Source organism: Rhinichthys klamathensis, unplaced genomic scaffold (genome assembly GCF_029890125.1).
Source record: "Rhinichthys klamathensis goyatoka isolate OS25496 unplaced genomic scaffold, OSU_Roscu_1.1 h1tg000338l_1, whole genome shotgun sequence".
Taxonomy (NCBI): Eukaryota; Metazoa; Chordata; class Actinopteri; order Cypriniformes; family Leuciscidae; genus Rhinichthys; species Rhinichthys klamathensis.
The window spans coordinates 390,243-497,142 of NW_026606852.1; the positions used below are offsets into that span (position 1 = coordinate 390,243).

Consider the following 106,900-nt stretch of genomic DNA (forward strand, 5'->3'; position numbering starts at 1 on the left):
ACTATACAACCATCTACTACAGTATCGCATCAGGCAGTGCATTGTAGTGTCCCTGAGGAAAAATTCCATTCATTCGTTGCAATAGGAGAGGAAGAATTGTTTAAACTCGTTAAATCATCTAATCAACAACATGTATGTTAGACCCTATACGACTAAGCTACTGAAAGAAATGCTTCCAGAGGTCATAGATCCTCTTCTTAATATCATTAATTCATCTTTGTCACTAGGATATATACCGAAAACTTTTAAGCTGGCTATTATTAAACCTCTTATTAAAAAAACGCAACTTGATCCTAGAGAATTAGTCAATTACAGGCCAAACTCAAATCTACCCTTTTTGTCAAAGATACTAGAAAAAGCAGTATCCTCACAACTATGTTCCTTTTTAGAAAGAAATGGTATCTGCGAGGATTTCCAGTCAAGATTTAGACCGTACCATAGTACCGAGACTGCTCTCATTAGAGTCACAAATGATTTGCTCTTATCATCCGATCGTGGTTGTATCTCTCTATTAGTATTGCTTGATCGTAGTGCTACATTTGATACCATTGACCACAACATTCTTTTAAATAGACTCGAAAATTATCTTGGCATTAGTGGAATTGCATTAGCATGTTTTAAATCATACTTATCTGACCGTTATCAGTTTGTAGCAGTAAATGAAGAAATGTCTTATCGATCACAAGTTCAGTATGGAGTACCACAAGGATTCCATAGTAGTACTAGGACCGTTTCTGTTCACTCTGTACATGCTACCCTTGAGAGATAGCATTAGGAAGCATGGGATTAGTTTTCACTGTTATGCCGATGATACTCAGCTCTATATCTCTTCGTGCCCCGACGAAACTTGTCAATTCAAGAAATTAACCTGAAATTCAATGAAAAATTTGGAACAGTTAGTTAATGCGTTCATGACCTCAAGGCTAGATTATTGTAATGCTCTTATGGGTGGTTGCCCTACACGCATAATAAACAAACTACAGCTGGTAATAATATTGATCTGCCTGTCTTGACACTATTATACAAGAAATGAACTGAGCTGGATGATGATATCACGGTTTACTCCACAGCAGCTATATATATATATATATATATAAATGAACTAAATTAATAACTTTTTTAGAACAAAAATGAAACATCACTGAACTTACTTACGTGTGACGCTATTTTCTTCTGGAAACAAACTTTTTTGCATTATTTTCCTGTTATCTATGTAAAGCTGCTTTGAATCAATCTGTATAGTAAAAAGCGCTATATAAATAAATGTGACTTGACTTGACTTGACAGCGATAGATGTCAGCACTGTCTAACACCTTGTAGTATTGGTACTTGAAGACGGAAGTTGCGATAGTCCTTTCTTCCCTATTGTGACGTATACCTGAGTGAAACGGCTTCTCAAACAAGAAAAAATTTAGGGTGGGACTTGATTTTGTCTATCGGGAATTTATTGGATTGTTGGATCGTTGTTGTTGGCTATTGGTCGATCTCATGTGAGTAACAGGTTGCCCCGCCCTCAAACTAGTAAACACACTGTTGCAAGAGGGAGGGTAAGTAATTTTGATTAAAGATTACAAGGGCACATGGATTTTAAAAAAGAGAAATTATTTGCACAGATAAATCATTTTATTAAATAATGCAAAATTCCTTTAAAAATAAGAACTTTCCATTTTGATTTCATGACTTTAAAATAAACAACGAATGGCGATGATAACGCTAGCTAAAGAACTACTGAATTTACCTTAAACAACAAATTATATTGTTCGCACAGCAATTTGAAAAAAAAATTATCAAATGAACATGCTGTAATTTTAAAGATTGTGTCCTGTTTAGTTTCATTTTCCATTAGGTGCGTTTACATGGAGCATTCCATTTACAATTGGTTTAAAAGTCCAATCCGAATGAAAATGCTCTCTATAAACACCTCAATCAGAATAAAAATGCCCAACCTAATTGCTTGGGCATTTTCTATAAACACCTCAATCAGAATAAAAATGGCCAAACTAATTGAAATTGAAATTAAAATCGGGTTGAGAGAGGTGGGATAAACCTTTTCTAATCCATTTGATAGGACATGTAAACACTTGATCGGATTGAAAACCGAAACCGGAAAGTTTTGCAAAAAAAATTTATAAATATATATATATGAATATAAAATGACTGTAGTTTCAATCTAAAATTCTTTTTCCACTCATTGCCTGTGAAGTGGTGCAGGACAACTGCTTGATTAATATAAGCTTCTTTTGTGCTCATCATCTCATAATAGACCTGAAATAGATAAATATCAAGTCTGTTTTTAAAAAAAGAAAGAAAATGGGGATGGTTATTATGCGACAATAGTGGGAATCTCTGTATATTTGTGCAGTGTGCGCTTGTCAAACGATTAAATCTGATTTAAAGCTTGTGACATATAAACTTTTGCATTAACCCGATCACTTTATTTAGCGTTCATGTAAACACAGTTGTGGTAAGCACAGTAAACACATGTTCAGATTTATCAATCGAAATGATTTCATTCCGATTGAAACAAAAAGTGTCCATGTAAGCGTGGCTAATGTTTTGCCTGAGTTCTCATTTCATTGTTTGTTACTATAGTTTCTGATTAGTTTCACACCTGTTCCTTATTCTGTTGATTGTTATCTCTGTGTATATAAGCCCTCAGTTTTCTAAGTTCTCTGTTCGGTGCTGTTCTCTGTGTTCCTCGGTCATTCTGCGTCACACTCTTTATTGGATTCATTTAACTATTGGTGACAAAACAACAACTGCACAAAGTCAGTACAAAATTAGTGTGTACATACCCACGATAAGTGAGTAATGAAAAAATGGTGACCATTTCAATTTTTCCCAAAATAGATTATGAACGAGTGAGACTAGTGTGCAGTCAGGTGACGCTATAGGGCTTCATGCAATCACACAAGTCTTTTCTAACAGGTTCATGTTCAGAGTCAATATCACGCTAGACAAAAGTGGCTGGAGGCCTATCATTTTACATTGCAATGGACAGGTGCTGGTACTGCATCACATGTCTATTATATGACTCATATTACTTTAAAGAGGATGGTTTGGGTTCGGGATCAGGACAGTGGTTGATGTAGGCTACTATTGTTTGTGAAATATGAACAGTACAACAAACTTTTCCTTGCAGAGAACATCAAATGATTGAGCACACCTGATGTGAGGGTGAATGCAAGACGACCTTGACCTTGTGGTTGCTGAAGCTAATTCAGTGATAATAATACATTTAAAGTGGTCATATCATTTTTTTTTTTAAAGTTAGTTAATAATTTTCAAGATTTTTCCCCGAACCAAACCAGTGTTTTTAATGGCCCTTTTTCATCCTCTCCCCTCTCCTATAATATGATCCGTGGCTATGTTGTTGGGATTAAAATGGTTTTTAACTGCCCCATTTTGTGTCATTTTGCATCATCATACATTCGCACTTTCTTCATCAAAAAAGAAACCCATCAATCTATGGGCAGCCAGCTGTCAGGGCTGTAACTCAGTCTGGACACCTGACCTTCCACGACTCCAGAGGTGGGCTCAGTCTGAGCAGGAGTAGCAGGGCTGGCCTGCCACCTGTGAGTAACCAGAGACCCAGGGACAGTGTCTCTCTCTCTCTCTCTCTCTCTCTCTCTCTCTCTCTCTCTCTCTCTCTCTCTCTCTCTCTCTCTCTCTCTCACACACACACACACAGTGAAGAGTGAAACCCGAGAGAGGCTTTCTCAGGACGGTGATCACTTTTTTTCATTAGCACATAATCAATCCACGTGAATAAACAAATGAGCAGGAACATTACAAACATGCTCATTAGCGATGACCTGCATGTTCTGACTTCTCATTACCCAGTAATTTTACACAATGGATCAGAGTCAGACTGATATGATTTTAGACATTGCTAAACACAACTTTCCAGAAGATATGCAGAGCGGCAAACATTCGTTATTCATTATGAGTCTGATTTTGATCTTGATTTTAATTTTGTTAATCATGAAATTAATTTGATTTAGATACTAACAACTTTATCAGTCATAATTCTGCCTCACCCACCATAAACAGAAAGAAAAAAATAGATCTAGTTTAAAAAAAAAAAATTTAAGAAATTATTCAATAAATAATAATAAAAAAAACTGCTCTTTATAAGTAGTTTAAGAGTGTATGGAGACTTATTTATTTATTTGTCTTATTAGGGAGACTTATTAGAAATTTATTTTTAATTTTCAATGCTTCATGGGAAGGGCTGGTTGCTGCTGAGCTATGTAAAATTTATTTGGTAAAAGCATTTTCTTTTATTGGTGGATCTCTATTAAGGATTAAGGGTAGTTTAGTTTTTAATAAATTTGACAGAGACTTTTTTGTTACTAAATTGACCCAAACATTTAAAATTCTGCCAGGACCACTATCGTCAAAGATGATTGGCAATTAGCATACAGCTTGGATTGGCGGTATGGTTCTGTTCTGGGCAAGAAGCAGGGAGCCTGGAGAGCAGCAGGGTAAACAGAACAAAACCAACATGTATTACAAATATATTTAATGCTCAAGAATTTAATGTACAACACAATTCGAGGAAAAATGAGTCTGATTTGAAGAGGAATATCAGAAGGCCAAGTCCTGACTGGACAAGAGGAGTTGCTGGGGATGGAGGAGGGTAACTAGCTCCTGAGCAACAAGATAAAGCTGCTGATAATACTGAAGGAGCTTATATAGGGATGTTGTAATAGACGTTGTGTTCCTATAGGTAGACGTGGATCAGCTAAGAGTCAGCTTCTGCGAGCTTGACTGACGTGACCTGCCAGAACTAACTCTATGCTTGATTTCTGTCATGATTTAATCACCAATTCAAAATATCTTCTTTTAGGTTCCAGAGTCACAGGTTTGGAATGACATGAGGCTGAGTAAATGATGACAGAATTTTTTTATTTTTGGGTGAACTTGTCACAATCACGCCAAGCTTACATAACAACAATGTACTAAAAATGGAAAAGTTTTCCCTTTGCATTTTTCACGTACAGATGACAACATTGTCAAAACGACACCCATTCACACGGATCCGCGAAACGCTGTATTATGCTGCCAGGCCAGTAGTTGGTGATGTCATCATGTTGTAAAGAAAAACTACGCGCCTATAGACTAAACACGTAATACCGGTTTCACAAATTCACGTTTTTGTAGTTTACACGGAGACATTTATGGTATCGTTTTCAAAAATCGCTTTTTCAGGCCCCAAAACCGCCATTTTCGTGTAAATGAACGGACAAAAAGCATAAAAAGTGTTCCGTTTTTAGTTGAAAACGGTGTCGTTTAAATGGCCCATCAGCATTCACAGTCTGAGTACTGATCACGCACAGATGTCACTCATCAGCCCTCATTACCTGCACTTTAAAAAGCACACATCACCAGTAGCCTTGTCTGAAGAACACAGACTCATTGCCTGCAAACTTACCTTGGTTTTTCCTGTTCCATGTTGAAACCTATAGTCATTGTTATTATTTGTGAGTGTATGTCTAGCAGTGGCGTAGGTTTGATTTTGAAATTGGTGGGGACGGGGACATCAATTTATAAATATATTTTAAGTTTGATCGAAATTATTGCTAGGGATATATCATTGTCACTGGATATTGGTAGGGACACGTCCCTAGCGTCCCTACTAAATTCTACGCCCCTGAATTGTCTAGAAACCTGTAAGACAAAACCAGTAATCATCTTTCATACTCTATTGGTGTTTCTATTCATGCTCGACATTACGTATACCTGCATTGAATTGTGTTCTTGCTGCTTCTATAAATAAACGTACCTGTTCATTGTTCATCTGACTCTACCATCGTCATTGTGTCCAAGCCCTGTTATTATGACAGAACTATTCCTTTAACAATATCAAAGCTCATGGTAGTTCCGTCTTAAAAGGTTTGTGCATAATACATATATTTCTCTATGGAGAGTTTTACTTCCAGAACCCTGTTGTTGTGCTTCATTAAGTGATTAACTAAAAAAATCCCAAAGGACAAGCTTCCACTTCAAAGGCCTCCATCTAATCATTCCCTTTTCTTTCAAAATTTGTAAAACATTTTGAGCTCAGTTCTCCTGTGTGTGCCATACGGGAACTTTATGTTGGGACACTGGGGTCGGCTGGCCTGGGGTGCGTTTCCCAAAAGTAACTTTTGTTGCATGTTCTGTCGTTGCGACCATAGTTGGCTAACACTGCTTTTGGGAAATGCATGCATGGTCAGGATAATCATTCAGGTTGATGCTAGGTGATGAATAGCATTCTTTATCAGTCACTACCTCTCCAAATAATCATATATCACCACTACTGCTCCTATACCGCTAGTGACAACCGCTAACAGAGAGACAGAAAATAAACCAATACTTGATTAAATATTTAAAAAAATAAAAGTGATCATGTTATTTGAGTAAATCTCAGAACATATTTGTGACAATTAGGCACATATATATATATATATATATATATATATATATATATATATATATATATATTAGGGCTGTCAAATGATTAATCACGATTAATCACATCCAAAATAAAAGTTTTGTTTACATAATATATGTGGGTGTACTGTGTATAATTATTTTGTGTATATATATATATATATATACACACACATGTATGTATATTTAAGAAAAAAATATTATTTATATATAAAATATTTATATTTATATATAATATAAATTATATATAAATCTATATACAGTATATACATAAAAATATTTTCTTAAATATATACAAGCATGTGTGTGTATTTATATATATAAAATAATTATACACAGTACACCCACATATATTATGTAAACAAAACTTTTATTTTGGATGTGATTAATCACGATTAATCATTTGACAGCCCTAATATATATATATATATATATATATAAAAGCATTGTAACTTTGTGTTTTTGACTAATTTTGTCTAAATCCCAATATCGCATTTTGTTATTCCCATCATCCTCAATGGTGATTCTCATTAAACTCTCATTACTGTAATAATAATTTGTACTCTACACTACTAAATAATTTACATTTACAGATAAATAACTACTGCATTATCATCATTATAATATATACACTACCAGTCAAATGTTTTAGATCGGTAAGATTTTGAATGTTTTTTAAAAGAAGTCTCTTCTGCTCACCAAGGCTGCATTTATTTGATAAAAACCCCCCTAAAAAAACCCCCGTAATATTGTTAAATATTGTGAAAATTTCAAATAACTGTTTTCTATTTTAATATATGTTAAAATGTAATTTATTCCTGTGATCAAAGCTGAATTTTCAGCATCAATAATCCAGTCTTCAATGTCACATGATCCTTCAGAAATCATTCTAATATAATTTGATGCTCAAAAAACATTCATTATTATTATCCATCTTGAAAACAGTTGTGTACAATTTTTTTCAGAATTCTTTGATGAACAGAAAGTTCAAAACAACAGCATTTTTTAAAAATATAATCTTTTGTAACGTAAATGTCTTTACTGTAACATTTGATCAATTTACTTAATCCTTGATGAATAAAAGTGTTGATTTATTTTATTTCTTTCCCCCAAAAAAGTATTGGGGGGAAAGATAAATAGCTTTAATAGAATAAAAAGCTTTCTATTTAGATAAATGCTGTTCTTTTGAACTTTCAATTAATCAAAGAATCCTGAAATGAAAATGTAAGTAACTCTTTTCAACATTGATAATAATGAGAAATGTTTCTTGAGCATTAAATCAGCATTTAAGAATGATTCATTTTTAGTCCATCTCTGCAAAACAGACTTCAGTGAGGAGATGGACTAAAAATGAACTCCCAAAACTTACTGCCAGATTCTGGAAGATGAATTATTTAAACAGTGGTACAAGAGGATGTGCTGCTGGTCCTTCAAGAGTCACTCTCAATCTGTCTATAAAAAAGACATGTAGTTTACTACACTTCAGCTTGTGATTCTTATTAAGTGTGGGTCATTTTTTAGGATTCTTTACCTAACCGAAGTCTCTGAGATCCTGACAACTTGCACTTCTGAAGACTCCAGGTAGGTTGCAGTTCTGGAAAATGGTGGTGCTGGAGACTAAAGGGTTCCTGATGGTTTCACACTTAATTCTTCACCTTAGTTCAGTTAACATGTGTCTTTTCTTCTCCACCTGTTTTTGTCTGACCCTGCTGACCCAATGAGCATTCCACTGTCCAATGGTCATGCCCTAACAGCAATTTCAAGTATTGCATCCTTCTCATGGGCATTTAATAATTTTGACTTTTCAGCTTAATTTTGACTTTTTTTTCGGCTTATTTTATCTGTAAAAGAAAACGTGCCTATGCACACCTGAATATAAGGCGTTTTTCATTTCCAACCTTCATGAACAATTATATATCACTTATAAATGATTAAATACAAAATGAATAGTAGTTATTAAGATTAATGTGGTTTGGAATTGGTAAAATGTGCCTGGAAAAAAAATGTGATCAGAAAATCAACCTGCCTAATAATTCTGCACGCAGTGTATATATCGTTATTTGTTTTGCATTATGGGTGAAATATGACCATAGAATACCATTAAACAATATAATCTTGTGAGCATTATTCTCGTAATGTTTCGACTTTATTCTCGTAATTTTCAACAAAAAAAATTTACGTTGCGGTTTAGGGCTTCCGTATGAAAATGCTTATTTTATATATATATATATAAAAAAAACAGCTGCTATAACTGTCAAATATTAAATTGAATATTACCATGCAGCATGAACACATTTATGATTTTCAAAATCAATAATATTAAGTAATATTACGTTTGTATTTGACAACCTGCAATAACCCAGCCATGAAAAACGTTTATAAACTTTTGCAAACAGATTCAACGTGAATGTGTATTTATACCGGTTTAAATGACATATTAATGTATTTTAGAACAGAAAAAGTATGTCATTGCCCCATTTAGTAAGACCTTCTTATTCCTGTAGTCAAGCATTTGAATTATGCATCAGCAATAGTTAAAACAGAGAAAGCTCTATAAAATATTATGTGGAAGTGATTCAAAACAATACTATGCCAAAACATGCAGAGAGGCCAGAAAGACCGGTTTCAAACAATAGAAATGGGAGGATAATAGAGATACAATTTCAAGAGCACTTGTTAAACTGTGCCAGGAGAAACAGTGGGCATGTATACTGTAGATGTGTGCAAGTAAACAAGAATCCCACTTATAACACTTACATAACCCAACTCAATGGTCTATGCATTTGTTCAATGCTCTCCCTAATTAACATCTTGATCCCGTCATCAAACAGAACTGGCTAAAATAGCACAGCGCTGTTTTCCACGAGGCTTTAGACCCACGTGCTGAAGATCCAACAGCCTCCCCAGAAACTCAAACAAGGCTCGGCTGCTAGGCAACCGCAGCCGCCCCAGAGAAAGAAGACCAAGAGTTTCTCCACCAACAGCACTGGAAACGTTACATAAGATATTTAAGTGCTGTGGAGCTACAGGACCGAAACTGATAAGGAATGAAACCACCAGAAAACAATGACACTGGGATTGCAAAAATCACTCTTTATAAGAACAATCTTTAACCAACATACAGTACAGATGATTACCGGGTATATAAATACTAAAAGAATTTAAAATGAACTAAAGAATTCAACAATTTTGTCCCTGAAAAACAAGACTCAGTATCTGAACATGTTGCAGCACATGTGCACAAAAATATTGCAGATAGAAAGAAAATGTTTTATGTGTTCAGTCATTCTGTCGCATACGTTGTATTTGAGAATATGGAAGTCCACAACACAACTGTCAAGATAAATAAGAACAACATTGTTGGAATCACTGACAGTCTATCAGAATCCACCTGACTATAAAGAGTCCAAGCATTTAAAGTAGCAGTCGACAAAAATTGTAGAGTGCTCTTATAATAAACAAATATTCTGTTGGTGTAGAAGCTAATATTATAGTTATAGTTATCCTTATAGTTATCGTTGTTGGTTTGAACAGGCTTTTAAAGGCATAGTTCACCCAAAAATGAAAATTAGTCCATGATTTACTCACCCTCAAGCCACCCTAGGTGTATATGACATTCTTCTTTCAGACAAATACAATCGGAGTTATATTAAAAAAATGTCCTGGCTCTTCCAAAGCTTGATAATGGCAGTGAATTGCTGTTTCTGTTTTGAAGTCCATAAAAGTGCATCTATCCATCATAAAAGTGCTCCACATGGCTCCGGGGGTTAATAAAGGCCTTCAAAAGCGATGCGTTTGTGTCAGAAAAATATCCATATTTAAAACTTTATAAAGTAAAATAACTAGCTTCCAGCCAAACGAGCATACGGATAAAGTCTAAGCACAACTTATGGGAGTAATGCAACGTATTGCTGATATTTACGCTACGCCATGACCCACTACGCTACTTCTGATGTCATAAGTTGCGCATTAGGAGTAGAATCCGTATGTTCGTTTGGCTGGAAGCTAGAATTTTACTTTGTAACGTGTTAAATATGAATATTTTTCTTACACAAACGCATCAATTCGCTTCAGAAGGCCTTTATTAAACCTCCGGAGCCGTGTGGAGAACAGAAACAGCAATTCACTGCCATTATAAAGCTTGGAAGAGCCAGGACATTTTTTAATATAACTATAGATTGTATTCGTCTGAAAGAAGAATGTCATATACACCGAGGATGACTTGAGGGTGAGTAAATCATGGGCTAATTTTCATTCTTCAACTATCCCTTTAAGGTCACATTTTCTGTTGCTCTGTGAAATAGCGCAGACGTTTCAATGGGAATTCGCGCAGTTTGGAATTTTGTGTGACGTCAAAAAAGTCCCACATTGAATTTTCTCATATTTTTTCATTTGCCACTTGATCAACAGAAAACTGGGTGAGCAGTGCTTCATGCATCGCCACTCTATTCACGACGGACCTTGTTTGCTTGTGAAATTTCACTAATGCGATCACGCTCCCTTTCAATCAAGAGCCAAAAGTGCAAAGTTTTTGTTATACAGTATGTGTCATTAAAGTGATTGAAAGCCAGCATTCCCTCCATATGTACGAGTGTCATAGATGTGTCAGAGTTCTCGTGGGATGATGGTGAAGGGCCGGATAGGGCAGCTGGACTCCAGCTCCAGTGCGGTGAGGAAGCAGTCGGGAGCCTGTGAGCAGCTTCTGCTCTGTAGCGCCTCCCCTAGGGCACTCCAGGCCTCGTGTGCCGTGTTATGCACTTGTATCGCGTCCCTCAGCATCTTCTCCCCGAGACCCACGCGGCCTGTGCGCACCAACAACTTCCCCTGTGGACAGGAAGCGAGGGAGAGTTATACTGCTTTTGTACTGATGTGTAATGTATTTTTGCTGAACTGTTCATTTTTTATATATATTCTAGATTAAAAATTAAAATGCTTGCGGGCAAGAAAAAATATGAGTGTAGGGAGTTTGTGATGGTGTGCTGATGTTATACATTGCTCTATAAATAAAAGTGTTTATTTATAAGGGTATGGGTAAAGTGGAAAGGGGTCAACTTGGAATCAGTATTCTATGGTCTATGGGATTGACACTCTTATGCAGCCTGTCTCTAGTGGCCAGTCGATAAGTCACTTCCATGTTGGTTTCAAAAGAGAGACAGGAAGGTTGCCGCTTGGTCAAGATCAGTCAAGAGTTTTTTATTTTTATTTTATTTTGTTCTTTAATTAACATTAATGACACAAGACAGCAGCAGGTAGCCTATATTAGGCCTAAGCTACTGTCACTTTAAGATCAAATGCACAGATCCGACACGGATCAGATTTTCTCCCAACTGTTTACGTTCATTAAGACTTTTTATTTTAACGCAGTTAAAACGGGGCTTACCAGGATACTTGCCAAAACAGGCATTTTGATGTAGCCCAACTAGGGTCCGAGCACCGATGGTGTGAGGACCCTATTGGAATTGCTCTGTTTATTATTATTATTGTGTGTGTATTCATCTGTTTAAGAGTGAAGACGCAAAAGAGAACTCAGTTCGGTAATGAGGCGCTGTCTTGAGTCTTGCGCTTGAACGGTTTAAAATCATTCGAATTTATGAAGACCACTGTCACGTTCTAATACTGCTTTATAGTTTCTAAAAAACAAGCAGATTTTTGATACCAAAATTGAACTGAATTGGCCTGAATTGAACATCGCACCAATTTTGCAATATGTCGTTTTTTTGGTGTGGGGGCAGGATGGGAAAATCCCCCCTGTGGAGCTGGGCCTGCATTTTAATTTTGAGTAATTCCCAATATCCCATTTTGTTATTCCCATTATTCTCATTGGTGATATTCATTAAACTCTCATTACTGAAAAAAACAATAATCTGTGCTCTACAGTACTCAATATTTAATATCAAGACCTACAGTATAAACTGAATATATATACAGTATAAAATTACTGGATAATTTAAAAATATACACCCTTTGCATTACACTGATGAGAATCTTTTTTGGGGGGGATTGGGGAGCATTATGGGTGAAAAAATAATGACCATATTTATGTTATCACTGAAAAACGGATTTCCCGGATTTTTAAAAAATGTCTTAAGTAAATATTAGATTAAAAAAAACTTAAGTATATATAGGTAAACATCACTGTGTAACACCATATGTTATTTTGATGCATAAAAATTATGAACATTTTTGATTGTGTTTGTTTGGTGAAATACAGTGTAGAAAAATGCTTTATAATAATTTTTTAACTAAATTAACATTCAACTAAAATTGACTTCGCAATAATTGACTTTTTAATGAAATTATGATTTCTCTGATTTAAAGGCAATTTGGAGGGCAAGTACATAAATATCAAGGTATATCAAATATGGTCAAAGGTTAAAATATATTTTTCAGAATTTTCAGGACAATACTACAGTTCAAACAGTAAAGCAAGGTCATGGGTCCAATTCCCAGTGAATGCATGAACTAAAAAATTGTGAAACTTTTTATTTTTGAGTTAAAAACGTCTGCCAAATACATAAATGTTATTGTAAATTACTGCCCAGTACTACACACAATGACCTAATTTGCAGCATAATATTACACATTTAAAATGTACAGTCTTCATTTCCTGGAAAATGAGCCAGAAATATTGATGATAAATAAGACTTGTTTTGTAAATGTGTACAGTATGTATGTATATTTACAAATGCTTTGGCAACGTGAAGCTATTTCCCCATGCCAACAAAGCTTCTTGAATCTGAAATCTCAATAAAATTTACATTGTAAATCAATGGTATGAGATGAAAAGTGGGTTTAGAACAAAAGTGTATGTGCACAGCGAGTTGGTGGATATGCCTAGAGTTAAATTGTGTTACTTTCCCCAATCCCGCCAACACCACCATGATTTACCCATTGCAATTACATTTCATCGTCCCCTCTTTCAGCACACATGCAGTTGTATTTCTGGGTTGCGGCACATGACTGCTGATTATGCAGGCACTTCAAAAGCACATCAGAGAGAATGACTCCGCTGGGGAGAGAGAAAAGCGAGGCAGGAAATGAGGCTCTCACAGACACGAGTGAAAGAAGCAGCCACAGGCAGGGCATGTTTTGAAAGAATGATCATAACACAGCTGCAGGAATACACAGACTGAAAAGCCTGTGGACCAATCACAGCTCAGTAAGAGGCTGTTCTGGTGATTCAGGTGTTTATGGGTCTTATAGCTGGAGGACTGAACAGCAGAGCACAAGAAGGGGGGTTTAAAATATAAACAGATTTGAGGCTAGCACATTTGGGCGTAAATTGCCTCATTTTCATATGGATGTAGCAGAGGTGGCACTTGAAGAACTGCTGTAGGGTCACGGCCCTGCATCTGAACTCTGCTAATCCAACAGGATGCTGATCCGATTCAGCTGGGACCAGATACGATTACAAGTGTCAGCTACTAGGCAGACAATACACACACAGTGTGTTTGCAAGCAGAGAACCCTAACATAGACAAACCATTGATTCATGTACAAACACTACTAGAATTACAGAAAAACACAAAGCCAGAACATTTACACATGCAGTGACTCATTCTTCCTGTTCCTCTTGTAAGGCTGATCAATTAATCAAAATAAAATTTAAATCGTGATATGGCTTAGCATAATTATCAAAACTTTAATGCTAAAAAAAATTTAATGAAATAAATGAGTTGCGCATTTCAGAGCAAAGCGAGGCACTGTTTCCACAGCTCTTGATCCGGTGTTTGCTCCACACAAACTCATCTCTGCATCTGCTCTGAGGATGACCTGATTATTGCTTTGTTGCAGGTCAGCAGACTTGATTTTGCAGGACAATGTGGGACATGAGGTAGAGCGATAACTTATTATTATGTTATATTCATTTGATTTAATCTCTCTCATTAACCATTTCAGTCGTATCTGACTCTTGGTGATGGATTTTCTTGGCAATGGGGTAGGTTGCCAGGTCTTTCCCCAACCCTCTCCATTCCATGGATTGGGACTCACACACACACATTCACTCCTATGGTCACTCGAGTATAGCCAATTCACCTATACTGTATGTTTTTGGATTGTGGGGGGAAAGTGAAACCGGAGCACCAGGAGGAAACCCACGCAGACAAAGGGAGGACATGCGAACTCCACACAGAAAAGACTCTTGGCTCGAACCCGGGACCTTCTTGCTGTGAGGCAACAGTGCTACCCACTGAGTATATTGGTTTATGTTCAATGTAAAGCCTATTTGCACTGATGTTGGATGATAATGTTCTTTATAAAAACTCGAGTGATTCAACACACTACCAATTCTGTGTACTAAATATAATGAATTAAATATATAAATTTATTTAAGCAGTGAATAGGTTGTGCTACTTTATTACCGTAGACCATAAGATTGCATGCATTTTTTACCGGAGTACCATCTTGTAGATGTGGCGGTTGTGGCCTAATGCTTAGAGATTCTGACTTGTAACCCCGAAGGTCGCAGGTACGATTCTCAATACCGGCAGAGTATTGAACGACTGAGGATGCCCTTGAGCAAGGCACTTAACCCCCAATTGCTCCCTGGGTGCCGCAGTGAATGGCGCCGAGTTTGGGTCGCTTATATGCGCCGGCCATTACATCATAAAACATCATAAAAACATCATTACATTTGTAATGAAAACATATATAAACCTGTTGTCAACAAAGGAGGAGCCCTATACAGTTTTTCGCCAAAATAAACGCTAGATGATTTAATGTTTTAAAATGAAGAAATTAAAACATACATTTTATTACTGTAATTTTACAGTAAAATAAAACCAAATATAGATATAAGCTATTTTTGCAAAGCTATTTTTGCAAACTTTAGCCAGGCTTGGATGAAGGGATGCCCTGTACTTTCTACAGTTGTTGATGACTGTCTTCACTGTGTTCCATGGTATATCTAATGCCTTGGATTTTTTTTTTTGTAGCCCTGGGTTGAGTTTGGGAGTTAACAGCCTTACCAAGTGGTTCTCAAAATATAAAATACAATAAAAAGCATCCAGGCAGCCCTAATTCAACATGTTACATTGGTGACTTGAATTTACTTAATGAGCAAAGCAACATCAGCTCGTGAAACCGTAAAGCTCACTCTGCCTCGACTGATTATAATGCATGCCACATCTCGTGTGAAACAGCCTTAACACTGGTTCTATGTCTCATTATCAGATATCTTGCACCGTATGATACAATTGCCTGGTTGCTAGGCATCCCATAAAGGCCTGAGAAGGAGTGAAGTGTTATAAATAATGTATTTGCATTATCTAATCAACTGACAGGGCAATGGTAGAGAACCAGAAAGAAGACAGAGATAGAAAGAGGGAGGGAGAAAGCAATAGAAACACAGAGAAAGGACCCAGAGATTCAAAGAAGGCAGATGTATTGGCAGAAAGAGAAAATTATGAGGTGCTGAGTCACAGCGCTCAGTGTGCTTAAACTCATATGACACGAGAACAGAGACTTCAGAGAAACCGTGTTTGACTCACATCAGCTGATAACCCTAAATGAAAAAAATACCCATCCAGATGCCCTGAGTAATGACTCATTCACACGTTCATATGTCCCCCACAGAAACAGATGAATATATGCTGTATTGTATTGTAAAAAGCGCTATACACATAAATGTGACTTGACTTGACTGTAAGTGTAAGCTTTCATTATGGCTACGCTGATTTTTCAGTAGCCATTACTCCAGTCCTCAGCGTCACATGATCATTCAGATATCATTGTATTGTGCTGATTTGGTGCTCAAACAGTTCTTATTATTATTAATGTTGAAAACTGCTGTGTTGATTCATATTTCTGTAAAAAAAAGTGATTCACACTTTCAAGTGACACGAAAAGTGTATTTTTCATGATTCTTTGATGAATAGAAAGTTAAACAGCATTTATTTAAAAAAGAAATATATTTTGTAACATTTTGACCAATTCAATGAACAAACAAATACATGTAAATACTTCTAATGAATAACTTCCATTAACTTAATAGAAATTGTATTATAATAATGAGAATTTTGAATTTTGAAATACACTCTATTTTCTAAATATGTGTTTGTGGCGAGGGGGCGTGGTTCAGCAAGGTCTGCAGCGGGAGAGAGAGACAGGAGACGAGCAGTGCATGAGTAGGTCAAGTGCAAAATGAACACCTCTGTCTTGTTGTATTAATTGGCGTGGAGAGACCAGATAAAGCCACGAGGAAACGGGAAGCTGGCACGGGGGCTTGTGAGAATGTCTGGAGACTAACTGCCGTTGCAAACGGAGATGCTGATTGCTTTTATCTAAAGTAAATACTGTTGATGCGTTTCTTTTTGTTTTATCGAAAGAGTCAAATAAACGCAAAAGTCTCAGTAAGCTGACCATGTCTTCTTCCTTCCTTACTCTGAACATTATCACACTGGTGCAGAAACCCGGGAAGGAAGAAGAAAAGCTGCTGCAGTCATGACCATACCCCGCCCACTCACATGCCCTTAACGAAGATGGGGCACGTGAGGACGACCCGGAGGCTTTCATTGATCTCTTTGAGAGAACCGCGGAGGCATGTAAATGGCCACAAGCCCACTGGCCGGTGCACCTCATCCAGTCGCTTTAGGGAGAGGCGCAAGTGGCAGCCCAGCAGCTGCCAGTCCAGAACCTCCTGCTCGATGAAGACCTGATGCGAGCCAACCTACAGTGGGTGGGCCTCAGCCCAGAGCAACAGCGCTTCTGATCACTGGACCAGGGCAAGAGTGGCCGGCCCTTCGTAATAGCTCAACAGCTCTGGGACGCATGCCATAGATGGCTGTTTTCTGGGGGAAGCGACGATGAGCAGTTCATCGACAGAGTGGTTATGGAGTAATTCCTTTGCGCGACTGCCGAAGAAGACCGTGCAGTGGGTCCAGTGCCACTGCCTGACATCGCTGGACCTGGCCATTCAACTGGCGGAGGACCAGATGGTGGCGTGCCCCGGGATCGGCGAATCTCTGCCATCTGTCGCTCTCTCTCTCCCCTCCCAAATGTTTTCTACCACTCTCTTTTCCTCTAAACCGGTCCCTCTCCCTAGTTCCTGTGTAAATCTCCCTCCTCGAGCCCAACCCTGATGGAGGGGTGGTTCGGCTCCTGAACCTCCAGCTGGCAAGAGAGGACTGCCCAGAGTGCAGGTGCAGCATTAGCTCCCATTCCTCCACTCTCTCCACGTCAATTCCTTGACCCACTTCTGGTAGGGAGGTCTTGGCTGGCCTGTTGGCATTGCATGGACCCGGGACACTTTGTTGACAGGTATCTGGTGATGAAGCTGGGGACACTGATCTGGGTTTCGGATGCCCCGCAGGCTGTCCCCAATCAAGCTGGCTTGTATCAAATACCTGTGAGTTTTAAGGGGGGATGCTTATCAGGCTTTGGTGGATTCAGGATGTAACCAAACCTTGATTCATCAAAGCCTGATTCAGCCCGAGGCATTGGATAAGAGCTGCATGGTTCAGGTACAGTGTGTACATGGGGATGTGGTGAAATATCCAGTAATGCCTGCTGTTATTAAATTTAACATAGTGTGTTGGTCACAGTAAACCCACGCTTTTGACATCCGCTAATATCAGGAACAAATTGGCCAGCTTTTAGCCAATTATTGGGGTATTTGTGTGCGGATGTCTCTTGTGGTAAGAGAGAGCATGAAAGGGGTGAGGTCGTGCAGCCAGGGGAACAGAGCGCTATTGAGAGGCTAATCCTCACAGAGCGTGATGACTTTCCTCTCGAACAGTCTCAGGATGAGACATTAAAACATGCTTTTGCTTTCAGCTTCAACCAGCTCGACCACTCTCCTATCCATATTTAGCTATTTTAAAAGATAGGTTGTATTGAGTGACCCAAGACACGCAGACAAATTAAGATACAACCCAATTATTAGTACCAAAAAAGCCACAGGGATATGCTTTTCCAGGCGGCTCACTGTAATCCTATGGCAGGACATTTAGGACAAGCAACGACACTAAATCGTCTCAGGACCCGATTCTTTTGGCCGGGCATTCGTGAGAATGTGCACAGATGGTGCGCGGCTTGTCGTGAATGTTAATTGATGAATCCACCGGCCTCCCCAAATGCGCCTTTGCGCCCTCTTACTCAAATGCAGGTACTCTTCGAGAGAATTGGTATGGACCTCATAGGGCAATTAGAACGATCCGCACGTGGGCATCGCTTTGCATTAGTGCTGGTGGACTATGCAACACAATACCAGTTGCGCTCCGCAGCATTTCCGCAAAAAGTGTAGCAGACGCACTTTCATTTAATCTCCCAAGTGGGAATCCCGAAAGAGATTCTCACTGCTCAGGGCACAGCGTTTATGTCATGAACATTACACAAACTTTACAAATTATTGGGCATTAAATTGATTCGCACCAGCGTCTATCACCCAAAAACAACCGGCCTGGTGGAATGATTAAATCGCACGTTAAAAACCATGATTCGGAAGTTCTTTCATGAAGACGCCAAAAATTGCGACGTCAAACTAATCTCATTCACCACCATATTAAGACCGAGCAGGGCGTGGTGGTGCACAGCCGGCAGTATCGTTTACCTAAACACAAAAAAAGGAGGTTCAGACTGAATTAAATGCGATGCTAGACACGGGAGTAATAGAACCTATAGAAACCTATGCCTAAAACCAACGGCTCTGTACGATTCTGTGTGGATTATTGCAAGGTGAATGTTGTGTCGAAATGTTACGCATATCCAATGCTGCGGGTTGAAGAATTACTTTATCGGCTTGGTACAGCTCGTTTTTATTCAACACTGGAGTTAACTGAAAGGTATTGGCAGATCTCCTTATCGCCTATATCCAAAGGAAAAACAGCCTTCACAACGCCATTTTGATTGCACCAATTTGTTATGCTTCCTTTCAGGTGCCGCCCAATTTTCTAAGATTCTCCGGGATATTACAGAAGGTTTGTGCCAAATTATTCGGACCTCACCAGCCCGCTGACTGACCTAACTAAAAACAAAGCACCAGATCCGGTCCAGTGGACGGAGCGGTGTCAGCAAGCTTTCACCCAGGAAAAGGCTGCTCTGTGTGGTGGGCCGCAATTACACTCTCCTGACCTTTCTCTTCCTTTTTTTTTTGTTGCAGACTGACACGTCGGACAGGAGGCTTGGAGTGGTCCTGTCCCAGGAGATCGAGGGAGAACAGATGGCAGTGGCTAACTTTCTCTTAAGGAATGTGTGTGTGTGTGTTTTTGGAGGGGTGGGTGGGGGGGGGGGGGGGGGGGGGGGGGGTAGGGGGGGGTAATAACTCTATCTTCCAATGAAATGACAGACTTCTCTCTTGTGATGTATTCCAGACTTCTTCAATCATTTAGTCTAGTTAAACGTCACCCCTTTCTTACAACAGATTGCAAGCTCACATTTGTCATGCATATCGTGGTCTCAAGGAGATGCATGACGCGGAATTAACAAACAAAGGTACTTTAATAAACACTTGGAGAATACACAGATAATTATTACCACATAACACAAGGATGAGAGCCGACAAGGAACTAAACAGAACAGGGAGTATATTGTGGCGAGCAGGACGAGGTCGAGGGCCGTGGTCGAGGGCTCGCGCCGTCCTCACACGGCCCTCGACCTCGTCCTGCTCGCCACATATACACTCACCTAAAGGATTATTAGGAACACCTGTTCAATTTCTCATTAATGCAATTATCTAATCAACCAATCACATGGCAGTTACTTCAATGCATTTAGGGGTGTGGTCCTGGTCAAGACAATCTCCTGAACTCCAAACTGAATGTCAGAATGGGAAAGAAAGGTGATTTAAGCAATTTTGAGCGTGGCATGGTTGTTTTTGGTGCCAGACGGGCCGGTCTGAGTATTTCACAATCTGCTCAGTTACTGGGATTTTCATGCTCAACCATTTCTAGGGTTTACAAAGAATGGTGTGAAAAGGGAAAAACATCCAGTATGCGGCAGTCCTGTGGGCGAAAATGCCTTGTTGATGCTAGAGGTCAAAGGAAAATGGGCCGACTGATTCAAGCTGATAGAAGAGCAACTTTGACTGAAATAACCACTCGTTACAACCGAGGTATGCAGCAAAGCATTTGTGAAGCCACAACATGCACAACCTTGAGGAGGATGGGCTACAACAGCAGAAGACCCAACCGGGTACCACTCATCTCCACTACAAATAGGAAAAAGAGGCTACAATTTGCAAGAGCTCACTAAAATTGGACAGTTGAAGACTGGAAAAATGTTGCCTTGTCTGATGAGTCTCGATTTCTGTTGAGACATTCAGATGGTAGAGTCAGAAGTTGGCGTAAACAGAATGAGAACATGGATCCATCATGCCTTGTTACCACTGTGCAGGCTGGTGGTAGTGGTGTAATGGTGTGGGGGATGTTTTCTTGGCACACTTTAGGCCCCTTAGTGCCAATTGGGCATCGTTTAAATGCCACGGCCTACCTGAGCATTGTTTCTGACCATGTCCATCCCTTTATGGCCACCATGTACTATCCTCTGATGGCTACTTCCAGCAGGATAATACACCATGTCACAAAGCTCGAATCATTTCAAATTGGTTTCTTGAACATGACAATGAGTTCACTGTACTAAAATGGCCCCCACAGTCACCAGATCTCAACCCAATAGAGCATCTTTGGGATGTGGTGGAACGGGAGCTTCGTGCCCTGGATGTGCATCCCACAAATCTCCATCAACTGCAAGATGCTATCCTATCAATATGGGCCAACTAAAGAATACTTTCAGCACCTTATTGAATCAATGCCACGTAGAATTAAGGCAGTTCTGAAGGCGAAAGGGGGTCAAACACAGTATTAGTACGGTGTTCCTAATAATCCTTTAGGTGAGTGTATATATGCACAGAGTTAACAAGTGAACTAAATGGGAGAGATGTGAACATAATAATTAACTAATGAGTAACCAAGGAAACTATCAAGGGTATGGAGAATGCTACACTGAAAAGATATTCCAGAAACCTAAACACATGATCAAAACCCCAATGAAACTAAACATAATTCTGACAACATTCAGATCTACCTCGATCCAATCAACAACCGATGGACAGCTAAGTCCCACCCAACAATTGTATCTTTTTCACTCAGATGTACGTCACAATACAGAAGAAAAATATCTGTTGCTATTTCCGTTACATTGACTTGTGTGAATTGGAAATATTTCCATGAGATTTACCTGGTTCTGGAACAACATGTGAGTAAATTGTGTCATAATATTCTACTTTTAGAAGTACTGTAGGTGAAAAAATAGGCTCTGAAATATATTGTCTCTCAGAGGATTGACGGGCGCAACGAGAGCGCTGGTCTCTCTAGTCATAATGAACAGAAATGTTTAACCTCTCCCTATTGGATCCAGTTAGAGAATTCCCTCAAAACTCCACTTCAGTTCAATCATAGCAGCTCAAGTCAGAGAAATCAGTGGTGTGACGTTCTGATGAAGACAGGCTGTCTGTGTGCATGCGTGTGTGTGTGTGTGTGTGTGTGTGAACTATGCAGGGCATCACCAGCAAGCACAGAATTAGTTCTCATCAGCTCAGGGAATTGATATTTTATGTCTTTTGTCCAAAAATAGTGGGGACGCGTACTCTGATTGGCCAGAAATAGGAAGAAAATGGCCTAGCTTCACTTCGGTTACTCCACAGAAGATGAGTAATGAAGGGCCTGACATTATGCAGTCACAATGAGAGCAGAGAGTGGAGGCAGAGCTAATGTTAGCACACATCACTGTGGGTTGTAAAGATGTACATACTGTACTGTATGTACAGTAAATTGCATATGCAACGACTTAATCAAAATATCCCAAATCACCTTCAAAGCTTTATACGTTATGAAAAATGCATTAATATGAAATTATATTCTCTTAATATTTGTATTTTTCTCTTTTGCTTTAATAACAGCAGCACTGAAGCTGCATGAACTCCACAAGTTTCTCAAGATCCTGTTCTCTAACATGATTTGAAAATGATCAGAAGAGCATCATGAGCTTCTATGGAAGCAAGAACGTCTGACCGTCTGTACAAAGTCACATGATTATTATTAAATGACTAAAATGGCAGACTTTCAATGTAGTCTCATACCAGTGGATTATTTTAGTATGTGTTATTTTAGTGTTTATTTATATACAACTATAGTATTTATTAATATTCTAAATTAATTTTTAAACTAATTTAATTGATGAGAACTTTTATTTTTATATTTTATGCTATTTTAATTTTAGTTGAAGTTTTAGTATTTTTGTTATGTGCTTTTGTTCTATATTTTTATTTAGCTTTTTGTTTATTTATTTATTTTCATTATTAAGTACTTCAATTAAAAATTATTTTTAAGGCAAGACACTATAGGATAACTAATAATGTTAAATAATTTGTTTTCTTTTTCTTTTTTGTTAAAGCAGAACATAGAACAAAATACAGTTAGACAATACCATCAATACAAAACACATAAAACAGAAAGTAGCATGTACATGTAATTATGTGAAGTGAAAAGATATATAAAAAGAATATACACTCACCTAAAGGATTATTAGGAACACCATACTAATACTGTGTTTGACCCCCTTTCGCCTTTAGAACTGCCTTAATTCTACGTGGCATTGATTCAACAAGGTGCTGAAAGCATTCTTTAGAAATGTTGGCCCATATTGATAGGATAGCATCTTGCAGATGATGGAGATTTGTGGGATGCACATCCAGGGCACGAAGCTCCCGTTCCACCACATCCCAAAGATGCTCTATTGGGTTGAGATCTGGTGACTGTGGGGGCCATTTTAGTACAGTGAACTCATTGTCATGTTCAAGAAACCAATTTGAAATGATTCGAGCTTTGTGACATGGTGCATTATCCTGCTGGAAGTAGCCATCAGAGGATGGTACATGGTCAAGCAAGTCATCTTCATTTATATAGCGCTTTTTAACAATGGATTGTTTCAAAGCAGCTTTACAGAGATAAAAATATAATTTAAGGTAACAGAGATTGTTTTGGCTTTATAGCGGTTCTTGAATAATGTTATTTCCAGCTAAAGTTAATTTTTTTTGATTGATTCACCTCCGTCGAAATGATCAGACTTTAAACGCGAACCTGTGATTAACGCTGACGGCGTTCACATGCACATTCAGAATTGATTCTATAGTTATGTGCTTTTGAAAATATGTGCGCAGGTTTGTAATTCCATACAACCCATGCCTAAACAAACAACTTGTCTTGCCTATAAATTTTGATACAGAATTTTGTTTTATTTTATCACTTTGGGGTACGCGAACCGAAATTCACAACGCTTTAACTGTAGGGTGGGAAAAGGGATCCTCCATAGGGAGAGGATAGTTGACACTTCAGCACTGCATTGTCATCGGGTCCAGGCGAATCTCCTTCGTCAGATCTGGATACGGCCTGGATCCGGCAGGCTGCGGGAAAACCTCGGGATAAACAAAGACACTAATATTAGCGTAGATGCGATTCTTCTTATGATGTAACAAGTACATCAAGATTTAAGGGAAGTGTTCCCATGGTGGCCATAAAGGGATGGACATGGTCAGAAACAATGCTCAGGTAGGCGGTGGCATTTAAACGATGCCCAATTGGCACTAAGGGGCCTAAAGTGTGCCAAGAAAACATCCCCCACACCATTACACCACCACCACCAGCCTGCACAGTGGTAACAAGGCATGATGGATCCATGTTCTCATTCTGTTTACGCCAAATTCTGACTCTAACATCTGAATATCTCAACAGAAATTGAGACTCATCAGACCAGGCAACATTTTTCCAGTCTTCAACTGTCCAATTTTGGTGAGCTCTTGCAAATTGTAGCCTCTTTTTCCTATTTGTAGTGGAGATGAGTGGTACCCGGTGGGGTCTTCTGCTGTTGTAGCCCATCCTCCTCAAGGTTGTGCGTGTTGTGGCTTCACAAATGCTTTGCTGCATACCTCGGTTGTAACGACTGGTTATTTCAGTCAAAGTTGCTCTTCTATCAGCTTGAATCAGTCGGCCCATTCTCCTCTGACCTCTAGCATCAACAAGGCATTTTCGCCCACAGGACTGCCGCATACTGGATGTTTTTCCCTTTTCACACCATTCTTTGTAAACCCTAGAAATGGTTGTGCGTGAAAATCCCAGTAACTGAGCAGATTGTGAAATACTCAGACCGGCCCGTCTGGCACCAACAACCATGCCATGCTCAAAATTGCTTAAATCACCTTTCTTTCCCATTCTGACATTCAGTTTGGAGTTCAGGAGATTGTCTTGACCAGGACCACACCCCTAAATGCATTGAAGCAACTGCCATGTGATTGGTTGATTAGATAATTGCATTAATGAGAAATTGAACAGGTGTTCCTAATAATCCTTTAGGTGAGTGTATAAAAAATATATACTGTATAAAAAATAGGGGGGGACGAGGTGGTATTGGGTCAGATCGCTATTCGGGGCATCAAAGTGGAAGTAAATATATATTAGTTTTAGGGTTCAAGATGTTAAAGTGAGAGAGTGTGATGCACAGCATGTGTCTGTGGATGTGTGTCACTCACCAGGTGCAGCAGTATATGGTGTCCTCTGGGGTTGATGGCGAGAGCTTCATCGTACAGGCTCTTGGCCTCGGTGTCGTTGCCCCTAAGCTCAGCCACACGGCCCTTGAGCAGCAGCACTGAGTGTGAGGTGGGGAAGAGAGTTCCTGCCTCCTGCACACAGAACTGACCTTCCTTCATCCGCCCGTCAGCGATGAACAGCTCCCCTGGTCGGCACGGCATCACAAAACATACAAGAGATCAATGAGAACAATAATAAACCATTCTGATGGCATAATTGTTTTTGTGACATTACACTAAAATGATATTATTACAGTTACAACTCTCTTTTTTTCAGTGACAGCTTTGTCATATCGTGAGATTCTCTTATTGTGAGATTATCTCTAATCGAGTGCATGATGATTCATCTTTATGAAACGTCTCTGACTTCACGGCCGTGACACAGCCATCTGGAACATCAACACCCTCAAAGACGGATCTGCTGCCACAGCATTACAACTCTGACAGAGTAAAGGAGTGAATACCAACATGCTTCATTTCAGACAAGCTGTGGTTCAACCAGGAGAATCGCACGAATGCCGCATTTTGTTCTGTCTAGATGATTTAAAATGCAGCTTAGGCAACATATTTGCGATCGCAAATGCACGATGACCTTCTCCCCTTTCTCCCCTTAAATCTCACACTCAGGCTCATAGAGGGATATCCATGCTCATGTCTAAATAAGGCCATGTGTAGGGTGCTGTACAAGCATCTGCAGCTCTACTCTAGCATTTAGGACTCACCACAGCAAATAAACAGTTCTTATCAACGGCTGCCTGTTGTGTATTTCTGTTTGTTCAAACAGAATCACGGGTTGGAGAATTTAGGCAGCTATTACACACAAAAAAGGGTAGTTTTGAAAATTGCATACGTGTATAGTGCTTCCAAGATAGCTGCAGTGTATTTACATTTTTCCTCACACCTATCTGCAATTAATTCAGACTGAACTGCTTAACATACAGACTTATTCCAACTATGTTTCGTAGATAATTGCAGCCTTAAGGTGCGGTCACATTTATTGCTGCTCCTGAATTGTTACAGGCCAGTAATTTTAATAGGAATTCAAGCAATCGGAAGTTTGAGTGAGGGCAAAAGATTTCCCTACGCAGATTCAGAAAAACATTTTTTGAAACAACACTGAAATGAAATAAAATAAGCAATAAAATTACTAAGACTGAAATACAAATAAATTAACGCTAAATAGAAATATATATTTTTTTAAAACAGAAACTAATAAAAATGTCAAAACACAACAAAATTACTAAAACTTAAAGGTGCAATAGTTGATCTGGGAAATGCTAACTTTAGCCTGCTACCATTAAAAGCATACGATCCCAGCCTCACTGCAAATCGGCGTCCAAACACGCTGATGACGTATGAGGTCTATGTGAACAGGCTGCGCAGTGGTATGCAAAACGCACGTCGACTGACAGGGAACACATAGTAGCAATTCATTCAGACCGAATGCAATAATTGAACAAACATTTTATAGTCCTACACTTTCCACAGACGATATATATTTATAAAAATACATTTAGACCGTTTAACATAGTGATTGCTATCAGGATGAGACTTTCAACCAGCATAACAAAACATTTTTCTGTAGAGAATCACCTATTGCACCTTTAATATAAAGGGCCCTATTTTAACGATCTGAAACGCAAGTGTCAAAGCGCAAAGCGCAAGTAACTTTGTGGGCGGATCCCGGCGCTGTTGCTATTTTCCCGGCGGGATAAATGCCTCTTGCGCCTGGCGCAAATCTAAAAGGGGTTGGTCTGAAGTAGCTTCATTATTCATAGGTGTGGTTTGGGCGTAACGTGAAATAAACCAATCAGAGCGTCATCTCACATTCCCTTTAAGAGCAGGCGCGCTTGTTCTAAAGCGGATTCCTATTATAACGGCGGATTTGCCAGGCGCGCGCCAGGAGCGGTTCACAGCCGAGGAGAGCAACGTTCTCGTCAGGGCCGTAAAACACAGAGAAGTGACATTGGGGATGTAGAAACCCACCCAAATTAACTTCTGTTAAACAGGCGTATGATAATTTGGGTAAATGTGTAAGCTACATGTATGCTTTTATAATAAATTGCCTGCCTATCTATCTATCTATCTATCTATCTATCTATCTATCTATCTATCTATCTATCTATCTATCTATCTATCTATCTATCTATCTATCTATCTATCTATCTATCTATCTATCTATCTATCTATCTATCTATCTATCTATCTATCTATCTATCTATCTATCCATCCATCCATCCATCCATCCATCCATCCATCCATCCATCCATCCATCCATCCATCCATCCATCCATCCATCCATCCATCCATCCATCCATCCATCCATCCATCCATCCATCCATCTATCTATCTATCTATCTATCTATCTATCTATCTATCTATCTATCTATCTATCTATCTATCTATCTATCTATCTATCGTTCTATCGTAATAATGTATGATTTGCAAAAATGAAAACTGCTGCTTAGATGAGAGAATCAAAGTGTATGCGCGTTGTGCACACGCTACATTGATTATGGCCAAGCATGCGCCCTTAAAATAGCATAATGAACAATGCGCAACGCGCCACTGACTTTAGACTATTTTTTTCTGGTCAGTGGCGCATTTGTTACATAGAACAGCAAAATAGCATGAGGGAAAGTTTGCGCCGGAACACGCCTCCTTTTTGCGCTGAACCGCCCCGGGGAGCGCAAGTGTATTTCTTAGTTAACCGACGTGTGTCTGTGGAGGGAAAAGCCCGCTTTGCGTGGGTGCAAAATAGGAATGATACATGCGTCAGTGTACAAAGTCATTTGCGCCGAGTGCAAGATAGGGCCCATAAACTGTAAATGTAAAAATAAAAGCTAATTCAAAATATTATTAAATACTTTAATAATGAAATAACACTAGTTTGAAAGTCACCTTTGCTTGAGCTGCATTTCATACATCGCTACACTATTGATAATAGACAATGGACCTTTATCCCATAGCAAAATTTTGCGAATGTTTTGGTTTTAAAATATAAGATCTCCCACTGATTTTGTTGAAATGTTCAACATTCAAAATGTAACAGTGCTGGCGTTGTTGTAATATCTCCATACTGAAGTGTTACTGGTCTTCTTTCTGGTAATTATTTGCATAATACTTAGTTGTGATAGGCCTTTCTTGCATCTATTTCCATCAATAGCTGCCTTTGCACTGCAAACACAGTTTTGTGCTATGTTGTTTCTTCACAGACAACACATGCTGAGTGGGATAACAATGAAATTAAACATTTATAAATAAAAATACATTTATTTGAAACATTTTAATGATTTATTATAATATGTTATTCTGATATACCCTAGAAACCTAGACGCACCCTAGCGGCAGCAAAAAATATTTTGCAGCCAGTGTGGTCTAGCAACTCTCCGTTGGCTTGCGAGCTGGAAAAAACAAACTCTGGTCAGGCCAATCACATCGTGTATAGAGTTGGTGGGCGGGCTTAACATAATGACAGCAGAGTTGTGACGGTTCCGCGTGATTTCCATAAGTGATTTCCCTGCTACTTGAAAACAAAGAAGATGCAGCTGGCGAACAGCGGTCTTTCGAATCGTCTTTGGCCGCGACTCTGGAGGACTTGGAGTTAAGAGAACGTCACTTAAGTCATTCTTAAAAAAGGAAGATGTGTTCGGAGTTTTGACGACCGGATACGGCAAAAGTTTATTAATATATCAACTAGCTCCGCTGGTGGGAAAACGCACGGGACTCACTCATCCACAGCCGTTCATTGCTCTGTTGTAGCGCTATCCTATTGCGTGCAGAGGGATTTTGAAAGACAACTGTTTATCCCGCCCCTCGGATTGAGGCATGCCAATTGTGAGTTCCCAGACCTAACATCTTGATGTAGGTCTGGCTTGGCAGGCTAATTCTGATACAAAGCACATAAAAACACTGACAGATTACAAATGACAGCTGATGTAAAAAAAATATGTGCTACATGGTGGACTGTGTTCAGTGGGCCCTTGCGCTCAGTACTATTTTGAACTATCAGTGTGACATCACGCCCATTCTTTCAATGGGCCACTCTTGTGCTCTCACATTTACTAATTTTGATAGAACCAGGATATGTCCCATTTTAGACAGGAAATGAACCCATGCCAGAGGAATGCTGGGAATGGGAACAAGAGGGCACAAACACTCAGTATAAGATCCCTGGGAAACGCATTTCATGCAGAGCAGCATATAAATAACGCAAAAATAACATCCAAATAATGTCATAGTACGTCAATGACTTCCCAAATGTATTAAAGTCAACATGAGTACAGAAAAAAATCTCAAAAAACAATTACAAACTTGATATTTCATTCAAATGTAAGAAGATCTGCATATGAAACACTTTACTTTTAGCTGACGTCATCTAGGAAAATAAGGCAAATTATGTCCTTCTAAAGTACTGCAAACATCAAAGCGGTAATTTATATTCAAAAAAGAAGTGTAATTTCTACACTTACGACGTACCTGCTTGCAGCCAGATGCGCTCCAGGGTGGTCCAAATGTAGGCAGGGCCGTGTCTGTGGGTGGAGCTGATGGCCGACACCTCCGACATGGCCTGTTCCAGACGGGACACAGCGAGAGACGGAGCGCTCTGAGACCCTGACACAACATGACACACATCTCAGTTACATAAACACACATGCAATCACACATGCTCATGATACACACCGGTCTCTATCTCCTGGAAGTCTGGGAGGGTAAGATGGAGGCCGCTGGATTTCCTGCTCAGTGGGCCTGGATCAGGGGGTATGCTACTAGTGTCATCCTCCTCACTGGAACACATGAAATCACAACATCTCGATCACATGGAAATACTGGGCTATAAATACACAGACTAAATGAGGAAATAAACAAATCTACTAGCTACAGAAACAAATCAGGACATATAGGCCGTGTGTCCATCAAACAGTTTTTTTCTGAGGCTAGCTTAATTTTCCAATTGTTTTTAATGGGAGCTGAGCGATCGTCGTTTTTTTTCCGGTCGCCGAGAGCTGAAGAATGTTCAACTTTGGTAAAACGCAGAACTCATCACTGTCACTTTTTACCCAGCCGTCCAATCACAGTGGAGGAGGGGCGGGACAAATACCACAGCAACCACGTCCTGCTGGGACAATGGCAACAGACGAGAACAACGGAACAAAACCATTGAAAACAAAAGCCAAAGCAAATACTTTACATTGTATTGACATTTTTTATATTCATAAACATACTATCTGGGAAATCAGATATATTAGTAACAATTCTGCAGATATTCCATATCATATTGCACATATACGGTCTCAACTGAAAAACAATGCTGCGTCGCTGAAGCGCCCGCAGGAACATGTTTTCAGAAGAGCCCTGGCGTTATTAGCTTGCTAAAACACTTTGGTGGACACACGGCCATAGGTTGCTTCACAAATGGAAGCCTGCATCCTAGTGAGACTGTGTCCTTCCTAGTCTAGTTCTTTGGAGGCTTGTAGGCTGGAGTCCTCCTCAGCGTATATTTTTTCATACGATATTGATATTCATCCCGATATACGTTTACCTACCATTAAAGGGGAAGGAAATGCTTTCCACATATTTGTTAGACCTTGAGAATGAATGTAAACATATAAACTTGTTTGTTCCAAATTAAACTCCGCAGAGTAGCTACCCTTTAATTTGGGGCCCCATTAAATCCTTTATGTTTTTCTCTAAATTCAGTGTTTTCCCTTTTTCTTTTTTCTTTTTGGTGGGATTTTGATTTAATACAAATTTATATAAACTTTAACAATTTAATCAATTTAATCAAATGATCAAACAAAACTAATCAGAGTTTTTTGGAACAGAGACGTGACATACACACACATTACCTGAGTCGGGTAAAATCATAGCGACTTTGCCACAACTGCAGCATTTCTGCACAGGTCTGTAAAGCTGCAGCAGGTCCGAACAAAACCTCCTCCAGCTTCACTTTGGTAAAGAGAAGACTAAAACACGCAAAGACAAGAAAAAATAATAAACTACAGTGCAACATGCACCAAAAAAGAGACAGAATAAGAACGTTCTGAATAAGAAGTGCTTCTGCTTACTACTTAATTCAAAACCTAACAATACGTTATAAATATTTACACTTCAAAAGTTTGGTGTAAGTTCCTTTTTTAAGATATGAATACTTCTATTTAGCCAGGATGCATTCAATTGATCAAAAGTGATAGTAGCGATATGTATAATGTTACAAAAGATTGCCATTTCAAAGTCTTCTGAACTTTCTATTCATCAAAGAATCCTGAAAAAAAAGTATCACGCTATCCACAAAAATATTAAGCGGCACAATTGTTTTCAACATTGATAATATTAATAAATGTTTCTTGAGCACCAAATCAGCATATTAAAAGGATTTATGAACGCTCATGTGACACTAAAGAGTAGAGTAATGCTTGCTGAAAATTCAGTTCCCTTCCAATACGGTTCACTTCGCATAGCGTCAGTCTCTGATGCGTATGGGGAAACTCTTGGGGTTTTCTCGGAATACTGAAGCCTGATTGGTTCATGTCTGTGCACTGTAAACTTGGAGATCAAGGAAGCTGACAAGACAGCCCTTCTTGACTCCCCTGTCTCTTCCTCTGGCCTATTCGGTTCTGCAAGGCTTGCTGAGCGTTTCACGTTGGCCTGAAGGGCGTTGCAGCCTATGCGCCACTTCCTACTTCTGTAGGCGAGTTCTTCTTCTGCTTATTGTCGCCCTCGTCGACTCAGCGGCACACCATGCCAGCTCCCGCACCCGCTCATCCCCAGCCTAAAGCGGACAAGAGGTGAAGCAGCACTTGCACCCAGCTAAGCGCTTTCCATTTTGAGCAGCCCAAGCAGTCACTAATGCTTTGGGCACGAGGAGGAGGGGGCCAAGTCCCACCAAGGCCGGACCACCCTCAAGAGACCATGTGTTCACCTCCCAACCCCCTATCCAGTCCGGGCGTTGGAGGCGCTGTGTTTGTTGGTACTGTGTCCACCCCACCAGTGGTATGCCTAACCAGTCCTCCTTCCGCTGTTAAAGAGAGCCAAATAAAAAATCATGCCGCAAGGGTCAGCCCCCAGCAGCGGCTCTCCAACCCCTTGCTGCCCGAAGCCAGGCTTGAGAAGCCATTCCGGGCGTGTCGAACTGGATTTTAGAGACGATAAACCCAGATGCGGCTATGTGCCTAAGGTGCTCTCCACACCCTTTAAGGCTCAGGTTATCTCACTTTCTGATCTCCTCACTGCTGAGGGTGAAGGTTTTCTCACTTTCTGCTCTCCTCTCTGTTGAGGGTGAACGGACACCACACCCAATCCGTCCCCGGGTACACTTAGGGTGTACATTGAGCGCTCTTGCCAATTCAGGCAATCGGAGCAGCTGTTTGTGTGCTTCGGAGGACGCTCTAAAGGGCTGCCAGTCACGAAGCAGAGACTGCCCCACTGGATAGTGGACACAATAGCGCTAGCCTACAAGTCCTTGGGCCCACTCCACCAGAGGGATGGCTTCCTCTTGGGCATGGTCTAGCACAGGGATAGGCAACGTCGATCCTGGAGTGTCGCTGTCCTGCAGAGTTTAGCTCCAACCCTGATATAAACTCGCCTGCCTTTAGCATTAGTAATCCTGAAGACATTGATTAGCTTGCTCAGGTGTGTTTGATTAGGGTTGGAGCTAAACTCTGCAGGACAGTGGCACTCCAGGATCGATGTTGCCTATCCCTGGTCTAGCGGAATATCCATGGCTGACATCTGTGGGTGGCCGGCTGGACTTCGCCGTCCACCTTTATCAGGTTCTACAACTTGGATGTCCCGAGCCTTCAGGCGCGGGTTCTGTCTGCCTAAATCGGTCTCCGCCCTAAGAGTTTTTTCCTAAGGAGTTAACCATGTCCACAGGCTCTGGTTTTGTACCCCAGCCTACCATTTTTGTTTTTTTTTACCAAGTCCTTGACTCTAGTAGCCTGCCTCCTCACTGAACTTCTGTTCTGCACTAGTAGCACGGCGTTTTGCAGTGCGTTCTCCTTATGCGTCAGAGACTGAAGCAGTCCGAAGTGAACTGTACTGAAAAGGGAATGCTGCGGTTACTAACGTAAACTTGGTTCCCTGAAATACGGAAACTAGCATTGTGTATCCTGCCGTGCTACCGCGCATATGCACGAGTTGACGTTACTGCTGTTCAGTCGAGAAAAAGTGCAAGACGTGAACCAATCAGGCTTCAGACGCAAGAGACTGACGCAATGCTCGTTCCCGTATCTCAGGTAACTGAGGTTACGTTAGTAACAGGAGCATTTGCATCACAGAAATAAGTTACATCTTAAAATATATTAAAATAGAAAACAGTGATTTTAAATTATACTTCACAATGTTTTTGCTAGATTTTGGACCAAATAAATGCAACCTTGGTAAGCATAAGATATATTTTTTCAAAAACAAAAATCATATGAACCCCAAAATTATGAACTGTAATGTAACATAAAAAAGATTAAACATAGGACTGGGTGATATATCAAATATTCACAAGATTTTTGCAGATGACAAAATTAAAGTCAACACATACAGTATGTACTCTAGAACTAGAAAAACAAGGGAATAATCTAGGAATTGATTGGTTCATGAAAAATAGTTGTTTTAGAGGAGGAACAAAATATTATAATTTTATTCAAGATTAAATAATATATAGTATACAGTGGATATAAAAAGTCTGCACACCCCTGCAGAAACAGCTGTTTTTTGTGATGTAAAAAAAGAAAAGAAAGATAATTCATATCAGAACGTTTGCACGTTTAAAGTAAAAATTACAACTTATGAAATGCCACTGAAACCAAAGTTACACATTTCAGAAGAAAACCTCAGAAAAACTAACTGCATATGTGTGAACACACTTTTATCATTGGTTATGTGGCTGTGTTCAGAGTTAACTAATCATCTTTAGTTTACTGCCTTTGACGTAATAGTCTGGAACAAGTAAATATGCTTCCATCAGCCAATCAGCCTAGGATCTAATTTTCCTGTTCCAGAGTCGTCTCAGACTTTTACAGTGTCAATAAATGTTTCTGGAATTGGATGTCCCTTCCAGAGCTTCTTCAGTTGCTTCTGACAGAAACTAGCAATTCTGCAGCTGTCTGGGGACATTCTTCTTCCCCTGAACTGTCTCTCTTTTAAGCAAGGTACAGCGAGTGGGTGGACGTCTGTGTGAGCTGGAGGGTGGAGGGGTGAAGCGAGATGAATGTGAAGGTGTGTGTGCGGATGTGTGCTATTAAGAATGTGTGTGTAAACAGGGGCAGCAGAGCATTCACACCAGTGAGAAAGAGATGCAGCGAGACGCTCTGACTGGCAGACGCTCATGCTGCGGTGTGCTGTTGTGCTGGAGCAGCAGTGGTGTAGCGATGAAGTACACATAGGCTACGTTCACACTGTCAGTTTTTGGGATTGACAACCGCATTTACTTACAGGTGTGAGACTTGAAATGCCCCGTTCACACAGTAACTTACAGTAGCATCTGTATGAATGTGCAACGGGAGTCAAGCCTGTATTCTGTTACCAGACCTGCTGAAAGAGATCCATCATAAACCAGCATGATTTCCAAGCTGGTTTATGCTGGTTAGTGCTGGTATAGTGCTGGTCTAACTGGTGGACAAAAAAAATAGTCATGCTGTTCTCAAGCAAAACAGAAGTGGTGAAGCTGGTTCACCAGCATGGTCTTGTGGGGTCTTTAGTTTCCTCTTTGACAGTGAAACTTAATATTAATTGTTTTAGTTATGGTTAAATTATTAATCAATGTCATCTGAAGTTTTGAACAAAGTTAAAATTCTAACTGGTGAAACGTTTCAAAGTATCAAAGGATTTGTCTTATGTTTCAAAGGATCTATACAGAAATCAGCTAAAAAAGCTTGTGTACATCGCAAAACAAAAATCTTTAGAGATATGAAAAAAAGCCAAATAACACCATAATCATAAGCAGTTTGTTCAATAACAGGGTTTATGAGAAAAGTTCTTGCTAAGAAAGAGCTATTGATAATGAAAATTGTAATTTGCTGTTTTAAAAGTGTTGAATGGTCATTTGGGAACCCCCATGTCAAAATCTAGCTGTCAGTCATTGGTCACCATACCTTTTACAATAAACATTTTTGGGAAATGTGAAACACTGATCATCATAATGGTGACTTCAAACAGACTTCAACAACTTTTAACACATACGCAAGTTTTGTTGTGGTCTTGCTGGAATCAAAAGACAACATAAGGGGACCAGCAACCAGCATGGGAAATATACCTTATGCTGGTAACCAGCAATGCTGGATTTTTCAGCAGGGAGTCACCAGGAACCAAAGTAATATTAAAGATGGCGACGTCCATCACTGAAAAGTCTTATCACTTTTGACATGACAAGAGTCCAATTGAGTTGCGAGGTTCAATTGATTAACCGACAGCAGCATAATATGTCAGATTACGGAAGTTAAAAAAGGTGATTAAAAGAGATTTTAGTTTACATACACCCTGGTTCAACTGTTCCTTCTCCCATATGTTAACAGAGTTTCTAGAAAGCGGAGCTAACTTTTTCTAGTTATAAAGTGATGATTTGTTTTCTCCAGAGGCAGAGGTTCTTGGAATAAGAAATGTGTGACAATTTGACAATTGTGTTCAGTCACACACAATAGATTCAGTGTGTAAGAAATGCTGGGGGGTCTTTAAACTGTGTGTTGCTCTCACACATGAGCATTATCCAAATTATTTTCTTGACATTCTCATCTCTGCCTGTCACTGGGAGCAATACTGACCCCACATGGTGATGTAAAAACTGAAAAAAAACTATACCTATAGCTACTAACTTCTGAATTCATATGTCCAGTAAAAATCACTGCAACTAATATGTTACTAATATGACTCAGAAAAGTGAAGTCATTTCTGAACTAAGATCCAGCAGTTGCTTTCAGACGCCACTGGTTTTGATTTTTTTTTTTTTTTTTAAACGGATATTTATTGGGGTTACAGTCAAATAAATTAAGGCAAATTTTTTTAACTGAACTGCTAAATAAAGTCCTTATATAATTTAAGACACTATTATAACAATATTTCTCTGTAAAATTGCTTTGAAACACTGTGAAAAGCACTAAATAAATAACAGTTACTTGACAATCAGACTATGTGACTTAAAGGGATACTCCACCAGTTTTTCTTATTAAACTATGTTATTCCCTTAACTAAGACGAGTTGATACATACCTCTCTCGTCTCAGTGCGTGCACTATATCGCTCTGTATTGCCGCAAAACTATGTTAGCACTTAGCTTAGCCCATGCATTAAATATGGGCCAAGCAGAGAAGCGACCAAACACTTCCACGTTTTCCCTATGTAAACACAGTTACTCGAGTAGTGTAACTTGACCTGGGCTGGTGACACAAAATAAACCGTTGCGCTTTTCTAAGCGTTTAAAATTGATGACTATATTGTATGGCGGAATACCATAACAAGTGCTTTTGAGCAGTTCGACTTGGCGCAATAATATCTTCACTAGTGAAAAGTCCTCTTACCGGCTCCCGCTTCCTCTCCCCCTCCCTCTGACATTTCCGTCAATACAACCAACGTGACATGCGCCGGTAGTAGTAGTTCGAGCGGAGTTGACGAAGTAACAGGTTGTTGGAAGCTAGTTAGCATTCTAAACAGAACAGGCTCTCAATTTCGGTCGGCATCTGTTCGCAACAGTCACACTTGCACCACCAATTGCTGTTTGCCCGTGGTCTTTCGCCAGCTCCGGTCTGTTCTGGATCATATCTTTCTTTCCTCTCACGGTCCATAAGAGCTAATTCCTCCTCCGTGTACTCGGGTTCAAACAGATATGGCTCTGGGTCTTCTACAAAGAAGTCATAATCATCTACAAAGTCCGCCATTGCAAATGATCTGCAGTTTGCTAATAGCACAGGTAGTAAAAGCCACGTTGGTTGTATTGACGGAAATGTCAGAGGGAGGGGGAGAGGAAGCGGGAGCCGGTAAGAGGACTTTTCACTAGTGAAGATATTATTGCGCCAAGTCGAACTGCTCAAAAGCACTTGTTATGGTATTCCGCCATTCAATATAGTCATCAATTTTAAACGCTTAGAAAAGCGCAACGGTTTATTTTGTGTCACCAGCCCAGGTCAAGTTACACTACTCGAGTAACTGTGTTTACATAGGGAAAACGTGGAAGTGTTTGGTCGCTTCTCTGCTTGGCCCATATTTAATGCATGGGCTAAGCTAAGTGCTAACATAGTTTTGCGGCAATACAGAGCGATATAGTGCACGCACTGAGACGAGAGAGGTATGTATCAACTCGTCTTAGTTAAGGGAATAACATAGTTTAATAAGAAAAACTGGTGGAGTATCCCTTTAAATGGATAGTTCACCTAAAAGAACATAAAAGAGGATATAATATGTCTTAGTGTGTATGTCCATACAATGGAAGTCAATGATAACCCAAACTGTTTGCTTCTTCAAAATATAATTTTTCTGTGTTACAAAGAAGAAAGTCATACAGGTTTGAAATGAGGGTTAATGACGACAGAATTTTCATTTTTGGGTGAACTATATCCCTTTAAAGTAGAAAACAAACATATATAAACATACTTAAAGTTGTCCGGGTGCTGGTTAAGGGCGAGTTTGAGCGTATCAAGAGCGTGTTGGTAGTGTTTCTGGGCACTGAGTAGTAGAGCCAGCAGGTGTAGAGAGTGCAGATCATCCCCACGAACATTCAGAGCCAACTCCAACGGCTTCATCGCTTCTGACACCTACCACAAACACAAGAGGTCACATTAGGGACCAGAACTGACTGAAATAACAGGTTATATGTTCAAAATATGATAAGATAATGACTTTGACAGTCATATTGTGTGTAAACAAAAGCTACAAAAATAAGGAGAGAGATTTATGTACATTTCTTTTCTTGGAAGATATGAAAAACAGAAATCTGAAAACATCATGCGATTCTGCATCTAGTCAGCAAGATTGATGTGTTAACATGCTAACCTGTCGAACCAGAGCGAGCTGCAGAGAGAGGCAGAAGGAGATCTGAGGGTCCTGAGGATCCAGCGATTGTGCTCTGCATTCAAAAAACAAGTCTATGTGAAGTCTTCATCAGTCTGACATCAGCCAGTCATCTCACAACTGACCCTTCGCTAAGCTTACACGCTGAAATTAACTGTGATGTTAAATTACATAGTGAACGGGATTAAAAACAATTTGAAACCGATTGCAACAGATTACATTAGTGTAAATGAACAGAAACGATTCAGTGTCAGAAGTTTGTATGACACCTTCAATTTGGGCAAGGGTTTAAAAGATTCCATGATTTTAATATATAAAAAAAAATGCTTACTGTGAATAGTGATTTTGTTACGTTTACATTCACCAAATTTGTCATCAATTTCAGTGTTTTTTATATGGACTGATCAATGAGGTGATTATTTTCTTCTATTGACAGCACAAGTTTTTAATAGAAAATATATATATACAACTACTGTTCAAAAGGTCAGAAAGATTTTTTTAAAGAATTCATTTTATTTACCAATGACTCATTAAATTTATCAAGAATGGCAGTAAAGTATTTTATATTTGTTACAAATGTCTATTTAAAATAAATTCTGTTGAACAGCTGTTGCCATTTGAACTTTCTATTCATCAAAGAATCCTAAAAAATGTATCACGGTTTGTACAAAAATATTAAGCAGCACAACTGTTTTCAACATCGATAATAATAAGAAATGTTTCTAGAGCAGCAAATCAGCATATTAGAATTATTCCTGAAGAATCATGTGACACTGAAGACTGCTGAAAATTCAGGAACAAATAATAGTTTTGAAACTATATTAAAATAGAAAACTGATATTTTTAAATTGTAATAATAATTCACAACATTACTGTTTTTATTGTTTTATCTGATTATTGATCTTTCAAAAACATACAAAATAAAATCGTACGGACCCCAAACTATTTAAACAGTGGTGTAGTTTTGAGATTAAAATTAATATCAGTATGTTTTACAGTAATATTAATGACAGTTCTGCAATCAACTTAGGCGAGGTTTAGAAAAGGCTTTAAGAGTCCAAACAATTCCAAAACAAAGTGGGTGGCTGAAGCCTCCTAAACACAATCTGAAGTGAAAAAGGTAAACATCAAGCGTACTTCCGTAGTGACTGCAGCGCTCTTCTGTTGAACTCATCGCGGTCTGCTTTCAGAGTGGCTGCAAACACACAGTTAAACAGTGAGTCACCGCAGACATGAGAGAGGGAGCAGAGAGCAGCTGAGGACAGCTGGGGGCCTGGCTCATTTTGTAGGTTCAGAGAAGGATAAACGGGCTTACCGTCAGTTGCCTGCATACTACGGCACAGTCCTATGGCCAGATGAGCTTGGGGAAGAGACTCCCCAGCACACTCTCCTAAAGCAACCACACCTGCTGCGAGGGACACTGCATCCTCCAGCTGACACACACATTTAAACATGCTTTAGACATTTGGATGATTTATATCAGTGGTTATCAACTTGTGATGATGTGATATATTGGAGCTGTAGCGTAGTGGTTAACGACCGAAGCAGGAAACTGAAAGGTTATGAGTTTGAACCCAACATCATCATTGACCATAAACTATACATAACAGTCACTTTGAAAAAAAGCATAAGCTAGATAAAAAATACCAATATTTTACATTAAAATGTGTAATTAATATACACAATTTAGCAGGCATGCATTACTCCAGTGTCACATCATGATCCTTCAGAAATCATCCTAATATGCTGATTTGGTGCTGAAGAAACATTTATGATTATGTTGAATGTTGATAACAGGTGTGCTGCTTATTTTTTTTTTTTTTTTTGGGTTGCCGTGACATGCTACGGACGTATTAAATTGATCAAAAGTGACATTAGAGACATTTTTTAAGGTTACAAAAGATTTCTATTTCAAATAAATGCTGTTCATTGAAATAATCCTAAAAAAAGTCTTTATGGTTTCCACAATATTCACAATATTTAGCACCAAAAGCAGGTTTTTTTTTAATAATAATAAGAACCATTTTTAAAAATTGAGTACCAATAATAACTGAGCACTAAATTAACATATTATGATTTCTGAAGGATCATGTGTCAATTCAGAAAATTCAGCTTTGCCATAATAGGAATAAATTAAATTTTAAAATATAATAAAACAGTACTTTAAATTGTCATAATATTCCACAATATTACTTTAATTTACTCTTTTGTGATTTTTACTGAGCCTTGGTGAGCAAAAGAAACGTCTTATATGTTGCGGGTCAATTTGACCCGTTTCGATTTTCAAGTTGTTGGAAATACTGGTTAACCTTTGTTTTTTTTCTTGATATTTTGTGACTTTTTCTCATTTATCATGATGAACATGCATGCAAAGTTTCAACATGCTGATGTGTTTTGACATATACAAACAAAATTACTGTTACGTTCGTGATGTTCGCGGGTCAATTTGACCCTCATAGACAGCCATTCAAAAGCAACTGTACAGACACAAAATAAAAACATTTATTTTCTGTATGTAAGGGCACTTCAACTCCAGTTCTAACGTGCAAGTGCATCTAAAAGTCCTCTAACCCTAACCAAACACACTTGAAAAAGCTAAAATTACAGTGTTCAGAATTATTTGCAAATTACAGATGAAAATCTTTGTCAGACACAGATAGTAAAATAAGCTCTCATTTCAATATTCAAAATATCTAAAATACCTAGCTTTTAACCAAAACTTTTATGTAGGATTTTCAAAGGCAGCTGTACAGAGCCAAAAAAATAAATAAAAAACATTTATTTGATGTATGATTTTGTTATGTTTGGTTTCTCACTTCCCAGTGAGTGAATAATGAAACTAGGAAAATAGGTCTTAGGAAACTAGGGAAAGTTAACTTAGGAAAATAAAAATGTTCATTATACAGCAAATTTTTTTGTTCAGTTACGATGTTCAAAGCATAAAATGTAAAAAAAAAAAAGGAAAAAAAAAAGGAAAAAAATATATATGCAAAAAAAATCAGTAAATTGTTTATTTTCCAATTTTGTCAAAACAAAACTGTTTTTAAAAAAATTTTAAATTTTTTTTCATAAATCATATTTTCAGATATAATGTTTTTGTAATGTTTGACAAATGTTGATATTAAAAGTTTACAGTTTGTATCTAAATCTTTGTTGTTTTTCATAGTGTGATTTTTGAGGAATTGTATTGAATCCAATTAGGGTCAATTTGACCCGGTCCATAAGGGGAGTACACAGAATTCGAACAGAACACAAGGGTTAAAACCATTAAAAATATCGTATTTATTCCACATTTTTGATCTGTATAGCGTAGTGTAGAAAAGAAAAAGAAAAACTTTTTAGGTCATGTCAACTGCACAAATTTGATGCCAAATTGTGACAAATCCCTACATGTAATCATGCATTCACATTATATATAATTCATATGAGCATAATAAGCTGACTTAATGTCGTTTGATATTCATTAATTTAAATGCTAGACATGCTGACATGAATCAGCATCAAGGACAACTGCCTGAGGAGAAGTTGCATCAAAACATTCCGTGTTTTGATGCAGGGATGATAAAGGGCTGCTCTGAAGTGTGACTGGGATGGCGTGCAATCTGACATTAAAGCCTATGCATTATGTTTCTGTGGCTATACGGCCCTATTGTGCTATAAGCCTCTTATGGCATGCAGTCTGTATTCAGCACTACGTTTCTACCAGATGTGCCCTAATCTCAACAGGGCTGTAGTGTGTATTTGATTGATAGTGTCGTGACTGTACATTGCATTGTCTTATTGGTGTGGCAATGTTACTAATGTTGTAACACAGAGGTCACTTACAGTATTAGTGATTGAATCTGGACCCCCATCTAAGACTGAGGGATACTGTACACTGAATATTATAAAAAAAACTGAAAATACAGATTTAATGTTTGTCATACCATAAATAATAAAGTTATAAGAATAGCTAATATTTATATAAATATGTTAGGATTATATAGGATTTAGGTATTAGGATTTATGGATTTAAGGGCTTATACACTCACCGGCCACTTTATTAGGTACACCTGTCCAACTGCTCGTTAACACTTAATTTCTAAGCAGCCAATCACATGGCGGCAACTCAGTGCATTTAGGCATGTAGACATGGTCAAGACAATCTCCTGCAGTTCAAACCGAGCATCAGTATGGGGAAGAAAGGTGATTTGAGTGACTTTGAACGTGGCATGATTGTTGGTGCCAGAAGGGCTGGTCTGAGTATTTCAGAAACTGCTAATCTACTGGGATTTTCACGCACAACCATCTCTAGGGTTTACAGAGAATGGTCCGAAAAAGAAAAAACATCCAGTGAGCGGCAGTTCTGTGGGCGGAAATGCCTTGTTGATGCCAGAGGTCAGAGGAGAATGGCCAGACTGGTTCGAGCTGATAGAAGGGCAACAGTGACTGAAATAACCACTCGTTACAACCGAGGTATGCAGCAAAGCATTTGTGAAGCCACAACACGCACAACCTTGAGGCGGATGGGCTACAACAGCAGAAGACTCCACCGGGTACCACTCATCTCCACTACAAATAGGAAAAAGAGGCTACAATTTGCAAGAGCTCACCAAAATTGAACAGTTGAAGACTGGAAAAATGTTGCCTGGTCTGATGAGTCTCGATTTCTGTTGAGACATTCAGATGTTAGAGTCAGAATTTGGCGTAAACAGAATGAGAACATGGAACCATCATGCCTTGTTACCACTGTGCAGGCTGGTGGTGGTGGTGTAATGGTGTGGGGGATGTTTTCCTGGCACACTTTAGGCCCCTTAGTGCCAATTGGGCATCGTTTAAATGCCACGGCCTACCTGAGCATTGTTTCTGACCATGTCCATCCCTTTATGGCCACCATGTACCCATCCTCTGATGGCTACTTCCACCATGTCACAAAGCTCTAATCATTTCAAATTGGTTTCTTGAACATGACAATGAGTTCACTGTACTAAAATGGCCTCCACAGTCACCAGATCTCAACCCAATAGAGCATCTTTGGGATGTGGTGGAACGGGAGATTCGCATCATGGATGTGCAGCCGACAAATCTGCGGCAACTGTGTGATGCCATCATGTCAATATGGACCAAACTCCCTGAGGAATGCTTCCAGCACCTTGTTGAATCTATGCCACGAAGAATTGAGGCAGTTCTGAAGGCAAAAGGGGGTCCAACCCGTTACTAGCATGGGGTACCTAATAAAGTGGCCGGTGAGTGTAGATGCCAAAATGAATGAATTTACCTGAAATGCACATTGCTTATTTCATTTCATAGTCTTCATCATATTCAATCATTTTGCTGGAAAGTACACTATGATTCAAAAAGTTTGGCATTTGTAAGATTTTTTTTTTTGTTCTTGGGATAAGTCTCTTATGCTCACTCAGGCTGCATTTATTTGATTAAAACTACCGGAAAAACAACATTTTTGAAATATTGTTACAATTTTAAAAAGCTGATTTGATTTCTATGTGAATTACTTTATAATTTAATTTCTTCGTGTGATACAAAACTGAATTTTCAGCATAATTCCTCCAGTCTTCGGTGTCGCATGAAATTATTCAGAAATTATTCTTATATACTGATTTGGTGCTCAAGGAACATTTCTTATTACTATCAATGCTGAAAACAGTTGAGCTGCTTACTATTTTTGTGTAAACCATGATACATATTTTGATTCATTGATTAATAGTGCAGTATTCACTTTTGATCAATTTAATGTGTCCTTGCTGAATAATATATATATATATATATATATATATATATATATATTTTTTTTTTTATATATTGGTAGTGTATGTTTAGAGACTGAAACTCTTGGAACTTTAACTGAATTGAATTGCTCTATAAAACGGTGACATTTTTGTATAAGATAAAAAAAATTTGCAGGATGAATATGCATATTGTTCACATGTACTTGGTGTGTTTCGCTCGCATTAAATTCAAGGCACTAATGTTTGCCACTGGCTATGCACCCCTATATCTTAACTCATTACTTCAGACCTACATGCCCTCCAGAAACTTGCGTTCTGCAAGTGAACGGCGCCTTGTGGCACCATCCTAAAACAAAATCCCTTTCACGGACCTTTACCTTGACTGTTCCAAGCTGCTGGAATGACCTGCCTATCTCAAACCGAGCTGCTGAGTCTTTAGCCATCTTCAAGAATCTACTAAAGACGCATCTCTTTCGCCAACATTTGACTCAGTAGTACGAACACTTACTATTCTATATCTATTATATAAAAAAAAATCTGTGCTACGTGTGCTGCATTGGTCTAGCTGAGTTTGGTCACGACATTTGCATATTGTTGATTTGACTGCGTCTATTGCTCTCTTCATTTGTAAGTCGCTTTGGATAAAAGCGTCGGCTAAATGATTAAATGTAAATGTTTTTCTCACCCAGTGTAGCTGGTTGATGCACACTTTTGCTGCAAGCAGAGGTGGGATGGGGTCCTGTGGTTTCATTGTCACACACTCTTTGAGGACTGACACTGCACCCTCATTCTGTACAATATCATTAATAATACAGGTTTCATTCATTTATATATGAAGACATGTAAGATAAACCCAGGGTGATTTTAGTTTATCGCACTGTGCATCTGTAACATTCTTGTTTGCATAAGGTTAATAACATTGACAAGTGGAGCGCAAGTGAGACTTCTGAAACTATATAAATCTACGACAAAACACTAAAAGGAAAATGCAGAGTGGGAATTACCATCACTGAACACTGCAGTTGAAAGTTGAGGCAGTTGACGATTTGTGGTCAGTTACTAAACAAGTATCTGTAACTTTCTAGCACTGCGTTGTTTCACATTGTACACGTATGGCAATTCAGACTCAGAGAGCCAGGTTTAAAGGGGTTATAGTTAAAGGCATAGTTCAACCAAAAATACAAATTCTCTCATTATTTACCCACCTTCCTTCCAACCCGGATGTACAGTATCTGACTTACTTTCTGCAGTTGAACACAAAGATTTCTAGAAAAATGAATCTTCTGAAGGTCTTCTGAAGCAAACGACAGGTGGGCATAAGAAACATACTAATCATGTTTTAATACAAAGCATCACTTCTGGCCAACTGTTGAATGCATATTAATGAGAGGGTCAAGTTTACACTTAAGTTAACATACTGTAAGCATGTCTTGAAGCTCGGCTTATGAGTGTTGTAAAGCTCACATGAGAAGTAATTGTCCTCTGTGGTTCTGTGTCACTTCACAGCCTACTTACATCACGCTTCAAAACATGCTTATTTTTATGTTAAGTGTAAACTCGACCCTCTCTGAAACATGCATATGACAGTTGGCCAGAAGCGATTGGATTTGTGTCACGCTGGGGTTGTGCAACACACACGATGACGAGGATGAAGACACATACGAGACCCAACAGGACTTAAGTAGTGGTGATAATGAGATGATTGATTAGTGCACAGCTGAAAACAAGTCCATGTGGTGTGAGAGTGTGACAATTTGGATATGTGGATAAGCAAATGTAGATAAACTACAACAGGTAAACTTCACTGTGACCAACAATGATGCTAGAGTAGCAATATATAAAATTTGTTGTACAACACCCTGAATCAAGACCCAATTAACCCAATTTAATTATCACAACCTTATTTCCGATTTAGTTTTTTGCCTAAAAAAAACACAAAAAAAACTTGAATGTGTTTCAGTAAAAAAATATTTTCGGTGCATCACAAGAATAAAAAGAGTTAAAATATTAGTTTTTTTCCTTACACACATACCTATCGTTTTACTTTAAAATATGTTTATTCATTCACTGGGGTCGTATGGATTCCTGGTAATAATAGCTGTATGTGGAGCATTTGCACATCTATTTACTTGCATTAGATGGATTATTTTTCTAAAGCTTTTTGTTTGTGTTCATCTTAAGAAAGAAAATCATATAGATCTGGGATGGCATGAGGGTGAGTAAATGATAAGAGAATTTTCATTTTTTGGTGAACTATCCCTTTAACCTTCTTTTACAAACACAAGTCTGAAATATTGTTGTTACATTGACATTAACCAAGGGGTTAAGCTTGGTGTGAAAATTGACTAATCTGGGGCCGATTCATGAAACATTCTTAAAAAAAAAAAAAATTAACTGCTTTTTTCTTATTATTTTCTAACTTAAGAAAAAGATAAGAATATTTTGTATTCCCACAAGCTTTTCCTAAGATTTTTCTCAAGACAAAGTTTAAGAAGTATTCATATTCCTGAAAAGAATATTCTTATAAATCAATGTAAATAACTTCTTAAAGTAGGATAACCTCCAACCTGTCTTAAATCTCCAAAGATAAGATGTTTAATGAATTCATTGGGTTGTTTCAAATATTAAGCATTACAACATAACACTAGCTACATATCATAAATATTACTAGTACCAGAAGTGACACCGATCGATCAGGAAAACATCACTAGAGTGAATGCATATATGATGTGAATCTGCGTGTGATGATGTGATATGAATCTGCAGGCATCTCAAAAAGACTGGCTTTGAGGTGTTTTTTCATTCAGAGAGTCTTCAGCAATACTCGACCTTCAGTCAAATAACACCAAAGCATGTCATTTTCTTCTTAAGAAAAAAAGTACAAATTTCTTACGAATTTTTCAAGAATTGCACTAAGGAACATTTATACGAACTCATTTAAACACATTTAATTTGTATACAACCTTATGTATTTTGTTTCTTTCAGTTACTAAAACTCGTTTATTGAGTTGATTTAGCAACAAATTAATAATAAATGAATGGAACATTAATGATGACAACAGGACATGAATCTCACCTTCCCACTTGCCATCAAAGACAAGCCAAGTTGGTACCAAAGATGAAACTCATTATAGGAGAACTTCATGGCCCGCTCCAAACACTGATGGCAAACAATCACACAACACAGTCAGAAAAAAAAACTTTGAATCAGGGAATCAGCCTTCCAAGAAACACTAGAGAAGAAATCGAGCTAAATGATAATGGATCATTCCGTGTCATCTCAACCAGAGGTCTTGGCTAAAATCTTTGATTTAGATTTTTTTTTTCTGGTGAAAGAAATACATAAATGAAGAAGAAAGCCCAAATATTAAATGTCATGAATGTATATTAACTGAGTAATCCACTATTTTGTAGAGGGGGTCAAAATGACTATTTTCATCTGAGACTTTGAGCCAAAATACAGGGTGGGTAAAATTACATCATTATTTTATTTTTTTACACAGAGATGGGTAGGTCTATTATTTAAATCTGTTGACTTTGAGAAATCTTTGTTGCATTATATGCCAACAGTGACAGTTAAAAATGGGAAAAAGCACTTTTGCCCCAAGTTTGCATTCCTGTAAGTCCAGAAGTATTAAAGCCATATTAATATCCCTTTAGATTCTGGTTCTTAACAAACTTTTCTTTTGGTATCTTCATTTTAAAGGCCCTCTATGGTTCAGTCCCAGAGATATGGCGATCTTAATGCGTTTCCATAAAGTAAATGATCAATTGTACGCATATTTAGTGGTCGAAAATCAAATGTGGGTCACTTTGAATGCAGCTGATACTTTTTCCTTTTAAGGAGGAATATCTTAACAACAAATAATGTTGAAACTAGAAATGTATCTAGTTTTTTTTCTATCAACACAATGGCATAGTCTGAGTGCCATAAATATAATTTTTCCAAAGTTTGCGTACATGTAACTCTAAAAGTATTCAAGACATCTTAATATCCTTCTAGATTCTAACTCTTAATAAACTTTTCTTTTAGAATCTTCATTTTTAAAGCCCTTTATGGTTCAATCACATAGATATAGAGATGTCAATGAGGTAACGTGTAGTTACGAATGACACTGCATATTTGAACTCTTGGTAGCTTCAGAAGCTGTTAAAATGAACAAAATCCTTTCATCTAAATATCCCTAAACCTGGTTAAAATATAGAATCTTATAAATACACTTTTGAGAGCAAGTTAATGTGCCTCAACTTGACCATTTCAGTGTATTTTTGGCAGGTGTGTTGTATGCAATTTTTTTGATGGAGGGAAACAAGATACATTTCTAGCTTAAACATTATAAAGTAAAGACATTCATCTTTCAATGCAATAAGTATCAGCTTTTAAAAGAAAAGTGGTTTTCGACCACTAAAAATGTGTGTAATTGACCAATTAACTTTATGGAAACGCATTAAGATCGCCATATCTCTGGGACTGAACCACAGAGGGCCTTTACAATTAAGATACCAAAAGAAAAGTTTGTTAAGAACCAGAATTTAAAAGGATATTAAGATATCTTTAATACTTCTTGAGTTACAGGCAAAAACTTGGGGCAAAAAACACAAGTAGTGCTTTTCCCATTTTTGAAATGTCACTGGTGGCATAAAATGCAACAAAGATTGCAAAAGTTAACAGATTTTACTAATAGACCTACCAATCTCCATGTACAAATCTAAAATCATTTTTACCCCTCTGTAATTTGGCTATAAATCTCAGGTGAAAATTGTCATTTTGACCCCCTCTAAAAAATAGTGGATTACTCGGTCAATATACAATAATTACATTTAATGTAAATTTATGTAAATTAGGAAACAGACTTTGTTGCATTATTTTCCTGTTATCTATGTAAAGCTGCTTTGAAACAATATGTATTGTAAAAAGCGCTATATAAATAAAGGTGACTTGACTTGACATTTAATATTTTGGCTTTCATCAGAAAAATATTAACAAAATCAAAAATTTCAGCCAGGGAAGTTTCTGAAATTTGGTTGATTTGACATGGAATGACCCTTATGCGGTTGACATTGCTCAGCATTTCTAAGAAGGATCTTGTTGTTTTCAGCACCGATAGGGATTGTGTGTATCCTGTACACACCACATCATGGCACATGCATGAGAGAGTGGGGATTAACATTTCTATGGAGGCATTTGTTGATAATGCCGAGTAATGGCAGTGTAATGTGGGTTATCAGTGAAATGACATGGATTCAGTTGAAATGAACCTACTGAAAACACTGAGCTTAGATTCAGATTCACCTGAGAACGTCTCTGAGTAAACGCTCACCATCACGCAACGGCTCAACTACTGAAAGGACAGGACGGAGGAAGAAGGGAAAAAAATCACCCATACAGCTAGGAGAGATTGAGAGAGAGATTGAAAGATTGGAAGAGGCGACTTGCGACAAAGAAGGTGAAAGAAGCCACTACATAAAATACAGGTCACTTCCTTGCTCCTGTTTACAAAGCATGGGGTCGATACTGATCTGTGCTGACACATCTTACCTCGGACAGCATGGAGTACTGCCCCCTCCTGGCCATGCCAATGCTCAGCAGGTCATAGACGGAGGAGGCGTCCTGCATGCTGCTCTCCCTCGCCTCCCGGTGCTCCGGGGTGCGGCTGATCACTGCCTCGCCACTGGCCTAAACGGGACAACAGAGAGAGCCTCAGGAGTTTTGTTGAAGCTGTGTCTCTAGATCCTAGTCTAGGAGAACCTCCAGCACTGATGATTCTCTTATCTGACACATCTGATTCAACTCATCAGCTCATGGGTGAAGTGTTCAAGAACCGAATTGGGTGTCAAATATGGACAAACACAAAATGCCTTTAGGGTTTTGAAGCCCATGTCAAAGGGATAGTTCACCAATTTTTTTTTTTTTTTTAAATCCTGACAATATTTACTCACCCTCAAGGCTTGTGTGGTGTTATTTTGCCAGTGGAATATAAAAGGATATAAATATAAAATGTAGTATTTCGAATATAACACTTTAATTTGATGCTCCTTCAAAATATATTCTACTACGTCAACTTATTCTACAAACACCTAACCCTAACCTAACAGTCTACTACAGTAAACTAATATTCTAAGGAGAGTTAGTTGGCATGTAGTTGCAAAGTTACCTTATTAATTATTAATAAGCAGTAAATTAGGAGTTTATTGAAGCAAAAGTCATAGTTAGTAGTTAATACTGTGTGTACACTCACCGGCCACTTTATTAGGTACACCTGTCCAACTGCTCGTTAACACTTAATTTCTAAGCAGCCAATCACATGGCGGCAACTCAGTGCATTTAGGCATGTAGACATGGTCAAGACAATCTCCTGCAGTTCAAACCGAGCATCAGTATGGGGAAGAAAGTTGATTTGAGTGACTTTGAACGTGGCATGATTGTTGGTGCCAGAAGGGCTGGTCTGAGTATTTCAGAAACTGCTAATCTACTGGGATTTTCACGCACAACCATCTCTAGGGTTTACAGAGAATGGTCCGAAAAAGAAAAAACATCCAGTGAGCGGCAGTTCTGTGGGCGGAAATGCCTTGTTGATGCCAGAGGTCAGAGGAGAATGGCCAGACTGGTTCGAGCTGATAGAAGGGCAACAGTGACTGAAATAACCACTCGTTACAACCGAGGTATGCAGCAAAGCATTTGTGAAGCCACAACACGCACAACCTTGAGGCGGATGGGCTACAACAGCAGAAGACTCCACCGGGTACCACTCATCTCCACTACAAATAGGAAAAAGAGGCTACAATTTGCAAGAGCTCACCAAAATTGAACAGTTGAAGACTGGAAAAATGTTGCCTGGTCTGATGAGTCTCGATTTCTGTTGAGACATTCAGATGTTAGAGTCAGAATTTGGCGTAAACAGAATGAGAACATGGAACCATCATGCCTTGTTACCACTGTGCAGGCTGGTGGTGGTGGTGTAATGGTGTGGGGGATGTTTTCCTGGCACACTTTAGGCCCCTTAGTGCCAATTGGGCATCGTTTAAATACCACGGCCTACCTGAGCATTGTTTCTGACCATGACCATCCCTTTATGGCCACCATGTACCCATCCTCTGATGGCTACTTCCACCATGTCACAAAGCTCTAATCATTTCAAATTGGTTTCTTGAACATGACAATGAGTTCACTGTACTAAAATGGCCTCCACAGTCACCAGATCTTAACCCAATAGAGCATCTTTGGGATGTGGTGGAACGGGAGATTCGCATCATGGATGTGCAGCCGACAAATCTGTGGCAACTGTGTGATGCCATCATGTCAATATGGACCAAACTCCCTGAGGAATGCTTCCAGCACCTTGTTGAATCTATGCCACGAAGAATTGAGGCAGTTCTGAAGGCAAAAGGGGGTCCAACCCGTTACTAGCATGGGGTACCTAATAAAGTGGCCGGTGAGTGTATGTTCCCCATACTTAAGTGTTACAGACCAAATAAACTAATGTGGAATGACATAAATGAATCCTACATATCTCAAGATTTCCTTGATATCTGCTAGAAAACATACACTACCATTTAAAAGTTGGGAGGGGTCAGTAAGACTTTTTTAAATTAATGTCTAATGCTTACCAAGGTTGCATTTATTTGATCAAAAACACAGTAAAAACTCTAAAATTGGAAATATTATTACCATTTAAATTAACTATTTTTTACTCTAAAAGGTCATTTATTCCTGTGATGGCAAAGCTCAATTATCCACATCATCACTCAGTCTTGAGTGTCACATGATCCTTCAGAAATCATTCTAATATGCTGATTTAATGCCCAATAAATATTTCTTATTAATATCAATGTTGAAAACAGCTTCCTTTTTTTAGAAACCGTCAAAAAAAACAATTCAGGATTCTTTATATACTGTATATTATAAATGTCTTTACTATCATTTATGACCAGTTGGTGAATAATGCATGTAACTGTTTCGCACTTGGCTCCTACATTATAAAATAGCCTTCTTTTCTGATAATATTCGGGGCTCAGACACTCTCTCTGTTTAAATCAGATAAAACACGCATCTCTTTAGCCAAGCATTCACATTATGCTTCTCATAAATTTGTACTAGATTTATAACTGATGAAATAGTACCAAATACACATCATCTTTTGCCTAAAATGCTATGGATCGCAACTTTGGATCGACATTCAAAACTTTAAAATACTATCCTCATATTATAAAATGATCCTTATATTGTAATAATTACGAGAACAAGTTGTAAATGCTGTTTAGCATGTTTGTTGTGTTAGCTTAACTGAAAACATGAAGATAACTAACCACACAATGTACTATATTACACTCACCGGCCACTTTATTAGGTACCCCATGCTAGTAACGGGTTGGACCCCCTTTTGCCTTCAGAACTGCCTCAATTCTTCGTGGCATAGATTCAACAAGGTGCTGGAAGCATTCCTCAGGGAGTTTGGTCCATATTGACATGATGGCATCACACAGTTGCCGCAGATTTGTCGGCTGCAAATCCATGATGCGAATCTCCCGTTCCACCACATCCCAAAGATGCTCTATTGGGTTGAGATCTGGTGACTGTGGAGGCCATTTTAGTACAGTGAACTCATTGTCATGTTCAAGAAACCAATTTGAAATGATTAGAGCTTTGTGACATGGTGGAAGTAGCCATCAGAGGATGGGTACATGGTGGCCATAAAGGGATGGACATGGTCAGAAACAATGCTCAGGTAGGCCGTGGCATTTAAACGATGCCCAATTGGCACTAAGGGGCCTAAAGTGTGCCAGGAAAACATCCCCCACACCATTACACCACCACCACCAGCCTGCACAGTGGTAACAAGGCATGATGGTTCCATGTTCTCATTCTGTTTACGCCAAATTCTGACTCTAACATCTGAATGTCTCAACAGAAATCGAGACTCATCAGACCAGGCAACATTTTTCCAGTCTTCAACTGTTCAATTTTGGTGAGCTCTTGCAAATTGTAGCCTCTTTTTCCTATTTGTAGTGGAGATGAGTGGTACCCGGTGGAGTCTTCTGCTGTTGTAGCCCATCCGCCTCAAGGTTGTGCGTGTTGTGGCTTCACAAATGCTTTGCTGCATACCTCGGTTGTAACGAGTGGTTATTTCAGTCACTGTTGCCCTTCTATCAGCTCGAACCAGTCTGGCCATTCTCCTCTGACCTCTGGCATCAACAAGGCATTTCCGCCCACAGAACTGCCGCTCACTGGATGTTTTTTCTTTTTCGGACCATTCTCTGTAAACCCTAGAGATGGTTGTGCGTGAAAATCCCAGTAGATTAGCAGTTTCTGAAATACTCAGACCAGCCCTTCTGGCACCAACAATCATGCCACGTTCAAAGTCACTCAAATCACCTTTCTTCCCCATACTGATGCTCGGTTTGAACTGCAGGAGATTGTCTTGACCATGTCTACATGCCTAAATGCACTGAGTTGCCGCCATGTGATTGGCTGCTTAGAAATTAAGTGTTAATGAGCAGTTGGACAGGTGTACCTAATAAAGTGGCCGGTGAGTGTATAACTGTTTATTACTGCCATATGGATATTACTTTTATACACTCATCTCTGGCTGATAACAGAATACTTACCATATTGTAACATATATTGAACTGAACTGTTTGCCTGCCAAATAAAGAATATTCAGGGGCATCCAACTTCATCCGCCCATTGAGGACAATTTAGAGGTCACACTAAACTATGTATGGAAAAGAGGAGCATTCTTAAAAAAATCTTCCTTTTGTGATCTACCTAAAAAATAACAGCTTATGGTTTTGAAACAAAATGGGGGTGATTTGATAAGTAAATTATTAAGATTAAAATATATTATTAATATATTCAGATTTTTCAGTGAACTATTCCTTTATACTATACAGTATTCATGCACTAGTTCTTAAGATGCAGCTAAGGAGAAGAGACGTCACAGCACAGCATGTTAAGGAAGAAAGGATGAATGTGAGAAAGACTGTCTCACCATTGACTCTGTGATGAGGAGCACCAGCACCGCCTCTTCAACCACGTCCTGCGGACAGAAAGCTCTACAGGGTGGCAACAGGAAAAAGAAAAAGAAAAAAACACGTCACAAATGTGTGTGTGTCAGTCTCTAGTTACATATGTCAGTCGGTAACTGAGCTCTGGACTTACTGCCATCCTCGCAGCTGTCCCTTTTTAAAAATGTTTAATTGGTATTCTGAACAATTTCCTCTTTCTTTACAGCCAGTTTTCTCTCATCCCTTTCTTTCCATCTCATCCCTTCTTCATCCTACTTCCCTCCACCATCTGGAATCCCATCATAGCATGTTACTGAGCTGTACCAGGAATAATAAATTGGAATATTCCTTTTATCTGTTTTAATTTCTGTTCTTCAGACATATTCTCAAAAGTCTCTCCATCTCTTTTCATCTCTCATGTATTTTTCCTTTCTCTGCCTGGAGTCTGCAGACTCACAGGTACAGTTACAGTATGTTTTATTCACAACACAGCATTCCGCCGTGTCCTGAATATTAAAGCAGGCAAACAAACCCAGCACTGTCCTCAGCACGTCTCCTTGCTCTCTGACTCTAGTGATCGATCAATATTGCCAAATGGCTGATGTACACAGTACAATTTAATGATAGCAGGGAGATTTACTGTACATAAAACTGCTAAAAATTAACACATTATTCTGGCTTGACAAAGATATGACCCACAAACTCGGCATAAACCTCCAAGATGACTCGGTCTGCTATATCTTTTCTAACTGATCTGACTAACGGTTTTCCTAAACCGAACAATCCTATAGACTTTCATTGAGGGGATCAAAACTTTCATACAAAAAACTATCATCACATACCTTCATCTGTCTGTCTGTCTGTCTGTCTGTCTGTCTGTCTGTCTGTCTGTCTGTCTGTCTGTCTGTCTGTCTGTCTGTCTGTCTGTCTATCTATCTATCTATCTATCTATCTATCTATCTATCTATCTATCTATCTATCTATCTATCTATCTATCTATCACCAGTAAAGCCTAGCAACCTGCTTATTTGACAGGGTAGCAATGTGCTGAAATGCTAAAACATGCTAGAAATGTACTAGCAACATGTTAAAACATGCTAGCAGTGTGCTAAAACATAGAGACATGATAAATCATGCTAGAAACATGCTAGCTTCATACTTAATCATGTTAGCAATATGTTAAACAGGCTAGAAACAGGCTCTCAAATCTTAAATCATGTTTGCAATAAGCTAAATCATTGCTAAAAACGTCTTAGCAACATGAAAACGTTCAAAATGCTCGAAAATGCACTAAACCATCCAAGCAACATGCCAAAACATGTAAGAAACGTGCTAGCAATGTGCTTAAACATTCTGGAAACATGCTAACAATGTGTTAAAACATAGGCTACATCAACAGGCAATTTTTGCAATACTACATATTAAAGTAAGATGTTAACAAGCATGTTAACAAAACCCAAGAAGAGGCCAGAAACTCCCAGCAGAGGCCACAATATACAACCTTCCTGGAAAAGTGGTAAACTTGGTGGTAAATGCCTCCAAACCACCATTGGTCCATGTCAATTACATAATAGTTAGTGCTCTGCGGCTACACCTTCTTTGACGTGGAAGTCTTCCCCTGTTCATTTCTTCTGTTCAGTACAAATATCTTCTGTTCTGTGAAATCCAAAAGCTTTATAGTGAAATAAATATCACCCGCGCCCACTTTAATAACGGCATAAACATTATCGTTTTTGTAGAGCCAAGCTCATATAGGTCGCTATATTATTTTGGTAAAAAATAGCAGATACCAAACATGCAAGACGTCAGAACGTTGCTATGGTCACCACGGTGTCAATCATCTCAATTTCGAGTGAGTTGTGTTCCGTACATTCACGGAATGAATTCACTCCAATATTCAAATGCTTTGACAGGGCTTTGTCAAGCCACCAACTGTCATCAAACTTTACTCATCTAGTTTTATTTTGTTCTGCTTTTATTTTCTGATTATGCTTGGATTATGATTATGCTTAAAATAATGTTTCCTACATGAAAAAGTGAGTAGAATATCAGTGAAAGGAAAGAGAGTCTGACCCCTCAGTGCTGTAGCGCTGTGGTGGTCTGGACGAGGGGTAGATGGCATCTTTGGGGTGTGTGACTCCTTCTTTCTTCAGCCAGCCGGGTGGTGGAGGAGACAGTGGATCCCAGTACGCGTCCTCACACACTGAACCTAGCAACACTTCTGCAAGCCTGCACGCTACTGTCTAAACAACACAAAACAACCACTGAAACCTGCTGTGTAAGTGAGCATCAAACATCTCATTTACTCAGATCTCACCTTACGAAAATTCTGCGACCCCCGACTCTCCACGACCCTCATGACCCGCCGCAGCTGGTGTGTACCCTGAGCCAAGTGACTAACACACACAGGCAGAAGTGATTGTGGGAGGACAACATGATTGATAAGATGATGAAAGAAAGCTGATGTAACAAGGAGAAGATAAGACTGATGGACATTATTTCATAACTACATTTGACTGTGTTAATTATACATTAGAAAGACAGATGTGTATGTATATATATACAGTATATATATATATTAGTGCTGTCAAATCGATTAATTGCATCTAACATAAAAGTGTACAAACACACACATATTTGCATATTAGAATGATTTCTGAAGGATCCTGTGACACTGAAGACTAGAATAATGATGCTGGCAATACAGCTTTGCCATCACAGGACTAAAAAAGAAGAAGTTTAAAAAAATTCACAGGTGATGTTACAACAGTTTCATTTGTCAATTATTAAATGGATGTTCAAGTCATGCACATTTACATTATAGGAAACAGCTGTGTTTCTTAACCTCCACATGCTCAATTACTTAAAGTCCCCCTGTAATCAATCTTTTTATCCCTTAAAACTCATCTTTGATCACCAAAATGGCATTTTCCTTGAAAAAAAATGTCTTCATGCCTTAAAATAAGCTTGAATGTAACTTTACACCCTTGTCTCATTTACTATACATGGTTCTATGAATATACAACTTAGCCCCGCCTCCACTCACTCACAGCAGCTCAGAGATCCACTCATTGACGATCACACGTTGGCCTGATTGGACATCACCAGTGATTTCAAAACGCGATTTTGAGACAGTCTTTGGTTCACTGAAGTTTTAAGGAGAAAATACTCAGCAATGGTGTTGACTTATGAATTTGCCACATGGTTTGTCTTAAAGCATATTAAAAACACCACATAGACATATAAACAACATTAAAAACATGATTTTCACAACAACCACAGGGGGACTTTAAGCAACAGGACCAAAACTGAAATGTGTTCCTTTACATTCATAATATAATTTATTTAGCATCATCATTCATATTATTAAAATTGCCATTATTACAATGATTCACCACAAAAACACTGTAACATAAAATACCAAAAATGTGGGTAATGTTTTATATTATATTTCATTAGTGTGGATTTGTATTGATTTAACTATCTCCCATGTGTTTTGATGCAGTTTGAGAAATATAGACTGTATTTATAACTGCATTTACAGTAATTGATTTCTGTGTTAGAGCACTGAATTGTTGTGAAGAGAGAAGTGCAACTGAGATGAGTAAAGAGCACTATGTATAAATCTACCTCTGTCCACTGTCTTTATAGGTTATTCTGCACATATATTATTTATTATAGGCTATAGTCAAGTCAAGTCACATTTATATAGCGCTTTTTACCATACAGATTGTTTCAAAGCAACAGGAAAATAATACAAAAAAGTTTCTTTCCAGAAGAAAATAGCATCACAGTCCAGCTTAAGTAAGTTCAGTGATGTTTCATTTTTGTTTTGAAAAAGTTAATTTATATATATATAGCTGCTCTGGAGTAAATCGTGATGTCATCGTCCAGCTCAGTTCAGTTCTTGTATAATAGTGTCAATCCAGATCAATATTATTGTTGAATATTAAATTAAATGTTAAATTTAGGTGCACACATGTTCCATATCGTACACACAAACTAACACAACTTGTTATTTTTTCTTTCCTGAACTGAAAAAATAATGACATTTCATATTTGTTAATGTCAATTTTATGATCTGTTAATTTAACTTGACAGCCCTGATATTTTTAAGTTGTAGTATGCTAGGATGCTATTTCAATCAAAGCCAATATCAGAGTGACTGACAAATCACCAGTGTTAAAACACTGACACCTGCTGGACATTACTGGCACGTCCACACCACACACAGGTCATGCTGACAACAAGAATACCAGTGGTGTGTTTACACAGTCCCGGTCATATATTCAAGTGGAGTTCATTAATGGATTAAGTGAAGCTGTGCTGTGAATACTGTGTGTACATAGCAACATGAGTGCTTGATATAAAATCCAGAGAATTGTGGGTAAAGAGTCTGAGATCAGTAATATGCGAGCTCACCCTTTCCTCAGCAGCGACAGGTATGCGCTCTGAAGAGCCGCCTGCAGGAAGAAGCCTGGGTCCAAATCAAAATGAAGGACTGATGAACCGCTTTTAGCCGTTTTGGAACTCGGCGTGCAAACAGTCTGGTGAAGAGGACACATACGCTGTGAGATGTAATGTTAGCTTACAAATAAACACAAAATGCAAAAACATTATTTTCTACATATAAAAGGTCTAAAAGGTCTACACACAAAAGGCACACACAGAACATGTTCTTGCATTTAGAAATGCGAGACACCCCGACCCCGGTAAGGAAAAAGTCAGTGTTTGTAAAAGTTGAATGTCTTTTTTTATTTGAATCACTCAAAACTTGAGATACTTAAAATGCAGTGAGACACTCGGTGAGAGAAAAACACATTCTGTGTGAACCGACAGACTTCGCACACACAGACCTTGTCAAGCTCTTGCAGATATAACAGGCCAGCATCACAGGCCATGAGGTAACAGGTCAGGCATTCTTCCTCTCTCTCAGACAGTCTAACACGGGAAGCACCTGACATAGACTGATGGTCCAAAGACAAACCTGGACATTTATGGAGAACAAATAGGTTAAGATTCACTTTATAGTAATTATGGACAATCACTGTAAGAGAGAATGAAATATAGTTTGACGCATGCACTACATCTCCAATTATAGTACAGCTAATTAGACTTAGACATGCAGAACAATAAATAATCTCTGTTTGCTACAGTGTCAATTCTTAATCAATATGTGCCAGTTAATCCTTATAATTGAGAAAAACAAGTGCAAAAATAGTTTTTCAAACAAACAGGTCTTTTTAAACGACATTAGTGGGACTTTATCCTTTATTCAGTCAGTCTAGAACATGGAGTCCTGGTCTCATCCAGTGCTTCGGCAGGGCAAGATGCAGAAAATAGTCATAAACAAACAAATCTATGAATCTCCTAAACAACATGGAGGAAGTCCTATTAAACAGCCCATTTTCTGAATATAGCAAACAACCAACGACTGTGGCTGACATGCTTTGCCATCTTAGATTTACAGAGACTGCTGCCCACATTGAATTTCCCAGAAGTCACTAGTTCCATCTATAAATGAGGAAGTACACAGAGGAAAACAGAAAATGAGGAACTACACAATCAGGAAAAATGTATCACACCACTACTCTTAAGAACAGTTCCCCATTTGTACAAATCAGAAGAGAAGACTTGTAGACAGGGACCAAAATTAAGACTCATCAAGTGCCTAATGCAAGTGAACTGGCTTTGATAAGTATAAAACAAAACTGAATAAGGAACTGCAACGAACGAACGAACGAACGAACGAACGAACGAACGAACGAACGATAGATAGATAGATAGATAGATAGATAGATAGATAGATAGATAGATAGATAGATAGATAGTGTTAAATGTCTATAGAGATGGTGAAGAATGTCCTTCATTAGTTAATCTATTTCTTAAACAGACAGCAGTAAATTAATGTAATCCAGGCTCATTATTGTTATTATTATTATATATCACTATTGGTCTGTCAGAGCGGAACTGCTGTCACAAGCTCTGCCTGCTGAGTCTCTCAAGGGACCGATTCTGGGTGGGTTTTGCTTCCTACGCAAGATAAGCTAATATTACACTTTCCCAGCCTACTGTCTGAAAATATGTGTTTGTGAAAATACCATCTCACATGTAGTGTGGGTAAAAGATGGTGGGGTCCATGTAAAAAGCAGCAGTGATTCGAACTAGCACTTTTTAGTTAACTTTACTCAAATGTCTTAATTGTTAAAATCTAGTAATCTGTAATATTCACATACTATGCCTTTTTTTACTCAGAAAACCCAAGTTAAGATTAATTGATTTGTTTGAGTACTATTTTATCAAGCAAAAAAAGGTTTCTGAGGCGGGGGAATTCTTAGACTTTTCACTCATTTCCTCCACTTCTGCAGTTATTTTTCTGTTTGCATTCACTGATTTCCTAAAGTCATCTTAAATGTCCAATTGTCAATACAACTGAAAATTTTGAGAGAAAATCACATAAGCTGACTTCATAAATTGATTATGATTTTCCTAAAATTAACCATTATGGTGATCAGTGTTCCATTTTATTGGGCACTTGGAACTTCATTTATATTATTGTAATTCTCTTCCCATTGATGCAACAAGAAATCACAGTAATTTGAGTGATACATAACATAACTATATTTCATGTCACATAATGATCTTTTAAAATGTTGTTGCCAACACTTAGGTCATAAACACCTTGTCAAATTTTAATTGGGTTGATATAATCGCTCTATATTTGTGACAATATCTTGAGTCACACACAGCCTTCAACATTCAGCATGCAAAACACAACAATGGTGACAAATACATTTTATTTGAAGTAAATGATCAAGTATTCTCAGTTATTTTTTAGTTACTTAGAACTCTAATTTAAGTGAACTATAATAACTAAGCATTTGTCAGTACATCATACTATTCCTATTTCACTTGTTTTTTTTAAGGCAATCGGTTTGCATGTTTTTTAAAGCAAGTCTAACTAGAGTTTAGAAATAACTGGTTGTTGTACTTACCACTTTTGTTTCTAAAAAGTTATTTAGTAAAATGTAATACCAACATTACATAATTGGACATAGTTAAGCATAACCCTGTTGGTTTGAGGATTTTTTTAAACTAAATAATATTGTATCATGTCACATTTATGACATGAACAAATATAGTTAATATATTAAGCATTCTTAATATATCTATCATCAGATCTATCATAATCTACCATAAAACATTCTAAAATACTTGAGTTCCTTACTGTGGGAGTATCATGGTACTGATGTTGTCAAGTGTTAAATATACTTTTTTTGCACTTGTAAGTAGTGTGAGAGAATGTACTGTATGAGCAAATAATGGAAAATGAGAAAATAATGGACATTACACAAACACAGGGTGAGTGGCATGTTGGAAAACCCCTTATTTAAATGATAACTAAATATAAATATGTAAGCTTCCCTGTAGACATTGACGTAAAACTTTCCTCCTTGGTTACATTCTATCTAAGGATATGATATGTAAGAAAAAACATACGCCTGCCCACACACAAACTGCACACTGTGAATGCAGTGCAGACTTTTCTTTCGCTGTACACTTTAGCTTGGGTATGAATCCAATAAAATCATGCCTGAGGCAAATACTCAATGGAATGGAGCAATGGAAATTACTTAATAACTCTATAAATACACAAATCTTGTATTTAAATTGCTCTAGCAGTTATAAGACCTTATAAGGAACATCTGCTTTTAAATTTAGTGTATATTGGACTGAAAGTCACTCATGGAATTAGTGTAATTTATTTCTTCCACTTAACTTCCACTACACCTCATGAAATCTGAGAGAACACATTTTTCACAAGATTAGTATTGCCGATTTTAAAGAGGTTGCGTCAGTGTTACAGGAAGCTACATACAGCATATATAATTAGTTGAATATTTAGACTATGTTAATTGCCCTGTCATGACTTAATCATACAATAATGAGGAAGGATTAATGAGCTATTGGTGATTTCTCAATTACTCGTACCTTTGATGACAAATGCCTCTGCCAGCATGCGAAGTTGGTAGACGGGCTGCTCGTGGCGGGTGAAATCATCGACACCCGCTCTGGCACACATGCCCTGGGCGTCCCTGTAACGTCCCTGCACGTAGTGCACTTTAGCCAGCAGTAGAAGAGCTTCATTCAGGTAGTGCGGCTACAGGGGAAGAGTCCAGAAATCACACTGAAGAATAGGGCTGCACAATTTAGGGGTTAGATGCAATTTTTTCTGATATATATATATATATATATATATATATATATATATATATATATATATTGATTCCAATTTAAAAAATGTAATTAGGCTTGCTTTGCTTGTTTGTATGGCTGCACAATTTGGCCAACATATTGTGATATATCAATATGGTTACAAAATAATAATAATAATTATAATTAATATTATTATTGCATTACTACTACTGCTAAATAAATAAAAACAAAATATAAATTATTACTGTAATATTTCATTGTAAAATATATATTTAAAATAATTTAATAATAATAATAATAAGAATAATTTTATTTTACATTACAACTGTAAAATTATAATACTAATATTTAAGGCTGTCTTAATTTTCGAATGTTAAACCACGAAACAGTAACACTTTACAATACGGTTAATTAGTTAACTAACATGAACTAACAATGACCAATACATTTGTTACAGTTTTTATTTATCTTTGTTAATGTTAGTTAATAAAAATAGAGCTGTTCATTGTTTGTTCAAGTTAGTTCACAGTGCATTAACTAATGTTAACAAATACAACATTTGATTTTAATAACGTATTAGTAAATGTTGAAATTAACTAAGATTAATAAATGCGGAAGTTTAACATTTAATTTAATATTCAACAATAATATTGATCTGCATTGACACTATTATACAAGAACTGAACTGAGCTGGGCGATGACATCACGGTTTACTCCAGAGCGGCTATATATATATATATATATATATATATATATATATATATATATATATATATATATATATATAAAAATGAACTAAATGAATAACTTTAAAAAAAATAATAATAATGAAATATCACTGAACTTACTTAAGATGGACTGTGATGCTATTTTCTTCTGGAAACAAACTTTTTTGCATTATTTTCCTGTTATCTCTGTAAAGCTGCTTTGAAACAATCTGTATTGTAAAAAGCGCTATATACTATAAATAAATGTGACTTAACTTGAAGAAGTATTGTTCATTCTTAGTTCATAGTTCATAACTAAGGTGTTTAACTAATGTTAACTAATAAACCTTCTGGTAATGTGATACCCACAAAACTTTTATTTCGACGGAAAACCACAGGGAGCCCTTATACCTTCTCTTTTGTTGATATGCATCTCATTAAAAGAATGCGAAGATAGTTGGCGCATATTGAATTCCCAAATGCATGTTAAAGCATCCCAAATTGAAAGCAGATGCAGAGATGTGTCCATGTGGAGCAGCATTTCCTGTGAACCAAACCATACTGCTCACGTGTAAATGAACAGAGGGCCGCATTTCACTCTGAAACGCGCAGCGTGAATATTTATTTAATCAAATCGCAGCCTTTAATCTCACCAAATATGAATATCATTGCATTACATGATAAAATATCAAACAATGCAGCATTAATTACTCTGCTAAGACACCTGTGTGAACTTGAGGAGAACTGACTTCATACATGACACCACTGTTTTCTGCAGAGCTGCTTTATAACTGATTCGATTTCATTTCATAATTTCATAAATTTTGCAACCCAGACACATTGCAGCGTTAAACTGAAATGAATAAACATCAACTGAATTGAGATTTAAAATTACACTATTGTCTTCTGTAGAGCTGCTTAAGAGCTGAATTGAACTTACTTCATTATTGATGAACTTTGTTATTAAACTGAATTGAAACAACAACACTAAACTGACTTCAACTGACTAATGCCACCGTTGTCTCCTGTACAGCTGCTTTGTCTCATATTTGACGAAGTTAGCATCATTGATTGTTATTTTCCTGTTTATCACTGTGAAGCTGCTTTAAAACAATCAGTATTGTATAAAGCATTATATAAATAAAGGTGACTAGCCTTGACATCCACTAAAAATCAGCAAAGCACCAGCTGATAATAATAATTGCAAAAAAGGAAAAGTGAAGTTTTAACCAAAAGCCTTGTTTGCAGATCCCTATCGTTTTGATAGTTGCTCAATTAATAACTGATGTCATTTTAGTGGTTCACAATACTGAACTGAATTCCCAAAAGTTCTTCTGATATCCAGAAACCCTTTCTTCTCTTTCTCAGAGATGCTTAACGGATGATAGACTTGAGAAACAGAGAGACTTATGTAAGGTGCCGTGCCAGACCTCCAGGAGTCCTCTGCAAAGGATGCCGTCGAGGTGAGCTTTGGCTCGGGCTAGTTTCGGCAGTGAATGTTCAGTCAGAGGCGTAGAATTCTTCAGCAGGGTAATGTTCTCCAGCAGACATTCTTCCAACAGAGCTTCAGCCAGCAGCAGCGTCCTGTAATCATCTACAGACAGAGAGAGAATCTGGGCAAAGGTTGAAGAAGAAAGACTAGAACATGGTGTGGCGAGATATTGTGCCACAAGAATCCATGAACCGCAGTATTAGATAGTTTTCTAAGGGTCTACGATATATTAAAAGCATTTAAAAATCATAATAAAGCATTACATAGTTCTATCATTTATAAATCTACACTAACACATGAGAACACATCAGTTTGTTTCTAAATATGCAAACTGTTGTTCATTGTGATTTCAAAATAAAAGTTTAAACCCTCAGTCTGAGTATGCATGTTTTGATGTCCACATGTTCTTGTTGAAGAAATTACAGTGGCTGTAGCATTTCTATCATAAACAAGTGGCCAAATATTACAGATTAAAATATTACAGATTAAGTGCACACTTGAATTAAATGTTGTTTTGGCCAATATTAAGCAAAGGATTTGATCATGCTGTAAAGTGTAACAACAACAATCACCATTTGTTGTCAACAATCACACCAAGTTAGCGTCGTCTGCAGGCATTTGTTATAATATATATTGTACATAGGTTGATTGTTTATAATATTATGTATATTACATTATGTGTTGTTCAATAAAACCATAAATGACTTGTTTTTGATACTTTATGTATGTATGTAAACCAATTATTATTGCCTCGTTGTTATAATTTATGTATTTTATGTCATTTTAAAGGGTATTCAAGTCAAGTCACCTTCATTTATATAGCTTTTTTACAATACAGATTGTTTCAATGCAGCTTTACAGAGATAATAGAAAATAAATGCAACAAATATTGTTTTGCTTATACAGCAGCTCTAGAAGAAAGTCATTGTCCAGCTTAAGTAAGTTTTTGATTGATTCATTTCCGTTGTAAAAATCATCTCGGTTACGGATGTAACCCTCGTTCCCTGAGTAGAAAATGGAGATGTTACGTCAAAATGATGGCGAAATGGGGTTCGGTTAGAAGCCTATCATCTTCGAAAGAAATAAAACGAGCCAATGGCAAGGAAATGCCATGGGTCTGCGGAATTTGCATGGTGTAACTCCGCCCCACCTCGTGGGTATAAAAGGAAGGACGCCACAACATGCAGATATGTTTCTTCGCTGAGGAGCCAAGACTGAACTCGGCTGTTCCAGCGGTACAGCGGAAGTGGCAGGGAGACGTAACATCCGTAATCGAGACGTTCCCTTTCGTAGTCACTTCGAGTTACGTCGAAATGACGACGAAATGGGGTTCCCAGTCCAATCACGCCACCTCGGCTGTCTTCCAGTGCCCTGCGTAAGTCTGAGCTCCCTGTCGTGAGACTAGCACGGACGAAGGACTCCTACTTAACACAGGAATGCCAAGGTACACTGGGAAGCATATCTCAGAGGAAATATGCAATCAGTGCCTGCCCGAAGGGGGGAGACTTACAGAATACACATATGACCCGGAGGGGGGGTGCATACGGAGAACACTGGGGTGTCCAGCCCGCAGGGTGGGATATTTCAACCCCAGGAGTGGCAGAGTGGCTTGCCAAGGGAAAGACACATGCTCAGAGAGGCTTAAAGTGGAAATACACATGTGGGGGTCACCCAGAGGGGGAACCATGCACATGGCGGCACCTAGCCAATCGCGAAAGCTTCCGGAGGCATAACTCTGGCGTTGACGTCAACAGCGCTGGAGGAACTCAGGGCTTATGAGGCTCACCTGAGGAGAATATCGCACGTATCCAGTCCATGGAGTGGAATGGCGAGCAAGCGAAGACACCTGAGCGGGTCCTAGTACCGGCTGGTTGAAGCGAGTACACGGGAGGACACTGGCTCCACTCGGAGATTGTAGAATCTGGTGAATGTGTTGGGTGTCGCCCAGCCTGCAGCTCTGCAGATGTCTGTTAGCGAGGCACCATGCGCTAGAGCCCAAGAGGAGGCCACACTCCGGGTGGAGTGGGCCTTCACACCAAGGGAGCACGGACGACCTTGCTGCTGGTAAGCCAAAGCAATGTCGTCCACTATCCAGTGAGACAACCTTTGCTTGGAGAGAGCCTTTCCCTTCAGCTTCCCACCATAACAGACAAAGAGCTGGTCAGAGGTCCTAAAACATTGTGTTCTGTCTACATAAGCATGGAGGGCGTGTACTGGACAGAGCAATGCCAAGGCTGGGTCTGCCTCCTCCAGGGGCGGCGCTTGCAGGTTCACCACCGGATACTCGCGGCGGCCCGGGAAAGCATAGCTGTCAACTCTGGATCAGACTCGTTATGCTAGCACACCCGAGGGTGGCAGCACGGACGAGCCCTCATCTCCAGAGGACTCCAGCTCACTTGTGATGCTCACTTGTGATGATATACATGATTTCATCAGCCGGGGAACCGAATGAGATGCCGGGCCCGCCAGCGTCCTCTGAAACGGCTCTGGTCAGCGAACTCATTCGGAACCGCATGGGTTGCAATGTGAAAGACAGGGTGTGGACCAAGAATATTTCGGCTGTTTAGTTCCAGACCTGAAGTCTTAGGTAACCCTGGCCACCAGCCAAAGTTTTCTCTTGCGTGGAGAAAATAGATTGGGGTGCGGATGAGGGGACTCTCGCTCTATTGAGCTCATCGAGTCTCGACCGTTACATTGCGATGGTCATGTTCCCGCTGGGAGAACGTGACGCATCCACGAACGCTGTCTGAGCGTGATCAAAGCCCAAACACGTCAAAACAGCGCTCGTGCCCATCAGCTGAATCTATCAGAATACCGCACTGAATCTATCAGAAGTACACGGGCAGATCGTCTTAAGAAAGACGTGCCGCGTGCACACTCTTTTTGTGAGAGAACAGCTCGCAGCAGTGCTGAAGCGCCCAGGGAGAAACACACACGCTGTTCAGTTCAGCAGGCAGGAATGTGAAACTCGCTGGAACTTGCCATCACACCAACACCGACTGGAAGCTGCTCGTCTAGAAGATTCTCGAAGATAGTCAGAGAATAGGCTGCAGGAGTGAAGAGAACTTCTTGGCTCTGAGGCAATAACATATCTGCATGTTGCGGCGTCCTTCCTTTTATACCCACGCAGTGGGGCGGAGTTACGCCATGCAAATTCCACAGACCCATGGTATTTCCTTGCCATTGGCTCGTTTTATTTCTTTCAAAGATGATAGGCTTCTAAGCAAACCCCATTTCGTCATCATTTCGACGTAACTCGAAGTGACTACGAAAGGGAACATTAGTAATTAACTTAGGGGCCGCTTACACGACACCGTTTTCAACTGAAAACAGAAAAATGTTAATGTCTGTTCATTTACACGACAGCTGTGTTTTGGTGGCCTGAGATCGCAAACTTTGAAGTAGGTTTTAAAGTACATGTTTTTTTTTGCACAGGTTTTAAACGAGATATCGTATTTTTATTAACACAAAAAATATTATCCGATTACTCAATTAATTGTCAAAATAATTGACCAATTACTCTATTACCAATATAATCGTTAGTGACAGCCCTAGATTAGTTAAAGTATTAGTTGTAAAGTGCACCTGCATTGTTTAGCATTTTTTGACTTTCAGGCAAATAAAAGACTATTTTTCCAATCACATTTTGTCATTGAAGATTTCTTAAATATAGTGTTTATTAAAAATACCATCTCGTCTCGTTCTTGTGAACCCAATATCGCGTATTGTCTCGTCCCGTGAGCTAAGTGTATCATCACACCCCTACTAGAACATGCTTGCTGTTTGCTGATTATGCTGGTGTATCTTCTTTGACTTCTTTTAAGGGGAAAATCCTCACCAGCATCACATCTAGAACAGGGTTTTGTTGAGAAATTACTGTCATTTTTCATCCAACATTGGACTTTATCGCAACAGAATGGCATTCGCTGATAAACACGTCTAGATTTCATGCTAATCTACAGCTGCATTCTGATCAGGTTTAGAGAGTCACGCGTGTTTGTTTTACAGTCCTACAAGGAGGTGCTTCAAAAATATTCCCTTTGCCTTCATGCATATTTTGTATAAACACTGTGGATGAGGTGTTTCCTGTTTGCTTCAATCTCTCACTCCCCAAGGGAATCTAGACTTGTGTTATATGTCAAGTTTAGGTATGACATTTTCCTCAACAAAATATGAAGTAACTACAGTATATCACTTTGTAAAGTAAAGTAAACAAAATACTTTGTTCTGTGGCAACCTTTTACTGACTGAGTTTGTTTCCCCACAGGGTGTTTGCGGTGGCGAAACAAGGCGTGCTGGGTCAGAGATCTGATTTGGACAGTGGTGGACAGACACACCTCCTGGGAGCGCCATGTGTTAACTTCTAGATTACTGCTGTTGATTTAACAATGAACATGGCAGTTTAAGCAGCATGTTTACCTTTTACCATACTTACCTTTGTAAAATTGAGAAAGTGAGAGGACTGTTTTTTAAAACTAAAACTATTTACATTTAATTTTTTCTTCTGTAAAACACAAATTTAGTAAAAGTAATATTGTGAAATATTATTAGAATTTAAATCAACAATCAGTTTTATAATATTTTTCTAAATTTAATTTATTCTTGTTATAGTGGAGCTGATTTTTTTTTGCATCATTACTCCAGTCTTCAGTGTCACATGATCCATCAGAAATCATTAGTATATGCTGATTTGGTTATTTAAAAACATTTTATATTATTTTCAATGTTGAAAACAGTTGTCCTGCTTAATATTTTTGTGGAAACTGTAATGCATTTTTTCCAGGAATCTTGAATAGAAAGTTCAAAAGAACAGTATTTCTTAACAGAAATCTTTTGTAACATGGTCTGTCTCTTTTGATCAATTTAACATGTCCTTGATGATTAAATGTATTCATTTCTTTCAAAAACAAATATCTTATTGATGGTATGCAAAAAGAAGTGCTTCAAATTAGTTTACTAGTTCACTATCCCTAGTTAAAGGACAAGTTCGGTATTTTACACTTAAAGCCCTATTTTAAGATCGTTTCTGAGGAAATAGAACGGTTAAGATTAAAATTTGGACACATGCTGCTGGCCCGAGAATGTTCGGTTTCTGTGGTTGCACCCCCACCACAGAAACAACTTGGAAAAACTTGAGGTTGAATAAATGATGACAAAATGTTGAAGTTAACTATCTTTAACAACAGAGTGAATTATGTTTAATGTTGTTGTTACATGATCTTAGGTCAAAGAACATCTGGGTCAAAGGACAATGCCGACAGTAGTGTGTCTTGGGAAAGTATTTATACTGCATCTACAGTACATCAATATAACAGTGGAGAAATACAACATCAAATTCAGTACAAACCTTAAGTAATTGTATCAAGTGAGTTTCACCATCTGCACTTTCATTGACAGCCTATCTCATTATGTCACCAGAAATAGCCAACAATCATTGAAAATTAACAGCTTACTGTTAAATAAATGTACTGTAAGTTTGAGTACCCACAGGAAAATAATAATACAGGTTTGGATGAGTGATGGTGAGTAAATTAAGATACTATCCCTTTAAGTCAAGCAGCTTCTACCTGTATTAACTAAAGGGTGTGTGCAAGCAATGCATTTACATCTATGATTCACATGAGTAACTGGAGTTATACACACAGTCTCTCTCTCAGTCAGTCTCTCTCTCTCTCTCTCAAATTAAAAACTGCACTGACAAATCAAAACTAAACCCAAAAACAGACGTCTAAAAAAAGTGCATGTGAGTTTCTGTGACTGATATCAGAGCACACTAGTAAACATGGGAAGAGTTTAACAGAAAGGTGCAAAGTTCATGCGGAACAAGACACTCATCACTGCTGGCTCTCTTCTATTCTACTGTGGCACGCGCACTTACCATCGTCATGTAGGCGCGCGGCAGTGAGCTGCTCCACTAAAGACGGTATTTTGTCCCAGTGACAGTCCGCCCGGCAGCGCTCGACCTCCGCCTCCACGCGGTACTGAGAGAAGGAGAGCCGCGTTGACATCCCGACGCCTGCGTCTCTGTGACCGCGCTCCGCCGACACCAGAGGAGTGACTGCAGACTGTCAACGACAAACTCACTGAGCATGTGCAAACAAACATTAGAAGGCTTTGCCCATTTCAGGGACTGCAGAATATTGATCATCCCCGTTAATAATTCAATAAAAGTTAAAACATTATTATTCCTCTTTATTATTATTCCTGCACTTCCACCGAACGTGGTAAATCACATTCAATTTCACATAGGCTGGCGTTCCCACTTCCCACACATTTTGACCACATTTTGATATCATTTTACATTCTAAATCTCACCAGCATCATTAGGCCTAGCTATATTTCAAAGAAAATGTAAGAAGATGTCATTAAGCAATTGAACATCATTCAGGCATCAATCAAAATTTTATTTTATAATTTTAACGACAGCTAGAATGCATAGGGAATTTATAAAATGTTGATGTCTCTTGTCTACATATTTACATTTTAATTGGATAAAAAAAATGGATAACATTTAAATCCGTGTCAGTCGCCTAGGCAGTAACCAAATATTTGTCATGCAGACAACATATTCTTAAACCTTTTAAATAGGCTACTGCAAATGAATGATCTACACTGCTGGAAATACTAAGAGGCTTTAGGCTATGTTTATTGTGATTTAAATGTCGTAGCATTGAATGCGTCTCGTTCAAACAGATTCAAGGACCAGAATAAGTGTTAGCCTACACATACTGTATTCCCAAAAATTCGCTTTGATTGACATTTTTTTCCGTTTGTGTCAGTGAAAAAAACGTAAACATGGTCGGTCTGATAGGCCTATTTATGTTTTATGAATAATTTTCTCAAGACAAGTTTACTGAAGGCTATCGAGAAAGCTATAGGTAAGCTTATTAAATGAGTACCGCATGTGCACACATTCTTTTTTTTTTTCTTCCTTAGCGCCTCATCTGTTAGGGCAGGTGGGGCAGAGCCCCACCAAAATATTCAAACAAACACAGACCTCTATATAGGTTACACTGAATTAATAATACATTGTAAATGTCTTCAGCATTCTGCAACAAATATTTTTCGGATTTTCTTGACTTTTTTTTAAGTCGTAAAGTGAGCAGGATATAGGCTTATTAAAATGTAGCGTATGGATTCAGCAGGAATGTATTTTGATACTAAGCAGGGCAGCTGGTCTCTGAGCCCTCCCAAGCTCTACAGCACCCCACACATATCCAATGTAAATCTGTGGTGAAAAATGGAACTGCAGGAGCAGATTTCAGACTGCCCCGTTTCATGTAAACCGCTATAGATCAAGAAGATATCAGTCCGCTTCAGCTATGTGTCTGCATCAGGTCAGTAACTAGTTGGCATGTTCTTCCATGTGGAGTAGCATATTAAATTAATTAATTAATTTCTTCTGCTGAAGACAAAATAAGATATTTTGAAGAATATTTCCAGCTTGTTCTGGTGGAGCAACCCAGTCCAAGCCAGCAGAGCACTGACGGAGGCTGAGGATCGACTGCATCATGCTGACATTGTTGGGACAGTAGCTCTGGGCAGGTTTGGACTGGGTTGATCCACCAGAACGAGCTGGAAAAGAGCTGACCCAAAAGAACGCCGTGGCATGGTGCAGTGGGAGGTCCTTAGGAAACACGGCATGTCAAGGCTGTTGCCATGAAAAAATAGGGCAGCTGGACAAGGTGGGAGGGCGTACGAGAAAGGGTCCTGACGCGGTAGGACATCTGGACCATGGAAGGATGTCGGATAAAGTTGCAGCTGCACGCTGTCTAGAAAGCCAGCCAATCTTGAGCATGTACTTTCAGCATGCTGGTCAAGCTTGGCAGATGGGAAATTCCGGTGACGTCATGATAAGATCCTGTCTCGGTTTGCGGATGGTGTGGAACAGGCAAGAAAGAAGGGTAAACAACTCCGACAAGCACCACTTTATCCATTTCGTCAGACCAGGAGAGAGCACTGCAGCAGGACTAAGGAGCAGAGGGGTCCTGGCCTCAGCAAATGACTAAGAGATGCGGGCATTCCTGAAGAAGCAGCTCAAATTCCCAGAGGAGATAGCACACACTAGCCTCAGACCAGATGTCCTCTGGTCTAGAGGTATCAAGCAGCAAGAGTAAACCGTACCCTGGGAAGAGAGGATGGAGGAGGCACATGAGCGTAAGCTCAACAAATATCAAAGCCTTATCCTCGAGAGCCAGCAAAAAGGATGGAAGGCCTGGAATCTACCAGTAGAGGTTGGCTGCAGAGGTTTTGCTGGACAGTTGCTCTGGAGAACCCTTGGATTGTTGGGGATTGAAGGGATGGCCAGGAAACGGCTGATAGGCAATGCCACTGAACAGGCGGAAACAGCATCTAATTGGATTTGGATACTGCAGCAGGGGTAGATCCTGGATCTGCTGTCGAGCCCTCCTGAGGTGTTATGGGCTTAAATTGACGAAACACCAAGGAAGGGGGGTGCCCATCTGATGACCGGCTGTAGCCACCAAACTCTTCGATTGTTGAGAGATGTAGCCAAGCCTTGAGCTGGCCCAGGGAGAAGGACGGTGCTTGAAAGGAGGAGAGAAGGAGAGGAGAGAGCGATGACACTGGCTCACAGATGGGGCAGGGCAGAGTTCATGTAAAGGTGGGCCAGCTGCGATAATCACATCGTATTTTGCATAATGAAAGTATAAATCCTTTAGCTTAAACATGCTCATGTGAATAGCCAGTAGTTATGTTGTGTTTGTTTTATGTTTGTTGAATAAACATGACTTTGGTGAATTATGGGCGCGACTTCCGGCGCGTACTGTTCATAGACTAAAAAAAGAAAACCGGCGTTTTCCATGGTCACGGTCATAAACAGTCTATGGTATCCTCTTTCTTAGTGCTTGGGAACTATGTGGGAACACAACCTGTTACACTTCCAACGGAATAATGTGATCATACTCTGCTTTGTTAGTAGAGCCTGGTCACTTTTATTAATTCGTTATTAATAAAAGTTCGTTAAGTTGCATATTTAAAGCTAGTGACATGAGAAAGCAAACTGTATCGTCATGCAGCCGACAGAAACATTTGAACAAATCTAAAATGCATTCGATTTCAGTTCGATATCGTCACTGTTATACATATTTTGATTAGATTATCAAGTGTTCTAAAATAGAAGCAAATAAAGTGTGAGAGTACATACCATATACATGTGTCTTGTTTCAATGCTATGGCGTTTGTGTAGATATAAAGACAGAGATGGTCTTATATTAGGGAGATGAGAGGGTCTGTGTTTCTTAACATTGGAGAAAGCGTAATTGCTAACTTGGATCACGTGAGGCACCTCAGCCTATCGTGTAATCGTGTAATGGCAAAGTTTTATGACAGTCAGTTACAGTTCACGTCAGCCAACCGCCGCTCAAAGTTTCATGGCAGTTAGTTACAGTTTACGGTAATCAGTTTCTTGTGAATTATTAGCACTTTGGTCTTGTGAATAAATGTTCTATATTTGGTGTTATATCGCTCATAAAGGTACAGTAGAACCGCACTGTTTGTGGAATTTGCTTTAATGCGGAAAAAGGTGTGAATATTTCTATTAGCTTCAAAGTACTAGTCAATGCAGGGTGCAAAAAAAAAAAATTTAAGATTACACTAAAACCTTAATTGTAATCTTGAATCTACCTTTTCTATCAAAATTACTAGAAAAGGCAGTATCCTCACAACTGTTCCTTTTTAGAAAGAAATGGTATCTGCAAGGATTTCCAGTCAGGATTTAGACCGTACCATAGTACTGAGACTGCTCTCATTAGTTACAAATTATTTGCTCTTATCATCCAATCTTGGTTGTATCTCTCTATTAGTGTTACTCGATCTTAGTGCTGCATTTGATACCATCGACCACAATATTCTTTAAAATAGATTAGAAAATTATGTTGGCATTAGTGGAATTGCATTAGCATGGTTCAAATCATACTTATCTGACCGTTATCAGTTTGTAGCAGGGAAAGAAGAGATGTCTTATCGATCAAAAGTTCAGTATGGAGTAACACAAGGCTCAGTACTAGGACCGTTGCTGTTCACTCTGTACATGCTACCCTTGGGAGATATCATTAGGAAGCATGCCATTAGTTTTCATGCTGATGATACTCAGATATTTCTTCGCGCCCCGACGAAACGTACCAATTCACAAAATTAATGGAATGCATAGCTGATATAAAAATTTGGATGACTAGTAATTTCCTACTACTTAATTCTGTAAAAACAGAGATTCTAATTATTGGCCAAAAAACTTCCTCACTCAATAACCTAGAATACTGTTTAACAATTGATGGCTTCTCTGTCAAGTCGTCGTCGTCAGTTAAGACCCTGGGTGTGCTCTTTGATACCAATCTTTCATTTGAAAGTCACTTTCTAGCATCTGTAAAACTGCATTCTTCCATTTTAAAAATATATCTAAATTACAACATATGCTTTTAATGAAAAATGCAGAAAAGTTAGTTCATGCGTTCATGACCTCAAGGCTAGATTATTGTAATGCTGTTATGGGTGGTTGCCCTGCACACAAATAAACAAACTACAGCTGGTCCAAAACGCAGCAGCTAGAGTTCTCACTAGAACCAGGAAGTATGACCATATTAGCCCGGTTCTGTCAACACTGCATTGGCTCCCTATTAAACATCGTATTAATTTTAAAATGTTGCTGATTACGTACAAAGCACTAAATGGTTTAGCTCCGCAGTACTTGAGCGAGCTCTTAACGCATTATAGTCCTTCACGTTTATTGCGATCTCAAAATTCTGGCCAGTTAATAATACCTAGAATATCAAAATCAACTACTGGCGGTAGATCATTTTCCTATTTAGCACCTAAACTTTGGAACAGTCTCCCTAACATTGTCCGGGAAGCAGACACACTCTGTCAGTGACAGACCGCTGGTCCCGTACAGCCCCGAGCCTTCACCGCTGGTTCCGTCCAGGCCAGAGACTGTCCCTGAGCCTGATTTCTCTCTCCCTGAGCACGTACCTGAGCCTGTCACTCCTCCCAAGAAAATTTTTGGGGGGGATATAGGTCCCCGGCCATTGGGGAGTCAATGGCCGGGGACCTTCCCGTGGGAGTCAGGCCTGGTCTCCCGATGGGTCTTCACCGCCATGGCTGCCCAAAGGGTCTTCACCACCATGGCCGGTCGAAAGGGCTTCACCGACCTGGCCGCCTGCACATCCTGCTCCGCCCGCCCCCTATCACCCCTTCCACCCCTATTGATGTAATACGGCGCGAGGACGTGCCTTTTTGGGAGGGGGCGTAATGTTACATGTATGTCCTGTGTTCCCCACTGCTTAGTGTTTTTGGTTCAGTCCTGTGTCCCAGTTTTCCCGCTCCTCGTTAGTGTTTAGTTACAGCACCTGTGTCTTGTCTTCATCAGTTCATTCACCTGTGTTCAGTCTATTACCTGATTATGTTCCTTTGTTAGCCCATGTATTTAATACTGTGTTCTCCCTCATTCCTTGTCCGTTCTCGTTAATGTAAGGTGTGTGTAGTGTTATCCTGTCTGTACCTGTTTAGAAAGTTATTGGAAGTAAAAGTAATTTGTATTGGAACCTTTGTGCCTTTTCTTCTTCTGCCAACACCACACCCGTAACAGCCCTGATGTACTCTTTTTGTGAAGAAAATGTACTTTTGAGTGTGTAGCAGAAGAGTAGACAAGCTTTGAGACATAATTTCACATCATACAATTGCGTCTTTAACAGTTGCTCTGTCGCGTCCTGTCACAGTAAACTGACCCATCAATCATCTTGTCAAAGATAAAATCCTCTACATTTCATTTAATTTCCTACCGTATCAGAGAGTTGATCTGCAGTCACGGCTATTTCATGCGGAGACTCTCCTCTTATTAATGTATAATGATGCATTTAAAAGTTAATGGGCGAACGGATCTTTATAAAAGTCCATATTGTTATTGCAGATGGAATATAACACGGATAACATTAAATAAATATTTTTTTTATCAGGTTAAACTTTGGTTAGTCACTCAAACCTTTATCTAAACCATGTTTTGTGGTTTTTTAACACTTTTTACTCGAGTTTGTAATTCCTCCTCCAAAGCGCAATGGGTTGTGGGCAATATTAGCCTTTAGAGTGAGCAAGGATTCACACTTCGAAAATCCACCGGAAATAGTACACCATCCGGGGACTTCTGGCATACTCTTTTCAACAAACTATGCTTTGGGACACACTTATTTTAATCTCACATACTGTTTTAGGATGGATAGTATGGAGACGCAGGGCCGGTTAAGTGTTCCTGTGAGATGCATTATGGTTCTGCTGTGATATCTCAAGATGAGAAAAGGGGGAGACTTAGTAGTGTGTAATAGGGTTTAATGTTCAATTATGTTGGAATTAATAGAACCATTTAAATTACACCAGGTTACCATTGTGAAGAAGAGTGGAGCATTTGCTTAGGCTGTGGACTGGTCAACTCATAACTGCTTTGATAAAGGATGATTTAATGCTTAACCTTATAATGCTAAAAGTTGTGTTACACTCAAGTACATGAAATTTAACTGGATGAGTGAATTTATGAAATTGAATGCCTGAATCATGTCATGGAGCCATATAAAATTCACTTTGAGATGACTTTATTATATCACTTAAAATGACTTTTAAGAGAATATTTAAAATGAATATATTGAATGGATACGGAAAGGACTTGAGGCTTTGGTATTGTATACTGACTGTTTGGTTTCTGGGATTATATACTAAGTCTAGTTTGGATGTGTTATAATTCGGTTTGATATAGATAGACGGAAACGGAGAAGATAGATGGAAATGTGTATGTGTATGCATGAAGGTAGGCATCAGTGTCTATGTGTACACATGTGTTTAGGTGAGTGTAGGTACTGTAAGTAGATGTACGGTGTATGTTTATGTAAATATGTAAAGCATCTACTTGTTTTGTATTTATTAAAGGATAAAAATAGAGAAAGGGGGTAGGACCAGAAAAGTTGGTTTTTGAACTTCTTCCTACTCATTTTTGAACATGGGAATTTCTTATTTGTATTACTTACAATAATTTTGGAAGCTTGTGCTGAGAAGTCCATGTCCTTATTTATCTGTTATTTTAATTGTATGTATATATATTCTTTTTTGTTTTTATTTACATGTTCAAATAAACTACTAAGACTTCATTCCATGTTGAAGTTATATGAACAAATTATATTCCAAATGGTATTATATATGGTACCAACAAAAGCCTGATTGGATTGGTTTGGTTTTGTCAACTCTAAACTAATCCTGTAACCCTGAGTTTGTTCAACTACCATCATGGTACAGGTCCCTGGTCTCCCTATCCTGGCAAAGCTGGTATTGGTCCACGTTGGTCATTATTTGTTCAAGCAGCTGGATAACAAGCCTCAATGCAGCTGAACCTTAAATGGATAGTTCACCCAAAAATTAAATCATTTACTCAACCTCATGTTATACCAAGACTGTATGACTTTATTTCTTCTGCAGAGCACAAAAGAAGATATTTTGAAGAACATTCGCAGGGGTGTCGCCAGAGTTTTGAACCCCCAGGACAGTTTATAATAGTTTACCTTTTTTCTTCTTGTTCTTTTTTTTATTTTTTTTACATTTCCTGGGTTCTCAGAATCAGTCATCAGTTGCGTAAACTATATAGTGAACAGAAGATGGCAGCAATTACAGTTTTTGTAGTACCATTTGCTCCAATAACAAAAGAAGGGAAAAAAACCTAAAACATTAGCATTTCCACGACTTTCCAAAAGAGGGAAACATATCGAGAGATTGATTAAAGCAGTCAGAAGAAAGAATAATGTGAAATTTGCCATCACTCCTACTGCCATTGTATTCGTATGACGAACGAATCGGATACAAATGCAAGTAAAAGTTGGTTTATTAGTTGGTCAGACAAGTCACAGGAAAAACACAGGTCGGGGACAAACACTCAGATGGAACTGTGACAACAGGGACGTCGATGGGCAAACCGGAGTCTCGTGGAGATGAAGACGGAGTGATCAACCAGGAACAATAAACAATCCAGACCGGGAACAACGACGAAGACCCACGAAGACTGGAACACACGAGGAGAAGCGAAGACCACACAGGAACAGGAACACGACACCGGGAAAGCCACAACGATCTGACAATGTGAGATGGGAATTACTGGGCATATAAAGCAACTGGTAAGGGCTTGCAGCTGGTGCACACAATCAAACGGGAATTAGTAACCACGCCCACACAGACACACATACACACACACACAACATATCAGAATGAGACAGTGGATCCATGAAACGTGACAGTACCCCCTCCCCTAGGAACGCCTCCTGGCGTTCCCAGCCGAACCTACCTGCTGATTGTAATCATCGATAAGGGAGTGATCCAGAATGTCTCTAGCAGGTACCCAACTCCTCTCCTCCGGACCGTAACCTTCCCAGTCCACCAAGTACTGAAATCCGCGTCCCCTCCGTCTAGAGTCCAGAATACGGTGTACCGAATAAGTGGGTTCCCCATCTACGAGTCGCGGCGGGGGGGGAACCGGGACTGGCGGATTAATGGGAGAATAAAACACGGGCTTGATTTTAGACACATGAAAGGCGGGACAAATTCTCCTGTACGCCGGAGGAAGTTTGAGTCGGACTGCCACCGGACTAATGATCTTGGTGACAGGGAACGGGCCAATGAATTTGGGGGCTAACTTATTGGAAACGGAACGGAGCGGAATGTTCTTGGTAGAAAGCCACACTTTTTGACCCACGACGTATACGGGAGGCTTTGACCGGTGGCGATCGGCCTTGGCCTTCATGCGCCTCCCCGCTTGGAGCAGAGTCTCACGGGCTCTGGTCCAAGTGTGGCGACACCTCTGGACGAATGCGTGAGCGGAGGGGACCGCGACCTCGGATTCCAGGCTCGGAAAAATTGGTGGCTGGTAACCTAAACTACACTTAAACGGAGAGAGGCCCGTTGATGACACTGGTAACGAATTATGAGCGTACTCAACCATAGAAAGTTGTTGGCTCCAGGATGAAGGATTCTTGGCTACCATACATCGTAACATTCTCTCCAAATCCTGGTTGGCTCGTTCGGATTGACCATTACTCTGGGGATGATAACCCGAAGACAGACTGACCGTAGCTCCCAACAACCTACAAAACTCTCGCCAAAATTTAGACACAAATTGGGAACCCCTGTCAGAAACCACGTCCTTCGGGAGGCCATGTAACCGAAAGACGTGATCAATGACCGTGACCGCTGTCTCCTTGGCTGAAGGTAATTTGGGCAAGGGAATGAAATGTGCCGCCTTCGAGAACCGGTCCACTACGGTCAAAACGACCGTCATGCCTTTAGAGGGTGGGAGGGCGGTAATAAAATCTAGTGCGATGTGGGACCAGGGTCTCGAAGGGACAGACAGCGGTCGGAGCAACCCATCAGGAGAACGGTTAGACGTCTTGTTAGTGGCGCAAACCGAACAAGCCAAAACAAAATCGTGAACATCACGAGCCATTAACGGCCACCAGAATCGTTGCTTTATTAAACCGTTAGTACGACTTACTCCTGGATGACAAGCCACGTTGGAGCAATGACCCCATCGAATAACGTCGGACCGTAACCCCTCCGGAACAAACAAACGACTCGATGGGCATCCGGGCGGAGGCGTTACCCCTTCTAAGGCTGTCTTGACCTTCGATTCGACCTCCCATGTGAGTGTGGAGATAACTACTTTCTCAGGTAAAATGCACTCGGGAGTAACCGGGCGTGCGGATGGATCAAAAATACGAGATAAAGCATCGGGTTTGATGTTCTTGGAACCCGGGCGGTACGAGAGAACAAAATCAAAACGTCCGAAAAAAAGTGCCCACCGAGCCTGCCTGGAGTTGAGTCTTTTAGCAGTTCTAATGTATTCCAGGTTCTTATGATCGGTCCAAACGATAAAGGGTACCCCTGAACCCTCTAGCCAATGTCGCCACTCCTCCAACGCTAATTTGACCGCCAACAACTCTCTGTTACCAATGTCATAATTACGTTCGGCAGGTGACAAGCGATGGGAAAAAAACGCGCAGGGATGCATCTTGTCGTCTGAGGACGCGCGCTGGGAAAGAACTGCTCCTACCCCCACCTCTGACGCGTCGACCTCCACCACGAACTGACGTGTGGAATCAGGGGTGACAAGAATGGGGGCCGAAATAAACCGACTCTTGAGGTTGACGAATACAGCTTCTGCCATATCGGACCACCTGAACGCAGTTCTGGGGGAGGTCAAGGCAGTCAGAGGCGCGGCTAGTTGGCTAAAATTGCGAATAAATCGCCTATAGAAATTGGCGAACCCCAGAAACCGCTGTAGGGCCTTACGGGAATCTGGACTTGGCCAATCCATCACCGCCTTAACTTTGTCAGGATCCATGCGCATTCCCTCAGAAGAGATGATGTACCCTAGGAAGGAAACAGACTGTGCATGAAAATCGCATTTCTCCGCCTTGACAAAAAGCCCATTCTCTAGCAACCTCTGAAGCACTCGCCTGACATGTTGAACGTGTTCCTGGAGAGATGAAGAAAAAATCAATATGTCATCCAGGTAAACATATATGAACTGATCGACCATATCTCTCAACACGTCATTGACGAGTGCTTGGAAAACCGCTGGGGAGTTGGAAAGGCCGAAAGGCATAACCAAGTATTCAAAGTGCCCCCTGGGGGTATTGAACGCGGTTTTCCATTCATCCCCCTTCCTGATGCGGACCAAATGATAAGCATTACGTAAGTCCAATTTTGTGAAAATGGATGCTCCCTGCAACCTCTCGAAAGCTGAAGACATCAACGGTAAAGGATAAGTATTCTTCACCGTGATGTTGTTCAACTCTCGGTAATCAATACAAGGTCGCAGAGAACCATCCTTCTTCCCAACAAAAAAGAACCCCGCCCCCGCAGGAGAAGAGGAAGGCTGGATGAACCCAGAGTCTAAAGAATCAGAAATATATTTCTCCATGGCCTCCCTCTCAGGAACAGAAAGAGAGTAAAGTTTGCCCTTAGACGGAGACTTACCTGGCAGTAAATCTATAGCACAGTCATAGGGACGATGCGGAGGGAGAGAAGCAGCACGAGACTTACTGAACACCTCCTTCAGGTCGAGGTACTCTGCGGGCACGTTAGACAAATCCACTGCCTCCCTCTGAAACACAGAACTAGACACAGAAGGACAAGCAGACACCAAACATGACTCATGACAGTGATTACTCCAAGAGGAAATGAAATTGTTCTGCCAGTCGACACGGGGGTTGTGTTTGGTGAGCCATGGGTGCCCTAGAACCACCGGTGCTAGTGGTGAGTCCATAAGAAGAAAAGAAATATGTTCAGTGTGATTGCCCGATGTGATGAGTGTGAGAGGTTCAGTGGAGTGCGAAATTCTGGGAAGGTCCTGTCCATTGAGTGCGTTGACAGATATCTTGTGCGTGAGAGAAATGATGGGAATCTTGAGTTTGACAGCGAAACTGAAATCCATAAAATTACGCTCTGCTCCCGAGTCCAGTAATGCTTGAGTGGTGTGTGTGGAGGTTGCCCATCTCAGTCTTACCGGGAGGAGGGTCGATGATGTAGATGAGGACTTCTCGGCGGAGATCCCACCCGATAGTAGCCTCATGCTTACTATCGGGCTTGCTCTTTTACCGGGCAAGAGTAGAGAAAGTGGCCAGCTTTACCACAGTAAAGGCAGAGTCCTTGGGACCTCCGCCTTTCCCTCTCCTCCCGGGAAAGCCGAGCTCTCCCCACCTGCATGGGCTCATGGTCGGAAACTGGGCTGACCGCGTTCCCGTCACTGGTCCGTGCATCCTCCGGATATGGCTGGAAACGACTGGAGCGAACCCGCTGAGTCACACGGTTAAGGCGTGAATCGACCCTCATCGCCAGCTCCACCAGTTCATTGAGAGATTTAGGAAGGTCCAAGATGTATATCTCCTTCTGAACGCGGTCAGCCAGCCCATGCAGGAACATGTCCCACTGCGCCTCCTCGTTCCAATGGCACTCTGCGGCCAGGGTGCGGAAACGGATCGAGTAATCCGACACCGAGCCATCTCCTTGGCGTAGATCCGCGAGTAATCTGGCCGCCTCCTTACCCGCTACCGCCCGATCGAATACTCTTCTGATCTCTGTGGAGAGTGCCTGGAACGAGGAGCAACAGTAGTCTTGGTTCTCCCACACCGCCGTTCCCCAGAGCGCTGCTTTACCTGACAGTAAAGTTAGTACAAATGCCACCTTGGATTGTTCACTGTGAAAAGTCCGTGGCTGCAATGCGAAATGCATGGAACATCTCGTGAGAAAAGCCCTACAGTATTCGGGCTCACCTGAATATCCCTCCGGCGTAGGCAGGCGAGGTTCAGGTTGATTCTCTGGCTGGGGTGGTGGGGGGGGAACGGGCGGCGTGGGCGGCGCAGTGGGCGCGCGTAGATGTTGAAGCTGTTGGGTGAGCTCGGACACCTGTGTCACGAGTGCTTGAACCGCGCGACCTGTGTTCGCGATCTCTTCTCCTTGTTGATCCATTCTCGTCACGCTGTGTGCGATGAACTCGCTCAAACTGGCCGAACTTGCTGCATCCATGTCTGGTCAGATCGTTCTATGACGAACGAATCGGATACAAATGCAAGTAAAAGTTGGTTTATTAGTTGGTCAGACAAGTCACAGGAAAAACACAGGTCGGGGACAAACACTCAGATGGAACTGTGACAACAGGGACGTCGATGGGCAAACCGGAGTCTCGTGGAGATGAAGACGGAGTGATCAACCAGGAACAATAAACAATCCAGACCGGGAACAACGACGAAGACCCACGAAGACTGGAACACACGAGGAGAAGCGAAGACCACACAGGAACAGGAACACGACACCGGGAAAGCCACAACGATCTGACAATGTGAGATGGGAATTACTGGGCATATAAAGCAACTGGTAAGGGCTTGCAGCTGGTGCACACAATCAACCGGGAATTAGTAACCACGCCCACACAGACACACATACACACACACACAACATATCAGAATGAGACAGTGGATCCATGAAACGTGACAATTCGAAACACTCAAGCAGCAGCGTATACTGTAGCATTATAAATAATATATACATTTTTAAAAATATGTAAAACTGTTCTAGATTTGCGATGTTGCTCTGGAAATGCGTTATCACTGTTGGTGAAAAGGGTCCACTGTATGAATCAAAAACTAATACACAGAGACATTCTTAAAATATCTTACAGTCACAACAATGACCAATATGAGGGTGAGTAAATGATGAAAGAAAATTCATTTTGGAGTGAATTATCCCTTTAAGCTGTATGGCCAACTGGTAGCTGATTAGTGGATAAGAACCATCTTTTACTAAAACAGTTACCATGATAAAATGTAATAGACTTAAAAAGAAAGAAGACACATTAAAGTAACATTTTCTGACAGAGTAATAATAGCCTTTGTGCATATTAAGACAGCAAACACCATTTAATGGGCTGCAACATCATGTGGGCCAACAGGAATGTGTTAAGAGTCTGCTAAGACCATAAACGTGGTTTAACATGTCTTCTTTCTGAAGCAAAGCCTTGTCCTTGACAGCTACGTCCTATTTCCCTGAAATCCCTTCACTGCTAGATGACTAAATCTATTTAACCGATTAAATCTTGTTAACTATTTGCAGGGCTTGTTGTAATTGAATTAGGCCTATCAGATCCAGAGAGGGAGCTGCTTCCATCATATAGTCTGGAATGAGACAATGGCTGCGTCCGAAATTGCATACTCTCTTGAGTAGGTACTTATTTTGAAAAAGTATATAGCCTACTTCTCGGCCACTTAAAAGTGTGTGTAGTGTGAATGTAATCCAGACATACTACATTCGCCATGCTGTCATTATCATGTGATACCAGCGTCAGTTGTGTCGCTTTACTGCCATTTACAAATCCTCTCACATGGTCACATGGGATGGGAAGGGACATGGGAAGTGTCAATAAAATACACATTTCAGAATCTCACCAGAAGTAGTAGGTCACCCGGTTACTTTTGCCTACTTTTTTTGTACAGTGATTTCCGACATACTCTTTTTGGCACATATTGTTTTTCATCTACTATACAGTAGGGAAGTATGCGATTTCGGATGCTGTTTAGGAGTCTGTTTAGATGAAAATACTTCCTAATTTGATGCAAAGCACCTACCACAGAATGCAAATGGCAATAAAATGAGACACCTGTCCTGAGACAGTGGCGCCATCTAGCGGGCGATTTAAAATAACCTGTGCTTGACAGTTTTGATTGAGCGTTTAATGTACACCCACAATCTGCTAGATTTGAGGTCATCTATGCTGCAGACTGAACGTCGACAAAATGAACCATTAGCAGATATATCTGCAATTTTTAATTCTAAAGTATTTCTTTTCGAGGAAAACATATTAGAAATGACCGACGTCAGCGTGTAAAATGATTGACAGACGAAGAGTGTTTCTGAATGGCTAAGTTACTAATATAAGGGCGGTCCTCTCTCTACTCGGACCTTTTCACGTTTGTTTTGTTTTTAAAGAGCCTGAAGAAACAGCTGTGATCTGTATTGTGAAATGATTAAGCGATATATTGTGGGGGTAGTAGAGACAGACAATAATGTGTAGTATTCCGAAAAACACATTTAAAGTCAGTTATTTGGTATTTCATAAAATAAAGCGTCATATTTACAGCTATCAAATTTGGTCTTTTAAAAACTCAAAAACTAATAATAAAGTAATCATTAATCGACTGCCAATAATATATCCATTACAAATCTACATAGAGTAGGCTAACAGTTACTCGTCAAGTTGCTAGGAAACATCAAGCATGTCTACTGGCTATTCTAAAAATCACATTTCTACGACACCAAGAATGTAATAAACCGAACCTCCAGCTGTCGGAAAATAGATTTGGCCCTCTCATTTTCTTTGTAGAGGTTTGCCATGCAGCTGACCGTGGTGATTGATTAACCAGGCACAAAATCATCATCCCTGAGATAACTTATAGATGCGCTCATTCATTCCTCCGCTTTGCTGCTGCGTGTGGATTAACGGTCCAGTGCGCGCGCGGCCTTATTATGACGTTTCACACAAATCCAATCAGCGTGCAGCTGTCGTGTCCTGAAAAAAAGAAAGAAAAAGATTCTGCATAATTTCTCATTTATTATTCCTGATATCTGTTTTAAACGAGAATGCAATTATGTAAACAAAGTGACTCGTCAAATTATTAAATTAAATTAAATTCTCCATCAGCATTTACCAAGAGTCACTAGAATTCGAGATATTTTCTTATTCTTTGAAATTTTGCTTTTTAGTTTGTAAAAAAGAAGATTCTATTCTAAATTAGCTTTTGGCTAAATATTTTATACATAAATATAAGAGCAAGTCGTATTTTAAAGTTTTTATTACCAAGGAAAAATGTCGTGTATATTTTTATATAGTGCATAGTTTTATATAGTTTTTATTCCATCCTACATCCTGTATTGTGTATTTTTTTTACCGTGTCTACATAAAATAAAACATTGTAAAAGCTACCGTGTCCAATCCATAGACAGTAAACGAAGGTCCAATCAGAGTTTAGCTGTCGTGTCCATGGGGTGAAAGGCAACTACGGCAAGCAAAAGCAGTCAGAAAGAACGGTGCTGAGTAAACATCAGCAGGACTTCAGTTACTCCACTGTGCCTGAATTAATAGGACGAATATTTACCCGTTAACTGTGATTCATAGCAGGTGAGTAAATTTGCATGTGTGTGTTGTTATATTTCTGTAAGGTGTATCAAGAGAGACGCAGAAAAGCGTTCAGATGACTGGGCAACGTACTGTATGCAACTGCTGTTTGAGTGTCTAGACTGCTCTTCCTGTAATGTTTCAATATTCATATCTATCTTTTTTTTCTTTCATTTTCCACGTTTCAGCATAGATTATATTCCGTATTCTGCTAGTATTGATGTCATTACTTTCCTCCACCATCTGTTTTGGTTCCTCATTTTTCAAGTTCATCCATATGTCAGCCACATAAGCCCATTTCTCAGATTTATACTGCTTTTTCATTATACATATTCTGTGTAATCTTATAATGACGTCTCTTGAAATGTGTGTTGCTCATTGGTCAAATGCTTGTCAGTAAGGGCTGCTCCAGCTTTAGTATGAATGGAGCTGTCATTCTTTTCTCGCATGAACTCTTATTACCTTGTGATTTCAGTGTAATGAGATTGAAAGAGAGGTCTGGGCAGCTCAGATTATGGAGCTGGTTCCTGCTCTGCTCCAGCTGTACGCTGTCTATATGGGCTCATGGAGGACAGCATGGAGAACCAGCTGCTTCAAATCAAGAGCCCCCGCCAATCATCCGGCTGGACAGGAACATGGTTCAGGATAAGGAGTGAGTACATTTATACTCACTATACTCATTTATACAGCCTATGTATGTATCCACATTTAGTGAAACCGTTCTAGTGAAATGCATTTTTATACCGTTTGTTGATTTTGAGTGGATTCTCTCTGCCAAATGACCTCTGCACTGGATCAGTCTGTCCTGATCTCTGCCTGTCTATCTTTCTGCGAATAATATGTCAGGAAAACAAAGGTCATACTTAATCAATCCACAAAACTCATCTTAATATTATTTCTCTTTACTAATTTAATAGTAACTAATACATTATTAATATTATTATTATTATTTTTTAAATTCTAGTTGCATGTTCTGTAGCTAACGGTTAACGGGTAATGTTGAAATCAATGTTTGCTGCTTAGTTTTTTTGTGGAAACTGTGAATGAACACTATCCTCCAAAATGTTTAGGATATATATATATATATATATATATATGTATGAGAGAGAGAGAGAGAGAGAGAGAGAGAGAGAGAGAGAGAGAGAGAGAGAGAGAGAGAGAGAGAGAGAGAGAGAGAGAGAGAGAGAGAGAGAGAGAGAATAAATAAAAGATGATGCAGTTCCGAATACAGTTGATCCGAGAGTAATGTCGCACTCACAACACACAGGAGTGAGTAACAGTATTTTTAACTTGTGTCACTATTGCTTTTTCTGAAACAGATCGTTTGATATGGACTCACTTTACTTTCACTTCACTGAAAATAATGAATATAAGAACGACAGTGTGACAAACAATGATACATTTATTAATTCATAATTCATTTACACCAAACAGAAACACCATAAATTATCCTTTGTCAACTAAAATTACTGGTACCTCAACTCTATTTGCCACAACCAAGATTTGCAAAGCATATGTAATATGCATAAATGCTTCACAGTTGGCAAATGTTTTAACTATGTTACGAGATAAACATCTTTTTGTATTGTCTTTGTTTAAACACTAACATAAAGTACCTTATAAAACATAAGGAATAAATATAAATAAAGATGATTAATTACCATGCTGGACTATCCTTGGTTTTTGAGGTGTAGGTTCGTTGTCTTCTGATTTGGGATCAGACTCTGGCTCAAACATGTATGGTTGAATTTCACCGGTTGCATCAATTCAACATCGGAAGTTTTCAAAACAATTCCACACGTGTAATGGCGGGACGTTGAAAATTATTTTAACATACAAAACTCATAGCAGTGGCCGTTTACTTCCAAGTCTTGAATGTGACATGCCGATCAAAATGAAGTGTTGGAAAGAGGGTCAAAAACAAGATAGAAAATGGCTTATTACTTTTAAATTAAGATGGGTTTTTTTTTAATGTAAAAATCTTGCTGACATTGTAAGTGGACCTCAGAGAACATTATAACATTTTACGAAATTGTACTTCATGACTCCTTTAAAATTATTATATATATTTTTTTTTTTTTTAAATTGTAATAATATTGCACAATATAACTGTTTTTATTGTATTGTTTTTTTATCAAATAAATGCAGCCTTGGTGAGCATTAGAAATAAAGAAATATTGTGTAAAATAGAAATAGGCCCTTAGACTTTTTGGCCCTAGTTGGATATATAACGGTATATAAAGGATGTCAGTAGATTTATCTATAGAATGAAAGTTTACCCTATCTATTTTTCTTAAAGGGGTCATATAATGCCATTTTTGTACAAGCTAATAGGATTCTTTAGGGTCTAAATTAAAAGTTTGTAATATACTTTAATTAAAAATTCTCATTAGTATTGTAAGAAAACACTTATTTTACCTGGTCAAAAACAGCTCTGTTTTCAGCACGCCGTTTCAGTGCATATGACTTTAAATGATAATGAGCTTTGCTCACCCCGCCTCTCTGTTTGTGCGTACACCATTTGTAACTCAATAACACAATAACCATAACGCGTTGTTCAGTATAAACGTGGGATTATGAATTATATTGAGAACGTCATACATAGAAAACATGCTGTAATGTACCCTAAGTGTAAACCTTAGACGCATTCATTGTGAAGCGTGCAGCTAGCGATTTGCAAAGATTAATATAAAGTTTAATAAAACGTTACACTCACTTCCGTTCTTCTGGAGATTCAGCAGGAACACGAATATCTGGTACCGATCCTTTTGTCATGAGCAGCTTCTTAGCAAATCCAGCTTTATACTGATCCTCGTTTATAAAGCAGTCTGGTGTGTGAAATGATTCGCGCAAACATGAGAGCATTGACGTTGCTCGTGGGGAATATTCCCTTCGAAAACAAACACAGCCACTGCGTCTTCAGCGGTTCGGATTTAGGAACATTAAAATGACTGCTGTGTTCGTTATTACACCCAAGAACAGAACACCACAATCGCTTAGACGCCATTCTGCTCATAGACAGTGCTCCAGCATATCAACAATGACCGCGCCGGTCCGCGCCACGGAGACTATGATTGACAGCTCCCTCACGAGCGAGGGCGGGTCTGTGTTGAAACGCTCCTGTCAATCAACAATCGTGGGAGGGGCGTGCGAGCTTGTGACGTCACAGGCTCGAACGGCTCGATTTGAGGCAGGGGAAAACATATAAGGAGATTAAAACAAAACCACTGGATGGATTTTTATCATTATATAATGGTTGTGTTCAGACACTGCCAACACACATTTCAGTACAATCACCTTGTAAAAGTGCATGTACCATTATATGACCCCTTTAATGCATCATATAGATCGTATTGTGAATAATTAATCCGTGCTTATATTCTTTATTACCTTGTCATAGCTGGACCATCCGTTAAATGTCAGACCTTTCTCTAGTGACAGCAGAATTCTCCTATAATTTAGTCAAATCAAACCCGCCCTGCAAGCCTCCATGTTTGAGTGTAACAGCCACGTCTCAAAACCCAATCAACAACTAATGCACAGAACCGGTTTTTTTTGTTTGATAATCAATTTCACTTGGATATACAACACAATACGAAAGAAAATATGTGTTGCAACTTCAGTTTTATCGTGACTTTGATCAACCAAAGGTTACAGTTATCGACTGATGCTGATCATCTTAAATTGGCCAAATACCAATCCACCTCTGGCTAATATTATTCCGTCTGTAATCTAACCTTTCTTCTGTTCTGCTGTAGCCACATTATGGAGCATTTAGAAGGGGTGATTGAAAAGCCGGAGTCGGACATGACACCTCAAGAGCTGCAGCTTCACTATTTCAAGATGCACGACTATGATGGCAACAATCTGCTGGATGGACTTGAGCTTGCCACTGCCATTACTCATGTGCACAGAGAGGTGTGTGCTCTAATGTTGAGCTTTGACTGTATCGGTTCAAAGTTTGGACACCACCTACTTAGAGCTGCACGATTAATCGTTTAAAGATTGCGATCTCGATTCAAACACCCACACAATTTTATTCCTAAATGACAACGATTTGGTTATGTCTATTAAACATTTGACTAAATCACACTGGAACATTAAAATCTGTGTTGGCGCTGACCCAGAGAGAGAAATTGTGATGTATAGGTATAAAACAGCTTCACAAACAGTCTTTTCAACTTCATACCGGTAGTATTGTTATTTCTGACATACAATAATTCAGATTATCACAGAAGTACTGGGATAAAAGTTTATAGTTCAGTCTACAGTTGTGATCAAAATAGAGCAGATCCCCTTTTGAAAGTAGCTTGACACTTCAAATAACTATTGCATCGACTAGGTGGCGACAAGTGCCTGTTAAAAAATGTATTTGCCACCATTGAATCATTGATTCAAGAGATTTGTTCAAAAATGCCAATTCATCAGTAATGAAACGAGGGAAGTCTTTATGAGTGAGTCGTTGAACCATTAGCACTATTCGGACGGGATTAGTTTTACAAGGGTCGATGGAGTAATATGTGTTTACCACAGACACCTGTAATAATATTGGCCAATTTGCATGGGATAAGATATCTCAGTTAAACCAGCAAGAAGTGGGAGGGGTAACTCGATTTACGCACCGCCGTCACCTTCCTGTCGTCATGTGTGTATTACGTTGCTTCCTGATATCACCTGCGCAAACACATAACTATATTTCTATATATATAAAACAGTTAAGTCGATGTATTAATTAAATTCAGTTTGGATTATGTTGGTCACAGGCACTTACCTAGCTCTAAAAGCTGTTTCATGCCCCTAACAAGTTCTTTCAACTTTTTGAAACTATTATAACAATTTATATAACGATTATAAATTTGGCTTTGGTTTCCAGGAAAGAGGAGAAGATAGCCAGCCAATGAAGGAAGAGGATCTCATCATTCTCATTGATGACGTCCTCCGAGACGATGACAAAAACAACGATGGCTACATTGACTATGCAGAGTTTGCGAGGTCTCTGGAGTAAAAGACGACGGGAACAACCGTGGCCTTACTGTGAATGCAGATTACCTCTGATGTACAAATCTCCAGCACATTCCTTTCTTGCGTGCCTGCGATTTCACAGGCGCTGTATATTCATGCTTTAGTATAACCAGTATAAAATATGTCGTACAATGACATCGTGAGGGGCATGTAGTGACGTGAGATGTTTTGTGTTTATGCCATCTGTGTAACATTAATTCATTGTTGCACTCACATCTGCATCTCTTATCAGAATGGGCCCTTGATGTATAAACTGCCAAATTGATTAGCTATGAACAAGCATATATTGTTATTATTGAATAAATACTTTGCAGTGACACTCTTCTGCAAAGCTGATGGTTAAATGAAGCTAAAGTGGGATGTAATCGCTGCTCTGCTGATGAATGATGGCAAACATGCACTCTTTCTGCCTTAAAGGGATTATCACTGTTACTGTCATTATAAAAATACCCATTCAAAACGATCTGAAAGGACAGAACTTTCACATGTTGAGCACAGAACATCTAACGTAGATGTAGATTTGGGTTGACCTAGATTTGCATTGAAATGTGCAAAATGCTTGTTCGGACCTGGATGAATCCCGCTGTAGAGCTAATGCTACTTTGGTTGGATTTAACAGCTACCATCTGTTTGATGAAGTTGTCCATTTCTAGAACAGAAATAGAACTTGTGTCCACTAAAACATCAGGGTGAACTGATTTTCAGCTTCCTATAGAGTCTGAATGTACACAAAATGTCATATGGGTCAATGACATGATGCTGTTTTTGTTATGATCTATTAAGTTATTCAGAAACACAGTTAAATCCTTATACTAGTGACTTTAATGCACTTCTTCCATAATGAACAATCATTTTGATATTTTTGGAGGCATACATTTAAAAAAAAGCATTTGTGATACAATTACCCCAATATGATAATGAAGAAGAAAGCCTCGTTATTAAAATAATGAAATTATTGGGAAGAAAACTTTAAGTAGTTTGGTACAATATTCCCTAGAAAAACATGTTTCTTACAAAACTGTTTATTATTATTTTTTGTCTGCCAAATCAGTTGTTTGGTTCAACCAAAATGCAGAAAAAAAGCTTTCTTGATAATACAGTAGGAGAAAAGTTTGTAACCAGCAAAAAAGAGCACATTTCTAAGACCTTGGCACGTATGTTTTCAACAAAATATTTCAAAGATTGTCATTGACCCATGTCTGTTTATTTTACATACTGTACATAAAATGGCAAGAAGAACAGCATTTGACATAAACCATGTGTAATTTATTTCTACCAAATCTGTAAATCGTTATTGACTGAATAGAAATGTCATTTAAAAGCTCATAGGGTCTATTGTACATTTCATATGAGATGAGAATGACATGTTCATAATGATCCTTATTTAAAGTCTACAGTGTAAACAGAACCTAGTTTAATTGTCACAGTTTAGTATTGATAAAGGAAATCAATATAAATGTAGTTATTTTTGGAGATATAGCAATAATTGAGAGAAAATATGTTACGTGTGATTGCAAATAATAAAGACAGAAAATGTCGATCTTGCTTTGTCATTGAAAAAAAAAAAACTTTATTTGTTCTGTAGCTTCTTATACAAAAGGAAAGATAAAAGAATGGTAACACTTTATTTTGATGGTCCCTTTTGAACATTCTGTCGACTATGTAGCTTTGCAACTACATGTCGGCTAACTCTCATTAGAGTATTAGTAGACTGTCTGCTCTATATCTGCTAACTCTTTATTGTGATGCTCCTCCGACAGACATTCTCTTACTATAAGTAACTTTGCAACTACATGTCTACTTATTCTAACCCTAACCCTACCAGTCTACTAACACTCTATTGAGAGATAGACATGTAGAGGCAGCGTTACTTATAATAATCAACAGAATGTGTTGAAGGGACCATCAAAATAAGGGAAACCAAAAGAGTTTACGACTACTGAATAACCCAGCAGCACTTCCTCTAGTTCCAGTGACTAGTGGTTTCCAGCGCCGACACAGAGGCCAGTGAGAGCACTGAAGTAGCGGATGGTCCGATGTTGCGCAGCTGATTGTACCAGTCGTCTGGCTGTCTGCTGGCTTGTGATGGAGCAGGGCCGGAGGGGCAGGAGAAATGACTGCTGGAGGACGGATGGGGTGGGAAGCCTCCAGGGGGCAGCACTGAAGGGAATCGGGGGATGTGTGGCAGGGAATGGGGGCACTGGTACTGCCGCCCCATGGCAGAGGAAGACACACACATACTGCTAAAGAGAGAACCTCGCCCTGGCATTATGCCCACCGGCAGCACTTTCTGGGTGATACGATCCTGCTTCCGCTGCTTTGCACGACGGTTCTGGAACCATACCTGCAGCAGGGAGTGAAAAGCAGGCAGGTTTAGCTCAGTCAGCTAGAGTAATCAGACCAGGGAGTCGAGGTTTGGCTGGGTAACATGGAAGATTAGCTGAAGATGCTGTAACTACACCATGTTGCCATTCGAAAGATAATGTTCTTTAGCAACATATTAAATCACTAATATATCATTATTTTATAATTATGGAAGCTTGTTTCAGCCACAGAATAAAACATTTTAAAAGATAATTGCGACTTTTTATCTCACAGTTGTGAGTTTACATCTCGCAATTCTGACTTGCGAGATATAAAGTCAGAATTGTGAGATATAAACTCACAATTGCGTGTTATAAAGTCAGAATTGTAAGATATAAACTCACAATTGCGTGTTATAAAGTCAGAATTGCGAGAAACTCGCAATTCTGTCCTTTTTGCTTGCAATTACGAGTTTATATCTCACAATTCTGACTTTAAAACACGCAATTGCAACTTTATATCACGCAATTCTGACGTCATATCTTCCAATTGCGTGTTATAACGTCAGAATTGCAAGATACATGCAATTCTGACTTTTTTGCTCGCAATTACTAGTTTATATCTCACAATTCTGACTTTATAAATCGCATTTGTGATTTTATATCACACAAATATGAGATAAAAAGTCAGAATTGTGAGATAAAAAGTCTTCCATATACAGTATAATAGATAGTGGCCAAGAACTAAATGCATCTAAATGCCAATAGAAACAGAGCAAACAAAACCAAAACAGAATGAAACCGTTATACAATTACATATTACAAGGGCACTTGAATAAAGTAAAAAATAAATAAATAAATAAACATTAGAAACTATGTGCATGGTCACGGATAAATCAGTTATAACAAATACTGCAATATTTCATTAAAAAATTATTGTCTATATTTTAATTTCAAGGTGACTTCAAGAATAAGGTTAAGAATATTGTGTATTCCAAAAATATCACTTAAGGATGTTAATTTGTCTTAAGATTGTTCTAAAGACAAAACTTTAGAATAATTTGTGTTCTTTTAAAAAAAAAAAAAATCATTGTAAATAACCTCTTAAAGTTTGGATAACCTCAAAAAAATTATGTTTAATTAATTTTTTGGGTTGTTTAAATAATTAAACATTACAACACAATATATATTTAAAAATCATATAAATTAAATCAGTTATAACAAATACTGCAATATTTCATAAAAAAATTATTGTCTATATTTTAATTTCAAGGTGACTTCAAGAATAAGGTTAAGAATATTGTGTATTCCAAAAATATCACTTAAGGATGTTAATTTGTCTTAAGATTGTTCTAAAGACAAAACTTTAGAATAATTTGTGTTCTTTTTAAAAAAAAATTAATTGTAAATAACCTCTTAAAGTTTGGATAACCTCAAAAAAATTATGTTTAATTAATTTTTTGGGTTGTTTAAATAATTAAACATTACAACACAATATATATTGCAAGGAATTTGCACAAGTACTCTGAAATTACACCAATGATAGATAATGTAAACAAACAATGATCCATTATTATTATGAGTGAAGTGAATTTATGCTAAATTTGGAATTTAGTAACAACTCTACAAAATCAACTTAAATAGGGTTTGTGTTTTTTACATTATAATTACGACACATTTCTCAGCAGATTTCAGCACAATTGAACTATTTAAAACACAGTGTAATAAAAATGTGATATTGAGTAAAACCAACTCCAAAGTCATTTTCTTCTTAAGAGAGAAATAAGATGTTCTTAAGAAAATATTTTTGCGAACTTCTTAAAAAGGTATAAGAGTTGGAACTTTCTTACAAACTTTTTTTAATTGATCTCAAGAAATATCTTCTTTCTTAAAGGGATAGTTCACCCCAAAATGAAAATTCTGTCATCATTTACTCACCCTCCTCTTCAGAACACAAATGAAGATTTTTTTTCATGAAATCTGAGAGCTTTCTGCCCCTTCATTGACCGCTACACAACTACCACATTGACACTTCAAAAAGGTCATAAAGAGATCGTAAAAGTAATCTATATGGATTGAGCGGTTTAGTCCAAACATTTATCAATAGACTTAATCGCTTTATATGATGAACAGATTTAATTCACTATTCACATAAGCTTTTATGCACATATAAACATTGATCAGCGAGCATAAACAGAAGCTCAACCGAACCTGCTTGACACACGAGAATGAACCTCATTGGTTCTTGCTGAAGCTCAAACATGATGCGTAACACACGAGAATGAACCTCATTGTGGTCAAAGTGGTAGTAGAGTAGCTGTCAATGGAGGGACAGAAAACTCTCAGATTTCATCAAAAAAATCTTCATTTGTGTTCCGAAGATGAACGAAAGTCTTACCGGTTTGGAACGACATGAGGGTGAGTAAGTAATGACAGAATTTATGTTTTTGGGCGAACTATGTCTTGAAGAAGATTTCCATGAATCTGGCACCAGAATTTGAAACAAATGCGACGAGCATTATGAAGCAGTTGAAACAGAAACCAAACTGTCACTCAATGCTATCACAGCTAGTTTTCAATCCACATATTTTGCTGTTCTGTAAATCACTATTAGTGTGAACATAAAACTAGGAACATTTATTTCAGTTACATGTAACTATATCTATTCAGTTATAATAGCAAATAGGTCAGTTACCTGTATTCGAGCCTCGTTGAGTTTGGTTGCTCTCGCAAGCTCCTCTCTAAAGTAGATATCAGGATAGTGGTTCTGTCTGAAAGCTAACTCCAGCTGTTCCAGCTGCTCACTGCTGAAGGTAGTTCGGTGTCTCCTGCGGGACGGTGAAGGGTACGGCCTTGCTCGTCCTCCGCCACCCCTGGTGCTCTCAGATGTCCCAGAATCTTTTCTTGGGTGATTTTGAACATCTGCATCCAATAAGGTGAAATTCAAGGAGGTGAATTCATTATGAGTAGACTTCTTTGTCACTCCTAAAGATTTCTAAGATTTGAAAGACTTTGTAACTTCCAAACAGAAAGAGTCTTGACTCAGGTCTCTCTCTCTGGTTACAGGCAATTTCCTATTGACAGTGAGAGTTCATCAACCACTGACACCTCTGAGATGTTGGATTTGGAGGTACTCTTCTCTCAAATGATGTTCACTGAAGACGGAGGATTTAAGAGCTTTAATGCTTCTAAACAAACGTCCAGGAACTCAAAAGACAGAGGGCTTTGCCACCTAAACTCAATATCGTGAGAGAGCGGCATGCCAGAGCCCTGAGGATTACACTCAGCTTAAGCAAACAATGGCCGAAAAAGTGACTAATTTGTCAAATTGTGGGACTCTTGGTTTTCAGGAGCTATTCACTTTAGTGTGGACGGTTGGAATTGGTAGGATGTTCGAGCGTCACACTGTACCAAATGGATTATGAAAATACAGCTCCAAAAAAATGACTGAAACATGGGATCTGGAGTCTGAGACGACAGATGAAAATACTTCTATTTCACCTTTTTCTAATTTAATATAATATTTTCAATGCATTTTATATTTTCAGCATTAACATTTTTGTGCATCTGAATTTCAATTGTTCAAATGACTCCCACTGTTTTCTTTAATGACAATATGACAAAAAATAGATTAGGAAATTCATGTTAGGTTTTATTACAGCCACCTTGGGAGTGAAAATAAAATAAAATAAAGTAAAATAAAAACCTCAAGACTAAACAATCCAGCAATGCTGGCATAAACATTATTTTGATATTATCCTTACAAATAAAAAAAAAAAAAAAACTTTTTGAACACTTGCTGTTCTATTTTCTCTTTTACTTTTAGATGTGCTCTAGCTCTGTACTCTCGTTTAGTCTTGAAAGTTGCTATTGCAGTATGATAAATTGCTTGCAATGTTCTTTATTTGTAAGTTGCTTTAGATAAAAGCACCTGCTAAAAGACTAAAGTGTAAATATTTTTCATATCTCGATCATGTATAACACTAGATTATTTCTGTAGGCCTATTAAATGTAATATTCTTACCTGCGCTTGAGCTAACCGTGACCTCAGAGTAATTTTCAGAGAACTGTTGCTGAGGTTTGTCTGAGTCCATTTCAAACTCTCTCTGGGCTGCAGGCAGGATTGAGGTTTGACCCCCGTCTTAACCGAACCATGCCTTTTCACTGCAATCTAATGTGACATCACAGAGCAGTCACACCTCTCACCTAGCCACTTACATGATGAAGCCCACACTGACCTGTTACTGTCAGTGTCAATTGTAAAATAAAACTAATTAATGTAGTACTGTTGACATAATAATGACAAGCATAAAATGTTCCTAAATCTGACTCGTATTGGTGCAGTGACATTTTGGATATTAATATGACTTGGAATTCTGAGATGAAATTGTAATGGACTATTTTAACCACCAGGGGGAGAGTAAACAAAAGAAAAACAAGCTAACTAGTGTTTCATTTACACAATAAATATTCCATAACATTTGGGATCTGGGAGCATGGCATGATTAGATTACTTAATGTAAAAATGTTTTGAACATGATGTTATGCTATCACCTTGTATAGCCAGAATTATTGATTATCAAAATAAAGGTTTAGTCTACTTTGTTTGAAGCTTATTCTAATTAAGCCCCACCTTTGTTTTTACATGCCAATTAGGGAGCGGGTTTATCTAATATAGTTGATGCATTAATGATAAGATGCGTCGGAATTTGCATATCAGAGTATGATGTAAGCCATGTTGGCATTGCCATGTGACTTTACAACAACAGCCAAACCACTGATATGAATACGACAACTTCTCTCCTTTGGCATCATTTATATCAAAATATCAAGAAAAACGTTGCGAGAAAATGTATTTTACCCGCTTTGACAAATTGGTGGTGAATTTGCATAAATCTATATGATTTGATTTGAACAAAAACATTTAAAATGTCTATTTGTGATAGAATTGAATTGGTTCTGCAAGACCAGACTGAAGAGCACTGACAGACAGGATACAAGTCACTCATGCCTTCTAGCCAGAGACATGGCAAGTATGAACGTCATCTTTGCCAAGGTGGGTGACTTAGTGTTCCTGAGGGAGTTTGCAGTCAACCAGACCCAGATTGCCAGCATCTGCCAGTTCTTTTCTGCAGTCGAAAAAGGATTTATTCAAGAAGAAAGGAAAGTGATCTATCTATCTATCTATCTATCTATCTATCTATCTATCTATCTATCTATCTATCTATCTATCTATCTATCTATCTATCTATCTATCTATCTATCTATCTATCTATCTATCTATCTATCTATCTATCTATCTATCTATCTATCTATCTATCTATCTATCTATCTATCTAGTGTAAAGCAGGGCTCAAATGAAAAGGAAGCAAATGGGTGTGTATGTGTAGGCAGGGTCAGCCCAAGGGCCTGTACCCAGAGCTGGAGAATCACTGGGACTTGCCAAACTCTGCAGACCCCCACAACGCTGTGACCAGCCTGCTCCCGTCCCTAAGACCTTTGGGAATTTCCAAAAGTCTGAGGAATTCTGACTCAAACTAGACCCAGTACAGAACTGGGAGGAGGTTCTGCCTGTGAGGCCCACAGTTTAACCACAATCATACACTCACATGCACAGACTTGCGCTCATACACAAATATACATGTGCATGCAAAATTTTATTGATGCTCAGAAAGGACGTTCTCTCCTCCCAAGTTCCTGGGACTGAAAAGAGTGACCTGCCTAGCCATCCCTCAGCCCCGATGGAAGGAATGTAACCCAACACTCTCTGCCCTGTTCTACTTGGTGGCTTGCATGTCTGTGTGTGTGTGTGTGTATGCGTGTGATCGAGACACAAATTCACAATTTTTCCATTTACTAAGGAAACAACTACAATTCAAAGGGGCATAAGTATTTAGTTTTTCCTGAATAAGTGTTGGTCTAATACGTTGTTTTATTCCACCCACAATCGACGCCTATTGTAGGAGCCATACTTACAATCTTGTTTAATTTGTAGAAAATGTGTTCATTTAAATACCATTTTGTTTAATATATTTTGTTAATGTTGTTTATTTTTCTGAGTATGCCACCCCTGACAGGAGGGGGGCGCTGGTGTAAGAGCATACAGTCTTCTTTTGACTGTGCACATGGAGCCAAGATGGCATGGTGTAACAATCTTGCAAGCTATATAAGTTGTTTGTGTTTCGTTGCAATTCACTTTTATTTTGATTTATTGAACTTAAGTCATTGTTTGAATCATCGATGGCCCTCTGGATCTATTAATGGTAATTTGCACATGTCAGGATATAATTGCATCAACATCTCCTACAGTGGACAAGGAACAAGGGACAAAATTGGAAACACTGAGACTGAATCCGAAATCGCCCCCTAAACCCTCATTCACTATTCCCTACGTTAGTCCACTAATACAGTTCACTTGAAGGAGTGAATGAAAAGGAGTGAGCGAATTCAGACAGCCGTTGAGCGTATACACTCGTTATTGCAGTGCAATGTGGGATTGAAAAAAAAAGTGCACTCAATAACGTCCACTATGATTTCAGACACCACTACAAATGGCTGTCCCCTCATATGAGGCCCTATTTGAGGGTATAGGGGGGATTTCGGATTCAGCCTGATACTTGTTTTTATCACTAAACCTACAATAGGCTACCTGAAGACAGCTACCCTTACAAAAACAAAAGTCAAACTAATATAAATGAACTAGTTGTATACTTGTAAGTGTACTTTTTCAATACTACATACTTGGGAATAAATTGGCCCACTTTTTAGTGTATAAAGTATACTTTTAAGTATACTTTTAGTGTAACAGTATAAACTTTGAGTACACAACTACAGTAGTCAACATTTGAAGTGGATCAAAACCTTTCATCAAAGTTATGTATGAATTTTGAACAATACCCGTTCTTATCTTAGGACAACTTTGAATAACTTTTTTGATCCACTTCGAATGTTACCTCGAACAACTACAATTTTAGTTTGTACTGCAACTATACTACAAGTTCACGTATAAGTATCCTGATGGTGTATACTAGTTAAATACTTGTAGCACATTTTTTAGTTTATGAAAGTACACTTTGAAGTATACACTCAGTAAAATACTAGTTTAGTAGTTTTATTCTGCAAGTATACTTGTACGGTTTTTTTTTTAAGCAGATCTAACATCATACTTACAGTTTATTATTTATATATTATTTTTGCAGTATACTACTATGTTCCTATTCAGGTATTATTTTTATACTTGAAATATACCTTTAACAGCAAATTCCTATGTACTCTACCAGTGGACTACACAAAAATTCTACACATTTTTCAATTCAAACAATGTAAGTTTATAAAACTAGCCTATGTGAAAAAAAAAAAAACAGAACAGGCTACTCAATCAAAAGAGTAAACACAACTACAAGCCAAGTATACTTAGAATAGGCTACTGAATTATACTTTTAAGTATCTCGATCAAAAGATTGTGTACGAGTATAGGCCAGTATAGGCCAGTTTTCTGCCAGTATAGTCAAGTATAATGTGTAATTTTTTAAGTATATTTCTGAGAAGTACAAAAAAGTAGACTGAAAGTATACTTATTTTAAGTTTAAAGTTTAAGTGCAGTAATAGCACACTTGAATAAACTTTTTGTAAAGGTTTTCATGATGTATCATATAATTAAAATACTATATACAATGTCTATATATATATACATTAAAATACATTTCAAAATAATGAATCATATTCTTTCAGAATACACAGCAAATTATTTGTTTGTCAACAGAAAATAGGTGCTTTTTTGTCCCCAGATGGTGATGTTATAGCTTCAGACGCAAACGGACCCATGCTGCCAGCCAAACTTTACCCCTCTGTTGCCCCTCATAATATCTGCCATGTTGAGACTACATGACCAGCTGACTTTATCTCGGTAACCCTCCATTATTGGACACTTTCAGTTGGGGAATAGACAAATGTGCCTGTGAGAATATTGTATTTCTACAAAGGTATTTGAAAACTAATACTGGCCAGCAAAAAATAAACAAAAAAATGACTTGTTAGTGCAATGGAAACTGAATGTTCTTAACTGATTACAGTTGTTTTTGTGGTTTGTGAAAATGTCATTTTCGTGCAGTCTCACACACATGGTCTTTATGAAAGACGTCAGTGCTCTAACATCAGACGGATTTCTTTGAACCGTACTGGACAGATTAGTGTCTTGCCAATATGTATCTCTTTGGTGACTTTCCCATTTGTTTGTGTATGAGAACACGAACTCATGTGCAAGGTGAAAGAGAAAGTTTTATCAATGGAGACTCGTGCAATAATAAACAGGTTTATATCTATAAAGGATAACTTTATTAGCCTATAAAAGCTGCTCCCAGTGCAGCTAGACAGGCAATTATACAGCTGTCTGGCGTTTCCCCCTCCCACATAGTGTACACTTCTCCAGGAGCAAGAGGGAAAGCAGATGTATGGCTTCTGAGGTTCATTAGTGATGTGCAAACTCTTGTGTCTGGGGCACGAAAGGCTGTAAGTGAGTGGGATGGTGGAATTTTCACCCGTCCCAGTGGGCTTGACCTCTCAGTATATTCCTGTGGCTGTAAGGAGAGCGAGAAGAGACACAGGTGCTTCCACGGGATCTCAGATGGGGCTGCGAGAAACAGGAAACCACCGTCGCTCACAGGCATCCAGACAACACCTCGGCAAATCTACCCAGCCAGACAAACTTGCCAGCAATTCACACGCACGCACACACACCACACACACACACACACACACACACAGCTCTGGCTCATATTCAGACTCAAACAAAAAAGGGGGAGAGAAAATAATAATAATTATTATTATTATCAATTTTCAAGCTAGTGTGATTTATTTTACTCATATAAGCCACCACCACAACACTACTCTCACTTTTCTTGGTGGTTGCTATGGCCTGAATTAGCCTATCCTAAAACTTGTTCCTGAGAATATCAAGGACTTTTTGGTCATTTTATTGCATGTCATGCAGAATTCATACATTTGAACACTTAGAAAAGTAATAGCAGTTCTTTTTTTTAACAAGCAATTTACACTACCTGGCCAAAAAATTAAAAAAATAAAGTTGCTGTTTGGATTCAAATTAGCAAATGCTTAAGAGTCTATGACTGGATCATTATTGCTGTGATTATTATGTTTCTGGCATGTTATATGTTTGGCAACAGTTCTTCTAACCCTACTCGATGGAGTGTGTAGCTTTTCATTTCTAAAACAACCATGTAGGAAGACATCATGGCCATATTCCAGGATGACAATGTCAAGATTCATCAGTCTCAAAGTGTCAGTCTCAAAGCATGAAGACTCATTAAATGAATTGGCTCCTCTGAGTCAAGACTTAACTTCATTGAAAGTATGTGCTGGAGTAGACTTTACAGAGTGCTGGACTCTTGCATGGAATTAAATGTTGTGATGTTATTTCCATCAAAAGGTGCATACATTTTTGGTTAAGAATGATCTTGTATTGACAAGAGTCAAGCACTTGAAAAACCTCCAGTGAACAAGTATTCACCCGACCTTAACATTATTGGGCTCCTGTGGGGAAAAGTTGATCAACACTCCCACTCAAACACCAAGCACCATAAAACGTGCGTACGCACAGATTTGATCTCAGAGTGTGTGTACGCTAAAATCCACGCCAACATTCATATTAATAAAAACGGTCTTTGACATGGAAAAGCGCCAAATCAGGGTCTAAGCAGACGTAAACACTTTTCCTTGTGGCAGAGAGTCAGGGTATTGCAGACCTGTATTTGGAAATCTAAGCAAGTCTTGCTGCTCGCCATTCTCAAGTAAAGCATTTGGACGTTGACTAATCTTTTATATCCTAATGACATTAATTAGGCAGCGTTTACAAGAGGGAGATCTGAAACCATTCAGCTGCGCACAATTTCAAGATCATTTGCGATTTATATTTCACATCTGGAGGAGAGGCTTCGTTCTCTGAATCACACATACACACATCTGAGAAACGATCGTGAGATCAAATGTAGGACAGTTTCTACGCAACATTTTATAAATGAGGACCCAGGACACTCGAGGAGGTCATTTGATTTGGAACTTACGTGGCAACCGTTAAAAAAAAGTATGCTGTTGTTATCATTTCTTCATCTCTTACATATATTGATCAAATGAATCCTCTTGGCTTCAATTTCAAAATGTTCACAAATGTAGTGTTTTGTGCTGGTGCTGTTTCTGTCACAGCTTGTTGAGTTTGTACGATTTAATCATGGATCACATGATTCCAGCAAATTCATCCCCAATTTGCTCACATTTGCTTCCAATGTAGATGTTTAATATTAGTTTTATTTTGTAAATTGTAAAGGTAAAGTAATTGTAAAAGCAAATGTGCTGATGCTTCAGAAATGTCACTCAGAGGCTTGCCAACTAGTTGACCATTTTTCTGGGCAATAGTCAAATATAACTAGTAGTAGTTGTGCAAGTCCTTGTGCCACATGTCATGGCATTTGTCCTTGCTCTGTGGGTCATCGCAGGTTTGTTTAATCACTCCAGCAGGGACTGCTTGTTTGGACATTTTATTTTTCATGCTATGACTCAGATCATGGCCCGAAGCACGCAAAAACAAGACCACACACAAAAATATGCACATGCATAAACATATCAAACGATATCAAACACTGTTGGAAATGGCTTGCAAGAAGTCAAAACATGAAGACAGGCCAATAAAATCGCACGTTGCATGTTTTACATTTGTTCACACATAGACACACAGATCTCTGAATGTGTGTACAACTGTGTTTATTTCTCAGTGAAAACATTCCCAGTACAGAAAGTTCATTTAAAGAACATAAGCCATCATTTCTTCCACCCTCAAAAGCCCTTGGTACATTAGAGTGAAATCAGCCCAGAGGACGAGGGTATGGCGTGACAGTCAGCCATTTTAAACTGCAGCCACAGCACAGCCCTCTCTGTGGTGAGTAAGCATGTGTGATGTTTGTGTATAATAAAGTGACTAAGAATGTGTCATTGTGGGTGCTCATTGGTTGCAGTATTAAGTAGAACAACGTCTTCATTTTTGTGCAAATCTCTCATCATCATGCCAATCACCAAAACCCCCATCACAGCTAAAGCAAGAAGCATTACAATCATACTTAGCCATTCACATCAAATGAACGTAATGAAGACCGACACAATCCTGCATCCTAAACACTGAAAAAGTACCAAAAATAAAACTATGTACAGTATACTGAAAATGTTACTTCAAGAATGAATTTAGTTCAAGTATTAAAAAGAAATGTGTGTATATTATTCATTTCATTATAATTAATTATTGTAATTGTGAGATATAAAACCGCAATTGCGAGTCACTTTGTGAGATATAGTCGTACACCCGGCGCAATGCAGCATTATTGACTAGTTTCAGCCCGACGCAGTTATCTTTTTCTTGTCCCTCGCCACGTTGTTTAAATACCAAATGCATTTGCATTTGGTCTGAAAACGAGGTGTGTTCATTGCTATTTCGAGGCAACTGAAATAGTAGTATTTTTTTGTTATTTAAAGGGTGCATTAGTAACATGAGCCTAGGCAGATGCACAACGCACACTCTGCTTATTACACAAACAGGGTGTGTTTTGGGCGTAACGTGAAAAGCACAAGCAGCACATGCCAAATGTTAAAAATAAAAGGATTGCAATGTAAAAGATTAATATTGTGTAAAGATATGGTTGAATCCGGGGTAACACTTTAGAATACGGTTCCTTCGTTAATGAATAACTACACAAGAACCAATGTTGACAATCACAAAAATTAACACAAAATTAACAATCTAGTAACTATTATTAACTAACAAGAAACTCTGATTAATGAACTAGTAAGTAATAGCGCACAGATGAAAGTGGTACTTTACTATTAACTAATCAATAACTACTATTTATTTTATGCTTCCCAGAGAACTACTTAAAATGTTCATAATTCATGCAAAACTAATCAATAACCAATGCAGGATAAATGACTAGCACTACATTAACATTTTAACTGCTACTGTAAACAATACACAAGGTTGTTTACATTATCAATTTGTAATAGCATAGCAGACTTATGATTTGGGAAAGCTGTTAATAATTGGCCTATGCTGTCTATTTATCAACTGAATAATTTTAAAGAAATGGATTTTTAAATGCAGTTGTCGGGACCTTACTTGTCCTGTGGCCGATTTTCCGGCATTCCTCTGGACAGGCATTGAATCACTAGAGTCATGGTGAGTACTGGAACATATTGAGTCTTCAGCCACCCAAATACCAGATACAGTGATTTTATTATTTAACCTACCTCCCAAAAAAACATGTTTTTATGTATGTCTCCTAGCTCATATATATATATATGTGTGTGTGTGTGTGTGTGTGTGTGTGCTACACTTTATTGGCTTTTCATTAGTAACTATTGTAAGAATCATGGGAACAAACTAGTAATGACTCAAGTGTTACTACATACTTCTATGGGAATTACTAATTATTTGGATCCGTATTCTAAAGTGAAGATCATGGGAACTAACTAGTAATGACTCAAGTGTTACTATATACTTCGAAAGAAATTTTCTATACTAAAGTTCACCAAAAATCTCAAACGCTTGAGATGACTTTTGTGTTTGGTTGCACAAATCATGACTAGATCATGTAGTAACACTTGAGTCATTACTAGTTAGTTCCCATGATCTTCACTTTAGAATACGGATCCAAATAATTAGTAATTCCCATAGAAGTATGAAGTACCACTTTCATCTACTTTCCAATTCGTTAATTAGAGTTTCTTTTTAGTTAGTTACTAGATTGTTAATAAACTTTTTAAGTAGTTCTCTGGGAAGCATTACAAAAATAGTAGTTAATGATTAGTTAATAGTGAACTACCAACACTTTCATCTGTGCGCTATTACTTACTAGTTCGTTAATCAGAGTTTCTTGCTAGTTAATAATAGTTACTAGATTGTTAATATTCTGTTACTCATTGGTTCTTGTGTAGTTGTTCATTAACGAAGGAACCATATTCTAAAGTGTTACCGAATCCGGCTTGTCCCGTAGATGGTCTGCTTGCAGGCTTTAACCTCGTGCAAGAGCAGATCCGTTTGCTCTCTGGAGAAGCGTTCAGTCTTTCCGCTTGCAAATTCCGTCATGTAAATAGAGAATCCGCCATGGCTTATTTCACGTTACGCCCAAAACACACCCATTACTCATTAAGAGAAAAGGGACAACCCTTTTAGACCATGCACTGGGCACGCCGACCATTTTTCCCGTCGTTAAACTAGCAAAAGGGGATTCGGACACGCCCTAAGTGCAATTGCGCCCTGCACTTTAGACCATACGCTTAGATTGTTAAAATAGGGCCCCTAGTCTCAATTTTAAGAAATAAAGTTGCAGTTGTGAGATATAAAGATGCAATTGCAAGATATAATCACATTGTGATATATAAAGTCACAAATTTTGAGAAATAGAGTTGCAGTTGTAAGAAACTCCCAATTTAAACTCCCAATTGCAAGATTCACAATTGCAAAATCACAAAATCACAATCAGGAGATTTTGATATGAAGTCTAAATTCTAGGAAATAAAGTTACAAATGTGAGATATAAAATTGCAATTAGCCTTATTTTACTTCTGAGAGAAAGACGCATTTGCGGGATACAGTCACATTGTGATATAGTCAGACATTTTGAGAAAATTGTGAGGGATAGTCACTTTGTGACATAAAA

General features: G+C 38.8%; 3 protein-coding genes across 5 annotated transcripts; 1 reads left to right on the forward strand and 2 right to left on the reverse strand.

Moving 5' to 3' along the window:
- Positions 1-10,658: 10,658 nt before the first annotated feature.
- On the reverse strand, positions 10,659-85,162 carry ttc7a (tetratricopeptide repeat domain 7A). Of its 3 annotated transcripts, XM_056272414.1 has the most exons (21): positions 85,023-85,157; positions 70,033-70,219; positions 64,093-64,256; positions 61,731-61,899; positions 58,595-58,725; positions 58,161-58,285; positions 56,056-56,134; positions 55,812-55,981; positions 53,723-53,786; positions 49,273-49,410; positions 46,810-46,893; positions 44,419-44,523; positions 39,323-39,440; positions 39,145-39,202; positions 37,990-38,062; positions 37,591-37,751; positions 30,865-30,981; positions 29,699-29,802; positions 29,495-29,629; positions 24,959-25,161; positions 10,659-11,262 (listed from the first exon to the last, which is right to left on the reverse strand). In XM_056272414.1, the coding sequence occupies exons 1-21, from the start codon at positions 85,077-85,079 to the stop codon at positions 11,044-11,046; spliced, it is 2,661 nt and encodes an 886-aa protein (XP_056128389.1). In that variant the 5' UTR covers positions 85,080-85,157; the 3' UTR covers positions 10,659-11,043. The 3 variants fall into 3 exon arrangements, with proteins under 3 accessions (XP_056128389.1, XP_056128390.1, XP_056128391.1); XM_056272415.1 differs by lacking the exon at positions 30,865-30,981 and having other exon boundaries at positions 85,023-85,159; XM_056272416.1 differs by lacking the exons at positions 10,659-11,262; positions 24,959-25,161 and adding an exon at positions 28,976-29,144 and having other exon boundaries at positions 85,023-85,162.
- Positions 85,163-85,707: 545 nt separating this feature from the next.
- On the forward strand, positions 85,708-91,701 carry mcfd2 (multiple coagulation factor deficiency 2, ER cargo receptor complex subunit). Its single transcript, XM_056272459.1, has 4 exons — positions 85,708-85,863; positions 86,336-86,512; positions 89,619-89,778; positions 90,734-91,701. The coding sequence occupies exons 2-4, from the start codon at positions 86,340-86,342 to the stop codon at positions 90,863-90,865; spliced, it is 465 nt and encodes a 154-aa protein (XP_056128434.1). The 5' UTR covers positions 85,708-85,863; positions 86,336-86,339; the 3' UTR covers positions 90,866-91,701.
- Positions 91,702-92,762: 1,061 nt separating this feature from the next.
- Positions 92,763-97,367, reverse strand: prop1 (PROP paired-like homeobox 1). The gene is made up of 3 exons (XM_056272458.1): positions 97,210-97,367; positions 95,881-96,107; positions 92,763-93,226 (listed from the first exon to the last, which is right to left on the reverse strand). The coding sequence occupies exons 1-3, from the start codon at positions 97,277-97,279 to the stop codon at positions 92,846-92,848; spliced, it is 678 nt and encodes a 225-aa protein (XP_056128433.1). The 5' UTR covers positions 97,280-97,367; the 3' UTR covers positions 92,763-92,845.
- Between the last annotated feature and the right edge of the window lie 9,533 nt (positions 97,368-106,900).

What these genes read in the sequence shown, in the direction of transcription:
- ttc7a (XM_056272414.1), bottom strand. Translation starts at nt 85,079, where the DNA reads ATGGCAAACCTCTACAAAGAAAATGAGAGGGCCAAATCTATTTTCCGA. An exon ending in GGTCGCAGAATTTTCGTAAG is followed by an intron (nt 55,982 to 56,055) that starts GTGAGATCTGAG and finishes TGTGTTGTTTAG; the next exon opens with ACAGTAGCGTGCAGGCTTGC. An exon ending in AGCTCGCTCTGGTTCGACAG is followed by an intron (nt 37,752 to 37,989) that starts GTTAGCATGTTA and finishes TGTTTGTGGTAG; the next exon opens with GTGTCAGAAGCGATGAAGCC.
- mcfd2 (XM_056272459.1), top strand. Translation starts at nt 86,340, where the DNA reads ATGAGATTGAAAGAGAGGTCTGGGCAGCTCAGATTATGGAGCTGGTTC. An exon ending in AACATGGTTCAGGATAAGGA is followed by an intron (nt 86,513 to 89,618) that starts GTGAGTACATTT and finishes GTTCTGCTGTAG; the next exon opens with CCACATTATGGAGCATTTAG. An exon ending in TTACTCATGTGCACAGAGAG is followed by an intron (nt 89,779 to 90,733) that starts GTGTGTGCTCTA and finishes TTTGGTTTCCAG; the next exon opens with GAAAGAGGAGAAGATAGCCA.
- prop1 (XM_056272458.1), bottom strand. Translation starts at nt 97,279, where the DNA reads ATGGACTCAGACAAACCTCAGCAACAGTTCTCTGAAAATTACTCTGAG. An exon ending in CACGGTTAGCTCAAGCGCAG is followed by an intron (nt 96,108 to 97,209) that starts GTAAGAATATTA and finishes TATTGGATGCAG; the next exon opens with ATGTTCAAAATCACCCAAGA. An exon ending in TCAACGAGGCTCGAATACAG is followed by an intron (nt 93,227 to 95,880) that starts GTAACTGACCTA and finishes TCCCTGCTGCAG; the next exon opens with GTATGGTTCCAGAACCGTCG.